Source organism: Patella vulgata, chromosome 9 (genome assembly GCF_932274485.2).
Source record: "Patella vulgata chromosome 9, xgPatVulg1.2, whole genome shotgun sequence".
Taxonomy (NCBI): Eukaryota; Metazoa; Mollusca; class Gastropoda; family Patellidae; genus Patella; species Patella vulgata.
The window spans coordinates 3,533,375-3,677,553 of NC_065887.2; the positions used below are offsets into that span (position 1 = coordinate 3,533,375).

General features: G+C 37.0%; 4 protein-coding genes and 2 long non-coding RNA genes across 6 annotated transcripts in view; 3 read left to right on the top strand and 3 right to left on the bottom strand.

Annotated features, from left to right (window-relative positions):
- The window catches only part of LOC126831565 (sorting nexin-13), a 19,413-nt gene extending 7,696 nt beyond the window's left edge, over nucleotides 1–11,717 (bottom strand). Inside the window, exons 1-10 of the mRNA XM_050562135.2 lie at nucleotides 11,697–11,717; nucleotides 11,059–11,114; nucleotides 10,004–10,141; nucleotides 9,313–9,417; nucleotides 8,633–8,765; nucleotides 6,412–6,446; nucleotides 4,697–4,826; nucleotides 3,014–3,159; nucleotides 1,365–1,469; nucleotides 478–588 (exon numbers count right to left, since the gene is read on the bottom strand). Coding sequence (XP_050418092.1) covers nucleotides 478–588; nucleotides 1,365–1,469; nucleotides 3,014–3,159; nucleotides 4,697–4,826; nucleotides 6,412–6,446; nucleotides 8,633–8,765; nucleotides 9,313–9,417; nucleotides 10,004–10,141; nucleotides 11,059–11,109 — 954 coding nt within the window. The 5' untranslated portion in view covers nucleotides 11,110–11,114; nucleotides 11,697–11,717. The remainder of the gene's footprint in view (nucleotides 1–477; nucleotides 589–1,364; nucleotides 1,470–3,013; nucleotides 3,160–4,696; nucleotides 4,827–6,411; nucleotides 6,447–8,632; nucleotides 8,766–9,312; nucleotides 9,418–10,003; nucleotides 10,142–11,058; nucleotides 11,115–11,696) is intronic.
- A 14,887-nt stretch (nucleotides 11,718–26,604) lies between these two features.
- LOC126831604 (NADH dehydrogenase [ubiquinone] 1 beta subcomplex subunit 3) lies at nucleotides 26,605–27,484 on the top strand. The gene is made up of 2 exons (XM_050562200.1): nucleotides 26,605–26,819; nucleotides 27,199–27,484. The coding sequence occupies exons 1-2, from the start codon at nucleotides 26,701–26,703 to the stop codon at nucleotides 27,359–27,361; spliced, it is 282 nt and encodes a 93-aa protein (XP_050418157.1). The 5' UTR covers nucleotides 26,605–26,700; the 3' UTR covers nucleotides 27,362–27,484.
- A 1,791-nt stretch (nucleotides 27,485–29,275) lies between these two features.
- LOC126831598 (vesicle-trafficking protein SEC22a) lies at nucleotides 29,276–38,494 on the bottom strand. The gene is made up of 6 exons (XM_050562190.2): nucleotides 38,131–38,494; nucleotides 37,324–37,487; nucleotides 36,087–36,257; nucleotides 34,842–34,966; nucleotides 34,277–34,345; nucleotides 29,276–33,037 (listed from the first exon to the last, which is right to left on the bottom strand). The coding sequence occupies exons 1-6, from the start codon at nucleotides 38,322–38,324 to the stop codon at nucleotides 32,837–32,839; spliced, it is 924 nt and encodes a 307-aa protein (XP_050418147.1). The 5' UTR covers nucleotides 38,325–38,494; the 3' UTR covers nucleotides 29,276–32,836.
- A 499-nt stretch (nucleotides 38,495–38,993) lies between these two features.
- LOC126831559 (cilia- and flagella-associated protein 221) lies at nucleotides 38,994–62,215 on the top strand. Its single transcript, XM_050562116.2, has 21 exons — nucleotides 38,994–39,280; nucleotides 40,174–40,361; nucleotides 40,752–40,847; nucleotides 41,897–41,997; nucleotides 42,845–42,948; nucleotides 44,110–44,266; nucleotides 45,078–45,216; nucleotides 46,313–46,424; nucleotides 47,178–47,380; nucleotides 47,997–48,089; nucleotides 48,451–48,643; nucleotides 49,104–49,234; nucleotides 49,678–49,758; nucleotides 50,379–50,486; nucleotides 52,767–52,961; nucleotides 53,679–53,831; nucleotides 55,101–55,201; nucleotides 56,265–56,357; nucleotides 57,664–57,789; nucleotides 59,407–59,478; nucleotides 60,318–62,215. The coding sequence occupies exons 1-21, from the start codon at nucleotides 39,133–39,135 to the stop codon at nucleotides 60,442–60,444; spliced, it is 2,721 nt and encodes a 906-aa protein (XP_050418073.1). The 5' UTR covers nucleotides 38,994–39,132; the 3' UTR covers nucleotides 60,445–62,215.
- Nucleotides 62,216–66,994: 4,779 nt separating this feature from the next.
- LOC126831611 (uncharacterized) lies at nucleotides 66,995–102,760 on the bottom strand. The gene is made up of 4 exons (XR_007684215.2): nucleotides 102,458–102,760; nucleotides 77,243–77,369; nucleotides 71,165–71,286; nucleotides 66,995–67,020 (listed from the first exon to the last, which is right to left on the bottom strand). It is a non-coding gene; the product is annotated as an uncharacterized LOC126831611 (long non-coding RNA).
- A 34,604-nt stretch (nucleotides 102,761–137,364) lies between these two features.
- LOC126831616 (uncharacterized) overlaps nucleotides 137,365–144,179 on the top strand; it is a 12,202-nt gene continuing 5,387 nt past the window's right edge. The window contains exons 1-3 of the long non-coding RNA XR_007684221.2: nucleotides 137,365–137,482; nucleotides 142,113–142,154; nucleotides 142,524–142,586. This is a non-coding gene — a long non-coding RNA (uncharacterized LOC126831616). The remainder of the gene's footprint in view (nucleotides 137,483–142,112; nucleotides 142,155–142,523; nucleotides 142,587–144,179) is intronic.

Genomic DNA, 144,179 nt, shown 5'->3' on the forward strand with positions numbered 1-144,179 from the left:
ATCCTACTCCTTATCATGTACAACCGGGGAATCAAAACAACGCCAGTTGACTCAATGACAGACCTTATAATACAATGCCCACGCGCTAACCCATTCGGCCACCCAAACCCTTAAAAGGAAACAGGGTTTAACTGTTTACATTTCGGCACCAGCTGGTTCCCGAGCAGTGGTTTTTCCGTTTACTCATCATAGAATTTCTACTGTCAAGGCTTCTTTTACATGCAAGCCAACATGTACATGGGACCTTGGTTGCTTGTCCCCTCCCTCTCCACGACTAAGCATTTTCCCTTCCTGGGGAACTTTCTCAGCCAACACAGGGAGTGACCCCAAACCTGGTTACTGAACCAGCGCCCTACTCACTGAGCCATCACGGTTCCCACCGAACCCTTCTGCACTCACAGATCAATTGTTTCAGTTAAAATTTCTTGAATCAAAATGATTCGTTTTATCAACCCTTACTCCTATTAACTTTCTTACCTTTCTTGCGATTTCACTTTTATGTTTTTCCCAGAGTCCCGGTGCCAGAAACTGTGTGACTAATTCTTCCACGATTGGAAACTTGGACCATAATTCTGGTTTCTGTAGTTTCTAAAAATAACAAGTGACAAGTACCTGATAAAACAGTGGTAGAAAAGATGGTTGGCAGAAGTGATTTCTCCCTAAAATCTGAGTCCAGTTTAAATTAAAATGAATTGGAGTTTTAATAAAGATATGCTATGAGGGAAATAGGCAGCAGTGACAGAGATAAGGACAAAAGAGAGAGTGTGAGAGAGAGAGAGAGAGAGAGAGAGAGAGAGAGAGAGAGGTTTAACTCCATTCGACACAAACTAGGTCATTTTGGGAATAACATATGGTTCGATTTTATTTCAATAATTTGTTTGCGTATAGGGGTCTTTAGCAGTGGGAGAAAACCAGAGGACATGGAGAAAACCCACGAGGTTGGATAGGTGACCCTACTCCTTGTCATGTACAACCAGGGATTCGAAACCACGCCAGTTGACTCAATGACATACCTTATGATACAGCCCACATGCTCACCATTCGGCCATCCAACCCCCGCTGATAAGGACAAAGTTCAATAGATGGGGAGCAGATTTGCCTTCTCACTAAAACTGGAGTAGAGTTTGATTGAAATAGGTTTTAACGTTATACTTTTCTGCAGGAAACGCCTTATTAAGACAGGAAACGCCTTATTACACAGGAAACGCCTTATTAAGACTGGCATACGGCATGCAGCGTGGGAAATTTTTGCTTAACACATGACACCGAATAAAACATTGTTTGACCTTCTATTACCTAAAACAACTACACGTACACAATGTGAAATAAACTAAATGACATCAAGGACATGTATAGGTACTTACCCTTAGATATGAGTCGAGAGCTTTCCGGCGTTTCTCCAGGAATTCCTGATTCATGTTTTTTAGAACCGTTTTACCTGGTAGTTGTGGACCTTTTAAACTCGGACACTGAAAAAACAAAAGGTGATCAAATACTAATACCAAATATAAATGGAATCATTTTACTCTTGATAAAATTGACATTTTTAATTTGTGTAATCTCAAAGGACACATTACACTGTAACCCAGGTATCGTTTAATCTTGTGTATCTAGCACTAATTTCTTTCACATACGTTTAATATCAAATCTTTGTTTAAAAATTCGTAAAAATCGTTTAAAATCATCAAATATCATCTAATTTGTACATGTGTCCAGTTTAAAGCTGACTGATTAATTTTGATAATGAGTGTCCAATTTACAAGTATTTAATTTCCTGATCACTGTTCAAAAATTAATCATTATACATCATTAATCAATTGGGTTGTTTATTATTTAACAATGATTGAGAAATTAAACACTTATAAATTGGACACTCATTATCAAAATTGAATGGTCAGCTTTAAACTGGACAGAAGTACAAATTAAACAATTTATTGTGATTTTAAACAGTTTTTACAAATTTTTTAAACAAAGATTTGATATTAAACTAATGTGAAAGAAATTAGTGCTAGATACACAAGATTAAACAATACCTGGCTTACAGTGTTAGTAGTAAAATTACGATAACAATAATTGAGCTTTTCAAGAGTGATTCTGACAATGACAAAAATTTCTGGACTAACATATAGTTAAATTGTATTCAATAATTTGTTTGCACATAGGGGCCTTTAGCAGTGAGGGGAAACCGGAGGACCCGGAAGAAAGTGACGAGATTGGAAAGGCGACCCCACTACTTGTCACAGGGGGGGAATCGAAACCATCCAACTTGACTCAATGACAGACCTTATTATTTCATGCGCACATGTTAAACCATTAGACCCCTACCCCCACCCCTCCAAAACAACCATATAAAACACCTTTTCAATTCAACGTCTGATACAACTTTCATCACTGACAAGGGGGAACTAAATTGACACTGATAGTAGTCATAACCTTCCAGACCACTGATAGCAGTCATAACCATCCAGACCACTGATAGTAGTCATAACCATCCAGACCACTGATAGTAGTCATAATCATCCAGACCACTGATAACCTAATCTGATTCTATTTTCAATCTGATCTATATTTCGTTTCGTTTTTCTTATACTTTCGATGATCTGACCAGTTGTACTGGAAGGTCGCGCACAAGCAGCTTTTGATCTATGACATCAGACATTGATTAAGCAATCAGCGTTGACGTTTCTATTGGTTTACCCACAGTTCCGTGCATTGCATGCCAAGAAATCGCCGAAACAGACTGTTTCATTGGATAATCCCTCACATCATCCATTATATAACAACTCTTCCAGATTTTAGTTTAGTAGAGACAAGTAAAACAAAATTTTGACCTGTATAAAACAAGAGAGAGGGAGAGAGAGAAATGGGGTTTAACGTCCACTTGACACAGACAAAACCCACGAGGTTGGACAGGCAACCCTACTCCTTGTCACGTACATCCGGGGATTCGAAAACGAAATAGGATTTATCTTTTAATCAGATTGATTCTAATTTATTTATATAATATACTCACAGCTTCGATAATTAACATATTCAGATCGTGGAAATCACTGTAACGTCTATAAACATCGGTGACTGTTTCTTCCTCGTTGTCTGCAGTTTTCCTGCGGACCGTGATCGCAAAAATAGCGTAAGTTTTCCCGGTTTCCTTTACAATACCTATAATTACACAGAATAATACATACTATGTATATCTCTTCTTTTTTTTTAACTGTTTTGTTGTGAATGCACATCTAAACACTCATGTGTAATGAAGCGCTATATAAATCGAATAATAATAATAATAATTATAATCATTCGATCTTAGATGTTTCTCATACACTGTACCAAATCTATGGAATTCATTAATTTCCCTTGACCATAAATAATTCACAATCTCGTGGCTGTTTCAAGAAGCAATTAAAGACTCATCTGTTTTCAACTGTTTATTAACATTAACTGTGTTTTTATCTTGTGATAAGTGGAAGAAACAAATGCACCTCGAGCATTAACTTTGATGGATCTGTGCACAATATAAGAACTCCCTATTTTTATTATTATTAGAATGATATTTATATAGCACATTCTTCATATTTTCTAAAAAAAACAACTGCTCAATGTAGAATTTGTAGCATTTAAAGGAGCTAAGTCTCTAACTCAATATTTTCCATATCATTCGAAATTAAAATTAGAATTCAATATGGATCAATTTCAATCAATATTAATGTTATTATCTTGCCGTGAAACTATAGGATCCTAAAATCCAATATTTAAGACACAATTAACATTTTGTAATCGGTACACAAGTCTTGTATGGTTTCGGGTGCCATTTTGTAACGAACAAATAAAAACATATCCTACAACACAAAGTTAAAGTATTTAGTAAAGGCTGATTCACAAATGACAAAACAATAATTTAAAAAACATGTAGAATGCACTTAGCAGGCGTAAAACGACTGCAATTCAATTTGAACAGTTCATGTCTTTCACTGAACATAACTGATTAGAAATTACAATATTTTTTCAAAAATTAAATATAAATCACTTTACATACATTCATATTACATTAATGCTTTTAGAACCATTTTTGTCTATTTCAAGGTTCCAAAAAATAGAGTCATACACCTTGTAAACAGCCATGTTTTTAATCGACACTTGAAAACAGATGAGGATGGTGAAAGTCTAACATGCTCAGGAAAAGAATTTCGTAAAATTGATGCTGTCCAACGGAAAAGGTTTTTGATCCAATGGTTTTAAAATTTGTTTTCCTCACATTTATTTACTACCTGAGAGTTGTAGTTGGTTGGTATGGTTGTCGTGTTGTTAATGTATTAATAACACATATCTTGTCAGGTACAAATAGTATTTGAAGGTAATTTTCTTTTTGACCTGGTGTGCCTTTGAGACACTTCTTCTTATAAGGGTCATGGATGGTACACCTGATAGGCAAGGCTTGGATTAAATCAACAAAATACTGGGAAAGAGAGAGAGAGAGAGAGAGATAGAGAGAGAGAGAGAGAGATAACAAACAAACAAGGCTGTGGTTGGTGTTGATGGAATATTGTTTTGGTGGACTAACTTTCCCTCCAGAGAGACAAAAATGGGGTTTAACATCCACTCGAAACAAACTAGGTCATTTCGGGACTAATATATGTTTCAATTTCATTTCATTTGCTCTTAGGGGTATTTAGCAGTGGGAGGAAACCAGAGGACTCACCTGTTTGCGTTATTTGACCAGATATGTAACTGTCACCTGACTGGGTTCCAGATGAAGAGGCGGAGCTTACAGAATCTAGTGATAAGGTGTCTGGTGATTGGTCCATTGGATTGTCAAGCAAATCATCTGACTGACAAAAATAAATGAAATCATATAATTGTGGAAACTTTCAGTCATGATAACAAAACTCTTTAATTTCCTCATCCCTGATAATTTGTCAAGTTCTTGTAATCAGGCTTTATCTTTATCCCCTAGACTAGTCTTGGCTGTTGCACACAAACCTTGGTGGTTAAAACACATAATAAATATATACATTATTATCATAATTCAATTTAAATAAGTAAATTTTCTATTGCAATTAAAATCCGGTTGATTTTATATCGTCTTAAAGGTTTATTCTATTTAAAAGAAAAAAACATCTGTAATAAATTTGAATTTGACTATATACAGAACCAAAAATAAGCCGTGCAAAGCATCAAAGCTTTAGTCAGTAAGAAACGTGAGAAGAAGCAGAACTAGAGTTCACAAAGCATTCTCAGACTTAAGTTAAGAATTTACTCAACTTTCAATCACTGTTTATGAAAATTTCTTTGATCCAGATACACATAACTTTGCACATAGTTTCTTATTGATGTATTTGATACATTGAAAGAACAAAAGTTTTATAAACGTCTATATATTAGTTAAAATAAGGAGAACAATTATGAGTAAATTCTTAACTTGAGTCTGAGAATGCTTTGTGAACTCGGCGCCAGATGTATTACATTGTAGTTAAAAAAACATTTCAGAATTTTCACTGACATCCAGTCTCAACATTGTTTTCACTGTCATCCAGAGTCAACAGTGTTAAATAAATAACTAACTTTTTTCAAAGTTTTACACCTCATTAAACAGGAACATGCCATGAGTCAAACAGAATTTATTTTTACTCGGAAAACACAAAACCTGTTTTTTTCCCCCAAGGTTTATTCTAATTTTAAGAAATAGAGCTCTTAAAGTAATGCAGCCTTCTTCAAGATAATTAATGAAGAATTAAAACTAAATTCATGCCATGCATAAACTGTCATGTGGGGTGGGTTGGGGTGGCGTTGGGGTGGATGTGGGGTGGGGGAGGGGTGCACGCTAAAATTGTCGTTGAAAGTATGGTTTACACAGACACAGTTGAACAAAATTAAAGTAGAATAATCGTTTCTAATTTTTCAATTAAAATGGTATATAACGGCTGGTTGTATAATAATATAAGAACTGATAGCAGTAGCTAAGATACTTTCTCAAAAAATGGGAGCATAGTTACTTTCTTCCCTTGGTAAAGTGGATTAGAGTTATCCCGCTTTTATAACCCAATAAAATATAATGGCTAGTTGTATACCCGCATTAGAACTGATAGCAGTAGTTCCTTTCTCGAGAAATGGGAACATAGTTATCTACCCTTGGTAAAGTGGATTGGGGTTTTCCCCTTTTAAAATCAAATGGTATAAAAAGACTGGGTGTATACAACTAATAATAATATAACAACTGATAGCAGCCGTAGGTTAGAGTTATTCCTATTATAAAATCAAATGCTAAAACGGTTAAAATACCAAATATTGAAGTTTGAGTGAACAACTTCTGAATACATCTGGTTTTTCCAAAGTTACAGCTAATGAGTCGATTGCAGAAAGACAAAAACAAAATATAATTTTAACTGAAAGATGAGAAGAAAAGACAAGACTTACGCTACTGACGGAACCCCTCGGTTTACAACAGACTTCTATAGGCAGCCACAAAAGAAAAAAAAAACACAAAAAAAAACAAAGTAGCACAAATCAAATCAAATAAAGATAAAAAATCGTTCGTCTGTGAGTATATTAAGGTGAAATTACCCAGACCAAACAACATGATTTTTTATTTCCTTCTGGTTTAAAAATTTTGGATTCATATAGCCACTTCTTTATTAATTGTCCCGTCTCTCCAAAGACTAATAATAGCATCCGTTGTTAGACTTTCTTGTAGTAAATGCAAACAACCTGCAGGTGTGTGGACGAAATGTTGGAACAAAAGAATGAAGCAAAGTTTACCCTGTTAATAACCATAAAGAAGAGAAAAGCAAACACCTGACGCTCCGAGTAAAAGGTATGTTAAATATTTCTATGGTCATAAAGTATGAACAGAAGATTAATCCTGGATTCGTATTGATAGAGACACAAACTGTCTGAATTCCAAACTAAACTGTATTTAATGCATTTTAAGGTTAATTTCTTGTTTAATAGCAGGTAAATTGACTGCTACATCAGGTAAGTTTCCTAGTCGGTCAACTTCATTAAAGACTGCATCGAGACTCCTGCGTTATCGAAGCACGGAAAAAGCTTCACTAAAAACAATATTCCTTGTAGTCTTAGCATATTGATAAAACTACCAGATATTGAACATAATATAACGGGAGAGAGAGAAACAGGGTTTAATGTCCACTCGGCACAAACTAGGGCTCTTTTGGAAGAAACTGGAGAATACCCACCAGGTACAAGGTTGGGATCGCAACCATGTCACATGTCTGAAGTAGATAACACCCCCCCACCAAACATGGAAAGCATCAGGGTTTAATATAACCCCAGATCGCTCAATTACAAACATATGGTTAATTTTACGTTTACAATGTGAAGCTATTTCTATCTGAGGTTTTAACTGGGATGCTGTCTAGTTACATTCATCATGTGTATTAGTAAAATTATCTACAAACTATCATTCATCCATGGCTTTCATGCACAGTCTTACAAAATTTATTCCACAACAATTTGCCTATAAGAAACAATGAGTTTCTGTACTTGTAATTAATTTAGATAAATGCGGTCCTCTGTGGGAATTGTTGTTTTTATATTTAAAGGATGACATTGATACACTGTGGAAATTGTTGTTTTATTTTATATTTATTGCATGGAACTGATTGTGAGATGTTATACAGTACAATATTACCCAGATTAACCATACTAAAACAATCAGGTTTTGTACTTATCAATGTAGGTTTGTACTTATCAATGCATGTTTTCTGCTTATCAATGTAGGTTTTGTACTTATCAAAGTAGCTTATCAATGCATGTTTTGTGCTTATCAATGCATGTTTTGTGCATATCAATGTAGGTTTTGTACTTGTCAAAGTAAGTTTTGTATTAATCAAAGCAGCTAATCTAAGCAGCTTTTGTGCTAATCAAAGCAGCTTTTGTGCTAATCAAAGCAGCTTTGTACTTATGAATGCAGGTTTTGCACTTTTGTAACCTATATTTTTTAACTATCAATGCCTGGTTTACATTGATCAATGTATATTTGAACTTATCAATGTATATTTTGTAATAATTAAGATATGTTTTGTCCCTAGATATCAACATATATTCTGTATATTTTTAGTCATGGCAGAAAAATCTATTAGCAGAAAATAAGCAAAGAATCCATGAAATGTTGTGAGAGAATTAAAACAATAAATTCCCATCATGCAAATCAAGCTGATTATGCACACAGATGCTAAAAATGGTAAAAAACTTGTTACTGCCAAACGGCTAACTTGACCTACTTTTGCTTTAAACCACAGAATCCTGGGAACTGGAAAAGATTATTCAATTTCCGATAAAATGACAAATTTTTTGATAATTTTATGGTCGATGAATTTTGAGTGGGATACAACTTTTCGTGAACACTTCACCTACATCATTTGGAGACTAACATATGCTTTCTTTTAGGTCTTCATTGTGGGAGGGCATTTTACCCAAATTCCTACAGACAAGATATGCACCATCATTTAAAAGGTGGTTTAATTTGATTAGAACATTTAAGTTTATTGTGGCTGTATGTGACAGGAGAATTTTACCAAAATTCAATGGTCAAAAGTCGCTCATACGCACCACTGGGGTGCAGAAGCAACCTTGAAAGCTTAGCTGCATAACCAAGTTTATAAAATTATTAACTTACCGTCATCCAGACTGATGGTATCTCCGTCGTCCGTTTTACTTCCCTTCAACATGCCAAGTTCTGATAATAGTTTAACGTAATAATTACTCTGCAGAAACTCCTCGTAATATTGTGAATGTAAAATCTGATACACCTACAAAATACAACAACGATGATAAGGTTTAACAATCGTACATTTCTGCACCAGGGGGTCACGGTGGCTAAGTGGGTAAGTTAGAGCTGGCTCGCTAGTCAGGAGGTCGGGTGTTCGATCCCTGCATTGGCCATGAAAATTTCTTCCAGATTTTTCCGGCGTGGTTCCCCCTTGTCAGTGATGCAGGACGGAGGGCCTGACAAGGACAGCTGTGTAGTCCTTCGGATGGTATGAAAAACCGAGGTCCCGTGTACTCATTGGCATGCATGTAAAAGATCCCTTGACAGTTGGAATTTGATATTACAGTAGGCCGTAGTGCTGCTGTCAGGGCAAGATTTCCCTCATGGAACACTGTATGGCATATGCCCGTCTTCATTAGCCCAGTTCAGAGCAGAACAGTAGGACGTTAAACCCCATTTCATTTCATTTCATTTTAATTATCAGGAATCAGACCACTAGTAAGTAAACAATACCAGCAGTGTCAAATGTGATGTTCAGGACTACTAACTCTTCTAACAATACCAATATGATGTTCAAGACTACTTACTCGAGATTGAACGGCATCAAAGACATCTTCGGACAACATTCTATCTTTTATATTCTGTAACGTTCGTTTGATTAATTCAGATGGTAGTTTCATCTTTATTGTTGCCTATAAAACAATAAAATAATTTGAAGAAAAGTATTTTTTAAGTCCGTTAATCTTACGAGAAAACCCTTAATCAATTTCAGAAAAAAATTCTGGTCCATTCCCAGAAGAAATTTTGAAATTTCCTTTTTCTCAAAAGAAAACCCTAACCCAATTCTGGGAGAACTTTAACTTTTCTCAAGAGAAAACCCTAACCCAATTCCAGGAGAAGCGTACCTTCTCTCAAGAGAAAACCCTAACCCTCACCCAATCTAGATTAAAAACTTATCTTTTCAAAATTCATTACTAAAATTAACACAAACCTTAGAGCCAATGTTGTGTATATAATATTTGTATATGGTATTACCACAGGTTGTGTATATAATATTTGTATATGTTATTACCACAGGTTGTGTATATTATATTTGTATATGGTATTACCACAGTTTGTGTATATAATATTTGTATATGGTATTACCACAGGTTGTGTATATAATATTTGTATATGGTATTACCACAGGTTGTGTATATAATATTTGTATATGGTATTACCATAGGTTGTTGATTTGATGCTGTATGATTTAATATCGGGATCAATTTATAAATTTACCTTCTCTCCCAGATATTGATCGTATATAATCATTGCTGCCCTGCGTAGAGATTGTAAATCAGGTTCCATAGCTTTACTTGACGTCTGTTTTGATTTATGCGCTTCTGTGATTTGCTGCTCGGCTGCCGTTCGAAAACCCTGGAATGTATACAGTATGTATATAATGTCCAATAGCCATGGTGTTAAAATTTTGAAAGGGTTCTAGACAGATATTTATTCAAAGAGAGAGAGAGAGAGAGAGAGAGAGAGAGAGAGAGAGAGCGAGCACGCGATGGGGTTTAACATCCATTTGACACAAACTAGGTAATTTTGGAACAAACATATGGTTCTCTTTTATTTCAATAATGCACTTGCGCATAGGGGCCTTTAGCTTGTGTATAGATGTTGAATTGGTGACTCTACTCCTTATCAAGTACAAGACCTTATGATCTAAAGCGAACACAATAAACCATTCGGCAAATTTTCACTCATAGTACACTGTATGGCGTAATCCCGTCTTCATTAGCCCAGGATAGGAGTAGAACAGTAGGACGGTAAACCCCATTTCATTTCATTTCGTTTATTCAGTATGATCAGAAAGTCTATATGCTGTTTATTCAGGTATATCGGGGATCTAAACAGCCATGTGTCTCTGGTTTGAGTTATAGGTAACTTTAATCAGTCAGCCATTTTCAATATCCATTGGACATGGACTATAAAAGCCCTCAAGAAAACTGGGGGGGGGGATGGACTATCAAAGCCCTCAAGAAAACTGGGGGGGGGGGGATGGACTACAAAAGCCCTCATGAAAACTGGGGGGGGGGATGGACTATCAAAGCCCTCAAGAAAACTGGGGCGGGGATGGACTACAAAAGCCTTCATGAAAACTGGGGGACTATAAAAGCCCTCAAGAAAACTAGGGATGAGGAGCGGGGACCTATAAAGCCCTCAAGAAAACTGGGGAGGGGGGCATGGCCTAGTGGTCCAGAGAGTTACGCTTTGAGCTCCAGCTGGCTGGTCACTCTGGTTTGTGGTCGTGGTTTGATGATGATGATGATGATGATGATTAGTCTTACCTCAACATTTAAATAAAAGAATAAAATCTGTTCACCACCTTTACTTGTCATAAATTCTGAAAATAAAAAATCAACCATCCGTTCTTATATAATTACAATAACACAAGATTTATATAGATTACACAATGAAATAAAATGAAATGGAGTTTAATTGTCCTACTGTTCTGCTCCGACTGGGCTAATGAAGACGGGCATATGCCATACAGTGTGCTATGAGGGAAATTTGGCCCAGACAGCGGCACTACAGCCTACTCTTATATCGAATTCCAACTGTCAAGTGGTCTTTTACGTGCACACCATCATGTACACTGTCTCATTCAAACGACTAGACACTGTCCTTGCCAGGCCCTCCGTCCTGCATCCACTGACAAGAGGAAATCACGCTGGTAAATTCCAGGGAACTTTCTTGGCCAACACCGGGATCGAACCCCAATCGCCTAGTTGGTGAGCCAGCGCCTTCCTCACTGAGCCATTGCAGCTCCAAAGATTTATATAGGTTTTTTAGCGGTTTAAGGCTAAAATCTATCAACGGTATATTTTATTTTGATGTTTGTGATTAATTCTTAAATTATATTTTCGGTAAATCCTAATTCTTCCTTCATAAATATTTAGAATAAAATTAAAAGTAAGTAACTCACCAATAAAAGCCTGTAATGCTATATTATTTAATTAAAAGTAAGTAACTCACCAATAAAAGCCTGTAATGCTATATTATTCTCCATGATGTCATCCAGAGTCAAAATGTATAAATTATGATACTTCAGAAATTCTGGTTCCTAAAAAGGAGAGAGAGAGAGATGGAGTTTAACATCCACTCAACACAAGCTAGGTCATTTCCTGACTAACATATGATTTCAATTCATATTTCAATGATAATTTCTATATTACAGGGAAAGAGAGAGACACACACAGTAGGTCATTTTGGGACTAAAACAAGTCTCAATTTTATTTCAATAATTCACTTGCGCATAGGGAGTTTCCTACAAGGATTTAAAGGGAATAAGGAATGAATGAATGAAATGGGTTTAAGGTTCTACTCCAACATTCTAAATTTCTGCTCCAACCGGCCTAATGAAGATGGGAGACTAAAAGGGAGACAAATTTGACCAGTTGTGGCTAAATGTTATACATGTACTAGGACTCCTATTTGGCATGAAATATACAAAAGTTTACGTGTCTCAAAAAATAGTTTTATATCTCAATTATCCAGATGCTCTTCCATGAAAACTGATCAGACATGTTTGGTTGCTATGTAGACAACAGAAAGTAGTTAGAGCTTCTAAGAGGGGTGTTGTAAACGTTTCCAGCCTCAACATAAACGGATCACCTGAACTCAACTATTCTGCTTATGCTGCTAGAAAAGTATCAGAAGTAGAGACAACCATGGTCTAAATGCCTTTGTGAAGTGAACATCCATGATAAAGTTTAACAGATGTGTACACAGGAACTCCATATTTCACTGGCTATGTTATCCCTTTCCAGGCCCCCTGTCCTCAATCACCTGATAAGAGAGAACCACGCTGGAAAATCCTGATGAATATTCTTGATGAACACAGTGATCGAACACGGAATGTCCAGGTTAGCGAGCCAACATATAACTAAGTCAACGTTGACCAATCAGAGAATGTTTTACATACCTCAGGTAAAGATTCGCTATCTAATGGTCCTTCTTGTAATCGTTTGATTCGGGCTTTACACGTATCTTTAACAAATCGTAAACTGTTTAAATTCTGTTTAACTAGAGTATCTGAAAATATCAATATGATGATACATGACATCATGACATTGGGAGGGGGGGGGGGGTGTTAACGCGTGCACAATGGATCACAAGGTCTGTCATTGAGTCAAGTAGGATCGTCTGTCCAACCTCGTAGGTTTTCTCCAAGCTCTCCGGTTTCCTCCCACTGCTAAAGAGTAAAGACCCTTACGCACAAGCGAATTTTTGAATAAAATTGAAGCATATGTTAGTCCTGAAATGACCTAGTTTGTGTTGAGTGTACGTTAAACCCCATGAGGCTTAACACACTACTGTTCTGCACCAACCGCGCTTATGAAGACAGGGATACACCATGCAGTATGTGACTGTCATCTGTCTGTCTGTCTGTCTGTCTATTCGGGGTTGGTGGCTACACTAGGGCTGTATCGAGGCTGAAATTTGGTGTAATGGGGTAGCTGTAGTTCTGACCGGGGAGTAATATATGCGAGTTGGCGTTGGACTACCGCTTCCGGTATTATACTACTTTCAACCCGTGAAGTACCAAGTCATCCGGTAGTAGAGGCATATCAGACAGTGACGACGATATATCATATACGCGCAAGATCATTGTCCCATTCAAACAACTAGACGCTGTCCTTGTCAAACCCTCTGTTCTGCACCCATGACAGGGAAAGACCACGCTGAAAAATCTCGAGGAACTTTCTTGGCCAAATGTCGTTTAATACCTAAGATCTGCTGGTTACTGAGTCACTGAGCATATTTTAATTTTCTTGTTCATACTTCCGACTCATTTTGCTATCATTGGTCGCACAGATATCTTCAGAAAAGAAAGAGAAATGGGGTTTAACGTCCACTAGAAACAAACTAGGTCATTTCGGGACTAATATATCGTTCTATTTTATTTCATTAATTCGTTTGCGCAGGGTGATTTCCTCGAAAATCAAGATCCTAAATTCATAACCATTGATTAAAAACCAAATGCGAACTACTTACAATATAAAACCAATATATACTCAGCCAAATTAAAAACTTGACACTGATGAATTTCAACAAATTTTTTTTTCTGGTAAGTCAAATAAATTTTAAAGTGTTTCTAACGATAGTAAGTAGTAAGAAGCCTTTAATTTTATAAAATTGTAAAGTCACGTGGATCACGTGACTTTTGAGCATATAAAGATGAAAAACCTGAAAAACACGTGCAAACACAAACTCGTGAGGTCAATCGATGCAAGTTTGCTTAAACTGAACACGCACACGTAACTTGAACTGGAAAAACAAATTAAAATTGTTATTTTCATCTTTGTTAGAAAATGCCGTGCCTTTCAAATGTAGAACGTCTACGTGCTATAGGTAGGCTCTATGCTGGTCAGTCTGTGGTCACTATTGCAAGAGCCTATAATTGTTCATGCCAGACAATAATTAATCTTAGAATGAGAGTGCTTCAAACTGGAACTATTGCCGACCGTCCAAGGGCGGGAGCGCCACGTGTGACCTCACTCCAAGAAGATCAAGCAATACGATTACGTCATCTTAGAAACAGATTTGTCACTGCAACCTCCACAAGTAGAGAGATGTTTGGTGGAAGGGTAACTGCACAAACTGTTCGAAGTCGCTTGCAGGCTGCTGGTCTTCGAGCTCGGAGGCCCTATAATGGACCAATATTGACACCTCTTCATCGCCGTAACCGACTTGTGTGGGCCACAAGACACATAAGATTTACTCAAAGACAGTGGAATTCAGTTGTCTTTAGTGACGAATCTCGATTCACTTTGAGATTTGCCGATGGCAGGGTCTGAGTGTACCGCAGACGAGGTGAACGTTACGCTCAAGTATGCGTCAGAGAAGTTGACCAATTTGGTGGCGGCAGCGTCATGGTTTCGGGTTCTTTTTGTGCACATGGACGTTCTCCTCTTGTTGTTGTCCAAGGGAACTTAAATGCTGTCCAGTACAGGGATCAGATTTTGCAACCTGTTCTTCTTCTGTTTATGCAGAGACATGGGCCTGGACTAACGTTTCAACAAGACATGTACAATGCTCGACCCCATACAGCAATTGCTACCCAGAGTTTTTAAAGAAATGCCGGTGTCCAAGTCCTGGATTGGCCGTCGCTTAGCCCCGACCTTAATCCTATTGAACACATCTAGGACGAACTGGGTCGACGTGTTTGTCAGCAAGTGAATCCACCACTGACGTTGCAGGACCTTCAACATGCTCTTGCTGAGCAGTGGCAACGTCTACCTCGGGTAGTGTTTACTAATGTTCTGAGATCCATGAGAAGACGTTGTGTGGCAGTACGAGACGCCAGAGGAGGCCACAACTGTTACTAAACACTTTATTCCGATTGGTCTCCAAGTCTGTGAATTTCATTTTGGGGGGTATTGTGACATCACGAACGTTATCAATGTCAAGGACTTTCGGCGAGACGTATTCTTGCTTTCTGTTGATGTCAAGGTTGTCTGTGCACAACATAACACTAAAATAGTTGCTTTAAACCAAATATTAAAAATCTAGTCCCAAAAATCCCGAGTGTCAAGTTTTTAATTTGGCTGAGTATAATAGTATCCAGTACGTCAAATTTTAAAACAACACCATCATGGCCCTCGTTATCCAGTTCAAACTTTTAAAATAACATCATTACAGCCCTCGTTATTTAGTTTATACTATTCAACAATTCAAATAATAAAATATTGAAATCCTACCATCATTTCCCCCGCTATCTTTTGCCCTCCATTTTGTAATGTCTGCCTCGACCTTCAACTCTACAGCCTCCAGTTCTTCCAAACTTTCACTATTTTTAATCACAGTTAGAAACGTTTCTTTGGTGAACGACGACATCTGGCACTGAAATAGACATAGAATGCTGGAGATTTTTCTAGACTATGACCGAAAAACTGATTTGAACCACAAATAGACTTGACATAAGAGACTACAGTCAAAATAAGACTGAAAGGTAAAAATATGACTTGACATAAGAGACAAAATAAGATCGACAAACTGATCTCAACAACAAAGTGGGGTAAAAATTTCGCTTGATATTAAAGACTACAGTTAAAATAAAATAACCACAAAGTGAATTTCATTACATTAATTTCATTATGTTGAGATTTAAGCCCTCACCCAAATTCTTAAACCTATTTCACCACCCTAACTCACCACCCTTAAACCCCACCCACCACCCTAACTCACGACCCTTAAACCTAACTCATCATCCTTAAACCTAGCTCACTACCCTCAAACCTCACTCACCACCCTCAAACCTAACTCACCACCCTTAAACCTAACTCACCACCCTTAAACCTCACTCACCACCCTTAAAACTAACTCACCACCCTCAAACCTAACTCACCACCCTCAAACCTAACTCACCACCATTAAACCTAACTCACCACCCTTAAACCTAACTCACCACCCTCAAACCTGACTCACCACCCTTAAACCTAACTCACCACCCTCAAACCTAACTTACCACCCTTAAACCTAACTCACCACCATTAAACCTAACTCACCACCCTCAAACCTGACTCACCACCCTTAAACCTAACTCACCACCATTAAACCTCACTCACCACCCTTAAACCTAACTTACCACCCTTAAACCTCACTCACCTCCCTTAAACCTAACTTACCACCCTTAAACCTCACTCACCTCCCTTAAACCTAACTCACCACCCTTAAACCTGACTCACCACCCTTAAACCTGACTCACCACCCTTAAACCTAACTTACCACCCTTAAACCTCACTCACCTCCCTTAAACCTAACTTACCACCCTTAAACCTCACTCACCTCCCTTAAACCTAACTCACCACCCTTAAACCTGACTCACCACCCTTAAACCTGACTCACCACCCTTAAACCTAACTCACCACCCTTAAACCTCACTCACCACCCTTAAACCTCACTCACCACCCTTAAACCTCACTCACCACCCTTAAACCTCACTCACCACCCTTAAACCTAACTCACCACCCTCAAACCTAACTTACCACCCTTAAACCTAACTCACCACCCTTAAACCTAACTTACCACCCTTAAACCTAACTCACCACCCTTAAACCTAACTCACCACCCTTAAACCTGACTCACCACCCTTAAACCTAACTCACCACCCTCAAACCTAACTTACCACCCTTAAACCTAACTCACCACCATTAAACCTCACTCACCACCCTTAAACCTAACTCACCACCCTCAAACCTGACTGACCATCCTAACTCACCACCCGTAAACCAAACTCACCACGCTTAAACCCAACTCACCAACCTTAAACCTAACTCACCACCCTCAAACCTGACTCACCATCCTAACTCACCACCCGTAAACCAAACTCACCACGCTTAAATCTAACTCACCACCCTAACTCACCACCCTTAAACCTAACTCACCACCCTAAAACCTAACTCACCACCCTTAAACCTAACTCACCACCCTAACTATAACTTGTCTGTTTGTTCTACTTACCAACCAGGCGATATATTGATTAATATAATCAGGATCAGACAGTAGATCTATTGTTGGTATAAACACACCATTTACTAAAACTTCCTGAAAGTTTACACAGACAATTTCATTAAAACACAGATCCTATTTCATTTCGTTTTTTATAGTTCAAAATTGGAACAGTTGTTACATAACCTGCCTTCTGGTTGATGTGAAGGATTAGTCAGTGAAACGGTCTGTTGCGGCAAGTTCTTGGCGTGTGGGGCAAGGAACCATGGGTATAGCACTAGCAGCATAAATGCTAATTGGTTAATCAAATGTCGAACATCATAGGGTCAAAAGCCACCGAAAGTATAAAAAAAAAATGAAATACAAATCGATTTTACAAATGTTTATAAAGTATACCAAAAATACATGTTATTTATGCACTATGTAGTTATAAACTATACCAATAATACAGTTTAATTTAGTGAAATGAAAATGGGTTGTAATATCCTACTGCTGTTGTGCTTAGACTGGACTAATCGGGCATACACCACGCAATGTGCTATGAGGGAAATGTTGCCCTGACAGTGACGAATTCCAACTATCAAGCGTTATTTTACTTGTAATTATGTGTACACAAGACAATCTTGCCAAACACTCATGACTTCACTCAGTTTTCATCATCTAGTTTTGAACTATTATAACGGTCAGTTCTTTACATAATGCTCTCCCTTGTCAGTGATGCAGGACGAAGGACCTGACAAGGACAGCTGTCTAGTCGTTCCGATGAGACGGAAAATCGAGGTCCTGTGTACACATTGGCGTGCACATAAAAGATCCCTTAACAGTTGAAATTCGATACAAGAGTAGGCTGTAGTGTCGCTGTCCAGGCTAAATTTCCCTCATAGCACGCTGTATGGTGTATGCTCGTGTTCATTACCCCAGTTCGGAGCAGAACAGTAGGACGTTAAATTCCATTTCATTTCATTTTTACATAATATATCTTTAAAGGAGCTAAATTGTTAATATTTGGGATCTAGAAATTGACACAAATGATTCACACAGATATACAAATGTAATATGAATGTATATAAACTGATTTACGTTCAATCGTTTCCGTTTTTAATCTATTTCAAATCAGTTATGTTCGGCGAAATACGTCAAGAAGTCTCAATCGAATGGTAATCTCTAGCGATAGTATTTATTGCGAATGCTCTCCAGATAAGAATATAAGGTCACCATTTGACATGACTTGTGGAATATATCTAGCCTCGTTCTTTGTATAAAATGTTTATTTTATCTTAAATATTGGATATATATCAGAAGCCCATCTTTTCCCCTGTAAGATCACAACAAATGTTGATTTAAATTGATAAATACTTCTAGTTTTCAATGTCGAAGACTTTGGATGATATTCAGTTAGAGACTTATGCTACTTTAAATATCACTTACTCTCATTATAAATCTAAATGGCTTGTTGTAAAAATCTTCTTTAGACAAGAGTAGAAACAGTAATACATCACTCAAGTCTTGTAAATATTCTAAAAATAGGAAAATAATAAAAAACATAATCAATTTAAAAAAATGGAAAAATTCATCAAGAAATAAATGTTATAAAAAAATATATAAATATTCTAAAGATCAGGTGAAAAAAAGAACTTCTGAAAGGGATGTAAAAAACAATCTTACAAAATAAATCTAAAATAAAGCAAGCTATAATAATTGACGCTTACATTACATTAGAGATATGGTAGCGAAAAGTCGCTTGACTCGATATTGAATTGTAATATCCAAATATGTGTTGACTGTTCTAGGAGTCTTTAGCAGTGAGAGGAAATCGGAGGACCCAGAGAAAACCCATGAGGTTGGACAGACGACCCTACTCCTTGTCACACACAAGTGGGGAATTGAAACCACACCACATGAATCAATGACAGACCTTATGATACAACGCACACCATTTGGCCACCCAACCCCCCAGCTGTGAGAGGAAACTCACAAGGTTGGACAGCCCACCCTACCTCCTGGTCACATACAAGTGTGGTGTCCATACGCCGCTTGACTTAATGACAGACCCTATGATGCAATGCACACCATTTGGCCACCCAACCCACGCATTTTGACTCAATGACAGACCTTATTATCTAGACCCCTTTCCTCCCATTCAATTGTAATATCTAAAATTTGACGTTATTCAATAAATCTACTTACGTTTTTCCACCTGGGGATCAAGACAGATCAGATCTCGACACATGTTATCTTCCATGTCAACCTCGAGATCAAAAAATAATTCCTCAATATCTGCTGATTGTGCCTCTAGAAAACAAAGCAAGTTAACCAATTATTATTTCGATCAAATACGAAAAACAGAGAGAGAGAGAGAGAGAGAGAGAGAGAGAGAGAGAGAGAGAGAGAAATGGGGTTTAACGTCCACTCGACACAAACTAGGTCATTTCGGGACTAATATATGGTTTAATTTTATTTACATAATTCGCTTGCGCGTAGGGGTCTTTAGCAGTGGGAGGAAACCGGAGGACCCGGAGAAAACCCACGAGGTTGGACAGGCGACAAAAACAGAGGGTAAATATCAGGGATCACAATCTGATTGAGATACAGATCTATATTTCGTTTCATTTTTTTATACTTTTGATGACCTACACTACATAAAGATCTGACAAGTTGTACTCGAAGGTCATGTCAGGGGTTGTATGAGCGGCTTTTGACCCTATTACGTCAGACATTGATTAATCAATCAGCGTTGACATTTCCAGTGGTTTACCCATAGTTCCGCGTAAGGCACTCCAAGAAGTCGCCGTAATAGACCTTGCATTGACTTATCCCTCACTTCAACCAAAATGCCGGTAATATAACAACTCTTTCAGATCCTAGTGTAGTAAAGACAAGTATAACGAAATTTTGAACTATAAAAAACGGAACGAAATAGGATCTTTGCTTTAATCAGATTGCAGGGATCCGTATTGGTTCATTATTGTCCGCTTGAGCCGCTTGATGTTTCAAAAAGCCGATTGGTAAAACAATGAACTGGCCACCAAGGTATCATAAATCAATCTACTTTCGCCTAAATTACAACAGGTTAACTATTACATGTTGTTTAAGAAGTCAATCAACTTGCTTGTTTGTTGGCTACAAAAAAAAACAATACCATTGTGAGAATCGGCCATGTCATATTTAAATCAGTATTAATAACTCACCTTCTGGAGGGAGACGTTTTTTCTTATCTAAAACTCGGCGATACAATCGAATGTGAGACGCGAAATCATCGACTAATCTCTGCGTAAAATACGGCATCCAATCAATCTCCTTCGTTCTACAAAATAATAATAAACGTTTTACGCATTAACTCGGTGCTTCTATAAATAAAGATTGGTTGCCCAGTATCAATATAAACATATAAAAGCTTTACGCATAACACTTCCATCAGGTCAGTCATAACCAAAGATAGGTTGCCAGTCATCTAAACATATCGTTGTTATCTATAAGTCGTAAATAAAAAGATAGGTAGTAAGACAACAAAACATACAGTCATTATCTAAACATATCGTTATGCAGTCAAAAATAAACAAACATAGGTTGCCAGGCAACAAAACAAATGATATTTGTGCTGTCAGTCATGAATAAGTAGACATGGTCGTTATGCTGTCAGTCATAAATAAACAAAGATTTTGAAAAATATTTTGAAAAACCTTTTCAAACTACTACTTACTTATGGGCAAAAGTAATGACAACTTTTTGAACACACTGCCAGATATTAACGTGGAAGGCATCATGGTCACTGATTGTCCTATACCAGGTTTTAATATAATCTCGTATAGTAAACTCCAATAACTGAAATTTCACAAAACACATGCATTTCAAAATATTGTAAAATATAATCGTAATTCTAACTTTTCTCTGCAAGATTATTTGTTCAGAGAGAGAGAGAAAGAGAGAGAGAGAGAGATAGGGTTTAATGTCCACTCGACACAAACTAGGTCATTTCGGGACTAACATATGGTTTAATGTTTTATTTCAATAATTTGCTTGCGCGTAGGGGTCTTTAGCAGCAGGAGGAAACCGGAGGACCCCGGAGAAACCCCATGAGGTTGGATAGGTGACCCTACTCCTTATCACGTACAACTGGGGAATCAAAACCACATTAGTTGACTCAATGACAGATTTTATGATACAGTACGCACACGCTAACCAACCCCCCTTATTTGTTCAGAGAGTGTCAATGGCATTTACATATATTCGTCTTCAAATGACAATTGCTATGGGATCTTTGAAATGCTAGCACGATATATTGTTGAATCAATCTATCATGATTCACTTTTTTACGATACACATATTGAATCGCGAGATGCTGAATCGGGAAACTTTTTTTATCACTTCAGTAAGTAACCTGTCACTTTTATACACCACACACATTATCTATAGGTACACAAACACCCTGAAATTGTTTTGGTCCTATCTTGATATAAAGCAGTTTTATTTCTTCGACATTGACAGGAGTAAAAAATATCAATTATTCATTTATCCTCTTGTTTTCTTGGTAAATACTGACCTGATTATGAATCATAAGACAAATCGTATTGAGCACCTGAATCATAATACATATCATATTGTGACTGCAATGGTAATACCCAGTACTACTACCAATGTCATCCATTCTAGTTGAATAGATCATCATTCATAACATGTCATCTATTCTAGTTGCAACTAGCTAGACGTGTCCAAATCAGCCAAATATCCGAGACCCTTCAAACAGATGGGCGTGTTTCATCATGTTAGTACAATATCTTTGATTGGCATTTAGTAATTGAACATATTAACACAGGGTACAGTTTTATGGATACACAATTACTGAGTTTAATACTAAGCGACGTTTCGATGGGGATACTCTCGTCTTTATCAAGCATAGTAGGTAAATATATACAGAATATGTTAGTACAATAATATAATTACCTCCTTTAAAACATCATCAATAACACTAGCTCCCGTCATTCTCTTGTCAAAATTCTTTATTTTTGTTACACTGTTCATTTTACGAGTTATCTATAAATAATAATAAAAACATGAAATATTTATTCAAACAGTTGAAACATGGTTTACCATTCCGTCACTCAAGGAAGGAAGGAATAGTGGAAATGAAATATCCGACTGGGATATTGAAGACGGGCCTACGCCATACAGTGTGCTATGATATATATTTTGCCCGGTCAGAGGCACTATGCCCTTCTCTTATATTGAATTTCAAGGGATCTTTTACGTGCATGCCAACGTATACACAGGGCCTCAGGAATAGTGTGGATGAAACCTTCTGTAAACGTTAAGAGAGAGAGAAATGGGGTTTAACGTCCACTTGACACAAACTAGGTCATTTCGGGGTTAACATATGGTTTAATTTTTTATTTCAATAATTTGCTTGTGCGTAGGGGTCTTTAGCTGTGGGAGAAAACCGGAGGACCCGGAGAAAACCCACGAGGTTAGACAGGCAACCCTACTCCTTGTCACGTACAACCAGGGATACAAAACCACGCCAGTTGACTCAATGACAGGCCTTATGATACAGCGTGTATCTGCTAACCATTAGGCCATCCGTCCGCCCCCCCTGTAAACGTTAGGAATCCTGATACAAACCTTTTTGACACCTGTTGAAGGTAGAGCTAGCGTTGATAATGTAAACAAAGCTACATCTTCCGATTTCTGTTGTCCATAAAAATGGGCTATCACTAAAAATCTGGAATAAAAATCAACATATATTCTGTTTACATGAGACAAAGTATTTTATATTACATTTGTTGTGCCATACACCCATAAAAGGCAGCTTACACAAAGTTGATAAACATGCACAACTATTATTTTGAAAAATGGAAATGGAAATGAAATGAAATGAAATGAAATGAAATGAAATGAAATGAAATGAAATGAAATGAAATGAAATGAAATGAAATGAAATGAAATGAAAAAGAAATGAACTGGGGTAACATTCCAAAAGATTGAGACGAAATGGTATTTAACATCCTACTTTCTGCACAAACTGGGAAGCTAATGCTGGAAAATACCGGGGAACTTCCGCTGCCTACCACGGGATCGAACTCCAGTTCTCTCTCCCTGGTGCGTGAGTGAGTACCTTACTCACTCTACTGAGCGCCACCTGTGGTTCCTAAATACCTGGGCCCTTATTCACGAAAACTTAAACTAAGTTACAATCGAAATTTTAAGAAATACTGCAATTCGATTGGCTGACCAATATGCAAATTGGATATATGCAAATTGATTTTACTGGTCAGCCAATCGAATTGCAGTATTTCTTAAAATTTCGATTGTATCTTAGTTTAAGTTTTCGTGAATAAGGGCCCTGGGGAACTTTCGCTGCTAAAAACAGAATCAAACTTCCCGGCAGCTTACTCACTGAGCCACTCTGATTCTCAATTTTTTTTTTTAAATCACCAAGTACTCTGTCTCATTTATAAAACAAGCATTGTCAAATATAAAGATAAAGATAAAAACTTACCCACTAATAAAGATTAGGGTATAAAAAATGATCAAGAAACACACACTTCCAAATGTTGCCAAAAACAACCCCAGTCCAAGTGTGACCCATTTCCAATTACCGCCCAGTAGATTCATCTAGAAAACATAAATCATGCTTAGGAAATGAGAGAGAGAGAGAGAGAAATAATAATAATAATAATAAAAACTTTATTTAATGAGGCAACGTATTTAGTTTGCAAAAAAAAAACTAATCTTCCATAGGTCCCTCCTAAACTACAAAGACATATATACATGTAATATCAGGATAAATTTAAAATCATTAGAAATGCAATAGCATTTTAAAGTGGGAAGTTTGATAAGTCACTCCCAAACTACAAAACATATACATTATACAAGTAGAATATAGGAAGAACACTATAATTACACACAAAATAAAATAGAATGCAGTTGCAAGTTAAAAATAATAAGTATGTCATCAGTTGAATATTATGGGGGTTAATGTGCACCTGACACAAACTAGGTCATTATGTGCCCACAACTTAATGTACATCTGTAAATACATGTTCAACTTGTTTTGTTTCTTTATTGTTTCATTTTTAATGTATAAATTTCTATCTCTTTTCTATCTATTAATGTACCCATTGATTAAAGGGCAAAATGTAAGAAAGGCCATTGGCCTAATTTTCAACCCTTTTGAAATAAAGTTATTATAATTATTATTATAACATATGTTTTAATTTATTCAATAATTCGCTTGCGCATAGGGGTCTTTAGCAGTGGGAGAAAACCGGAGGACCAGGAAAAAACCCGTGAGGTTGGACAGGCGACCCTACTCCTTGTCACATACAACCAGGGATTCGAAACCACGCCAGTTGACTTAATGACAGGCTTTATGATACAGCGCACACGTGCTAACCATTCGGCCATCCAACCCCCCGGTTAGGAAATGAAATGAAATGAAATGGGGTATAACGTCCTACTGTTCTGCTCCGAACCTGGCTAATGAATACGGGTATACGCCATACAGTGTGCTATGAGGCAAATTTTGCCCGGGCAGCAGCACTATGGACTACACTTATATCGTATTCAAATGTATACACAGGACATTGGGTTTTTTACCCATTCAAACAACTAGACAGCTGTCCTTGTCAAATCATGGTTAGGTCATATAAAAAAAAATATTCCGCATCACTTACAAAGGGCTGCATGACCGGTTTCTATTTCAAAAAATAAATTACATGTACTGCACGTAAATGTTTACCCCTCAGTTACAGGATATATAAAAATTTGAATGAATCCAGCAATGTGCCATACACTCAGTTATCAACTACACAACCCCGATTGTCATCAAGCTTGGTGATAATAGATTGAACTTGGTGTTAAACAATTATAGACGGAAGACCGCCAGGTTGGTTTATACATTATCAAAATAGCATTAAAAATTAATCTTGTCGAAAAACTTATTGGTCCAACATAATTATCATTAAATTGAATAATCTGAATATAAGTTCCGGTCATCTAAAGTTCCCAGAAGTTTAAATTGATTTCATGGCGGCATTTGCGCCCAAACTGGACAAAAATTGAATGGAATATTCAAATTGTAGAACTGATATCCAATGTGACATCTTGTGATATCCAATGAATGAATGCTGGGCTGGATTGATCCTTTAGTTCGATGACCGCTGCAGTGAAGTTTAAAATGAAAAGGTTTTACTTGGCTATTGTTTTATCAAGAAAGGGGCGTGTCAATAACTATTAAGAAAATGTATCAGTCATGACAGTATTGAAACATGATAAGTTCTACTGTCAAAACTAACTTTGGTATGTTAGACTGATTTTATAAAAAAAAACTTGAAGGGGGTTATAAATTTACCAGTAAAAAGATGAGGTCAGCAATTATACTACGGTGAAATGTACGATGAATTTATATGAATAACTGTCAATTTTCTATAAAGGCCCATACACAGGCTAAATAATCAATTAAATTCATAATTTTATAGTCCAGAATTTATATTTTCAAACTTCAATGGGAACCTTCTTAACATTTGACAATATTCATTAGATGAACGATTCACGTATTAAAGCTTTATTTTAAAGTTTAATGATTGATTTAGTGAGAGATGTAGATAACCAAACGTCAATAAAGTAAAGATTCAAGAAAGCCGAAAGGGTATAAATAAGGCATACTCTTGCGATTTCTGTCTGATGCAAGTATCTTCACAAATCTAAACACAAGCCAAGATCATGGTCATTATCTACTAATTGACCAACGATTCCCGTCATCCATATAAAAAGATATTATTCGTTGAAAACATCATAATTAAAACAATCGTTTTAGAAATCTGGATTTGGAAGCCATGTTAAAAATTAATGGAGGGTTGGGCCAATTATAGCTTACGATACGTTCGTACACCTGTTTCTCATGTAACATGAAAAATGATTGGCTATTATTCATGATCAGTGGAGATAACTTCTACCGAATTGTTTTATGGAATCAGACCACTACGCCTAGTTCTTTACAAAACGTGCTAATGACAGATAAAGCGAAAATTTATAGCAGATCATTGAGTTTTTAATATTAAATTCTTGCTATGTCTCGACCCCTAATAGTTTTAATTATTCCGTGCATTCTATCTTTTTATTCACAATGCGCCTCCTACTTTTTATGCAAATATTTATAACTTATAGGCCTATGGCAGTTGCCTTGTCTGCTTTGATTTCTAACGGCGCTACAGCTGTCATTATCAAATGACATAGCGGTTCGGGCTTTATTGCCTGTTTGTCGTCTCAACTAGTAAAAAAAAAGAGAAGGAAACTTAAACAGTTTGAAAGAGACCTTTTACTGAAACTGGACAGACAGGTGTGTTAAAGTGGTGGTCTGTATCCAAGTAAAGTAACAAGAGTTGTGTCCCCCTAATCCGCAACAGGAAGTTTACGTTTGGAGGTCAGATTGCTGTAAGGTGACCGGTCGACGTTTCGGTGTTTCTTCTAGTTTAGCAAGAATGACGGGGGGAAATTATGAGATACCCGACTGGAAAACTTACAAATGGCAGGGAATTCCTGAACTAGAAGAATACCAAAAACTGTTAGCCAGGGAAGGTCTGAAAGACCCATGGATCCGGTAGGTTGATCTTGATTCTGTGTTGTGTAGATTCTAGAGAGATTCAAACCAACTTTCCAAGTATTGAAGTTGAAGTCAATCTGTTTCACAAAGGTGTTGTGAAAGCCTTCTTATACCTCTGTATTAAATGACTGACCTTTAATATGTATTATGTAACAGACATTGCCTGAGTAGAGCGAAGCTGATTGTTGTTAAATATATAAAAGCTGTATGTATGTTAGTTTTCGATAATAATAATATAACTATTAAATTTAAAGTAGAAATTCATATCAGTGTGTTGTGAATGCTCCAATATCCTACAACCCTTGTCAACTGTCAGCTGATTTAGCTGCTGTGAGCATATGTTTTGTTGCCTAGCAACCTATCTTTACTATTTTAGGAATGAAGTATGGAGATATCAACCGGAAATCCCACGACTAATGGATGGTGTAAGATACTCATTTTTTCGGGGGTTTAAATATGCTGCTGCAGCCATGGTTGTCACGATATTGGTGGATAAATTGGTTTTAAAAAAAAGAGGCGGCCATGATGATCATCATTAGATGTAGTTAATATGTTTGAATATCAATGATCCGCGTATAAAAAGTGATAGACTAAAGACAATATGAGTTCACCTAGTGGTGTGGTGATAAACAACAACTAGAAATAAATTTATTGGAATATTTTATGATGTGTCTTCCTGGTCTTTTCGGTGGGACATGTATTTGTATTGTGAACAGTAGTATACATAAACTTACATGTAAGAGGGGGGGGTACCGGGAATTCTTGTATTTAAGCCCTGGTGGGATTAATTTCGAATTTGACCATGTCAGTGATGAAACATTTCTTCTGAAATTAAGCCCAGGGCTTAAATTCGAAAAGAAGAAAAAACGACAAACATTTGGGTTCTTTTTATAATTTTAAATGAAACGAATCAAACTCATCAACAAAAATGGTTTTTAAAACACAATTGTGATACACCGTCACATAAATGTTCTGAAATACAAAAAGAAACTGTCCATAAACTTTAAATTTCAATGCCCGACAATTACTTTCTTACACTCGACAGCCACTGCATATTCATACACATTTAAATTGTCACATTTAGTGTCTAAGATGTCACCTGCAATTGGAGTCCAAAGAGTTTTAAAGATGTGAAACCCTCTCAAGGCACTAACAGTATAATGTACACCAATTCGATGCGACTCCATCAATGTCAACACATGTGGTTTGACCACTCTAAAATAAATTTTAAATTTAAGCCCATGGGCTTAATAACGGCAGGCCTTAAATACGAGGATTCCCGGTACGTGTCATGTATGTGATGAGATCAGTAATATACAGGAGCCTGGGGGTGGGTGGTACTTGAATGTAATGGGAATAGACTTTCGTACTATACGTGAACCTGAGGGAGGGGGGTGATGAGATCAGTAGTATGAACCTAAGGTGGGTGGTACAACGCATTTGTATGTAATAGGAATAGTGGTACACACATGAACCTGAGGGGTGGGTGGGTGGGTGGGGGTGGGGGTACATGTACATGTCATGTGTGTGATGGGAACAGTAGTATACATGATAGGAACATGTAGTATACATGTACCTTAGAGAAGGGGTGGGGGGGAAGAGAGAGAGAAATGGGGTTTAACGTCCATGTAGTATACATATACCTTAGAGAAAGGGTGGGGGGACCTTCAGATCTACATGTAAAAGGTTGTTTTTCTCTCAGGACAGTAGAAGGATACAAGATGCCCAACCCAATTGAAGAGTTCAGGGGAGGAACAATCTAAGTCACCTTTTCCACGAAAAAAGCTTTTTGTGGAACAATCAATTTCAGGTAAAAACGATGGGAGTCACATCAAACCAAGGCCCTTCTGAAATGGCGTCCCGGACAATTGTACCCTTTATTTGACCTTAATTTGCCTGAAAAGTTGAAGTGAGTTGTACTGGTAAATATGGTACGTATTAAACATCATTTTGAAGTTGTGATCAAACTCACTTCTGAAATGGTCTCCCGGACAATTGTACCCTTTATTTGACCTTAATTTGCCTGAAAAGTTGAAGTGAGTTGTACTGGTAAATATGGTTCGTATAAAACATCATTTTGAAGTTGTAATCAAACCCACTTGTTGTTCTGTCGCGTCAAACATTCTCGTCCAGAAGTCTGTTTTGTGTTTCATGCGAAAAGACAAAAATGTGACTTAGATCATTTTTCAACAAAAACACATCTTGTTATATGCCCACATATTAGTGTGGGATAATTTATTTTGTTGTTGCCCAGTCTGTCGGGCCAGGGGATGCATTAGGTCATGAGAGGGTGAACCCTATCGCTATTCAACTGTGATAGAGGCCACATTTTTATTCAAATTTGGTATGAAGCATTTAGGGTCATTAGACGATGAACCCTATCGATATTCATCTTCCATAATATTGTAGTTGACAATGGATCACACGATTAGATACTTGAACTATAATTGAATAAAAACAAGCAATAAATATAGTGGCAATTTATTTTATTGATGATACAAGACTAGAATCTTAATATAATTATAAACATAACCCATATCCATTAATATATAAACACGGTTGACAGCAGTTAACTTAGTAATGGGTCATGATGGGAGATTAGATAAAGAGCTGACAGTTCTCGCCATAATAGTTAAAATCTAGATAATGTTAAGGCAATTTGCTAAAACTTTCAGTCACATTGATCCATTCTGAACCGAGATATAAGCTTTGAGTTTTAGGCCTAGCCTCCATCATCATTACTAAAGTCAGTAGGATAAAAATCACAGTCTTGATTAATCATTTTTGGATTAAATCATCAATAGCATTGAGCAGCAAATGGTCAAGGTCGAAGGTACCAAATTATATTTGTTTCTTTAACGTTTTCCCGTCAAAATGCCACCTAAATCCTGGATTGGGAGTATAGAATAAAAAAAAATGATCAAAAATAAGGTTTTTTCACTCTCTGAAATAGGTTAGGCGCGAAAATAAAAATGTTTAACCAGCTTGGATAATTAATTCCTATTAACTTGTTAACTTGCTCTCAACCCTGTATAGAAGGATGTCACATCAAGACATAAGATGGACTTATAGTTAGATCTCCATGGTAATATAAGAGAGGCCTATAGTTAGATCTCCATAGTAATATAAGAGAGGCCTATATAGTTAGATCTCCATGGTAATATATGAGAGGCCTATAGTTAGATCTACATGGTAATATAAGATAGACTTATAGTTAGATCTCCATGGTAATATAAGAGAGGCCTATAGTTAGATCTCCATGATAATATAAGAGAGGCCTATAGTTAGATCTCCATGGTAATATAAGAGAGGCCTATAGTTAGATCTCCATGGTAATATAACATGGGCCTATACATGTAGTTATATCTTCATGGTAATATAAGAGAGGCCTATCATTAGATCTCCATGGTAATATAACATAGTTATATCTCCATGATAATATAAGATGGACCTATAGTTAATTCTCTGTGGTAATATAACATGGGTCTAAAATTAAATCTCGAGTTAGATCTCCATAAACATAGGTCTAAAATTAGATCTCCATGGTAATGTAATCATACAGAGATTGTCCCATCACTAGTCAAAATAACACATGACATCAACCTAATTCAAAAGAATTTAATTGACAGAAAACAAAGAGTTTCTGTCATAACAAGTATTAACAATCATAAACATTACAATTCCGAATTTTACTTAAAAGGACGAAAAGTGTCCAATAAATACTAATAACGTGTAGATAGGATCCACGTTGGCTCAGTCAGTAAGATGTTGGCTTGCTAACCTGGAGGTTCGGTGTTCGATCCCAGTGTGACCAACAAAGTTCATCAGGATTTTCCAGCATGGTTTCCCCCTTTATGTTAGTGGTGCAGGACTGAGGGCCTGGCAAAGGACAACATATAGTCGTTTGGATGGTACAAAAAACCTAGGTCTTGTGTACACATTGGCGTGCATGTGTAAAAGATCCCATGGCTGTTGGAATTTGATATAAGAGTAGGTCGTAACATCTCTGTCCGCACAAAATTTCTCCTCATAGCACACTGTATGGCTTAAGTCTGTCTTCATTAGCCCAATAGGTGGTTAAAACCCCTACCCACCATTTCATTTTTTATAGATCGGACCATACTGTGTCTGTAAAGACAGTATGTGTATATATGATCAAGAATTTGACGTCAAGGAATTTTGGTTACATCTCAAAATAATTTCTCATCAATGTTACATCCAAAATTAATATTAGACATGAAATGAGTACAAATTATACATTTGTGCAAATATAGCCCTTCCAAAATTTTTTCAAACAACTTTTTTTTGCAACATTAACCCTTGTGTGCATACAAGAGGTATTTCGGAACCCCACAACCATATCCTTAACGTTTGTGAGGAACTGGTTCATAATTGTCTAACGAGAATTTTATACATTTTCAGCTACTTAATGTCCAGTATAATGCTGCAAATAGAACGGAAGTGAGGCAGTGGCAACATTCACCATTTGACATTATCGGAAACAGGGGGTCTTGTGGACCCCTCTCCCCTTTCCTTTCAACATTTTGCTGGATACAAGTGTCTAATCTGTTCTGCATTTTGTGCTAGTTTTGTATTTGGAATCTTTCTTACTGATGATATTTTGTTGGTTATTCTAGTAATCTAGATCTGAAAGCAAATTTAGGTACCCTACCAACCCCATAAAAAGACGATTCTACATGGAAATGACAATTAAGTTATTTGTAGATTTGTATGGTTTCAAAAATAACCAAAATTCCTTGAAATGAAATTCTTGATCGTATACTATATTGTCAATGTGCCCAATAACCAATTTCCTTATTTATATCAAATAAAAATAAAAACTTTAAAAATATTCTCGAGATAGTAATAAACATCATTAACACAAAAAAAAATAAGATTAGATGCTGTCTTGTGTTTGATGTTAGTTGATAGAAATGAAATATCCTTCAGGCATTGGCTGACAAGGTTGAAGGGCATGAATTCAATAGAAAGTAATGTGAAATTTAGATGACCATAACTTCTATTTAATAATTTTCAGACCAAAATGTTTTTTAGCAAGACTAATTTAGACAAGTCCCGAATTCACAAAGCATTCTCAGCCTTAAGTTAAAGGGCCAGTCTCGGCTATATTTTGGAGAATAAAACTGCTTAATTTTGCGTGAAAAGCCCTTAAAAACTGCTGCCTTAGGGCCAAGCATCTAAATCAATATACGTGATACGTTTTATAACAAATTAAATCCACCAGTCTTCATCTGGAAATGGAGACCGGTGTCCCAAGCTGTATTATATGGTGTCTGGATAAAACCAGATTTTTATTCTATAAAAATAATGTGTAGGTGAAATTTACCGTTCGTTATGAAGTACAGCACTTTAAAATGCACTGTTTTGACCTCTAAAAGAATGGCAATAGATTATAAGGTCACCCAATGAAAAAATTGACCTGAAATCTTAAAAGGGTTACGTGTCCGGATAAGCAGTTTTGAAGTTCACGTCCAAGCGACTCAAAATTTTGAGCTGAATTTTTCAGACAAGATAAATACCACATTCCTCTATATTTTGGCGCTTAAATTTCATACGTACACAGACTTTTATTTTCAAGACTCTGTTAAAATTGGGATGGTCCCTTTAAGTTAAGAATTTACTCAACTTTCAATCACTGTTTATAACAAATATTTTTGATCAAGAAACACAAAACTCGTGCTCCACATGTGTATGGCATAATAATAAGTTCTACTGTGACGACTGAATATATACATAGGGAGGCTCGATCGTCAACCCGGAACGTCCAAAATAGACAGAATTGCAATCGAGTGACATGTAATTCATTCCTGTCACTCATGACGTAAACAAAAACAACCAATATCTTTCAGCTGTCACGGTTGGTTGAGAGATTTCCTTATGCAGTCGTCACATGCGTTGTAGCCCGAATTCCTCGTTTTCACCCAATTTACACTATTTTTGGTATTGAGAGAATTCAATTCCAGAACGTTCAGTCGAGCATCCCCTGTGTAATACTATAAATTATATTGGGGTAATTTTTCTTGGATTTTACGAGTAAAAATGACAAAAGTTGCCGTACACCCAACGCACACATGAAATAGAATCTCTACGTTAGTTCGATATTCCCAAAGATAAAGTTGACAGACACAAATACTTCCTAACGTACCACATGCCAACGGCTTCCTCATCGTCGTCGGAAAACACATTAAAAACACCTGAAATATCAAATAGAAATATTTAAAGTTTTAAACAAGTATGAGAGTAGTCTCGGTCACCCAGAACCTCCTAGACCTGGATGATAGAGACTAGTATGAGAGTACAAAATCAACCATGATGTCATCACAGCCATCTTGGAATTCTGAAGTCAATTCTGAAGTTTGTCTATTGATGCAGAATTGTCCAAATTTTAAACAAATATGAGCGCACAAAATGAATCAGAAACCAACTATGACATCATTGCAGCCATTTTGGAATTCTGAATTCCAAAAAACAAGCATGCCAGGTTTTATGTTGATCGCATTATTTGTCAGAGTCTGAGGCTATTTTTGATGGAGCATCACCTCCGAGAACTAGAAGATTTTCAATGGAGCATCACCCCCAAGAATGAGAAGATTTTCGATGGAGAGTCACCCCTCAAGAACGAGAAGATTTTCGATGGAGCATCACACCCAAAGAATGAGAAGATTTTCGATGGAGCATCACCCCCAAGAACAAGAAGATTATTAACAAGTACATGTTTGCGGAACCAGGGGAGAGAAAAGCACTTTAATGTCCACTAGGAGGGGGAGAGAAATGGGGTTTAACATCCACTTGACACAAACTAGGTCATTTTGGGACTAACGTGTGGTTCAATTTTATTTCAATAAATTTCTTGCACGTAGGGGTATATAACAGTGGGAGGAAACCGATGCGGTTGGACAGACGACCCTACTCCTTGTCACGTTCAAGCAGGAAATCGAAACCATGGCACTTGACTCAATGACAGACCTTGTCATTACCCGCAGATGTGTTAAAACCACCTATTCAGATTTTTAGAATTGTGAATTTTTCTGTATTTGAACCATTGTTATCAAACACTTCCTATAAAAGAATAGAATGGTGTTTAATTCACATTACCAATAGATTAGTTTAAAAAAAACTTTCGTTTATTATTATACTTTCGATTACCCAATCAGCATCGGTGTTTCATGTAGGTATTCGGAAATATTAGAATCTGTGTTTTAATGTCACAATATTATAACGTTACCTGACAGACCCAACAGACAATGTGATAACATTACCTAACACATTACCTGACAGACAATATTATAACGTTACCTGATAGACAATATTATAATGATAACATTACCTGACAGACAATATTATAACGTTAACGTTACCTGACAGACAATATTATAACGTTACCTGATAGACAATATTATAACGTTACCCGACAGACAATATTATAACGTTACCTGATAGAGAAAGAATCCACAACATAACATAAATGTGAGTCCATATTGAAATAAATCACTGCTATAATCCTGAAATATAGAAGATATAACACATTACCATGGTTACAAGTGAGGGTGGGGCATGTATTGTTAATTCTCTTTTAGAATAATGTTGATCTCTTTTTTGCCTTTTGTTAAATTATAATCTGCACAAATTGAGATAATGAAGACAGGCATATACAATGTGGTGATAATTTCCAGGGCTGCACTCCTGAGCCTACTCTTATTACAAATTCCAACTGCAAAGGGATCTTTTACGTGCATGCCAAAGTCTACATGGGACCTCTGTTGTTTTCCCCATCCGAACAATGGAAAAAATGGACAATTCAGATACAACTGTCAGCGGGAGCTGTGTCTTCAAAACATGAAGTTTCTTTAATTGAATAAAATAAGACAATCTATCAACTTTTAGAATTAACATAGGCCCAATATCTAACTAACACACCATGCTACTTATATCGATGTGTCCATCCTGAATAACTGCTATACCACAAGCCAGATGTAACTAACACACCATGATACTTACCTCGATGTGTCCATCCTGAATAACGGCTATACCACGAGCCAGATGTAAAAAGGCACATAAAATATTCAAACCAGTTGCTACCCAACCAAAAATATCAAAAGATACATAATGTCTTCTGCTAGAAGCTGTAAATAATAAAAAAAAACTTTTAGATTTGGTTAAAATTCTCTGAATGTCAATTTAGCGATTAAGGAATCCCTTGTATCATACAAGCTGAAATTTGGACATCTAAAGGGAATATCATCCAAAAATGAATCGAAATGAAATGGAATACAACACTTGTCTCTATTGATGTAATGAAATGAAGTGAAATGGGGTTTAACGTCCTACTGTTCTGCTCCTAACCTGGGCTAATGAAGATGAGCATACGCCATACAGTGTGCTATGAGGGAAATTTTGCCCGGGCAGCGGCGCTACGGCCTACTCTTATATCGAATTCCAACTGCCAAGGGATCTTTTACGTGCACGCCAATGTGTACACGGGACCTCAGTTTTCCGTCCCATCCGATCAACAGCTGTCCTTGTCAGGCCCTCCATCCTGCATCACTGACAAGGGGAAACCACGCCGGAAAATCTGAATGAACTTTCTCGGTCAATGCAGGGATCGAACACCTGACCTCCAGGCTAGCGAGCCAGCGTCTTACCAACTTAGCCACGTGATTCCCATCATCCAAAAATGGTTTAATTCCTTTCAATATTTACATAGATATGGTGAATTGAAAATTTGTCAACATTTGCCTATTTTCAATCGATTGAATCAACATGGATTAAACTGCGGAAAATTTCATATGTTTAAAGAAATGAAATATAATGGTGTTTAATGTCCTACTGTTTTGCTCCTACTGGGTTAATGAAGACGGGCGTACGCCATACAGTGTGCTATGAGGGAAAATTTTGTCCTTTGCTAGGTCCCCCTTCCTACACAACTGACAAGACAGAACCACACCGGTAAATCCAGTTGAGCTTTCTCAGCCAACGTAAGGATCGAACATAGGACCTCCAGATTAGCGAACTATCGTCTTACACACTAAGCCACCGTGGCTACCCATATGTTTAGAGGAGCTAAATCTCTAAATCAATATTTTCCATAACATTCAAATTTATAAACAGGAATAAGAATTCAATATTGGTCCATTTCAATAAATGGTGATGATGTTACCCTGTCGTGAAAACACAGGGACGATGGACATTTTATAATCAATCACATCAATATGTGGTCTTAGAGCCTTTAAGTAAATTTTTTACCTGCAGTTCTAAAAGATGATGTTTTTGTTCCGATCTCCGGATAAAGTTCTCCATTAGATATGTTATATGGGGGTCGTAGTTCATATTCTTGTGTTAAAGCAGAAAAATTTAATTTAGTCATTAATGATCGAGGACTGTTGTATTTTGATTTTGTCTTCTGTATAAACATAGCTAAAAGTAGAACATAACACCATTACGATTTTTAACATCACATCACAATTATCATGGTTTAACGTGCTCGGTCCTATTCTCTTTGTGCTCTACACCAGCCAAGTAGCCTCTATAATTAGAAGTCACAATCTTTCGCACCATTCGTATGCTGATGACACGCAAATCATAGATAATTTTCCACCAGAGAGTAAAACAGATTTCTTTCTCAAAACAGTTCCATCACTTGAATCTTTTAAAACAAAACTAAAAACTCATCTATTTAACAGTGCATTTTAGCTAGAGTGGATCCGGATATGTGTGTACATGTAAATAGTGACCATAGAGTACATAGTACGCGCCTAGAGCATGCATTTGTGGATGGGTTGGCGCTTTACAAATATACATTATTATTACTGTTTATGCTCTTACTGGGTTCATGAAGACAGCCATATGCCATACAGTGTGCTATGAGGAGAATTTTGCCTGGACAGTGGCACTAGTGTCTACCCTTATTTCAAATTCCAACTGTAAACGGATTTACCCCGGCTCCCATATTATGGGTGACAGACAAGCTCCAATGAACATACGGAGACCATATATAAAAGATTTCTTAGCCGTTGGAATTTAGCCTCCCTGTCTTCGATACAGCAAAAATCACACATCTTGTTTTAGTCTCAAAATTACCTGAGAAAAAAAATTGCAAAGAAAACTTACCTGTATATAATAATAAAATTATATAGTAGGAATAGGAAATGAAATGGGATTTAACGTCTACTGTTTTGCTCCAAACTGGGCTAATGAAGACGGTTATACAGTAGGTCTACATGTATGTGTACTTAATAATATTATATAGTAGGCCTACATGTACATAATAATAGAATTATATAGTAGGCCTTCATGTACATAATAATAAAATTATTTGATAAACCTGTACACCATAATAAAGTAGATTCAGGAAAAGGCATATACATGTAGAGGGGAGTCAAAATAGGGATAGGTGCCTGACATTTTGCCTGTTCCCAGATCTCCCATTCATTGTAGTAAATAAAATATCTCTTTTAAAAAAGAAATAAAAATGTAAACTTACCGAAATTGATGTAAACATATGGTCTAGATATACTTTCAGCTGTTTTATGATCATGTTCTTGTAAAAACTCTTTCATTATTTCATTGAGAAAAGAGAAAGCCAGGACAGGAGGATAAGATGCATCTGTTAAAACCAAGAAGGTTAACCCAACAGCACTAATCAAACTGAAATATAATAAAATCATGATAAATCCTTGTATTTATATCTATCCAGCTGTAATTGGGTACCGATTGGATGGTGCAAGGTAATTTTAATGTTGCAGAGAAATGGACCCTTGAGGGTTCCAAAAGGAAATGAAATGGGGTTCAGAGTCCTTCTTTTCTGATGCCATGCACAGTTTTTTGAAGAAACTTTAATCCGGACAGCGGCCCTACGAAACAGGACCTCATTTATTTGTCTATCAGAACGAATAGACACCGTTGTTTACCAGGTCCTCCATCCTGCTGGGGCAACCATGTCAGACATCAATAGAGATGGTTAGGGATGAGGGGATATCGAGAACGGAAATAACGATACTGGTACTTCAAAAAATGTTTATTTGTTTGGAGAAAGAGAAATGGGGTTTAACGTTCACTTGACTCAAGCCATTTCGGGATTTACATATGGTTCAGTTTTATTTCAATAATTCACTTGTGTGTATCGGTCTTTAGCTGTATATGTGGGAGGAAACCGGAGGACCTGGAGAAAACACATATGGTTGGACAGGTGACCCTACTCCTTGACTCAATGACAGACCTAATGATGTAAAGCATGACACATTAAACAATTCAATCACCCCCTGAAAGAGATAAAGAGTAATCAACTAACTGTACACTGAATCTACCACAGGGATATGAACATCGATCACTGAATGTGAAATTTCCAGTTTTTCTTGACAAAAGTTTTAAATCTTTGTACGCTTCTTGATAATCCAGATCTTGTTCTATTGGTGATCCATCTGTTGATCCCGCTAAAGGCAGTCCATCCCGCGATCGTGCGATCATCGCAAAATGAATAGACATTATGGAAAAGTATTGTCGTGTACGTAAGCTTACAGACAACTATGATTTTTTCAAATTTTATTACAGGTGAGGCTATCTTTTTCTAAATTTTCTAAACACTGATGACAAGAATGATGTTGTCATTTTATTTTGAAGAACAAATGACTCTTGTTAGTGAGTTAATTCACAAATATCTAATTCATTAAAAAAATTTAACAACTTTCATTTTCAATTAAAAATGTCAGTTGTCACGAGTTGTTCTTGAATAAATCTGAGTATTGGATTTCGTTAATCCGAAACTTTAATTACGTTTACTAACAAACTGGTTCTTTCTTTAAACAATCCAGCAATTATTATGAAAAAGCATCAATTTGAGATAAAGAAACGTGTTACGCTTGATTTTGTTCAATATGTTTACAAACACACCGCCACATCAACCGGAAGTTGGTATTTATTTGCTTTTTTTTCATTAAAGATTTACTTCCGTTTTTGGCCTAGCAACTGTGAACTACTTTTTTTGTTACTGCGCTGGTTCGAAGTATTCAATTATATCTCTAATCAGAAACTGTATGACCGTGATTGAGATTATGATCACTAATTTTCTACTTTTGATGACGGATTTTAGATTTTAACATTTTTTTTGCACCAGAAGAGGATTATTAACATAAGAATTATTTTATTCATCGCCAGTTGATAAAAGCGAAGTAACTCGGCAAAACAACATGGCTGCAAAAATGTAGAATGGAATAACTTTTTGACGTATTCGATGTGAATTTAGAATGAAAAGAATTTATTTATTATTTGAATGAAGTGAAATCTAGAAAACAAGATGCCGACCGTTGGAAACTACGACAGGAGTAGCAGTGGGCCCCTCGCTGTGGCTGTAAAGAGAGATATGGGGCTGCTAGTCGACACCATGGAAATTGTAGAACCTGTCAAAAAAAGTCAATATGTTCCAAACCATATTTTAGAAACAAGTATGTTTAATGATTAAATTAATCAAAATATCGTGCCAATATTTTACAAAAATGAAAATTTTTTAGCTGATTTGAGTTCATAATATGTAACAGGCCTTGCCTGAGTAGAGCGAAGCTGATGTGATTGTTGTCAAATAAAACCTTCATAATAAAGTTTCCCCAATTGAAAAAAGAACAAAAAGGTGTGAGGATTTTCATTGACGTCAAAATTATCTGACGTCATTTATTCGACGCGTCATAGAAATATTTCTTAGAGACCCAAAATCTCGCTTGGGCGAGATTTGGTAAGTTGACATGCGCTGACATGCGCATTGACAGACATGCGCATTGCCTGTTTTCCCCAGTGTATCCGGTTCCTGTATCCGGTTCCTGCTTTAGAGCTTCGCTCTATATCAATTAATTGCGAAGACAAGAATCGCGAGTGTTAGGTATCATTACACTTGCTCTGTTACTGTGGGTTCAGGAACCATCCCATTGAAACCTTGTTGAAAAAGAATTGGCCCATTAAAACCTTGTGTCTAGTCTCTGTAAACACATGAACAATGTAAAGGAACATTTAAGTGAGAAAATAAGACCTTGCTTATTTCGCTAGAGTCAGTATGTGCAACACAACATGCTGTTAAAAATACGTCCCCTTCTGCTAAACGGCTTAGCAGAAGCAATTGGAATCTAAATATAGGGCAACTCACAAATTTACATAACTTGGCCATATTAATAAGTCAAAATGTCAGGTACCTACCGGTAGTAGATCATTAGCGACTCGACTGACATTTTGTACAAATAAATCATTATCCCCAGAGATACATATGACAGGGCTATAATATAATACTAAACTGAACATTATGTTAATTGAAATTAAGATGAATTTCAGGCTATTCACATATTTATTTCAGAAACATTTGCGAAAGTGGGTAAAAATTCCATGATCCATGCTCGGCCATCTACAATCCATTTTGATGGCTTTAACACGTTTACAAGACAGAGTCAAACTTTATCTTTAGTCAATGCATCAACAGAGGTGATTTGTCTACACATAATACCTCCACAGACCAAACATTTCTCAATTAAATATATTAAAAATGTAAGTATGAATAATTAACAATGTCTTTCTACCATTTATCAGTACCAAAATGAAATGAAATGGAGTTTTGCTGTCCTACAGTTCTTCTCCTACTGGGCTAATGAAGGCAGGCCTACACCATACAGTGTGCTATGATGGAAATTTCGTCTGGGCAGCGGCACTATGGCCTACTCTTATATTGAATTCCAACAGTCAACAGTTTTCTCTGGGTCCCCCTGTTTACTCCCACTGTTAAAGACCCCTACACGCAAGCGAATTAATGAAATAAAATTGGACCATATGTTAGTCCCAAAATCACCTAGTTTGTTAAACATAGAAAGATTATGTTTTAAATTCCATGGTTTGAAGAATGAAGAAATGAATATTGTTGGGTTTTTTTAATTGTTATAGAAAAGAATGGTACCTGGTTTAACATTAGATTGTGTTATAGAGTTTGAAGGAGATGAATGGAGATATTATTATGACTGTGTAAGAATTAACTGTCAGGTAAGAAAATTAGATTTAAACATTTTGAGTAGGACACCTTTTAGAAGGATTTCGATATAATCAGAATACAGTGAAATGAAATAAACCAGCCTGGAATTAAGGTGACTATCACAGATATTGTACAATATAGGATGAAAAGGTTAGAGCACCACACTACATACAAACAAAACCAATGACAATAAACATTATACAAATAATATTTATACAAATTGTGTGCTCAGACTGGTGCAGAAAAGTAAGACACAAACTAGAGCTGGCACGACTGATTAGTGATATATCGTTGAATCAATGTAATACGATTCACCTTCTTATGATTTGTGTATTGAATCGTGAGACGCTGAATCGGTGTATCTCATGTTTTTTTCTTGCTTCAGTAAGTAACCTGTCACTTTTAATTATCCACGTCACACATTATCCATAGGTATACAAACATTCTTAAAGCGAGAATTTCATATTTTCTAAAAAGTCAAAACATAATTATTTCTATGTCGTTTGCTCAATAGGTTGTCAACTCACTATTATATGATCATAGTTATCATTCTCACACTCAAAAATGTTTCACACCGGAAATAATAACACAATTACCTCCTAATTACCTCCCTTGTTTTTCTATTCCCTACCATGGGATAGCTATCTTTAAACGTTTGAATTTGAAGTTGAAAATTATATTTTTGCCAATTTCTCAACTGGCAATAGTGAATTATAGGATTAATAGGATTATTTTTTATCAAGGTAGGACTGTTTATACATAGCATTGATTTGAAGGCTTTAATTTAATACATTTTAAAAATATAACTTAAAAATATGAAATTGTAGCTTTAAATTGTTGTGGTCTTTATTTTGATCCACATCAATATCTTGATATAAAACATTCTTATTTCTTCGAGATCGACAGGACTAAAAATATCAATTATTCATTTATCCTATTGTTTTCTTGGTAAATATTGACCTGATTATGAATCATGATACGAATCGTATTGTAGTACCTGAATCATTTCATATATCTTCTATTTATTTGTACTTTATTTTCGTCTTGTGTTTTATTTTAGGGTGAAGAAAATTTAATGATACCCCTTCATGCTTACCCTGTTCTAAATTTAAAAGAATTTCCACAGAATTTTGTATTTCCCCCTGTTGCGGTTGGAGAGACGTGAGTAGAACTTCTAAACAAACAGCTTTATGGATTAATTCTTTAAATGACCTCTCTATTATTTAATAACAACGTTAATGATAAATATCCATCTAGTCAGCCTATTTATACATATTTTGGCTTACACCAAACTAATTAATAACGTTGTTATTAAATAATAGAGAAGTAGTTATATCCATATATACCTTGTATTGTGTTTTGTTATGGATAGCTTTATTGATAACATTCACTAGGTTTATTAACTGTAATGTTTCAATGTTTGATAACGGTGAGAATACCATCATTGAAACGTTACAGTTAATAACGTAGTGAATGTTATTAACTGTAATGTTTCAATGTTTGATAACGGTGAGAATACCATCATTGAAACGTTACAGTTAATAACGTAGTGAATGTTATCCATAAAGCTATTTGTATATCGCTTTCACTGAATGCCCTTTAAAGATATAAGTTCAAGTTTTTAATGAGATCAAGTTACTTTTTGATTTTAAACATAGGTACTAGTTTTCCGAAATAACTGGGTCTGGTTTAGATAATCGGGTAACACTAGTTCGGTATTTTTATCTGTATCTTGAAACACCCCCCCCCCCTCTCCCTACATCACAAGCCCTGTCTACAACGTTAGTCTTGACTGCAAATAAAAACAGTTTTTTTTCCATTGTTTATAGATATCAGTACCTATGAAACCTGTACCTGTCTACAACTCTTGGTCATGTGAACAACAGTCTCGGCTTCCAAAACTGCAAAATATGACCTTGAACTTTTGTCAAGGTTACCTGGGCCTTGTTTTAATGTATTTTGTTTGCAAACAATCAGATATAAATGTTTTTTTAATTTTATTTTGAAGAATGTCGCAGACGTTTCCATTAAAATGTGAAGTACCGGTAGATTTTGAGTATCAACTGGAATATATCCGACCACATCCATTTTTTACTGTTAAACCAATGTCAGGTAGGTTAAATTGTATTTTATGATCCTTCGTCTTTATGGCTGTGGTCTTTTACAAATATGGGGGTTGGGTGGCCGAAGGGTTTAGCATATGCGCGTTAGATCTAAAGGTTTATTGTTCAGTCAAGTGGCGTGGTTTGAGTCCCTGCTTATACAATGTCATGACAAGCAGTAGGGTCAGCTGTCCAACCTCATGAGTTTTCTCAGGATCCTTTCCTACGCGCAAGCGAATTATTGAAATATAACTGAACCATATGTTAGTCCCGAAATGACCTAGTTTGTGTTGAGTGGATGTTAAACCCCATTCCCTCTCTTTTACAAATATACTGGCAATGCTTTTAAGAACTTTAATGAAACTTCATCCAGATTTTTCAGCGTGGTTCTGCCTTGTACATGATGCAGGACAAAAGGCTTGTCAAGAAAAGACATATTGTCGTTCGGATGGGATGAAAAATGAGGTCCTGTGTACACAACGTGTGCGTAAAAGATCCCTTGGCAGTTGGAATTCAATATAAGAGTAGGCCATAGCGCTGCTGTCTGGGCAAAATTTGCTCTATAGAATACTGTATAGCATATGTCCGTCTTCATTAGCCCAGTCGAAGCAGAACAATAGGGCATTAAAGTTAAAACTCCATTTCATTTCATTTTTAAATGTAATATCGAACGTATATTTTTGCAAAAATCTGATTAAAATACAGATCTATATTCCGTTTCGTTTTTTTAATAATTTCGATGGCATACACTACATGCAGATCTGACCAGTTGTTTTGGGAGGTCGCGTCACAGGTCATACGAGCGGCTTTTGACCCTAAGACATCAGACATTTGATTAACCAATCAGGTTTGACGTTTCTAGTGGATTACCCACAGTTTCATGCAACACATGCCAAACACTTGCCGTAACAGACCGTTTTATTGGCTAATCCCTCACATCATCTAGAACACGACAATGATAACAACTCTTCCAGATCCTAGTCTAGTAAAGTGAAGTAAAACTAAATTTTGAACTATAAAAGACAAAATGAAATAGGATCTGCGTTTTGATCAGATTGATTTTGCAAAATCTTGTAAGGTCTGTAATTTCACAAAATATTATAACGTCCGTAGTTTCATAAAGTACGTTAAACCCTCATTTTATAATTTCATATTTTTGTGTGTTTTACAGGTTGTATTCCAGCCAATGGTACAACAGATATTGTTATCACGTTTTCTCCGTGTGAGTTTTTAACGGCACAGATGACCTTACAGCTGATTACATCACAGTTTAACTCTAAACCAATCATCTGTCAGTTTACAGGAACATCAGCACCTGGTTTGCTCAAGTAAGAAAATAAACATGGTGTCGTATTTCACCAAAATATTGTCTGTAGAAGTGTCAAGATGTTTTGTTTGTCATAGGAGGGTGCTGAATGGTTTAACTTCGCAACTGCTAGGTCTGTCCTCTGGTTTCCTCCTACTAATAAAGACTCCTACGCACAAGCAAATTATTGAAATTAAATTGAACCATATGATAGTCCCGAAATGACCTAGTTTGTTTTGCGTGGACGTTAAACCCCATTTCTCTCTCTTTTTTGTATTGATGTCAAGTAAACAGGTTTTTATTGATACTGTGTCAAAATGTCATTTGTTAGTGATTGTTGAACAAATACTGTGTAAAATAAGGGGGTTCTTGTTCCAAGCTACAGCTTTTCTCTGTAAAACATACCAACAAATAACAACAGGTTGTTTAGATGGAGCAAGCTGATTTGTTTTCTACAAATGTTTACGAAAAAGAACCCTTGCCAGTTGGAATTTGACCTAAGAGTAGGCCATAGCTTCACTCATAGCACACCACATTGCATGCAATGCCTGTCTTCATTTGAAAAGTAGGAAGTTAAACCCCATTTCATTTTTTCCTAGTTTTGTTGTTTGGCTGTTTCCTTTGTGCAAAAAATCTTTGAAAGTTCTTGTCCAGAGTAGAAAATATATTTTAATCTCTGTTACGGAAGAATGTACATGTATATACAAATTCTGTTGTGAAGTCAAACGATGAAATGAAGTTCCACATTCTTGAATTTACCTTTCCTGACTTTTCACAAACTTCCAAAGATTGTTCAACTGAATAATTTAATTGTTTTTATCTTTTTTTTTAAGGGAAAGAAGTAAAACTCAGTATTTATCACGAAAGAAAACAGATGTATTAGATCCACGATGTCTGTCCCCGTTAGATCGGGCTAGATCTAATAGACGAGCTTCTAAATTTAAAACAACAATAACACCACAACAACCACAGGTATGGTTCTTATTATCTTAAACAACAATAACACCACAACAACCACACGTATAGTTCTAATTATCTTAAACAACAATAACACCACAACAACCACATGTACAGTTCTAATTATCTAAAACAACAATAACACCACAACAACCACATGTACAGTTCTAATTATCTAAAACAACAATAACACCACAACCACGGGTATAGTTCTAATTATCTAAAACAACAATAATAACACCACAACCACATGTATAGTTCTTATAATAAACAATCTACAACGCTACATCTTCAAACACACATAAATTAGCTCAGAATAAACTAATTTGGATGGAAATTTTGAATATTTTCTTATTTCATTATCTATTTTCGAACTATTATAGCAAGAATGACTAGCTCTCTATCTAAATCTTACATAATGTATCTTTAATGGGATATATTAATATTTAACAACTGTCTTATTGTCACTCTTTATCATTAAATTACAGTTGTTGTATTTTTTGTCTCGTCTTTGGGATGGGATGAAAAACTGAGGTCTGTCTGTGACATTACGTAAAACAGCCCTTTGAATTTAAAGAAGAGTAAGCCGAAGACAAAATTTCCCTTATTGCACACAGTAAAATGAGTTCGAAGTTGCAAGCTATTATTAACAATATACATGTACATGTATGAACAAAAAGTGTTGAAATAGGCTAAAATACGATTTGTCAAATCTTAACTTTTACATTTCATGTTATGTCATTGAAAAGATATTTTTAACATTTGTTTTCATATTTAATGGGGTTTAATGTCTTAATATTTAGCTTTAACTGGCCTAATGAAGATGCACTTACGCCTAACAGCTGCGTTGCGGCCTACTCTTGTATTTTGTATGCCAATGTGTACACGGGACAGCAGTTTTTTCCCTCCCATTCGAATGACGATATATGTACGTTGTCCTTGCCAGACCCTCTGTCCTGCATCATGCCGATAAAAACTGGATGTACTTCCTCGACTAATGCAGGGATTGAACACGGGACCTCCAGATTAGCAAGCCAACGTCTTACCAACTGAGCCACCGTGGCTATCACTGTTCACATGTTGGTATAAATTATTATTATTATTATTACAGGAGATAGTTAAAGATGGTATAAAATTCCCTGTTATTATAAATACACCACATGCTGTAGCTCAAGTATTAAACCAACAACCAGGAAGATTAAAAGCTAAAGATGTCAGGGACAGTAAGTTGACAAATATTCTCTATGTTAGTCCCAATATAACATAGTTGTGTTGTATGGATGGGTGACTAAGGTCACTTTAAATCATAAGGTCTGTCATTGAGTCAAATGGTTGTGTTTTGATTCCTAGCTTGTATGTGACAAGTAGTAGGGCCTTCCTGTTCCTCTCTCCCTGTTACAAACCCCTAAACGAATTATTGAAATAAAATTGAACCATATGTTAGTCTCTAAATTGCTTAATTTGTGTTGAGTGGATATTAAACCCCATTTCTCTCTCTTATGTTACTCCCGATATAACATGGTTGTGTTGTGGGAAAGTTAAACTTCAATTACTTCATTCCTTTATCATACCCGATTCTAAAAATGACCAATCTCTCATTGAGTGGATGTTAAACCCCTTTTCCCCCTCCATTCTGCCACTCTCCTTGTCTCCCAGGGGGGTTGGATGGCCGAATGTTTAGCACGTGCGCTCTGTATCATAAGGTCTGTCATTAAGTCAACTGGCGTGGTTTTGATTCCCCGGTTGTACGTGTATGTGTCCAACCTCGTGCGTTTTCTCCTGTGTATACATTGGCGTGCACGTAAAAGATCCCTTGGCAGTTGGAATTCGATATAAGAATAGGCCATAGTGCCGCTACCCGGGCAAAATTTCCCTATAGCACACTGTATGTGGCGTATATCCATCTTCATTAACCCAGTCGGAGAAGAACAGTAGGACGTTAAACCTCCATTTAATTTCATTTCTATTTTTTTTAGCGATGTTATCACAGAAAGATAATAATAAACCATCAAGTCGTCAGATGAAGGAGGCGTTATTTGAACAAACGGTCAGGAAGAATGTTTACGAAGAAAGACAGAATCAGCTACGATGGCAGGTTAAACTCGGTGATAGCCAGTTACACCAATCAAACCGTGTTAAAATATTAGAAGAACGAGATAATGCCTGGAATTATTATATGGTAGGTTGTTAACTTTTATATTTGGAACACATAGTTTGCAGGCAGGGCTCACGCTGTCAGTCGCCACAGTCCCAATTTGCGATAAATATATGAATGTGGCGATTAAAATTTGATTTTGGCGATAAGGTTTTAGGGATTGTTGATTCTTTTTTTTTGAAGATAAGATATTCCAGTTGGTGGAAAAAAAATTGAAAGTGAGTCTTTAAAAACCAGTATTTATAAGAATCAGACAGTTAACCAAAATGTGGGGTGGGGGTGGGGGTGGGGGATATGACCCCTCCAGGTTTGTCTGAATTCTCTGTAGGTAATAAGTAGTCTGATGTTTCAAACTGGGAAAAGTTACTGGGTCTGAAAAGTTCTTATTATCACTTATAATAGACATGCAAAAGAATATAAATCGGGTGGTTTCACATCGACTTCTGGCACAAGGAAATATGACTCAGTGAAAATGGGGAATTTTGTTGATGTAAAATGATTAAACAAAAGAAATTAGTTCTAGAAACACAAGATTAAATGATACCTGGGTTACAGTGTTGTGTGCCAGAAGTCATCCTCTTTCACAACATCCATAAACACTTTGTAGTAATGTTATCTTTTCTTGATATCTTTTTTCCAGTTTACCAGAAGAGAAGATCCAATACCAGAAAATGAATATGAAAGGTTAAAAACTTGCGTTAAATTTAGACGAACAATGAGAAGAAACGACCAGGTAAATTAGGCTTCAATCATTTCTGTAGATGGCCATGAGGAGAGGTGAAGAGGTCAATGAACTTTGACCCTTTAGTAGATGAAATGGTACAAATGAAACATACACTGTCTACAGCTAGATCCACTTGAATCACTTGTGATGGGGGTTGGATAGTCGAGTGGTTAGCGTGTGCACGTTGTATCACAAGGTCTGTCATTGAGTCAGCTGGTGTGGTTTTGATTCCTCGGTTGTACGTAACAAGGAGTAGGGTCGGGTCGCCTGTCCAACCTTGTGGGTTTTCTCTGGGTCCTTTGGTTTCCTCCCACTGCTAAAGACCCCTACACACAATCATCATCATCATTAGGTATTTTTATATTTACAGTTAGCATATAAAGAGGCTACGTTTGATCTGTATAATAATGACATGTGGGCAGTACGACACGTGGCGTTAGAAAAATTTATTCAAGCAGCAAGAAAAGTTATTATTAGAAACCGTGGAGAAGTGAAATTAAAATCTTTACGTAAAGTAGTCATCGATTGGAGCAAGAAAAAATATACCATGGAACATCTCACACGTAAGTTACCTCAAAAATACACCTTGCACATGTAAGTTACCTTAAAAATACACCATGGAATATCTTACCCGTAAGTTACCTCAAAAATACACCATGGAATATCTTACCCGTAAGTTACCTCAAAAATACACCATGGAACATATGACACAAACGTTTTATTGCCACAGTTTTCACTTCTGATATGAGATATGTCTCGACCAGGGACATGTTCCCGAAGTGCTTCTCTTTGTGCTGTTGTTATATCCTAAATTCTAGCTTCAAGACAGCCCTAGTATAACAGCCGACCCCAAACAAACTGCCAAATAATAGTCACAAATATATAAATCATATATAATGGTAAAATACTTTTGACATTTTATCATCAGAAAAACATGCTTACTAATATTACTTAGTTCAATATTTAGTAAATTTTAAAACTAAGCAAATTTGAACTTTAGGGGTGTTTTCTAATGTTTTCTAGATGATCAACAAGATAAAATAGATGATGAGGAAGAAAAGGAAGATATACCCGTACAGTATGATATTTCATCTAATAAAATCAAACATGTTACATTTCCTACATTTATACCACCAGATGGTAAAGATGATATGGTAAGTGAATAGTCATTAAAACTCTCACCGATAGGGCTCTGTTTGTTTATTCTCAAGTTCTTATTGTTTGTTCTCATTTCTGTTTGCTCTCAACTTGCTATTGTTTTTTCTCAACTTGTTATATTGGTTGCTCTCAACCTGTCCCTGTTTGTTCTTGACTTGTTTTTGTTTGTTCTCAACTTTTTACTTTTTGTTCTCAACTTTTTACTTTTTGTTCTCAACTTGTTGCTGTTTGTTCTCAGTTGGTTACTGTTTGTTCTCAATGTTATTTGAATTTTATTTTATTATTGATTGTTCTCAATTAGTTACTGTTTGTTGTCAATTTGCTACTTAACCTGTTATTGTTTGTTGTCAATTTGTTACTGGTTTGTTGTCAATTTGTTACTGGTTCGTTTTCAATTTGTTACTATTTTAACTTAAATTGTTATATTTGTTTTACTTAGGCACCAGATGCTGTAGGGGTTGTACCGTTTATGCCAACCGATGTTATTGTGAAGAGAAAAGTTCCCTTCTTTAATCTCAAGGTAAGTGGGGTATACATCGAGGGTTTAGAACATAATTCATTAATTGTGATAAGTCACAATGCTTGATATATTGACTTATCACAATTATGTTCTAAACCCTCGATATACAATTCCCTAAACAGTTACGTCTTCCTGTTTTCTTTAAAGAATTTATTTTGGAACAGTAATTGCAATTTGCTCTTAATAAACAGGAAAAATGAAAGAGGTATTAATATTTAAATGTATTTGACTGGGGTTTCACTAAACATGGAGTCGTTTGACCACATCACAAGATAGACACAAAGAAAAAGAGATATTTCCTAGAACTAATAATTTTATCTTTAATTGCACATTGGCCTCTTGAGCAGGGTTAAAGCTTTAGCCATCTGTCCATTTTTATGTTGTTTTTTTTTTAGAATGATTATAAAATAAATGATAAGTATGTTTATGTGCTTTTTATCATTGTAATTATTGTGTTTTAATATTAAATTCTTTGAAATTCTAATTTTAAGACTGAAACATATGCCCTGGGTTTGAGGTCAATAACCCCAGATGGGGTGACAGTTAATTGAACCAGTCATCTGTTAACAGTGATATAAAAGATGGACTATAAACCTAAGTATTTTGTTGTATATTCATAGGTTGCACAGTGTTACCAGCTAAATGGTTATAAGCCTCACGATATACAGGCTTCATCTAGTGGTTTTATACCATCAAAACTTGTACGTCCACTTCGTTCTGGGGCGGAGGTAGGTGTCGGTTTGTTCTATTTATATAGCTACAACAAGGAATTTAATTTGAAAACAATTCAGTGTAAAATTTCATTTCAGAATAAGTCCATTATAATTGAAAAAATACTAAATTTCGATTTCCAGATCTGAAACATGTAAGTTTGTCAACATGTGGGAGTATTTTATCATTACTCCTGTCTTCCCGTCCAACCATGCATCCGTCTAAGGGAGCCATGGTGGCTCAGAGATTAAGGCCGTTGCTCACTAAGTGGGGGGTTTCCCCTTGTCAGCGGTGTAAGAAAGAGGGACTTGCCAGGAGAAGCGTCCAGTCATTGGGATGAAACGGAAAAACCCTGGACCATTGGAGTTTGAAATAATATAGATCCACTGTCCAGACACAATTTCCCTCATAGCACACTATATAACTTCCAGGATATTAGAAATCCTTCATATGAAGTTGTGGGGGGGGGGGGGATGACTGAATGGTTAGCTTGGCGCGCTGTATCGTAAGGTCTGTTATTGACTCAACTGGCATGGTTTCGATTGCTCGGTTGTACTTGACAAGGAGTAGTGAGGGTCACCTGTCCACCCTCATGGGTTTTCTCCTGGTCCTCCGGTTTCCTCCTCTCGGTCCTCCGGTTTCCTCCTCTCAGTCCTCCGGTTTCCTTGCACTGCTTAAGACCCCTACTAGCAGGTGAATTACTGAAATAAAGTTGACCGATATGTTAGTCCTGAAATGACCTGGTTTGTGTTAAGTGGACGTTAAACCCCATTTCTCTCTCTTTAAAATGAAGTTTAGAGATTTTTCATTTCAAATTGTTTAAATTTCATTTCTAAATTTCTGGGACCCATAGTTTTGGGCTTTAGCTGTGTTGTTCTATGTTTAAACTGTTTGAAAGAGAATGGTATTTGTAATGTGATTATGTATTCAAGTTGTTTGAATTTTGAATGTGATAATTTAAATATTAATTCAAGTTTTATTAAACTAAGAACAAGTGCGTTAGTAGCGATTAGGCCACAGGACTCTCGCCTAGATTGTCCAGCGTTCGAATGTCAATGTGAGCTGAGTAGGATCATGGTTAAGTCCGGCGTCAACTTGTCAGGGATAGCGCTGATAGGGCTGGCAAATAAAGTCTTGTCTAGTTGTTCGGATGAGACAAAAAAAGGTGTCCGTCAGTGTACATGTTGGCTTGCACTTAAAAGAACCCTTGACAGTGAAGATTGACAGAATTATATGTTAGTTTCATTGCATTTTTTTTTGTATGTGCATTCCAAACGCGTACATGGGCAGACCTTCTGTTTTTTTTATTCCATCTGAAGAGCTAGACAATACTTCCCTGTCAGTCCACATTGTCTAGTTGTTTAGATGGGGCAAAAAACTGAGGTTCTGTGTACACATCACACGCACGTAAAAGAACCCTTGAAATTAGGAATAGAATGAAGAGAGAGTAGGTCGTAGTGCCGCTGCCCAGGCCAGATTGTCCTCATACGACACTGCATGACTTATGCCTATCTTCATTAGCCCAGTCAGTACGGAAAAGTAGCACCATGAGTCCCATTTCTTTTCCTTCGTCAGTGGCATAAAATTATACATTAAAAATTCGAAAGTTTTCGAACCGGGACATATATAGTCGTGAGATGGATAGCCTACTGCTTGATAAAGATAATCAAGCTCTGCGTCTCTAGTATCACTCACTACCTCTTAACACAGCTCGAGAAAGTTGTAAATCCACCCCTCGTATATCTGATCTAGATGGACCATCTTAAACTTAAACAATAGGAACCCAATTTTTTTCGATAATTCTCAACAAATTTTAACAATTTGCCGACAATGGTTTAAAACTTAACATTAAATATTTTGAAATACAGTAACTCCGACTGAAACAACACAACTACACAATACCACCAAAATTGTAATATATTGTAAATGCATGTGCTCGTGTTTGAGCGTGAAAGTAGGAAATTAAACCCCTGTTCATTTCCGTTAACCACCGCACAAAATTATACATTTTAAAATTCCGAAGGGTTTGATTGAACCCGAAGCATATCTAGTCATGAGACGGGATTGGGATCACCTACTGCTCGCTAAAGATATTCAAAATTTGGGACGCTAGTACATGCAGCAATAGAAAACAACAGCAACCAGAAGAGGTGGAAAATGTTTTTCACTATAAATACCAAAGTAAGATAAAACTTGTTGGATGTTTATTTCATTTGTTTTACTTTATCCTTGTTCATAATTATTTCTGCATGTTGCATGTTTTTTTTTGTTTTGTTTTTTTGCGTTTGGTTTGAAAGGATGAGATGATTAATCTGCCAGTTCCCGATGTACAGATCACAGATATGGAAGTTCAAGTTGAAAATCACGTTGAAAATCAGGAATTACCAGAAACAGAAACAGAGGAACGGGAGACCACTGTGGAGGAATTAACAGGCATGGCTCCACCAAAAGCTTTATTCAATCCTGTCGAATATCCACCATTACATATCTTTGTAAGTAATTTGTTTATTTTGATCAGTTGCTTGGCCAAAGGGTGTCTAGTTGTATGTGAAAGAACCGGAAAATTCCTCTAGATTTTTCCAGCTTTGTTTCCCGCATGCCAGTGGCTGTCCAGGAACAGTTTCTAATCATTCGAATATTACAAAAAAAAAGAGGTTTTGTCGACACATTGGTGTGCACGGAAAAGAACCCTTGACGGTCGAATCCAAATAACAGTAGATTGTAGTGTCGCTGTCTGAACAAAATTCCATCATAGCACAATGCATGGTGTATGTCCATATTTATTGGCCCAGAGAAGGGACAATGGCCTCTCTGCTGGACTGCCCTGGCTTGGAACCCTGATGTCGGCTAGGAAAAATCTTCAGGGTTTTTCAAGCCCTGTGGAGACCGATAAGGAAGATGTGTCTAGTCTTTTAGATGGGACATAAAAAACCAATGTACATTATTTGGAGAACATATTGGCATGCAAGAAAAAGAAGCCTTGGCAGTTGGAAATCAAAAAAAAAAAAATTATGCAGAAACCCCTCTGTCATTGCATAACTCTGTAATCCTATAGGCTGTAACCCTCGTCAAAATGTCACTTATTATTAAACTCAGTAATTGTGTATCCATAAAATTGTACCTTGTGTTAATATGTTCAATTACTAAATGTCAATAAAGAAGAAGTTTTAATTACCATATGTTTTCCGGCATTATCATCTGTTTTACAGAATCCAGCTCCAGGTCTACAAGTATTCCATGCTCCCGCCCCATATTCAGAAACATCCTCCGATTTTCATCTTTGTCCATTACCCCGATATATCTGTAAAGATGCGATGAAGAGTCCCCATACTTCAACACAGAGAAAATATCTTGATAGAGAGGTCGGTTATTTACTACTTACTTCAAATTATTTTACTCCAAGATTGGTTTACACGTTATCCAATTTCATTAAAAGATGCATTATGTGAGATTTAGATAAGATCTGGTGATTCACATGGGTTTGGTATGTTAATAAATGTCCAAAGAATGCCAAAATAAAGACCAGCAATAGGCAGATTTATATAATGCATCTTTAAGATTTGTCTGGTTTTTATGGAGAGAATAAAAGGAAACAGAATAGACTATCTAATTTCACTATGTATATCATACTGGGTAAATTGAATCACATTATCATACTGGGTAAATTGATTCACATTATCATACTGGGTAAATTGATTCACATTATCATACTGGGTAAATTAAATCACATTATCATACTGGGTAAATTAAGTCACATTATCATACTGGGTAAATTGATTTGACATTATCATACTGGGTAAATGAAGTCACATTATCATACTGGGTAAATTGATTTGACAGTACACTGGGTAATGTGAGTCACATTATCATACTGGGTAAATTGATTTCACATTATCATACTGGGTAATGTGAGTCACATTATCATACTGGGTAAATTAAATCACATTATCATACTGGGTAAATTAAGTCACATTATCATACTGGGTAAATTGATTTGACAGTATACTGGGTAATTTGAATCATATTATCATACTGGGTAAATTGATTTCACATTATCTTACTGGGTAATGTGAGTCACATTATCATACTGGGTAAATTAAATCACATTATCATACTGGGTAAATTGATTTGACAGTATACTGGGTAATTTGAATCATATTATCATACTGGGTAAATTGATTTCACATTATCTTACTGGGTAATGTGAGTCACATTATCATACTGGGTAAATTAAATCACATTATCATACTGGGTAATGTGAGTCACATTATCATACTGGGTAAATTAAATCACATTATCATACTGGGTAAATTAAGTCACATTATCATACTGGGTAAATTGATTTGACAGTATACTGGGTAATTTGAATCATATTATCATACTGGGTAAATTGATTTCACATTTACTTACTGGGTAAATTAAATCACATTATCATACTGGGTAAATTAAATCACATTATCATACTGGGTAAATTAAATCACATTATCATACTGGGTAAATTGATTTCACATTATAATACTGGGTAAATTGATTTCATATTCTGGGTAATGGAGTAACCAATATTAGAAGGTATACCTTGCGTAGTTATTTGTGTGGAGGCTATAATTTTTATGTTGTAATATTTATTGTAGGATATTATACGAGGAACAATGACTTGGAAGAAATTTCCATCACAAGGTTTAACATCATTATCTAATACTCCAACATTAACTGGTGTATGGATACCTAGATGGTAAGTACATGCGTATATAGTGAGGACCTTATATATTATACCCATGTTATAGTGAGGACCTTATACTCATTACACCCATGTTATAGTGAGGACCTTATATATTACACCCATGTTATAGTGAGGACCTTCTATATCATACACTGATTACACTCATGTTATAGTGAGGACCTTATATATTACACCCATGTTATAGTGAGGACCTTATATATTACACCCATGTTATAGTGGGGACCTTACACTCATTACACCCATGTTATAGTGAGGACCGTATGTATTACACCCATGTTATCGTGAGGACCTTACACTCATTACACCCATGTTATAGTGAGGACCTTATATATTATACACTGATTACACCCATGTTATAGTGAGGATCTTATGTACGGTATTATACATTATAGACATCTATATGAGAACATTACATATAAACCAGGGATTTAGTGTGGGGAGCTGTATGCAGACATGTGTCTTTTAGCGTAAATGAACAGTGCAATATTAAAATGGTGTTTATCTTCCCACCGACTGGGATAATGAATGCAGGCATACACCATGCAGTGTACTATGGTGACAAATTTGCGTAAATGAACAGCATAATATTAAAAAGGTGTTTATAAAATTATCTTCCCACCGACTGGGATAATAAAGGCAGGCATACACCATGCAGTGTACTATGGGGACAAATTTGCCCGAACAGCAGCACTACCGGCTTACTCTTGTTTCTCTTTCAACTTTCAAATGATGTGCCTGTGTAATTTATTTATTATTTTATAGCAGAGTTCTTAATCCTTTTTCAAACGAACTGACCAGAACTGGAACAAATGAGGCCCCGATAGGAAATAGGTCAATTATAAGCTTCCATTCCCTTTAATATAATTCTTAGTAATTTGTTATGGAGAATGTCGTATTCTAATGTATGGGATTACCACAAAAGTAAAGAGAAATAGGTACACCTTTTGAAAATTTTACGTATTTAATTCAGGTACCACCTTGAAGTACATGTCGGTAATGTTTCTGTATAAATTTATAGGGATATAGGGATGATAGATTATTTATTATTTTACAGGGATGATAGTTTTGGTCCTGATATATTACCACACGATGTGCCGCCATTATTAGATTCTCTACCTGATGATGATAATGAACAAATAGCAGCCGAGTAAGTCACTTCTATTAATATTCAAAAGTATAACTGGTAGAGAAATTAAGAGCGGTTTCAGTTGAAAATAACATTTATTATCCAAAACTTTCTTATATTGGGAGACCTTGACCAATGAAATGGTTGGTATTGCCGTGCATTATCAAGGTTTCAAAATTATGTTTGGTTTTTCGCTACATGCTTGGGAAAACCACTTATATAGAATTAGAACTTTCAGGAGAACCTGCTTTTGGTTTGTAAAAAAATACTGGGGGCAGGGTTAAGGCCTGGATTATAAGGTCTGTCATTGAATCAAGCGGCGTGGTTTCGATTCCCTGCTTGTACGTGACAAGGAGTCGGGGCGCCTGTCCAACCTCAAGAGTTTTCCCCCGGGTCCTCCAGTTTCCACCCACTGCTAAAGTTCCCTACGAGCAAGCGAATTATTGAAATAAAATTGAACCATATGTTAATTCCGAAGTGACCTGGTGGACAATAAACACTCATTAAACACTCTTTTTATTCATTTGTAAAGTATTTTGAACTTTGTTTATTCACATACAACTTTTTATAACATTATCAAAAAAACGTAACTGAAGTAAGTTACTTACTCCACCATTTAGACAACTTTTATGTTCTCCCTTGTGCCTTTTACTGTGTTTTTGCGTGTATTATTCTATATGTTAAATTTGAATCATTGTTTTTTGGGGGGTGGATGGCTGAATCGTTAGCACATGTGTGCTGTATCAAAAGGTCTGTCATTGAGTCAACTGACATGGTTTCGATTCCCCGGTTGTACATGACAAGGAATAGGGTCGCCTGTCCGACCTCATGAGTTTTTCCGGGTCCCCTGGTTTCCTCCCACAGCCAAAGACCACTACGCACAAGCAAATTATTCAAATAAAATTGAACCATATGTTAGTCCCGAAATGACCTTGTTTTACCTTTTGTAAAGCGCCATCGAGCAGCTCTTAACTGGGTGTTAGGTGCTATATAAGTTAATTACATTATAAGTGTATGTGTGTATTTATAGTTTCCGGCGTGGTTCTCCCTTGTCAGTGATGCAGGATGGAGGGGCTGACAAGGAAAGCTGTCTAGTCGTTCGGATGGGACGAAAAACCGAGGTCCCGTGTACACATTGGCGTGCACGTAAAAGATCCCTTGGCAGTTGGAATTCGATATAAGAGTAGGCCGTCGTGCCGCTGCCCGGGCAAAATTTCCCTCATAGCACACTGTATGGCGTATGCCCGTCTTCATTAGCCCAGGTTAGGAGCAGAACAGTAGGACGTTAAACCCCATTTCATTTCATTTTCATTTCGTGTATTTATAGAGAGGAGAATGTGGAGAACAGTGAATTGAGATTAGGTGACGTTTATTTAACACCGGAAATGGTTGCGGCCCTATTTCCACCATTAGATGATACGTCGTCATCACACGAAGATATGAAAATAACCAGGTAGGTAGTCTCACACTTCCAGTAGGTAGTCTCATACTCTCACACATACCAGGTAGGTAGTCTCACACATACCAGGTAGGTAGTCTCACACATACTAGGTTGTTACAGATTACTATGGGGGTACTCAATTCAATGTTCCGGAATTGAATTCTCTCAACCCCAAAAATTGTGACAATCGAGTGAAAAGGGGTATTTTGGGCTACAACGCATGAGTCGATTGGATAACTAATATCTCAACCAACCATGCAGTCGAAAGACATTCGTTGTATTTAATTACGTCTCGATTCTACTCACACCACCTTCGTACTCCGGACTGACAGAACTGTGACAGGACTGAATTCTGCATCACTCGAATGTAATTCTGGATGTTCTGGACTGTGAATCGAATATCCCCTATGTGTGTATTTACATCAAGGGAGATGATTGATATTGAGATCAGAAAGACAACTTAAATTAGCAATTCCAAAAAGTAAGAAAAAGGCAATGACAAGAACATTTCAATATACCGCCTCTGTATTCTGGAATTAACTACCTCAAACTGTGAAACAAGCGTCTTCAAGTTTTATCTTCAGAAAGGAGTTAGTAAAACACTTAAATCTTTGAACCCTTGTTAATTACTGTTGTCCTCTGAATGTATGTTTATTTGTCCTTTTTTTTTCTTTCTTTGTTGTTTGTTTGTTTGATATTTCTTTATTATAGGCTTATATAATATGATATATATGCACTTTGTAAATATTATTACTGTGTAGTTACTAGTTTTATAGAGTAGCAGGGATATGTTGAAAATTAGAACTCATGTACTAAATATGTTCCCTCAGAAAATAAAGTCATTATTATTATTATTCAGATATATATCGGTCTGTAGTCCTATTACATTGAGACATCTTCTCTTAAATGTCTTTTATTCCATTTTCATTGACACACCAAGCTTTGCTAGACTGAATGGCATTTTCTCTGTCAAATTACAATTGATTTACAGCAACAACCAGTAAATTTCAATCAAAATAAATTCAATCTGATTAAAACACAGATCCTATTTTGTTTTGTTTTTTATAGTTCAAAATTTCGTTTTACTTGTGTTTACTACACTAGGATCTGGAAGAGTTGTTATCATTCACGTGTACTGGATGATGTGAGGGATTACCCAATGAAACGGTCTGTTACAGCGAAGTTTTGGCGTGTGGTGCATGGAACTGTGGGTAATCCACTAGAAACGTCAACGCTGATTGATTAATCAATGCCTGACTTCATAGGGTCTAAAGCCGCTGGTATGACCTCTGACGCGACCTATCACTACAACTGATCAGATCTTCGTAAACAAAACGAAATATAGATCTGTATTTTAATCGATTGAAAATAAATTAAAACGTGATAAATATTTTATTATTAAAAAGAAGTATGTGTCACATGTTTATGGACACAAATAGTGGGAAAACCCCACACAAAAACATCAGACTTCCTAGGTTAAACACAAAACAGCATTGATAACAGAAGTGTTGAGTGTAGATATATCAAATCAAACATATTATTGATATGTTCTCTCTACTGTTTATTGCAGGGAATGAATTGTTTGTTTATTTTAAAGAATATAATTAGTATTATTGTTTGTTTATGTAGTGAGATGTTTCCTGTTGGTAATAAAATGCCATCTACCAATATTCCTGTTGGCCCAACTGGTCCAGTTCCCAGGTAAATTATACAATATTATATTTTTACTAACGTTGCTATGGTTACGGAGTCTTATATTCTGTCTAGTCGTTCATATGGGACAAAAACCTGAGGTTCCTTGTATACCATAGAAATAAGAATAGACCCGTCTTCATTAGCCCAGTTGGAGCAGAACAGTAGGACGTTAAACCCCATTTCATTTCATTTCAAAAATAGAGGGATGGTGGATTGTCGAATGGTTAGCGTGTGCACGCTGTATCATCAGGTCTGTCATTGAGTCAACTGGCGTGGTTTCGATTCCCTGGTTATACATGACAAGGCGTTTGGTCGCCTGTCCAACCACGTGGGTTTTCTCCTGGCCCTCTGGTTTCCTGCCACTGCTAAAGACCCCTACGCCCAAGCGAATTATTGAAATAAAATTAAACTATGTGTTAGTACCGAAATGTCCTAGTTTGTATTGCATGGATGTTAAACCTCATTTCTCTCTCTTTCTCTTTCAAGAACAGACCCTAGGCAACCTTCAAGCCAAATTTCCCTCATAACCTCATTTCATTCAATGTATTCGACCCATCTGATGGATATAAAACTGTATGTCTGTGTATGGGTGTAAAGTCAAACCGTGGCTTCCGATAATGTCTGCTATCTGTGTGGTGTTGACAATAAAACTTAGTGGGCCCAAAACTGAACTTTGTGGTACACCAAAATTTAAATTACCCATTAGATGGTAGCAACATTCTAAACTAATTAGTATTATATGTTACTAGTTGAAATGAACTATTTTGTGTATTTTTACAAGAACTAGATTAAATAAAGTTTGATATGTTACTAGTTTAAATGAATTATTTTGTATATTTTTACAGAGAGAAGAGAGAATTAGAGTTGGAGTATTATATCACTAAGAAGTATAATCGTCTAGGAAGTAAAATACAGGCTAAAATAAACCACATGAATGTCATGTTGACAGATCCTAATCTTGTTCTCAAATAAATACATAGGCCTAATGTTATCCTAAATAAATACAGAAGCCTTTATATTGACTTTAAATAAATACATAGGCCTTAGTGTCATCATTAAATGGATATATAGACCTGAACCTTGTCCTTAAGAAAATACAAAGGCCCTAATCTGATCCTTATATACGTCCATAGGCCCTTACCACATCCTTAAATTGGTACTTGGTCCTAATCTTATTATTAAATAAATATATGGGCCCCAATGTCATCCCTAAATATATACAGACCATAATCTTTTCCTTAGATGATAAATAGGCCGTAATGTCATCCTTAAAAAATAAATAGACCCTTATATTATCCTTAAAATGATATATAGGTCCTAATCTGACCCTTACATAAATTCATAGGCCTTAACCTAATGCTTAAATAATGCATAGGCCTTTACCTGATGCTTAAATAATACATAGGCCCTATCTCCTATAAATGCGTAGAACCAAGAACCCTTGTACCTAGCCGTACCTGTATCTATTATAGTTCATTTGGGTTTAGTTTTGTCGGTCAACCCTCTAAAACTTCCATGTACCAGCATTCTGTAAGAGCATTACGTGTTTAATATGTGTGGATTTAAACTAGGCTTATAAATTGTTTTTTTCTTACCAAATATTTTTATCATGGACTGACAGCTAGGCCCAGTCTGATTATAATACAGATCTATATTTCGTTTCGTTTTTTTATACTTTTGGTGACCTACACTACATGAAGATCTGACATGTTGTACTGAAAGGTCGTGTCAGGTGTTATACGAGGAGCGGCTTTTGACCCTATGGCGTCAGACATTGATTAATCAATCAGCGTTGAGGTTTCTAGTCCTTTACCAACAGTTCCGTTAATCGCACGCCAAGATCTCGCCGTAACAGACTGTTTCATTGGCTTATCCCTCACATCATCCAGAAGGCCGGTAATATAACAGCTCTACCAGATCCCAATGTAGTAAAGATAATTAAATCGAAATTTTGAACTATAAAAAACGAAACGAAATAGGATCTGTGTTTTAATCAAATTGATATAAGAACCACTGAAGAAACAGGCTACATTAATATAACTTACTTGTGATCAGATAAAGTATGAAGTGTTATGGAGCCTTTATTTATCATTTTACTTCTGTATATGATATTCGTTATTGTATTCACGCTAAAGAGTAGTCGACTGGAGGCCCTCTATAGCTCTGTTTATAATCGGACCCTAGCTGCGTTCAGGAAGAAAAGTAGAATACCCGGATGTAGAATGAGTTATCTGTTCCTGATGTATGGATAATGTTTTTAACTCAATATGTTTATAATGAATATATATATATAGCCCTATATTGTGAGTTGTATTTATGGGTTGTGTCGGACTGAATCTGTGATAGAATTATAATGTTCAATTATTCATAGATAATTTCACACATATTCAATATCTTGTTGGTCTATTTCTTTATCAGTATCTGATTGGCTTAATCCACTGTTGCCCTTGACAACGAATCTCGTCAGGTAATTAATTGCCTAGCTAATTCATTATCTGATCTTGGAGAAATCTGATTGGGCGAAAACTATTGTCGCCTTTGCCAACGAATCTCTTCGTTGGCTAAAGTAGTGGTCAGGGGTCAGTTAGACACTGACTTGGTCGCGTGACACATGATATTAAATAAATTGTGATCCTACCATAATTTGCGATGTGAACTTTGACCTGTTTTATGTGTGTATTGTATAAACCTTGTAATATTTTGTATATAAGTCAATATTTATATCGTGTGTCCTATACCTGCTTGTATATATATATATATATATATATATATTTTGATATAAATTATAATATATCTGTGATTCGTTCGTCCATGTTGTTTGTTGGTAACCTAACAACGGGTTGCATCCAATTAACCTGCAAAAGGGAAACAAACTAATTATCAGAGATGGGAATAAGTCGAGGGACGTCGAGCCCTAAGTCGCTGACTTTAATACAGAGTTGGATCGAGTCCCAAGTCGCTGACTTTAGTACCGAGTCTAGTACCAATCCCATTCAAGTCGCCAATTCATCAGATGGGTCAGCAATTCATTTTGCAATACAGTGGTTCCATGGCGAATAAGGAAAGTTAGAGTTATGCCTCCTTACATTGAAAAGAGAGTTGTCACGACTGCCTAGTCCGAGCTTTGAGTCGTGATAAATATTTCAAGTCCTTTCTTAAGTCGGACTCCGAGTACGAGTCGCGGGTCTCGAGTTCCCAACTAAAACATAATAATACAGGACCTGTATAATGTGCAATGGACCTTAATCTCCCTCCAGGGACAAAGTTAAAATTAGACTGATATGCAGTGCGAGAGAAAGGGACCTTTGGATCTCCAACAATTACTTTCAGAGTAATGGACCTTAATCACTTTGATAAATCTCCTGGACTGTCCAGTTCCTGGCCCAAAACCCCCCCAACATGCTGCTGGTAGGCAAAGGTAAAATTAAACCTGTTGTTCATACTAAACGTACGCTGTCTGTCTACAGTAAGCTCCGCTTGAGAACAGACACTAAACAAATTGGTCGACATTTTAAGTTATAAAACAGTATACTAATTGAATATGGTAGCCATTGAAGGCAGAGATCTATTAACGAAGTATGAAGTAGATGTACCTCTGTATACAGAATGCATGTTGCTGGTTGGTAACAGATAATAACCAAGCACAAATTGCTTCTACTTTAAAAGTCATATTGCGTACAAGCTCTGGCATAGTGGAATAGCATTGATTGAACTATCTCCCAACACATTACACTGAAGTGAATAAGCAAGCACTTTAAGAGATACAAGTTCCAGTATATTCTGCTTTATATAAACGACAAACACTGAAGCCAATAAGATATCATGTTCCTGAAGCAACGACTGCGAGTTTTACAACATTTGGACGTTCCTAGATTACTTCACAATTCCCGAACTTATAGCTATGTTAACTATAGACGCGTGAGCAGTAGCGTCCAATCAGAAGTTGTGGCATCTTGACCTCCACGAAAGCCTTGACATTGAAAGAACCTTGAACTTTGCAACTCGATTATCACAGGTAGACATTTTAGCATGAAAGCGCGAGACTTGGTATTCGCGACCACCGAGGAATCTGATGGGTTCACAAGCTGGACTTGTGCCCAATCGAAATTAGTGCTGAAATATGCAGTGTATTACGTGAAGGCCTTGATAAGATGTACGTAGTTAAAACGACAAACACTGAAGCCAATAAGATATAAATATTTCTATATTTATTTTATTAATGATATTTATTAGTTTTATTAAATAAAGATAAACATGTACAGGTGTATTTACAGGGAAGAATAAAAATTACCGGAACATTATCATTATACATGTATCTTCTATCACTGTTCTTTCTACGAACAGTGGGGTTGGATGGTCGAATGGGTATCACGTATCATACGGTCTGTCATTCAGTCAACTGGCGTGGTTTCGATTTCCCGGTTGTACGTGACAAGGAGTAGAGTCGCCTGTCCATATCGTGGGTTTTCTCCGCGTCCCCCGGTTTCCCGCTAATGCTAAAGACCCCTACAAGCAAGCGAATTATTGAAATAAAATTGAACCATATGTTAGTCCCGAAATGACCTAGATTGTGAAACCAATCTGATTAAAACACGGATCCAATTTCGTTTCGCTTTTTACAGTTAAAAATTTCGTTTTACTTGTCTTTACTACACTAGGATCTGGAAGAGTTCTTATATTACCGGCGTTTTGGTTGAAGTGTGGGATTAGCCAATGAAACGGTCTGTCACGACGACTTCTTGGCGTGCCATGTACAGAACTGTGGGTAAACCACTAGAAACGTCAACGCTGATTCATTAATCAATGCCTGACGTCATAGGTCAAAAGCCGCTCGTACGACCCCTGACACGACATTCGTGTACAACTTGTCAGATATTCATGTAGTGTAGGCCATCGAAAGTGAGGCTGATGTCCCCCGCCGAAATCCAAAAATAAATAGATGACACATATTTATTAATCGCACATTTATTTTTTTCAAAAGTATCGAGCAATCAAACTATACACTAAGTTTCAGCACTCTCCATCAGATTGAATCAAAGTTATCTTGTCCCAAAGCATCGACTAATGTAAATCATTGAACTCAGCCATGACATGACAGCAGAGAATATTCATTATCGAACTAAGTCAAGGTATTGATGTAATAAAGCTATACACCAAGTGTCCTCACTCTCACTTAATTCGAACTAAAGTTATCGTGTCCCAAAGCATCAACCAATCAAATTGCTTATCCCTGCTTACCCTAAGCAGAAAATTCTAATCTTCAATCTCCATCAAGGCATTCACCTATCAGACACCTACGCCAAGTGTGAACATTCTAACTCAACTAGAATGAGAGTTATTGTGTTCCAAAATCTTGACCAATCAAATTGCTTATCTCTGCTTAACCTAAGCACAAAATGCTCATGTTCGAACTCCATCAAGACATTGACCTAATTAACACCTACACCAAGTTTGAACATTCTACCTCAATTAGAAGGGGAGTTATTGTGTTCCAAAGTCTCGGCCAATCAAATTGCTTATCGCTCTGCTTACCCTCAGCAGAAAATGCTCATTATCGAACTTAGTCAAGGTATTGATGTAATGAAGCTATACACCAAGTTTCATCACTCTCACTTAATTAGAACTAAAGTTATCGTGTCCCAAAGCATCAACCAATCAAATTGCTTATCTCTGCTTACACTAAGCAGAAAATGCTCATCTTTGAACTCCATCAAGGCATTGACCTAATAAACACCTACACCAAGTTTGAACATTCTGGCTCAGTTAGAGAGAGTTATTGTGTCCCAAAAAGTGTGACGGACGGACAGACACACCGATTTTAATAGTCCCCTGCTTTCTTCGAAAGGCGGGGGACAAAAATACAAATATTATATAATAAAGAAGTTAAATAACATTTGCAGGAAAACGGAATATGAAAATCGATTCCCTCCTTCCACTACTTATTTATGAGGGCTATCCAGTTATATATCAGCTAAATTGCGATAAAATAATATTTTATATCAATAACAAGGTATTACTGTAATGAAACTATACACCAAGTTTCATCAATCTCACTTAATTAGAACTAAAGTTATCGTGTCCCAAAGCATCAACCAATCAAATTGCTTATCTCTGCTTACCCTAAGCGGAAAATGCTCATCTTCGAACTCCATCAAGGCATTGACCTAATCAACACATACACCAAGTTTGAACATTCTAGCTCAATTAGGAAGAGAGTTATCGTGCCCCAAAGTATCAACCAATCAAATTGCTTATCTCTGCTTACCCTAAGCGGAAAATGCTCATCTTCGAACTCCATCAAGGCATTGACCTAATAAACACATACACCAAGTTTGAACATTCTAGCTCAATTAAAAGTTATCGTGTCCCAAAGCATCAACCAATCAAATTGCTTATCTCTGCTTACCCTAAGCGGAAAATGCTCATCTTCGAACTCCATCAAGGCATTGACCTAATCAACACATACACCAAGTTTGAACATTCTAGCCCAATTAGGAAGAGAGTTATCGTGTCCCAAAGCATCAACCAATCAAATTGCTTATCTCTGCTTACCCTAAGCGGAAAATGCTCATCTTCGAACTCCATCAAGGCATTGACCTAATAAACACATACACCAAGTTTGAACATTCTAGCTCAATTAGGAAGAGAGTTATTGTGTCCCAAAAAGTGTGACGGACAGACAGACGGACAGACAGACAGACAGACAGACGGACGAACCCATTTTAATAGTCCCCTGCTTTCTTCGAAAGGCGGGGGACAAAAAAAAAGAAACAAGATATAGATCTATTAATCCGATTGTCCTGAAACACGTGTCATATATCACTCACACCTGATACAAAACAGATCTATTGTATCACGAACGTGTCATATATCACCGACACATTAACAGATTCATTATATCATGAATCACTTGTCATATATCACCAACATCTGATACATAACAAATCCTTTATATCTGTCCACAATACACGATGGAGGGGAGAAATTACTACCTTGTTGTAATAATAATCCTCTATTTATATAGCGCGATAATACCAAAAATAAAGTTTCTATACCGCTTTTCAACTTTTCTCTATTGAACTACATAAACGCTTCTGTAAACAGGAACGTCTTTAGCTGCATCTAGGGGGTCAATGGTTCTAATGTTGTAAAGCAGCGAATTCCATAAGAGAGTAGCAGAGAACGAGAAAGATCATTTTGCTATTTCAAGATTCACTGATGTTTGATACAGAAGTTGTTTATCTGTGGATCTAGATCTATACCTTGTATACAACTCATTTGTCACCGACACCTGATAATTAAAACAGACAATAAAATGTTTAATAATAACACAGCCTGTTGGGCCGGATGTTTAGTCGTAAAGTTACACAAGTCTTCGTTGTCACAGCACGATCGCAATGAACAGCCATCAATTTGATAAATTCTAGGATTGGCCATACATTGTTTAAACTGGTCCATTCCAAGTGATACACATTTCCCCATAGAACACGACCTGGTGACACTTTCAAAGAGTCTGGACGTGTTGTCATGCATTCTGTAATATACTTTCTGAAACAGAAAACATTATGGAGTATTAAATACGAGACAACAAAATGAAATGAAATGAAATGGGGTTTCACGTCCTACTGTTCTGCTCCGACTGGGCTAATGAAGACGGGCATGCGCCATACAGTGTGCTATGAGGGCAATTTTGACCGGGCAGCGGCACTACGACCTACTCATATCGAATTCCAACTGCTAAGGCATCTTTTACGTGCACGCTAATGTATACACGGGTCCTCGGTTTTTCGTCCCATCCGAACGACAAGACACTTGTCCTCGTCAGGCCCTCTGTCCTGCACCACTGACAAGGTGACGCCGCGCCAGAAAATCACGATGAACTTTCTCGGCCAATGCAGGGATCGAACGAACACGCGACCTCCAGACTAGCGAGCCAGCGTCTTACCCACTCAGCCACCGTGGTTCCCCAACTGGGCTAATGAAGACGGGCATACGCCATACAGTGTACTATGAGGGAAATTTGGCCCGGAGAGCGGCGGTACGGCCTACTCATATCGAATTCCAACTGCCAAGGACATCTGTCTTTGCCAGTCCTCCACCGACAACAAATAAACACAAATATGTCATAAATCTTAGACATGGACGAGGGAGTCACCGTAGCTAAATGAATAAGACGCTGGTTCGCTAACCTGAAGGTCGCGGGTTCGTTCCCGGTGCTGACCGGGAGGGAAAGTTCATCGGGATTTTCCGGCTTGGTTTCCTCTTTTCAGTGGTGCAGGACCGAGGGAGGGCCTGACAAGGACAATTGTCTAGTCATTCGGATGGGACTAAAACCTGAGGTCCCGTGTAGACATTGGCGTGCACGTAAAAGATCTCTTGACAGATGGAATTATATTTAAGAATTCGGAGCAGATACATTTAGTAATACGTTAAACCCAATTTCATTTCAATTTATTTTATAAAATTAACGAAGCCGTGTTGAATCAGTGAGTAGGATACAGAATCACATACCAAGGAGGTCCGCGTTCGATCCCGCCGTTGGCCAAGTTTCAGGGAATTCACCAGTCTGGTTCTGGTTTTCACTTGTTAATAGCATATAGGACTAAGAGTCTGGTATGGGCCACGGTTTGACATAATATGTCCATCTTCATTATTCCGGTTGGTACAGAAAAGCGAGACGCTAAATCCAGTTCAATCTATTTTAATTAACCAGCACTGCCAGAACAGAATCCTACTAATTACAATGTAAAATCTGCCGTTTCTTTTCATTGTTCGGAAACCGTATCTGTAATCAGCACTGCCAGAACAGAATCCTACCAATTACAATGTAAAATCTGCACTTTCTTTTCATTGATCGGAGGAAAGCGTGTCTTTAACTTTTGGTTCGAAATTAGAAATTGATTTCTTCACATCGTAAAAACGTCCCTGACAAATGAATTACTATTTTTGTGGAAATTGTTGACGTTAAAATCGATTATTCCCAGTCGGCAGTATAATATATTATTTTAATTGGTTTCCAAGTTTTTTTTATATCAAAGAAAAGATGTAATATCACCTCACCATGCTCGATGTGATCCTCGTCCTAAAACAATACTAATCTTAGTCATACTCGCCTTATCCTTATCCTAATACAAAATTAATCTTTGTTATGTTGACACGTGTCTCTATAAATATTCCTCCCTTTTTTAAGTTAGAGAGAGAGGGGGGGTTAACGTCCACTCGACACAAACTAGGTCATTTCTGGTCTAACATATGTTTCAATTTTATTTCATTAATTCGCTTGCGCGTAGGGATCTTTAGCAGTGGGAGGAAACCGGAGGACCCAGAGAAAACCCACGAGGTTGGACAGGCAACCCTACTCCTTGTTACGTACAACCGGGGAATCGAAACCACGCCAGGCATGGACCATGATGACTCGGCGAGTAAAGCACAGATTCACTAACCAGGGAGTCCCGGGTTCTCTCCCGGTGTTGGTCGGGAAAGTTCCTCGGGATTTTAGTTCGCTGTTTCCCCTTGTCAATAGTTCAGGACCGACGGAGTGGTGGGGACCTGTGTCTGTTTGTTCGGATGGGAAGAAAAATGAGGTGCCGTGTACATGTCGACGTGTACGTTAAGGAAAATCTGACAGTTAAAAGAGCCGTTTCACTTGAAGGCTCTGGTGTTGGTCGGCGAGGTTGTTCGAGATTTTCCACCGCGGTCCTCCCCCCCCCCCTTTGCTAGTGGTGTGGGACGGTCGAATAGTGTATAGTTGGTCGAAAGGGACGACAACACCAGGTCCTATGTACGGAGCAAGACAGTAGGACGTTAAACCACAGTTTATTTCATTAGGCTAGCCCCCGTCTTCGTTAGTCCAATCGGTGCAGAACAGTAGGACGTTAAACCCCCATTCTTTTCATTAGGCTACTCGATGCAGGCACATTAAACAAGAGATGCCTCCAACAAATAAATCCTAAGGGTATAATTAATTACTAAGCTAAAACACGAATGATAATAATATAATTTTGAACCCATCTGGTATTCCCGTTAATTAAGCCATATTCCATTTCGTTAGATACACAGGTTGCTATATCAACCAATATCTCCCCATATAACAACAGGTTTATTATAACATCATAATTTAGTAGTCTACGTCAGAATCAAATAAACAACTAACAACCGTTGTCGAAATCCGACATTTTGTTTGGTCGAACCGGAAATTATGCGATGAATTATTTGTTTCCACATCCATAGACACCCTATTAATTCACAATAATGGCCATTTAATATTTGACTACGGACCAGACTGTAGGAGTAATATTTCAAACCTGTTCATCAATATTATTGATTTGATTTCGCTGACTTTACAAGAGCAGACTTGGAAGTTTAAACAGAGATAAAGAATGGGTGAACTCCTGGGCATGGTGACCCATAATTTTGTATGAGGAACAGGATCCCGTCCGGGTCCCCAAAACAATATTTATATGTGTGTGCGAATGGGCGGGGAAGTGGGAGGGACCCTCACAGTGCCACCAGTTAATATTGGGCTGTGTGGAACATTCTAGGGTCGATGTGTAGCATATCTGACCAACGGTATATGTTTGACACTGGTTAAGCATTTGATTATGATTATAATGTTAAAAACCACGTTGAAACCGCATGTTTTTTTTACCATTTGCAAGGGGGCACAAAAACTCAAACACCATGACGTAAAACGCGTCATTGCGTCCCTCTCACTTAGCCCCTGTTTGAACTTCACGGACAACGATTTATCAAATGATTTCTGTCAGGGTATGTCGTAAATGTAATGTTAGTAATGTATGCGTAATAACCGAAGCTATTGATGGTACTACGACCTGTTGATGATAGTTGCACGAGGATTGAATAAAATGTCTTAACTGAGAAGATATGTTTGTTGTACTAGAATATGGTCTGACAGGAAGTGACGTTATTAAAGTACCTACCATACCTGATTTTACGGTTTGACAGGAAGTGACGTTATTAAAGTACCTATCATACCTACAAACTGCACGCAGCGATCCATCTACGTCAGACGTCATTATGATCACTGCTCCATTTAGCCGCCATTTAAAACGCTCACGTGATCATTTTGGGGCGGAACTTATCGACCGGACCACAGCTTTGTGTACACAACAGAGTAAAAATAACCCGATCACGCACGTGTTTTATGTAAACACATGTCTTCAGCAAAATGTCAACTTCTGCCAATCCGGTAAAAGCGATATATAATATGTGCTAGTGGCTAAAATTGTAATACATTCTTTGTCATTGTAACTGTCTTTAGAGTTTCAATCTATTTATCTTTCAAAACAAGGTTAGATACTCCTAAATTTGTCTTCGCAAACAAAACCGCCTCTGTGAAATTATCTTTTGTGGGCGCCGCCATATTGAATAATTAGAGGACTATTTTGTGATTCGGATTTGATTAGTTTGACATCTTTCATACACACAGCGGCTAAATAAACATATTTAATTACATTCAATATGACAATAGAAGAGAAATAAATACTTCTAAAAATTACTAAAAGCATACTCAGTGTTTTCGACTAAAATCGTCGATGTAGGAATTAAAATGTCGGGTAATTAGCTTAGGGTCTGTTCTCAGGCGGAGCTAGCTGTAGACAGGCAGCCTAAGTTTGGGATGCCATACCTGATTCTATGGTCTGACAGGAAGTGACGTCATTAAAGTACCTACCATACATGATTCACTAGGTTGACAGGATGTTTTACTAACTCTATAATCTCCAACAGGATTATCTCGACACCATTCACCAATACACTTCCAACATTCTAATCCAGTACAATACATTATACTACCTGCAACAATATTACAATAAATTATACTACCTGCAACAATATTACAATAAATTAACTACCTGCAACAATATTACAATACATTATACTACCTGGAACAATATTACAATAAATTAACTCTCTAGACCATCGGGTGGTTGTGATTTTCAACGGGTTTAAACACGATCACCATTTAATAATTTAAATCAAAAATGGATAATCGAGACTTTGTTTATTATCATAACAACGTTTGCATCGATAATCGGGACTACATTGTTCTCCAAACAGGTGGGTCACGGTGGCTAACCATATGTTAGTCCCGAAATGACCTAGTTTGTGTCGAGTGGACTTTAAACCCCATTTCTCTCTCTCTCCAATCTGATTAATTCGTTTCGTTTTTTATAGTTCAAAAATTCGTTTTACTTGTCTTTTCTACACTAGGATCTGGAAGAGTTGTTATATTACCGGCGTTCTGGCTGAAGTGAGGGATTGACCAATGAAACAGTCTCTTACGGCGAGTTCTTGGCATGCAATGCACGGAACTGTTGGTAAACCACTAGAAACTTCAACGCTGATTGATTAATCAATGTCTGACGTCATAGGGTAAAAAAAACGTTCGTACGACCATTGACGTGACCTTCCAGTACAACAGGTCAGATCTTCATGTAGTGTAGGCCATCGAAAGTATAAAAAAAAACTAAACGAAATATAGATCTGTATTTTAATCAGATTGTGTTCTGGATATTGAACATGTTGGATATTTTGTCGTTGAGCCATCTGCATATTGGATATACGGTGGTTTTTGTTTTTGACTGAACGGTTAAGCAAGTTGGACGTTATGCTTTCGGACCATTTAGAAGAACATTGAGCTTAAATATATGCTCGATATCGTTACGAATGGCTCACACTGATAAGGATGACATCGATGCGACTTAATGAGTCCCAAATATTAACTTTTTTCCTCCGTCAAATTAAAATCTAAAACATTTTTTTCATTTATTAGAAAAATAAATAAAAACGTTTGAATTATTTGTAGGTAAAAATCATTTCCTATTTAGTGTAAATGGGTATTAAAATAAGTAAAATTCACCATTTAGCCCGAATCAGTAACGTCTTATGTAAACAATGCACGCGCTATTTAGCCTGTGATTGACGCCGCTTGATGTGACGTCACGTGTCGAAACAGTCAACTGTTACAGAGATATTAGAAGATCTCTGTGAAACAGAATGCGAATGGCCATGCCGCAGAGTGGGGTATTTTCTTTAATATTTCGGGCGGCCCAGTAAAAAAACGAGTACACTATTTAAAGAGGGATAAGTATTATATCAGTGTCATTTTAAATTAATAAACACGTTAATATCGTTTAAAAAGTATTTATTCAGAAATTCGTATATACAAACATGGAGGGAATAATATGAATAAATTGGATACAGTAACAAGAAACTTAATGCTTATATAAAACTGCTTCCAGAAGCCGCTCGTACGTTAATATCAATGTTTGACAAACCAACTCCAAATCAAATTACAAGTCAATCGCTCAGATAGTATTAACATAGTACAAATTTTAAAAAGAATGTCAGATCAATTTTTTTCTGGACTGAGAGTCATATTACACTCACTTTACGGTTTCGAATCCCCGGTTGTACGTTGCAAGGAGTAGGGTCGCCTGTCCAACCTCGTGGGTTTTCTCCGGGTCCTCCGGTTTCCTCCCACTGCTAAAGACCCCTACGCGCAAGCGAATTATTGAAATAAAATTAAACCATATGTTAGTCCCGAAATGACCTTGTTTGTGTCGAGTGGACGTTAAACCCCATTTCTCTCTCTCTCTCTCTCTCTCACACACACACACACACTCACTTTACAGGTTACATAAACAAATGGTCAATACACGTAAAAGATCCCTTGGGAGATGGAATTCGATATAAGAGTAGGCCGTAGCGCCGCCATCCAAAAACAATTTGTATTTTCTGAGGTATAATTTAAATTCTCTGTTGTACAAACCTCTTTTGTACTGAAAACATCATAGTATGACTGGAACAGAGAGAAATGTGGTTTAACGTCCACTCGACACATTTCGGGACCAACATATGGTTCAATTTCATTTTAACAATTCGAATCGGGGCGAAGGGATATTTAGCTGTGGGGGGAAACCGTAAGGACTCTGAGAAAAAAACCCGAGGTTTAACAGGCGACCCGACCCTACTCCTTGTCTCGCACACCTACGCCACTTGATTCAATGACAGACCTACTGGTCTAACTCGTACGTCTTGAACCATTCGACCACCCACCATCCCCACTATGATGGAGAGAGAGCGAGAAATGGGGTTTAACGTCCATTCGACACAAACTAGGTTATTTCGGGACTAACATATGGTTTAATTTTATTTTAATAATTCGCTTGCGCGTAGGGGTCTTAAGTGACAGACCTACTGGTCAAACTCGTACGTCGTTGAACCATTCGACCACCCACCACCCCTACTATCATGGAATACGTCTGCCTATTACCATAATAAAGCTATTATTCCTGTTGATGTACGAGACATATAACAAGGATAGATTGATGTAAAGATAATTGTACAATTACATGAAACCATCAGGGATATTTAAACTCCATACTGACAGAGAAACAAAATATCATGCCTCATTTGGTTTTCAATAGATCTTGTTTGTATTAGCAACACACAATCAATCATATAATTACTCTAAGGTCCAATACGGATCGCCATAAAACTAATCCCAGTCTGATTAAAATACTGATCTAATACTTGCAATGACCTATACTACATGAAGAATTCTCCTTATGTATATATATTTATATGTCTACTATTTCCTTTTATCGTATTTGTTAAATCACTGCTGTATATAATTATATTTTGTAACTATGGGTCCTAGACCTACTTACTGGAATAAACTATTTATTTATTTATTTATTTTACTACATGAAGATCTGACAAGTTGAGTGGGAGGTCACGTCAGGGGTCAAACGAGCGGCTTTTGACCCTATGACGACAGATATTGATTAATCAATCAGCGTTGACGTTTCTAGTGGTTTACCCACAGTTCCGTGCATCGCACGCTAAGGACTCGTCGTAACAGACCGGTTCCCTCACATCAACCAGAACGTGGGTTATATAACAACTCTTCCAGACCCTAGTGTAGTAAGGATAAGTAAAACGAAAGATTGAACTATAAAAAACGATCAGTGTTTTAATCAAACAAATATTATAGAACTATATAAACAATTACTGGTTTAATGTTTGTATAAATTTATCTATGCTATGGTAATTAATAATTACGGAGGGCCTGACAAGGACAGCTGTCTAGTCTTTCGGATGGGACGAAAACCGAGGTGCCGTGTAAACACTGGCGTGCACGTAAAAGATCCCTTGACACTTGTAATTCGATATAAGAGTAGGCCGTAGTACCGCTGTTCGGGTAAAATTTCCCTCATAGCACTCTGTATGGCGAATGCCCATCTTCATTAGCCCAGTTGTGAGCAGAACAGTAGGACGATTAAACCCCAGTTCACTTCTTTTCATTACATAGATAGAGACGAGTGTCATGGTGATTGTTATATTACACAGAGACACGTGTTATAATATGGTGATTGTTATATTACACAGAGACACGTGTTATAATATGGTGATTGTTATATTACACAGAGACATGTGTTATAATATGGTGATTGTTATATTACATAGAGACACGTGTTATAATATGGTGATTGTTATATTACATAGAGACACGTGTCATGGTGATTGTTATATTACATAGATAAAGACGCGTGTCACAAAACATTAATTAGTGTAATAGCACGTGGCCCAAGCGAATTATTGAGATAAAGTTGAGCCATACGTTAGTCCCGAAATGTTCATCGGATATCACCATATTCCCATTATATGTTAAACATCCCCAGCTTGAATCATGTCGTGATATAGAGCTTAGTTCATGTAAGACAACACGTCATCGTATTATTCTAACCTGTTGGCTGATCCTTGACATACACGAATGATTGATATCAGTCCGCCATATTGACAGAAGGTCATATCAATATCCCAGAATACATCACGACATGGTGCCAACTGATGACGTATTTGTCTGTTACATAACGAGTAACCGACTCCTTGTACAGATTGGTCTGTAACCGTATCCTTTGTACAGTATGAATGAAACTGTATCCCTGTCGTGAGATATCTGTTATAACTTCCGTTGTCAATTTACTTAAACTGGCATTATGCAAGAGCTAAATCTCCTTATTGTAGATCTTTCTTTAGGCCTTAAATGTTATATAAACTATTAATGAGACATTTATTAACATGACAAGACCATAATCAAGTTTCGATGCTATGGACAGTTCCGATTTAAAGTCGATTAGAATGGTTGATGAAGCGAGACTAAGCTTCGAACATCCAGTACGGTGGTTACAATCAGTGCACACACCTTGCCAAACCTTCAAAGGCTAAGACAATTATCACGGCTCACAAATATTGCAGCTAGGTGCGAGTAAAAGACAATATTGGTGCTAGTAATTATCACATATGTGATAGAACTGGTTTAACACATTCCAAATATAATTTTAACACAGAGACCATTGCTATGATGAATTCAAGAAAGGGAAGTGACGAACGCAAAAGGAAAACACGATTTATCCTTTTCTATAACTGACTGAAGTAACGCGTGATAACAGATAACACGGGCGAATTTCTGCTCATTAATAGGGGGGTTGGATGGCCGAATGGTTAGCACGCGCGCGCTGTATCATACGGTCTGTCATTGAGTCAACTGGCGGGGTTTCGATTCCCCGGTTGTACGTGACAAGGAATAGGGTCGCCTGTCCAACCTTGTGGGTTTTCTCCGGGTCCTCCGGTTTCCTCCCACTGCTAAAGACCCCTACGCGCAAGCGAATTATTGAAATAAAAAAAAAATTAAACCATATGTTAGTCCCGAAATGACCTTGTTTGTGTCGAGTGGACGTTAAACCCCATTTCGCTCTCTCTCGTTGCTCATTAATAATTCCTCCGAAGACCATAAGTTGATATGTGAGACTATGGGAGGATATCTGACAATTCAAAAAATAATTGACTGTCAGTAGATAAGATAAAGCGAGAAAAATAGAAAAAAGTTCGTGCATTACCATGTTTTTATTAAGAATAGAATGAATAAAAACGAGGGAATGAACGGGGGGAGGGGGAGGTTGGGGCGCATTATGAAAATTAACAATTGTGAAGAATACTGTTATAGCTAGAATAATTTCAATATAGTTATATACACAGTCAGGTGAACCACACTATTGTTTTGATTCCAATTCCCTAGGTTCAAACATATGCTTCTATTAGCTACAATTCGTGATGAGCGTTGTGCACGAGGTAGGCTATGATAACGCCTGGTAGACAGTGAAGGTTGCCAAAATGAAATGAAAAAGAATGGGGTTGAATGTTTGGTAGTCACAAAATGAAATGAAATGCGGTTTACCGTAATTCTTGTCTGTTGTTGTTCTTAGTGTTTAACGTCCGCTTCCACCGACGGTGATATCGCAGTCAAGGTGTCTTATTTTATTTTATTATCTTAACGCACGCGCAGGGGCCTTTCTTGTGAGAGGAAACCGGAGTACCCGGAGTAAAACCACGAGGTTGAGAAGGCGCCCCTATCTACAAGCCACACACGCTCACACCAGGGATCGAAACCACAGCCCAAAGCCAGAGGTGACCGGCCAGCTAGAGGTCGAAGCGTGACACTCTAGACCACTAGGCCATCCCAGACATTTTGCCCATACAGCAGCACTATGGCCTATCCCCATGCCTACTAGACAGCGGCGTGTTCGTTCTGCACCACTGTCAATGGGACAATCGCGAAGATCTTTCTCGGCCAACACCGGAATCGAACCCGATAACTTGGTTAGCGAACGAACATGGTACTCACAGATCCACCACGGCTACTACATAAAGTAGTTGTTCAATGAATATATATAAAATAACTTACCTAGAAACAATAGAATACACAATTTCATTCTGTTGTAGATGCTATTTGTCCACTTGTCTTCTTCTTTTAAAAAACGCCATTTAGTTTTTCAGTGTCTCGTGATAAGACGGGCTAGTCAATAATAACCCTGAAATATAAACACCGGTAATAAGGCACGGTAGTCAATAACATCCCTGGAATATATACACCAGTAGTAAGACAGGCTAGTCAATATTAGCCCTGGAATATAAACACCGGTATCAAGACACGGTAGTCAAAAACAACCCTGGAATATAAACACCATTATCAAGGCACCGTAGTCAATAACAACCCTGGAATATAAACACCGGTATCAAGACACGGTAGTCAATAACAACCCTGGAATATAAACACCATTATCAAGGCACCGTAGTCAATAACAACTCTGGAATATAAACACCGGTATCAAGACACGGTAGTCAATAACAACCCTGGAATATAAACACCATTATCAAGGCACCGTAGTCAATAACAACCCTGGAATATAAACACCGGTATTGACGCCACCGGAAAATATAACTTGGAATATGCCACATCTAGTAATATTGTGAGGAAGATATCTAACCTTGTAGGTTTTCTCCGGGTCGTCCGGTTTCCATACACAGCTAAATTTCCCTACGCGCAAGCGAATTATAAAAATGACCTAGATTTCGAGACTAGGTAACTGGTGGACCCGGAGAAAGCCTACAAGGTTGGACAGGTGATCCTAGTAAGTCGTTCAATCAACCCAACCAGTGATCCACAACCAGGTGATCCTAGTCAGTCCTCAAACCAACCCAACCAGTGATCCACAACCAGGTGATCCTAGTCAGTCATTGAATCAACCCAACCAGTTATCCACAACCAGGTGATCCTAGTCAGTCGTTCAATCAACCCAACCAGTGATCCGCAACCAGGTGATCCTAGTCAGTCCTCAAACCAACCCAACCAGTGATCCACAACCAGGCGATCCTAGTCAGTCATTGAATCAACCCAACCAGTTATCCACAACCAGGTGATCCTAGTCAGTCATTCAATCAACCCAACCAGTGATCCGCAACCAGGTGATCCTAGTCAGTCCTCAAACCAACCCAACCAGTGATCCACAACCAGGTGATCCTAGTCAGTCATTGAATCAACCCAACCAGTTATCCACAACCAGGTGATCCTAGTCAGTCATTGAATCAACCCAACCAGTGATCCACAACCAGGGATGTATTTTATACCAACCCTATCAATATTTATATTTGTCTCGGAATGACCATATTCGTTACCCCCCCCCCCCCCACAAACACACACACACACACACACACACACCGTTCTTCATTAACCTTTCAGCCCATTAGCAGAACAGTTGAACATCAAAACCCATTTCATGTCTTTAAACATTTTTTCTTTCTCCATATTGATATATATACATATTGTTTTATTTTGTTTTTCCTTGTCCATACTAAGAACTTGTGTGGGATTTAAATTTAAGGATACAAAAAAACTCCTAGCTAATTCAACAATAAATAGACAAATATTACCACATTTAAAAAAGACAGTCTAAGTTTATTATGATAAACAAGCAGCGTACTTATTTATATTTCACGACTGGGTTTTGTGTGGGTCGAGAGAAAATGTCAGAAATATCTAAATATGTTTACTCGGCTACTCCAGTTTCCTCCCACAGGAAAGATCCCTGCGTGTGCGCTAAGATAATAAAAATAAGATAACATGTATGCGATATCATCGTTGATAGACGCGGACGTTAACCACCACGACAGCGTGTATTTTATACTGATATATACGCTTTAAGTCGATAAAGTAAAAAAAAACCGAGGCTTTTATTTATCACCCAATCCTTTCTTACAAGCACAAATAAATAAATATAATTCTTTGCTATAGATTTCACTTTTACTGAACCTGATCACATTACGGCGTAGTGATACATCATTTTTTGACAGCAATTCAACCATTGCAAAGGACCTTTATATTGACCCAGTGTTTCCTTTCAATTCAATTAAATAAAAAATAGGCCTTTTTTTAATAACAAAGATAGGTTGCCAGGCAACGAAACATACGCCCACAGCAGCTAAATCACCCGGGCAGTCAACAAGAGTTGTCGCATATTTTTACTTTTTTCGGTAATGAAACATTTATAATACACTAAAATCTGATTAAGAGCAACAACTCAGAAAACCATTAGAATTTGTTTGGTTTTTATAAAGTTCAGCCCCATACTAACATTTTGTATACAAAACTTTTAATACTGTATCATGGATTTAGCTGTTCCAAGTCATAAAAATTCATTGAAAATCAACATACTTGTTCGCCTCAAGATCTTAAACTCTGTGTATCAATCTGAAGTCAATCGGATATCAACTCTGGCAGTAATTATCGAAAATCACTGAAAATGAATAGACTTCGTCGTCTCATGACATTAAACACTGTGTATAAATTTAAAGTCAATCGGATATTAACTTTAGACTCTAGAGCGTCCACAAGATTTTTTCAAAAGTGATCAAGGGCCATAACTCTGGCAGTAATTATCGGAAATTGCTGAACATCAATAGGCTTCTTCGTCTCATGACCTTAAACACTGTGTATAAATTTAAAGTCAATCGGATATTAACTTTGGCCTCTAGAGCGTCCACAAGATTTTTTGAAGTGATCAAGGGCCATAACTCTGGCAGTAATTATCGGAAATCGCCGAAAATCAATAGGCTTCTTCGTCTCATGGCCTTAAACAATCTAGAGCGTCCACAAGCAATTGTGGACGCCGGACGGACGGACGGACGGGGGCGACGACAATATACGACCACATTTCAATGTGGGCGTATAAAAAGTCACTTTTATTAAAAGAATTAATTGCTTTTTGAAAATATAAAGTAGTTCCTTTTTAATTGACCAATCAAATTCATGTAAAACGATATCTCCTAAGGAGATTATGAAATTTATCCCACAAGCGATATCTACTGTACAGTGTGTTATTGGGTGATAAAACGATTTAATAGAGAGATTCAGAGATCAATGGGTTTTTACTTCTAGTGTTATTCACCATGTTACGTGATAAAAAACAAGACAATCCAGTATCAGATCAATTACAGACTACAACATGAATATTCCATCACAGAACATGAAACGATCAGCTTTTTCATAAATGTACCACGTCAGCCCTATAAATTATTTTCTATTATTCAAACCTTTAAATTCGTTTTTAGGCGCTATTCACTCGTGCTTCCCGCATAAATTCTTTTCTATAACCTATTAAGGCGCGATTCACACGGGCGTCCCGTCGTCATTGGCGAAGTCAGTGCAGAAACGTTGGACGAAATGAAACAAAATGAAATTGGATTAAACACCCTACTTTTCTGCCCCGTACGCCCGTCTTCATTAGCCCAGTTGGTGCAGAACAGTAGAACATTAAACTCCATTTCAATTTCCGGTTGTACGTGACAAGGAGTAGGGTTGCCTGTCCAACCTCGTGAGTTTTCTTCGGTTTCCTTCTACTGCTAACGACTCCTACGCGCAAGCGAATTATTGAAATAAAACTGAATCATGTGTTAGTCCCGAAATGGCCTAGTTTCTGTCGAGTGATGTTACCCCCCCCTCTCTCTCTCTATCTCTTTCTCTCTCTCTCTACGAAACGGAAGATGGCCTTCATGCATGAACATGGACATTGAAAATTGGCTATAGTGTTCATACGTCAGAAGTAAAAGGTCGTTCGACAAAACGTTTTGTTCCGTGTAATTTTCTTTTGGTTCGAACGATCACAATTTATATCGACTGATATTTCATTCGTTTGGTGCCAGTGTGAATGGGGCTTTATTGTATTGTTTGCAAAACGAGTCGGCTGATCTTGAGAAGGTGGAATTTCTATATTGATGCCAGTGTAAATAGGGCTTTAGTGCATATGCGACACCACGAATCGGTTGATCCGGTGGAATAGTCGTATGGAAACCAACGATGGAAAACATCTGGAAGAAAAACGCTTTATGCTTTAAAGATAGAGAGTGGTTTTATACCAAGAACAACTTCTCATGCTCCGATTTCATTAACCCAGTTTTTTTTTTTAACAAATTAACATTAAAATTTGTCAGCTATGAAACATATCTCAGTTATATTTATTCTATCCACCAGCAACTTCACAAATTACAAAAAAAGCTATATGTGCGGAATCATGTAACAAGAGAGAGAGAGAGACAGAGAGAGAGAGAGAGAGAGATTTAACGTCCGCTAGATACTATTTATTTCATGTTATACAAGATGGAAATGATGTTCAGCCTTTACTCCCTGTGACGTACTAAACAAGCCCGGGATTGAACTCATGTCACATATAAATGGCCGTATGACCCGATCAATATCCATAAATGTATTTTTCTAGAATACATGAATTATACGGTAAAATCTATACATATATCTTAGATTTAAATGGAAATGTTTGAATTAATTTCCGATCAAATGGTGACGTCATTGGAGTTTCATTACGTTTTTATCATCTTATAGTCTCGTTTAACCAGATAACAACAACTAACATGTTTACAGTGTGGCTGATCGCGACTACATTTTACTGAAATGGGACTGCTGTGGACGACAATTACAGAAGCCCCAGGATGGAAACCTTAGATATATTTCTAAACCACCAGTTCTAAGAAATTTAAACATGGTAAGGTTTCTACCGCCCTCCAGACTAATTCCTTGATCAACCTTTGTCCACTGCGCATCTTCTAGACATACGTCACGATGTTGACATGTGGAATGCTGAACCTACGTCACAATGCCGGCATCTTGAATTATAAACGAACGCCACAATGTTGACATCTTGAATGAAGCCATATCAATTTATGTGTCTATAAAGGCAGTGGCCATTTACCACATGTGGTAAGCAAGAATTTCATAATAGCCTTACGACTACAGACCGCAATGGTTACCCGATTTAAATGAAACTTACAGATTATGATAAAATTGATCATATCTCTGAGTAGCCAAACTTTCGGCCACTTCCGGTTCGGGGTTTCCGAGATATGGGGGGTTACCACACATTTCATGTGGCACGGCTACAGTCCGCAATAATCAACTAATTTCAATGAAACTCGCAGATTATGATCACATTAATAATATCTCAAAGTAGCCAAAGGTTCGGTCACTTCCGGTTAGCGGTTTCCGGGATATCAGATCACCACACATTTCATGTGTCACGGCTACAGACGGAAATTACCAATCGATTTCAATGAAACTTGCAGATTATAAATATCAAAACTTTCCTTATTTAACAATAGAAATATGACACTTCCTTCAAATATATATCGTTCGCCGATTATAAAGTTAAACAACTATCCTTCAAATAAATATCTAATGAAGACGGGCATACGAGGAAAATTTTGCCTGGGCAGCGGCACTATGGCCTACTCTTATATCGAATTGCAACTGGCAAAATATCTTTTACGTGCACGCCAATGTGTACACGGCACCTCGGTATTTCGTCCCATCCGAACGACTAGTCAGCTGTCCTTGTCAGACCCTCCGCCCTGCACCATTGACAAGGGGAAACCACGTCGGAAAATCCTGATAAACTTTCTATGTCAATGCAGCAGGGATCGAACACGTGACCTTCAGACTAACGAGCCGGCGTCTTACCTACTTAGCCACTGTGGCTCCCCGGCATAATATGCTATGAGTAATTTTTGTCACGTTGCGGCCTACTCTTATGTCGATCTGTAATTGTCAAGGGGGGGGGGGGGTCTTAAGCGTGTTGGACTGGAAAATCTTTTTCTCGCCTAAGACGGGTTCGATCCGGGTACCTTCTGGTTAGTGACCCAGCGCTAAATAAAACACAAAATATTAACTTGTACCATAATACAACTGCACAACCAGAGAGAGAGAGGGAGACAAACTCGGTCATTTCGGGACTAATAATGGTTCAATTATATTCAATCGGAGGTTGGACACGACCTTACTCCCTGTCATGTACAACCTGGGAATCGAAACCACGCCAGTTGACTCAAACCAAGACAAAAACCACCTTGTATCATAATACAGCTACACAAAACATTAACAAACTTGCAACATATTATAACACAGAAAACCGATTCTATATGCCATTGCTTCAATACAAGATGACAAACGACTGTAATATTATCTGAACGTCATTACATTAACAAGTTGAAACTATCGTAAGATCTTCAAACAGCCCAAGAGTATAGTAGCCTACTAGGCGTTACAGAATAAAGTTAATTAACGACACAAGTGGGTCCCTAATTTAATCATGGCGGTACATCAATCAGTGACATCATGTTATATAGTACTGTATCGTTTCTTTACAGTATCGGTTTGTTATTAAACAAGTGAAGACGCCTCCTCTATCAATGATCACAATTACATTTCAACACGAATCATTCACATTCTAGTAAACTATCCATCCGCTCATCACTAGTAACTCACTTCTCCCTCTCTCTCCTTTTACCTCCTTTATCATTAAGCAAATTAATGATCACAATTCAACACGAATCATTCACATTCCTCTAAACTGTTGTGTATTTGATATATATCCACTCACTGGACCTACACAAGTAACCCACTTCTCTCTCCTAACTGTTTTATAATTTGCAGTGTGTGTAATCTACACACTAATAACCCATTTCTGTCCCCTAACTGTTTTATACTCTACAATGTAATATAATCACACACTAGTAACTCACTTCTCTCCCCTAAGTGTTTTATAATCTACCGTGTGTGTTAAGGATGTAATTCAAGTCACAATAAATGCACATAACACGATTCGCGCATTATATTTGAAGGTTAAAGACATTATTTGTGCATAATAATACTAGGATAGAATTACTAGGCTAATAACTTAGATTAGGCTGACAATCGGCTTTCTTCAATCTCAATAACACAAACAAATAGCGGTATTCTTAAAGAATCAAATATCAATACAAAGAGGATATTTGTCGTTTTGTCGTGAATAACATATTTTATTTCATCGAGAAGCAAGAAAACTTATATTTTCACGATTTCTTGCTTAGAGATGAAATAAAATATGTTATTCACGACAAAACGACAAATGTTCTATTTATTTTATGATTTTACAATCATTTTAGGTAAAAACAACATGGACTACTGCTAGCCAGTGGAATAACACTTTTATTTCACTGATAAAACGCGGTATTCCATCATGAAATAAAATTCATTATCTTTTGTAATGAACATTAAAGGGGAGCTACTAAACTTACATATTTTATTGAATATTAAAGGGAATCAATACCATTATACACATTTAAATGAAGATGAAATGAAATGGGTTTAACGTCCTACTGTTCTGCTCCGACTGCCCTAATGAAGACGGGTGTTGGCTCCCGGTGTTGACCGAGAAAGATCATCGAGAGTGGTTTCCCTTTGTCAGTGGTACAGGACGGATGACTTGACAAGGACAGCTGTCTAGTCGTTTGGATGGTACGGAAAACTGAGGTCCAGTGTACATATTGGGTGCACGTTAAAGATCCCTTGGCAGATGGAATTCGATATAAGAGTAGGCCGTAGCGCTCCTGTCCGGGCAAAATTTCCCTCATAGCACACTGCAAGATGCCCATCTTCAGTACCCCAGGCGGAACAGAAAAGTAGGACGTTCAAGTTAAAACCCATTTCATTTCATTATCACACCATGGTGTTCCACACGTATTTCAGCAGAAAAACAAAAACCGTCCCTTTAAAAACATTTTCTGTAAAATCAATGTATTATTTGGTCTATTTTTAAATCTTAATCTTTAAAAAGTAAAGATTGCTCCGACACGCTATAGGCTACATTTTTTTTTTATGAACGTCATCATTCAAGGTCGGATGGCATCCATTGAAAACGATTGGTTGTTCTTGAAGAAACTGGAAAAGTCATAAACATGTTACATTTACCAGAACGCAACAGAAAGTGGGATCGAATTAAACCACAGATCCTTTTTCGTTTCGTTTTTTTTTATAGTTCAAAGTGTCGTTTTACTTGTCTTTACTACACTAGGATCTGGAAGAGTTGTTATATAATCCGCGTACTGGAATATGTGAGGGATTAGCCAATGAAGCGGTCTGTTACGGCGAGGTATTGGCGTGCTATGTTCGGAACTGTGGGTATCCTACTAGAAACATCAACGCTGATTGGTTAATCAAATGTCTGACGACATAGGTCAAAAGCAGCTCGTATGACCCTTGACACTACCTCCCACTACAACTGGTCAGATCTTCATGTAGTAGACGGAGAACTCTAGATCGGAGACGGTCCTGCACATATCATGACGGCATATGTGGATTGTGGGTTAGGGTTAGGGTTAGGCTTGGCCCAAGGTTAGAGTTAGGGCTAGCCCTGTTTACATCTTGAGACTTTGACAAAATCTGCATGTCCTAGCCCTTACCCTAACCTTACCCTAACCCACAATCCATATATGACGTCATAATATGTGCTTAAATGTACAAGACCGTGCGTTCTCCGTTGTAGAAGCCAACGAAAGTATAGGAAATATAAAAACCCCAAAAACCGAATGGAAATAGTTTAATGAGATTCCTGAGAGTGTGATATTACTCTTTAGAAGAGAAGTTCTACCAGGAATGAAACATAAGAAATATTCTTGCAGGTTCCATCAACATATGGATCTGTAATACCATTGTTAACATTGTCAATAGCAAGACATCATTGTGTAGAATACAACTTGTCATGAGCCAAGATTTCTATAAATATCATACAGCCAAAAATAAATCGTATTAATTGTATTCAATATAACAATTACCATAGAGAGAGAGGGGTGGGGGGAGAGAGAGAGCGAGAGATGGAGTTTAACGTCCACACGACACAAAGTGGGTCATTTCGGGACCAACACACGACTCAATCTCATTTCAATAATTCGCTTGAGCGTAGGGGTCTTTAGTTGTGGCCCCTTGTCAGTGGTGCAGGGCGGAGGGCCTGACAACGATAGCTGTTTAGTATTTCGGATGGGACGAAAACCGAGGTCCCGTGTATACATTGGCGTGCACGTAAGTAAAAGATCCCTCATTAGCCTAGTTCGGAGCAGAACAGTAGGACGTTAAACCCCATTTTATTTAATCTCATTTCAACAACCACTTAAGAAATATCAGCGTTACATGAGTGTTTGTTTTGTTTGATCGCAGTTTGTGTCAAATACAATAAACAGCGTGCTTCCAGACAAATGATGACAATGTTAATAGCTAGTCATCCCGTCTGAACAGTTCCATTTAAAGTAGGCAAGTCTCTAACTCAATATCATCCAAAGTCTTCGACAATGCAAACGAGACTTATTGGCCAAATTAAATCAACATTGATGTTGTTATCTTACCGTGAAAAGATGGGTTTCTGATATCCAATATTTAAGACAAAATAAACATCTTGCCATCGGTACACGAATCGCATGCCAGAATGCTTTCGAGCAACATTTGTAATGAAGCGATTTGATGAAAGAGGCTAAACATATCCCACAGGAGAATACTACCCGTGTAGACTGGAATAACCAGACACCAAAGACTCCCATTGAATTTGGACGAACATACCGCCTAACATACCTGATTAGAAATTAGAGTAAAAACAGAAACGATTGAATGTAAATCAGTTTATATGCATTCATATCACATTATTATATGCGTTGCGACTTATTTGTGTCCATTTCTAGCTGTCACAGAATATAGATTTAACTTCTTTAACAAATATCAGAATTACCTTAAATATTTCTATAAATTCCCATCAAACCTGTCTTTTTTTATGTTTATTATTTTTTTTTTTCAGTTGGTGTCCAATAAACAGTGGGCTTCCAGACTAATAACATCAATCTCTTTCAGCCAGTCATTGCGTCTCAGCATTCTCAAAAATCGACTTTTCAATTTTATTTCCAAGTACCCCAGCTACACACGCAACCAACTAATTATTTAAGCACTTAAAACACTGGTTTATATTTATAACACAGATATTCGCCAACTGAACAAGTTTTACCACTACTAACTCGTTATATTATATTTATAATATATATTGCTGTATGTAATATTCCGATGTAATAAAAGCCATAGGAAAGGAAAAATCAATTTAGTTGTTAAATATATTTTTTATCTCATGGTTTTGACTAGCAAGGAAATGAATTTATAGACCAATAAAAGCAATTCACCGTAATGGTTACTGGTGTGGTATTGTTCATGACCATTGCTTCGTGAGTATCTCTACCAGAGGGAATATCTTTCCTTTTATGACAATTCCGTGAAGTGTGATCTCGACAACGAATTTTCTTCAATATTTATTTATAAACAGAAAGATACAATCACCGCCCTGGCTGTCATAACAACCAAGGGGAACAGTCAGATAAACTCGGTTCTTGGGAGAGAGAGAGAAAGAGAGAGAGAGAGAGAGAGAGAGAGAGAGAGAGAGATGGGGTTTAGCGTCCACTCGACACAAACTATGTCATTTCCGGACTAACACATGGTTCAATTTTATTTCAATAATTCGCTTGTGCGTAGGGGTCTTTAGCATTGGGAGGAAACCGGAGGACCCGGAGAAAACCCACGAGGTTGGAAAGGCGACCCTACTGCTTGTCACGTACACCCGGGGAATCGAAACCAATGACAGACCTTATGATTCAACCCTTCTCCTGGTTGTTGAGCTGTTGTCATGCGAATGATGGAATGAAGAAAGCCGTATATGTGTTGATTCTGATACAAAAAGAAGTTTGATGGAAACCATAGAAACTATATCTCAAGTCGTGTATATAATTACATCGAGAACCTCATTAACTAATGGTGTTTAACGTCCTACTGTTCTGCTCCGACTGGGCTAATGAAGACGGGCATACGCTATACAGTGTGCTATGAGGGAAAGTTTGCCCGCACAGTGCCGCTATGCCTACTCTTATACGAATTACACTGCCAAGGGATCTTTTACGTGCACGCCAATGTATACAAGGGATCTATTTGTCGTCCCATCCGAACAACTAGCATTAAAATAGATTAACCGAATTCCTTTCGGGCCGATTTCTTGCTGATTTAATTTTATTATGGATTTATCTTTTGTCTTGGTACAGCTATGGCGGGTGTGGCGCCAGGCAGGGTAAGCTTACTCTTCCGGACACCTGTTACCACTGTTTGTCGTGTATTTTGTACACGGTGAACAGTCCACATGCTGATTACACTATTTTGTCTTATTACACTATTTTGCTTATACCGTTTTTGTTTTTTAGGACTTCGAATTTTGTCTAATGGTTTGGATTGTTCGTACTTGGTTTTATTTTATTAAGTATCAAGTATCTAGTTTGTCCTGGGCTCTGTTTCTTGAAATCTTAACTAAAGATAAAATAAAAATTTTAGTAGATACTTCAATTTTGATTGGCTAAGCACTAAAATCAATCTAATACTATCCAATCAAATTACTAAAATTTGGATTTTATCTTAGTTAAAATTTCGTGAAACGGGCCCCTCGACCGAATCGATCCCGACATCACCATCACAAATATTTAAAATACAGTTGTGACGTCACCCTTTGATGTTGGCGTACCATTATTTCAAATAATAGTATTTGCCAATCGTACATTATACTAGTGAAATATTGGACTCGCGTAACGTATGTCACTGTAAAATCACGTGCGGAGTGTCTTTTAATCGTCTCGAGCTTAAGACATTGTGTAATAGGCCCTCTTGTTGTTTAGGCGATAAACACTTCCTGTTTCGCATTTAGAGGGGTGTTATTGTCCAATAGACATGCCCTGAGATCATTAGGACCCAAGACACAAACTAGGTGAAATGTGGGACTCGTACATAACTATAGGTCATCTATTGACCTGATGCAGTGCTGACAGCGGTAATACTGATTCAGTTCCCTGTAAAACAAATGACACGTGTAATTAGATCCGAGTTTTTGAACGATTTCATAGACGTGGCGTAATTAGAATGCTATTTTCCAGTGTGAAAATACATCAATCGAACACGCCACGTGATATGTCCCGGTTATTTTTGTCCCTTATAAACTAGGGCAACACGACATATTAGTTTTAATCTGTTCAAATAGTGACAAAATAACGAGAATAAAAATAAGATAAAAACGTTTTTCTAGGCAGTAGTCGAGTAATGACAGAAAACAGGAGAAATTAAGAGAAGGGTTCACTAGTCCGTGGGTGCACTAGTCAGTCGCTATAAGAAATACTATAAATATGGGTATCAATAAACCTCACCCTAACCAAACCCTAGCCCTAATAATAGATATCGCTTGACTAATGAACCCTAGCCCTAACCCAAACCCAACGCCTAATAATAGATATCGGTGGACTAATGAACCAACGGACTAGTGAGCATTCCCCTAAATTAAAGCGCGTATGATTCTATTCTTTAGAATCTTAAAACAAGTAACAACCAGTCTAATAATATGTAATAAGAGTGTATATAAAGTGATTTACTTTCAATTTTGTTTTTTAATTTGTAATTTCTAATCAAATATGTTCGTTGAAATTGAACGGCAATAGTTTGCACCTGCTTGGTCTATTCTACACGTTTTTTTATTTTGTAGTTTTATTTCCTTGTAAATTACAAATGGCGCTCGAAATCATTCATGTTTTTAAATTTGAATGTTATGGATAATATCGAGTAAGTGGTTTAGTCTCGTTAAAGGAGCTAAATCGCTAACATTTGGGACCTAGAAATTGACACAAGTGGGTCGCAACTCATATAATACTGTAATATGAATGTATAAAAATTGATTTACATTCAATCGTTTCTGTTTTTACTCTAATTTCAAATCAGTTATGTTCCGTGAAATAAGCCAGCAGTCTCAATCGAATGCAAATTCTTAGCGTCTGGTTATTCCAGTCTACATACGCCGTTTTGTTTGGCGCAATATGTCTAGCCGCGTTCCTCGAGTCTCTTGCTAGAACTGGGGCTGAAACGCATTATGGTACCAATGGTAAAATATTTATTTTGTCTTAAATATTGGATATCAGAAGTCCATCTTTTTCCGGTAAGATCACAGCATCAATGTTGTTTTAAATTGACAAATAATTCGTATTTTCAATGTTGAAGATTTGGGATGATATTGAGTTAGAGACTTAGCTACTTTAAGTGTGGATCCAGTGGGTGGGCCGGAAGTAAGTAGAACGCATCTAACGAGGTGGCGGTGTCAAGAAAAACACAATTAACAAGGTGGCAGTTTCAAGACAAACACGTAGATAACGAGGTAGTGGTGTAAAAAAACACAGCAACATTCAGCCTACAGAAAAACAAATCTAACGCAAGTGTCTAAAAAAAAGATTACCTCCCTTTTTGACTAAGTAATCAAGATATTTTTTCCAGTCAAGTTGGTTTCCCTCTCTCGAGATATACAAAATATAACTACGTTTTCCCACGTGCGATATAAAAAATAAAACTGTGTTTCCCCCATGTGAGATATAAAAAATAAAACTATATCTCCCCATGTGAGATACAAAAAATAAAACTATGTTTCCCCACGTGAGATATAAAAAATAAAACTGTGTTTCCCCCATGTGAGATATATAAAATAAAACTATGTTTCCCCACGTGAGATATAAAAAATAAAACTATGTTTCCCCCATGTGAGATATAAAAAATAAAACTATGTCTCCCCACGTGAGATACAAAAAATAAAACTATGTTTCCCCACGTGAGATATAAAAAATAAAACTGTGTTTCCCCCATGTGAGATATATAAAATAAAACTATGTTTCCCCACGTGAGATATAAAAAATCCAACTGTGTTTCCCCCATGTGAGATATATAAAATAAAACTGTGTTTCCCCCATGTGAGAAACTAAAAATAAAACTATGTTTCCCCACGTGAGATATAAAAAATAAAACTATGTCTCCCCACGTGAGATACAAAAAATAAAACTATGTTTCCCCACGTGAGATATAAAAAATAAAACTATGTCTCCCCATGTGAGATACAAAAAATAAAACTGTTTCCAATCTAGCAGAAATGTAAACCTAATATCTCAAATTACATAATGACGTGTTTATTTATTGGCAGAAGCAGACGTAGGACAATGGAGAATAATAGAAATTGATTTTATGAGAAACTGTTATGGAACACGCTATGTTCGAACACGATGTATATAGCAGATTAAATATGATCTGAGATTGATGACTTGTTTCACTAGTAATAGCGATGAATAAATTATAACAAATTGGTTTTATGATGGCCAAACAATACTCCAGATAATAAATATAAATACATAATAGAACGATCTCAAGCTCCATGTTAGCATATTGTAATTAATAGATGAATGAAGGAAGGAATGAAGGAGTGGATAGAAATGGCGTTTAACGTCTACTCAATACAAACTAAGACATTTCGGGACTAACATTTGATTCACCTGTAATAAAACAATTCGCAGGTGTAAGTGGAAACCACGCCACTTTGCTCAGTGATAGACGGTCGCCATTTGGCTCAGCGATAGACGGTCGCCACTCACTTTGCTCAGTGATAGATGGTCACCGCTTGGATCAGTAATAGACGGTCGCCACTCACTTGGCTCGGTGATAGACGGTCACCGCTTGGCTCAGTGATAGACGGTCCCAACTTGACTCAGTGATAGACGGTCACCGCTTGGCTCAGTGATACACGGTATGATCTAATGCACTAAATCATTCGGCCAGCTCCACCCCCCCCCCCTTCCCTAACTACAAACTAACAATATAATTTACTACGTTTTTACTAATCACGAACAAGAAATGAAATGAAATGAAATGGGGTTTAACGTCCTAGTGTTCTGCCCCAACTGGGCTAATGAAGACGGGCATACGCCATCCAGTGTGCTATGAGGGAAATTTTGCCCGGACACCGGCACTACGGCCTATTCTTATATAGAATTCCAAGTATCAAGGGTTCTTTTACGTGCACGCCAATGTGTACACGATAACACGGTTTTTTGTCCCATCCGAACAACTATACATTGCAAGAACTGACAACAGCATTCCTTTTATCGATAGAGCCCAGAGTAATGGATAGGTTATAGATATTTTGTCATTTCGAGACTAACATATCGTCAAGCTAAAACAAGCTACCCGAGTCATTTCTGAAAATCCGAGTCCTCCGGTTTTCTCCCACTGCTAAAGACCCCTACGCGCAAGCGAATTATTGAAATAACATTGAACCGTGTGTTAGTCCCGAAATGACCTAGTTTGTGGCGAGTGGACGTTAAACCCCATTTCTCTCCATCTCTCTCTCATTTCTGAAAATGAATATCATCGATACAATTCTGTCTGTCAGTGGATCTTTTACGTGTACTACTAATTTCTACGTATGGATAAAGTTTATCGTCCAATACGAAGGTTTAAACGGACAATGTAACACTATTATAATGTAGCACGTGGAGAGAGAGAGAGAGAGAGATGGGGTTTAAAGTCCACTCGACACAATCTAGTTTTTTTTCGGGACTAACATATGGTTTTTGAATTTTTATTTCAATAATTCGCTTGCTCGTAGGGGTCTTTAGCAGTGGGAGGAAACCGGATGGGGATTGGTGAATCCAGGTAATCCTGATTTTGATCCAGGTACTGGCTGACGAAGTTCCTGGCAATGAAAACGTCTAGCTGTTCGGGTGATATAAAGAAAACCGGAGTTCCCGTGTATTGATACTTTTAGCAGATACAACTTTCGATAACTGGAAAAACTAAACTGGCATTATTAGTAGTCACAATTATCCAGACGACTGACCTAATATTGTAAAGTTGTAAGTTATTCGGTGACATTAGCGACTATGTCAAATGATTTAATGGTAATAATACACCACAGTCAATGTTAGATTGTATCGTATTACCCACTATAATAATCTATTAATTGTTATAATATGTTCCCTGGAGCGTACAAATATCCTAAACATACATACAAGAACTTTAAAGGAGCTAAATCGCTAACATTTGGGACCTAGAAATTCACAAAAGTGGGTCGCAACGCATATAATACTGTAATATGAATGTATATAAACTGATTTACATTTAATGGTTTCCGTTTTTACTCCAATTTCAAATCAGTTATGTTCGGCGAAATAAGTCAGCAATCTCAATCGAGTGCAAATTTCTAGCGTCTAGTTATTCTAGTCTACATAACTCCATTTGATTTGGTGCAATGTGTCTAGCCTCGTCCCTCGAGTCTCTCAATACAACTGGGACTGAAGCGCATTATGGTACACGATTCGTGTACCAATGTTAAAAAAATTATTTTATCTTAAATATCGGATATCAGAAGCTCATCTTTATCCGGTAAGTTTACATCATCAATGTTGATTTAAATTGACCAATAATTCGTGTTTTCGATGTTGAAGATTTTGGAGGATTTTGAGTTACGGACTTAGGTCCTTTAAATCGGATGAAATGGGGTTTTAAATCTAAATTTCCTGCAAACTGATTAAAATACTTGTGCGTTGGTTGGGGGTGGAGGAAGGCAGTTCCTGATCGCAACACGTGGTGCTTTAATTGAAAACAGACCACGTTTAGTTTATAATTATTTGTGATTATATACAAATAAGAGAAGTTGTTGTATTGTTGTCTTTACACGTTTCTCTAATTAGACCCCCGTAAGACCACGCTACTACAGCGACGGAAGATGGTCTTAGAGCGCGTCAAGATCGCCATAAGCGTGGTAAAAGCGTGATGGAAACGAACGCCAGATATCATGCTGTGGATTCCATGGTTGCAAATGATCGCCAAGTCACGGCGTTTGTTTTGAGCATGTTCAAACCAAACGCCAATGTTCTGCTATCTTACCTGAAAAGCTGTGAAAACGCGGCTTCTTTTCAAGTTTGTAATTTTTTGGGGGACATTTTCTGGTGTTGCGTTCATGGTTGCCGGCGCCCTTGTTCATTTTCTGGTCGCCGTACGGTCGCAGCAGAGCATTACCCGTAGTTCTTAGAACATTAATACTAAGTACAATGTAAGTTTTATTGGTCGTTATTTACGGCGATCTTGGAGCGCTCTGAGACCATTTTCCGTTGCCGTAGCAGCGCAGTAAGAAATGAAATGAAATGAAATGGGGTTTAACGTCCTACTGTTCTGCTCCCAATTGGGCTAATGAAGGCGTACATACGCCATACAGTGTGCTATGAGGGCAATTTTGCCCGGATAGCGGCACTACGGCCTAGTAAGGACGCCATCCCCGGTCTGACGGGGGTATAAGTAAGTTATTTATGCTAGAATATTACTTCTTGTTTAATTAACATGGCCTTTATATGAAACTTGATTTAAAAAAGAATAAAACAGTAAATATTGCTAATTGAATTATCTCCTCCACATACCATTGATTGATAATAACGGTAGATAAAGATGACGAGTGGTGACAAGTTGGCGGTATTCTGTGTTAATTAACCGTCAATCAGTTTGTAGTGTTGAACAATCATGTTGCAATTAAATGTAACACATATTTATATGCATATCACCTCAATATTATAATGACCCCAAAAACCCTTGGCGAAACGCCATACCTAATTAGTTCTCTCCTTAGTGTCATCAGTCGGTAATCTCCGTTATCCTACGTCTGATTACGTCATTAGTTCTCAACATAATTCCGTCAGTCGGGATTCATCGGTATTCTCAGTTACCAGAAGTCTGATTACGTCATTAGTTCTTAGCATAGTTTCGTCAGGCGGGATTCATCGGTCATCTCCTTTTCCTACATTTGGTTGGTTAAAAGCTAAGGTTCATTGCAGATTTCGTCATAGGTCATGAGATTAATTAACCATAAAACTAACCTACAATCTCCCCAACAATCACGTGCCCTAACCCTATTTACATCTCGTCACCTGTGACGAAATCTGCATTGGTTCTTTGCTTTTCGCCTTTACCACAACCTGATTAAAATACAGACCTATATCTCGTTTCGTTTATTTTTTATACTTTCGATGGCCTACACTAACTGAAGATCTGACCGGTTGTACTGGAAGGTTGCGTCAGAGGTCGTGCGAGCGACTTTTGACCCTATGACGTCAGATATTGTTTAATCAACCAGCGTTGACGTTTCTAGTGGCTTATCTACGGTTCCGTGTATCGCACGCCAAGAATTGGTCGTAACAGACCGTTTCATTGGCTAATCCAACACTTCAACCAGAATTCTGATAATATAACAACTCTTCCACATCCTAGTGTAGTGGGGGGTTGGATGGCTGAATGGTTAGTGTGCGCGCGCTGTATCATAAAGTCTTTCATTGAGTCGACTGGCGTGGTTTCGAATCCCCGGTTGTACGTGACAAGGAGTAGGGTCGCCTGTCCAACCTCGTGGGTTTTCTCCGGGTCCTCCGGTTTCCTCCCACTGCTAAAGACCCCTATGCGCAAGCGAATTATTGAAATAAAATTAAACCATATGTTAGTCCCGAAATGACCTAGTTTGTGTCGAGTGGACTTTAAACCCCATTTCTCTCTCTCTCTCTCTCCTAGTGTAGTAAAGACAAGTAAAACGAAATTTTGAATTATAAAAAACGAAACGAAATAGGATCTGTGTTTTAATCAGATTGACATGACTACATCTGATTACATAGTTGTGTTAGTGATTTTATTAATACTTAGCAAAAACTTGTCGCGAAGCATCTGGTATCACTTCACGTACACAATACAATGTGCTTTGAGGGACAGTTTATCAAGACAGCGATGTCATGGTCTACTCTTATATCGAATTCCAAATGTCATGGGTTATTTACGCGCAGATCAATGCTTACACGGGGCATCGGGTTTTTTTTGTCTCCGTCTCATCAGAACGACTATATATACCGTTCCTTGCCAGAGAGAGAGAGAGAGAGAGAGAGAGAGAGACTAACACGTGTTTCAATTTTAGTTCAGTAATTCGCTTGCGCGTAGGTGTCTTTAGCAGTGGGAGGAAACCGGAGGATCGGGAGAAAACCCACGAGGTTGGACAGGCGACCCTACTTCTTGTCACGTATAACCGGGGATTCGAAACCACGCCAGTTGACTCAATGACAGATCTTTTGATACAGCGCGCACGTGCTAACCATTCCTTGCCAGACCCTCCGTCCTGTACTACTGATAAGGAAAGGGATGACCTGTTCTTTAACCGGATTCCGTGAAAATAAAATCGTTACAGCCCCGATATAAGTGAATATGGATTAAATATAAATCGATTTAACTTACCCTACAACAAATAGCATTAAAAGTTTAATATTTTTCTAAACAGGATATTGAAAAAAAAAAACGATGGATCTTAAAATACAATCACTGCAACAACCCACCAGTCAAACTAACAATTGATAGCTGACACGAATTCTCCTTTGAAGAGTTCACATATGTGGCACATTGTGTATTATGGTATTATCTGTCTATCACACAGAGGGACGGATATAACCAACACAATTTCCCTTAGGCGATGTAAACAATTAATGTTTCATAAAACATAGAACAAACAGCACATGCTTACGGAACAAATTATTATCCTTCTTAAAGATACGTTATGGGAGATTAGATAAAGAGTTGGCAGTTCTCACTATAATAGTTACAAACTAGAAAATATAAAGGGAATTTGCTGAAAATTTCAGTCAAATTGATCGACCATGAACCGAGATTTTAGCGATTGAATTTTCCGCCTAGCCTTGATCATCATTACTAAAGTCGGTAGGATATAAAACATAGTCTCGGTTATCCATTTAATAATTAAATTATGAATGGAAGTCGAACAGCAAATCGGAACCTAATCCAATAAACATTGCAGGCCAGCCAAGCCATCGTCAGTTAATTATGGTCTGGATAGGTTAATTAATGTCTAATTAATAGTTTATGTAACATTTCATGCCTAAAGAAAGACCTGCAATAGGCAGATTTAGCTCTTGCATAATGTATGTTTAATTTTCGCCTAATACAATAGTATTCATATACCGTGGAGAGCCACTGTGGCTCAGTGAGTAAGGCGTTGACTCACTAACCTGGAGGTCCAGTGATGGGCGAGACAGTTGTTTGGGATTTTTCGACATGGTTCCTCCTTGTCAGTGGTGCAGGGCTAAGGTCCTGGCAAGGGACAATGTATAGTATTTCGGACGGGTCAAAAAACCGTGTACACATTGGTGTGCACGTAAACGATCCCTTGGCATTTGTATCATTGCTACGATAGATGCGCAATCAATGTTTCAACAATCGGAAGTGACGAACGCAAAAGCAAAACACGTGTTATCCCTCTATATAACTGACTGAAGTGACGAGTGATAACAGATACATTGGCGAATTTCTGCTCACTAGTAATTCCTTCGAAGACTAAAAGTTGTTATATGAGACTGACTGTAAGAGTATCGTAGTAATGATCGATGTGTTAAAATAATATTTGGAACGTGTTTAACCAGTTCTATTACATATGTGATAATGACTGGCACCAATAATTTCCTTTAATATAAGTTAATAAATTCTATTGTTACATTAAGCTGGTCGGTTGACTGAGTCGATTCATCTTTAGCTAAATACAACGGATCCCTTGGGCTAAACGTATATACACCGAGTAATTAGGTCGATTAGTAATAAACTGCTGACAAGGGATATACTCACACAATCTAATATTTCACTGAATACAATTAAAAGGAATCGTGGTGGCTCGGCCAGTAAGACGTTAACTCGCTAACTTTAGGGTCCCGTGTGATCCACCCTTGTCAGTGGTGGGGGACGGGGTGGGGTGGAGGGGGGGGGCAAGGGACCACGTATAGTCGTTCGGATGGGACGAAAAACAGAGAGCTTTGTCTAGTCGTTGGCACAGGGCGATCCCTTGTAAACATGTGGCAAGGGACCATGTATAGTCGTTCGGATCAGTCGAAAAATATAGAGATTTGTCTAGTCGTTGTTACAGGGCGATCCCTTGTAAACATAGGCGTTCATATAAAGGAACCCTTGAATAGAGCCCCGCCCCCCAAGAAAAATGACATGCAATAGGCCGATTTATCTTTAATTGATTAATGATATACCAGAATGAAATAAACAAATTATTCAAATAAAACTGAAACATGTGTTAGTCCCGAAATGGCCTCTCTCTCTCTCTCTCTCTCTCTCTCTCTCTCTCAAGAGTTGGCTGTAAAAACATAAACCACGTTTGATTGGCGAATAGAACACACGTGACGTCTAAACTTGTCTTCTAAACACTCATTTTATAACCTATTCGCTACGTGCACAGGAAGTTATGGTTGGTCCAGGGGGTGCTCGATTGTCAGTCCCGAACGTTCCAAGTTGACAGAAAGGCAATCGAGTGACGCGGAATTCAGTCAATTACAACGAATGAAGTGGCGTGAGTAGAATCGTGACGTAATTAAACACAAAGAATATTGATTGACACTATTTCTGGGATTGCGAGACATCAACTCTGGAACGCTCAATTCGACTGTCCCCTTGTAGTCTAATAGGGGATTTGCTCAAATGATACCCTATTCAGTTCTAAGAAAAGAAATGACGTAAGTAGAATAGTGACGTAATTAATCAGCTGATTATTTGAAGAAATAGCGAAGATCGTTTGTTATCGTAGCAATGGAACTTGATAACCGCGGCGACAACATATCGATTATCCACTTTTTCGTTAAATTTTTAAATCTTGCAGGTGTTTAAATTTATTTAAATTTCGCCCACCCGATGGTTTAGAGAGTTTTTTATGGACTTGTGTGAATAAATGTCTAAAAACAAATTTGACACCAAAAAAACCTGCAATAATGTATCTTTAATAATTGGAAATGTTCCACTCATCACCCGGTTTAAAAACAAATGGGCTTAAAGATAAACAGACGCGTCTGAGATAAATAGATTGTGGAATCTACTACAACTTAGTTATAACGTAGACAAAATATGTTAATTGATACTAAAGTGTATAGTGTTGTTTTTATTGTATGGGTGTTATTAGTCAGTGTGTTTAACATGTTATTTATGGTGTGTAGCCATCAGTCGGTGTCTACTTTCAGTCAATATGTTAAACATAATAAAATGGGGGTAATGAAGACGGAAATACGCCATTAAGTGAGCTATCAAGGAAATTAAGACCGACAGCGGCGCTACGGTCTACTCTCATGTCAAATTCCAACTGTCAACGTATCTTTTAAGTGCACGCCAATGTTTACACGGGACCTCCATTTTTCGCCCGATCCGAACGACTAGACAGTTGCCTTTGTCAGCCCTCCCCCACGTGTCCTGTACAACATTTCTCGGCCAAGACCGTGAGCGACCCGCGACATCCAGGCTAGCGGGCCAGCGTCTTACTCACTTAGCCACCGCGACTCCGAATACATTAAATTCTACCAGTATAAATAATAGAACATATTATTACTGGTCTGTATCCATCAAACATTTACACACTATTAATGGCTAAATCTAGTTGAAGAGCCCCGGGGAAGAAAGATCTAAGTCACTTTTTCAATGAACCCCAGCTAATGGCGCCATCTGGTAGCAAATTGTATAAGCTTTCTGTGGAACAATCAATTTCAGGTAAAACGATCGGAGTTACATCGAACCAAGGCCCTTCTGAAATGCCCCCCCCCCCCCCCGGACAAATACAAGTCCATCGTATTTATTTGACCTTAATTTGGCTGAAAAGTGGAAGTCAGTTGTTGTACTGTTAATTATGATTCGCATTAAACATCATTTTGAAGTTGTAATTAAACCCACTTGTTGTTTTGTTCGCGTCAAGCATTCTCGTCCAAAAGTCTGTTTTGCCTTTTATGCGAAAAGACAAAAATGTGACTTAGATCGTTCTTCCTCTAGGCTCTTCATTTGTTAAGGCCAGCTCAGTTTTTGTCAAGGCCGCTAAGAAGTAAATATAAACCATCTGTAGCTATAAAGTTTGGTCATAAAAATCTGGACATAGCTTGAAATCTACCCCCGCCCCCCTCTCTCTCTCCCCCTCTCTCTCTATCTCTCTCTCCCCAAAGATCATGAGTCTTTTATAGAAACATTATGTTTTAAATTGCTTAATTCCATGATTTGAAGAATGAAGACTTGAATATTGTTGTTTTATATAACATTAGATTGTGTTATAGAGTTTGAAGGGGACGAATCGTATCATTGAATCTTGGCATGTATAGTCAGGAATATATTCTAATCATATATTTTAAAATATTACTAGACACGAAAAATGTTTCCTTCACGGCGGAAACTAATTACGTCCAATATATTGATGGTCTGACTTTAGCCTTTTGAAGAAATTCAATCAAATGAACGTCTGCTTCCTGTCAGGTACTGGGACAATAAACTCTCGTTACACCTTGGGTCCTAGCGTGGTTAGAAAAGTAATTACCACATGAACCCCATCATCATTACACAATTACAATTTGGTCATACAGTGATGCTGTCTAATAGTCAAGTCCAGCATACACACGCTGATTATTTGTCGTTTGCGATTATCGACAATCTGTAAGTGGGAGCTAAAATTTATTTTGCCAGGACGGTTTGTAGGAAGGTCTCTTAAGCTTAGCTCACAATCCGCCGTACATGTTTTGACACGCACGGGTCGTATGGTTTGGTGGCTCGCAGATCAACAGCAAGAAACCTACGGCCAGTCTGCGATCTTTTACGGTGCAAGTGGCGCGTAGGTCTACGTACGGGTTTACTAAAGATTTCCTCCGTAGACTGCCCGTAGTAGGACGTACGACGTGTTGTAAGCTAGGCTTTACTTAGAGAAAATTCATCGACGGCCGTTAACGTTGGCGTTAGCTTCCTCTAGTGGTCTTTAACTTGTCGTATAGGAATGGGGGGGGGGCAGAATCATAAGGTCTGTCATTGAGTCAACTGGCGTGGTTTCGATTCTCTGGCTGTACGTGGCAAGGGGTAGGGTTGCCTTTCTCACCTCGTGGGTTTTCTCCGGGTCCTCCGGTTTCCCCCTACTGCTAAGACCCCTACGCACAAGCGAATTATTGAAATAAAATTGAATCACATGTTAGTCCCGAAATGACCTAGTTTGTGTCGAAATTAGCAAACAAAGATGGGTCTGTATTTTAACACATCCTTCCAGTCAGGAAGTGAAATATATAATCCTGAATCTGCACTAGCCATAAAATGACTCGACTTCTTAGATCTGGGTCAAACCCTTTTTGTTCTCCTCAAGTTTTATTCAAACCAGGTCCGTACCAAGAGATGATGAGGTTGGAATTAATGCTACTTTTCATCTCTCTCTCTCTCTCTCTCTCTCTCTCTCTCACACACACACACACACTCTCTCGCTCTCTCTCTCTCTCTCTCTCTCTCTCACACACACACACACACCCTCTCTCTCTCTCTCTCTCTCTGTGTTCATTTTAGTTTATTTTTTGTGCATACTTGGTTAATGTATATATCAGCTTGTTATGTATTTGACCTCCACATTTTATACATTTTCACTCACTTTACTCCATTTTTTATATCCCTAGTATGTTGCAATAATATATAATTTACATGCTGCTCGAAAAGAGTGTTTTATGTAATAAAATATCTATCAAATTATCTTCTACCTCATGACGGTACATAAACCCAACTCAACTTGATGACAGTATATATATATATATATATATATATATATATATATATATCAGTCTATATCCTGACCCAACTCAAAACTTGATGATATCTACGGTGAACTAGTTTTAATTGTATACATGATGTTGCATCATTCGTATATAAAATGTTTATAAATAGACATTAAATATCATTTATTATACCACAGGACATGATATGGGGTTTAATTTCCACTCGACACAAACTAGGTCATTCCGGGACTAACATATGGTTCAATTTTATTTCAATAATTCGCTTAGACAGTGGGAGGAAACCGGGGGACCCGGAGAAAACCACGAGGTTGGACAGGCGACCCTACTCCTTGTCACGTACACCTGGGCACCCAATGACAGACCTTATGATGCAACGCGCACGTGCTAACCATTCGGCCATCCACCCCCACCCCCCTTAGCTGCTGCTAGCTTCGGAAGAGAGAATCACAGAGCGAGCGGGTGGCATATATATTAAAAAACCTTGCAACAAGTATAAATAATTTAGAAATCGTATTTTATGTTATTTCTTGTTGCTTGCTGTATTATATGCTTGGTCGTACTCATGCCTCTAATCTTGAAGTGACATTTAGTGTTCGGAAACACATTAACAGAACACGGTTTTTATGGGATACAATCACTAGTTTTATTCTTGATAACGATAAGATGACACCTGTCGAAACGTCGTGCTTTTAGAATATAACTATAATTGTCTCCGATATTAAAACAATGTACTCCGTTAATCTAGTTGCGTTATAAAGCATTGTTATTATCATTCTAAACAACTTACTGTTAATGTAAGATACGAAAACACGGCTAATCCTTGCCTCTTCTACCATATTCAACTAATGACTGGTTTATCCTTTTACTCTGTCTAACATGATCTTGTATTGTGATAGAGATATTTTAGTTACATCTCAGTTAAACCCTCTCTGTCGATCAACAAAGACTAGACCGAGAGAGAATAACATTATACAGTTAGCGGCAAGTCATCTATACATGTGAAGTGTAGCTGATCTGTACTAAAAGATATTTTAGTAATATCTCACAGTTAATTATCAGTCATGCGTATCAACACCCATTATAAACCCACATATTATCTCATGTATTCAAGTATTTAATCAGTTAGTAATACTTTGGCGCGATACCAGAAATGAAATGGGGCTCGTCGACCTACTTCTCTATACTGAGCGGGATAATGTACATTCTATTTGATATAAGTCAATGTTTGGGTTTATACCAGAAATCCATGGAAGATTTAATTAAAATTAAGAGTTAATTAAAACTAATAGTCAATTAAAATTAAGATTCAATTAAAATTAAGAGTCAAGTAAACAATTAAAATTAAGAGTCAATTTAAACTAATAGTCAATTAAAATTAAGATTCAATTAAAATTAAGAGTCAAGTAAACAATTAAAATTAAGAGTCAATTAAAATTAAGAGTGAATAAAAAAATAAGAATCAATTAAAATTAAGAGTCAATTAAAACTAAGAGTCAATTAAAATTAAGAGTCAATTAAAATTAATGGCGACGGTCATAAGCCATGCTAGTCTTCATTATCCCGGTTGATGTAGTACAGCAGGAAGTTTGATTTGACGTATGACATTATAAACCTGTTCTCATAGCATGTGACAGTGCGTGAAGTTAATCGTATTTATATTATATTTGGTCAGGTTATATTATGTGTATTAATTATGTGACAGTTTTTATCTTATAATTGGTCAGGTTATATTACGTGTATTAATTAGTGAGATATCACCTCGTTAATAATTATTACACGATCTTAATGACGGATAAAACTATAATATATTATAGTTGATTAATTATTACATGATCTTAATGACGGATAAAACTATAATATATTGATTATAGTTGATTAATTATTGTATTAAATACCCGTATCACCTGTAACGATAATTGGGTGGCCGAATGATTCACGCGTGCGCGTTGTATCATAAGGTCTTTCATTGAGTCAAGTGGCGTGGTTTCGATTATCTGGTTGTACGTGACAAGGAGTAAGGCCGCTTGTCCAACCTCGGGTCCTCCGGGTTCCTCCAACTGCTAAGGACCCCTATGCGCAAGTCAATTATTGAAATAAAATTGAACCATATGTTAACCCCGAAATAACCTATAACGGTAAATATCTCTCTCTCTCTCTCTCTCTCTCTCTCTCTCTCTCTCTCAAACACACACACCCACACACACACACATTAGCCGGGACATTCCCTGACCACGCTGAACTTTAGGATTTAAAAGACACTGCAATATATTCCTGCCAAAAGCATTGTTTTAAATGTTATGTTCTTTCGAGATAAGCTGAAAATGCAAAGAGCCGCGGGCGTGCTGGGAATACTGTTAATAGTGGATTTTAAAAGAAAAGAGTAAAGCCATTTTCATAGCTTGAAATCGTTTTATCCGGATAAGTTGGGTTTGATAAAGAAATTACTGACCTGTCAACTGCTGTGATAATCGTGTAATAAACCAGTTAATCGTGACTAGCGGCCATGTTTTATACTGACCGCCATTTTCTTTCTGATCAAGGGAGTCGCGATGGCTTAGTCAGTAAGACGTTGGCTCGCTAACCTGTAGGTCCGGTCCGTGCGTTGGCCGAGAACGTTAATCAGGTTTTTCGGCGTTGTTCCGCACCCTGTCTGTCGTTCGGCTAGAAAAATCTCTGCCCTCGTGTTCATATTGGCGTAACCATGGAGTAGGCCGTAGTGCCGCTGTCCGTACAAAATGTCCCCATCATAGCACTTTGTATGGTGTATGCCCAGTCGGTGCAGAACAGTAGGACATTAAACATACATTATGCAAGAGCTAAATCTGCCTATTATTACAGGTCTTTCTTTAGGCCTGATATGTAATCTAAATAATTAATTAACCTACCCAGACCATAATCAAGTCTCGATGTCAACGCAAGCCTAAGATATTTGTTGGCTTATGAGCCGATTTACTGCATAACTTTCCTTCTCGATTTAACGATTAAATGGATAATCGAGACTATGCTGTTTATCGTACTGACTTTAGTAATGATGATCGAAGCTGGGCGAAAATTCCAACCGCTTAGTTCTCGGTTCATAGTGGATCAATTTGAATTGAATATTCAGTAAATTGCCTTTAGATTATCTAGTTTTTAACTATTATAGTGAGAACTGCCAACTCTTTGTCTAATCTCCCATAATGTATCTTTAAACCCCATGTCACTTCTCGTCGATCAGTGGTATACCTTATATGGTTTATATGGTAATACAGCCCACCGAAACTTACAATAATCAAACAATCAGAATAAACAGAAATCTTTTTTTTTTTTTAAAGATATTTCACCCTGTACGATACACACCTCACCTGGGGCTAAATCTATTTGACAAGGTCGCGAGATATAAACAGGGTTAGGGCACGTGATTGTTGCTGATGATTGTGGGTTAGGATTTGTGTAAGGCGTAGGGCTATGTCTTGGGTTAGGGTTAACCTTAGCCCTGTTTATATCTCGTGACGGTGAGGAAATTATGCGTTTGTCCTTGTGAAATAGATCTACCCGCTCACCTGGGGGTTATGTTTTCTGTTAACAAGTTGCTCTTTTAAAGCAAGAAAAGGGATACGCCCATACTCCACCAGGACGTGGTGTCGTTATATACATAATCACGTGGTGTCGTTATATACCTCACCACGTTGTGTCGATAAATATCCCATCACGTGGTGTCGTTATATACACCATCACGTGTTATACATCCCCGCACGTGGTGTCGTTATATACACAATCACGTGGTGTCATATACACCATCACGTGGTGTCGTTATAATCTTTCTCACGAATCGATTTATAAATGTTATAATATGTTTGGCGCAATATAGCCCGATTGGAGCTGACGTGCCATAAAACCACATTTCATTTCATTTATAAATGTTATTTAAGAATGCACAGTTTTGTGACGTGGATAGAATCTTTAGGAATTGTGCTACGGCAACTAGAAATCAGAGTTTTCTCCTGGTCCTCCGGGTCCTCTGGTTTTACTCCGACAGCTAAAGACCCCTACGTGCAAGCGAAGTATTGAAATAAAAAATTCAACCATGTGTTAGTCCCGAAATGACCTAGTTTGAGTCGAGTGGACGTTAACCCCCTCTATCTCTCTCTCTCTGCTGAACATTATATGGGGGGGGGGGGGGCGGTATTGGACCGGCTATGGAGCGATGATGATCATGTTGTATGTGACCGGTGGCTTTAACGGGCCGCCACGCCATCACTGGAGTCTGGAATGGGCTAGTATAATAGACTTTCTGGGCCGGTTGTGCTGGGTGTGGGCCGGAATTCGGAATCCTGCAATGGGGATTCCGAATTTCATCGGATTCACCCGACACTGTCGCCCGCAAATTTACTAATTATTAAGTCACCTGCACCCTGTTTTGTGGGGATACGCCAGAAACGTCTGCCGACGGTTCGTACCTCCCCCAAAAAATTCAATTTTAAGGCCTCAGCAAAATTTGATGATAGCTGGTCTGCTGGCTGAATTTGACAGAGATTATAATCAGATATGCCATCAAATCGCATATTTGGGGTTCATTTTTCAAAATTTTCCGGGCTCGGCGGTCAGTAAAAGGGGCCGCTCCGACACCGGAGCCCGGGCCGGTTCCCGGCCCCAATCCGCCCCTCTATGCATGTTCAGATTTTCAGCAGATACCATGGCTGTTGGGTTGAAATACTATTGGTTGATAAAACTACAATGTTGTTGGTGTTATCTCCCTTTAATAAACTAATAGCGTCTTGATAGAACCTCAATTTGATTATTATATAATACAATAGCACAACTTGAACCGGGAATCAGTTGACATGTTCTCTATCTGTTCATGTGATCTATTTAAGCATAGATAGCATTTGTGAAACCCAACAGGATGTGCTGCTCGTTGATGGTGTTATATATCTTAATGCACATATAGACTAAAAACACCAATTACTACGAACATCAACATTAAGGAACACAAACCAAACTGCGAAACTTTATGCAGCCTCAACCTCCAGTTCCATAGAGAGGAAATTTTGAATACAATATGTATGAACCCGGATATGACGGACAGGGTTCGCCCTCATTTCGACTACAATATACGCTCGTAGTTTAATAGATGGTGATATTTTAATCTGTGAAGTGCCGTTAATAGGTGGAAGGAGGTGGGGGAATTTTAATCTTTTAACACAATCTAATCTTAATCCAGGTACCATTCTTTTCTACAACAATTAAAAAACCCAACAATATTCATTTCTTCATTCTTCAAACCATGAGAGGGCGAGAGAGAGAGAGAGAGAGAGAGAGAGAGAGAGTGTGAGAGAGAGAGAGAGGGCGAGAGAGAGAGAGGGCGAGAGAGAGAGAGAGAGATAGAGAGAGAGAGAGGGCGAGAGAGAGAGAGATAGAGAGAGAGAGGGGGCGAGAGAGATAGAGAGAGAGAGAGAGAGGGCGAGAGAGAGAGGGCGAGAGAGAGAGAGATAGAGAGAGAGAGAGGGCGAGAGAGAGAGATAGAGATAGAGAGAGAGGGCGAGAGAGAGAGAGATAGAGAGAGAGAGAGGGCGAGAGAGAGAGATAGAGAGAGAGAGAGGGCGAGAGAGAGAGATAGAGATAGAGAGAGAGGGCGAGAGAGAGAGAGATAGAGAGAGAGAGAGGGCGAGAGAGAGAGATAGAGAGAGAGAGAGAGAGAGAGAGAGAGAGAGAGAGAGGGAGCAGGTCATTTCGGGACAAATATATGGTAAATTCAATAATTCGCTTGCACACGGGGGGTCTTCAGCAGTATGGGAAACCTGAACACCCGGGGGAAACCTGAACACCCGGGGGAAACCTGAACACCCGGGGAAAACCTACTCGTTGTGTTAGACCATTCGACTACCCTAACCCCGCCCACCGCCCCCCATAAAGGGCCTTTGACACCTTGATGTTAGACATACATATATGTGACCATTTGATCGAATTTTAGCATAACAATGATATCCAGGGCAATAAATACCCCTAGATCCCCTGTACACACGGGTGTGCACGTAAAAGAACCCTTGACAGTTAAACTTCAATTGCTGTCCAGGCAAACTTCCCACGCGCGCTGTATCACAAAGTCTGTCATTGAGTCGACTGGCGTGGTTTCGAATCCCCGGTTGTACGTGGCAAGGAGTAGTAGGAGAGAGAGATGGGGGTTGTTAACGTCAACTCTACACAACTACGTCATTTCGGGACTAACATATGGTTCAATTTTATTTCAGTAATTCACTTGCGCGAGGGGTCTTTAGCTGTGGGAGGAAACCGGAGGACCCGGAGAAAACCCACGAGGTTGGACAAGCGATCCTACTCCTTATCGAAACCACACCAGTTGACTCAATGACAGACCTTATGATACAGCACGCACGTGATAATCATTCGGCCATCCAACCCCCCTGCTGACATCTAATGTTACATAAATTTTATTATTATGATATATCTTCACATGGCAAGCCCATAAACAACTGAGGTTGGCTATAGGGTGAAATAGACAATGACCGGGATACCCTCCCATTTCGAAAGTAAGTTTTATAGATAGAAAACAAAATTAAAAAATAAGTTTTCTAGATGGAAAACAAAAATTAGAAAGTAAGTTTTAAAGATGAAAACAAAAATAGAAAGTAAGTTTTATAGATAGAAAACAATAAATAAAAAGTAAGTTTTATAGATAGAAAACAAAAATTAGAAAGTAAGTTATATAGATAGAAAATCCAAATTAGAAAGTAAGTTTTATAGATAGGAAACAAAAATTAGGAAGTAAGTTTTATAGATAGAAAACCCAATTTAGAAAGTAAGTTTTATAGATAGAAAAAAAAGTAAGTTATATATAGATAGAAAACAAATTAGAAAGTAAGTTTTATATCTAGACGGCGTGGGACAAGAATGACTTTAACATATGTTGGAGACATTAGTACAAACTATAATCACATAAAGTTTCAGATTTTAAGGTGCTCTACAGGGTTCTATCGGCTCGAAAATACCAGGCAATTTTCGAAAATTTGTGTCTGAAACCATATTCGAGGCCAATTGTCTGGGAATCTAGTGAAGACTGATACGTTCTCAAATGTTTCTTATGTAGCACTACCGACAATCTCTGGATAGGCCAACGCATGGGTCTGTATCTATCACCTTGTAGCGCCTGGAGCACTACAAAATCCTGAAAATATACAATTACACCAATTATTTTTTTCGGTTTTTTTATGACCCAATAGCACGCAAACCCTACCACTCACCTGTAATCTGATTGCAGATTCGTAATCTACATACATAGTTCTCTATCGCTACCGAATTTGGGCCGTATATCTTTACTAGAAAGGTAAAAACAAGATATCTTAAACTCGAGTAAATTATTGATACCAATTTTGTTTCGAAAACTTATCCGTAACTCATGAAACTTAAATGTCCGTATCTGGGTCAATTTTTAAGCTACAGACCACAAATTTTGCTCAGTTTCTAGTTTTTGCATGTACAATAATATATATTTTTTCCAGATTTTTTCGAAGGGGTCGATTTCCCCAAAAATAATTTATGTAGATAGAAAATAGCCCAAATAGAATATTGAAATAGCACTAGTTATAGTCTTTAAATTGTGGGGGGGGGGTGGTTAGCACGTGCGCGCTGTATCATAAGACCTGTCATTGAGTCAAGTGGCTGGTTTCGATTCCCCGGTTGTACGTGACAAGGAGTAGGATCGCCTGTCCAACCTCGTGGGGTTTCTCCGAGTCCTCCGGTTTCCTCCCACTGCTAAAGACCCCTACGCGCATGCGAATTATTGAAATAAAATTAAACCATATGTTAGTCCCGAAATGAACTAGTTTGTGTCTCTCTCTCTCTATCTCTCTCTTTACATTAAGCAAATGTCTTATAGCATCCAAATACTGAATTGATGTCTTTTGTTCATTCGTAAATTGGGTCTAGCTATTTAAGTATATTGTCTATCTGAAACCATTCATCTTATATGGTTAAGTTTCAAGGGTTTTTTTTATTCATATAGCTGTAAGTCATAGACTTTTAGCTTTTAAACACAGTGCAACAATGGTAACACATAACATAGAAAAATTCATAACATGAAATTATATAGAAAAAACAGCTCAGATAGTAAGTAATGATTTGCGAAGTTTAAAGGCTTCATAAACATATTTAAATAATTTAACTTGAAAATCTCTATTATTTTTAGACCTTAATTCGTTAAATTTATAAACAGGTGGGTGAAGTGAATACAATTTAGAGATACATTTTGTTCTTAAGTGATTTAAAGATTTGCGACAAAGTATAAAGTGAAATTCATCTTCTACAGACGCATGGCATAATTCACATATTCTATTTTGTGCATTTCAAGCACACCAAGTCGGCAAAGGGATATACGATACATTGGTATATAATGATTTAAATACTTTTCAAAATAAAATTCATTTTTAAATAGGTTATAATACTTTAGTTTAGATAGCTTCGATCCCAGGATTGTATATATTGATCACGTATACAAAGCATTATAGGACCATGTTTGGGTAAACAACACAAATGATTAGTCTAGATATTGTCGAGTAATGAATTAACTTGATAAGCCCAGTTATACCCAACTTTGCATTTAGTTCAAAATCCGGAACAACTGCACAGATCAGAATTAACTATATAAACAAGCTAGTCGTATGGTCTTTAATGACATGGCACCATTATTTAAAGTAGCTAATATCTAACTCAATATCATCCAAAATCTTCGACATTAAATGAAATACGAATTATTTGTCAATTTAAATCAACATTGATGTCATGATCTTACCGGACAAAGGTGGACTTCTGATATCCAATATTTAAGACAAAATAAAAAATTTACGATTGGTACACGAATCGTGTACCATAATGCTTTTCAGCGCTATTTGTCATAAGGGACTCGAGAAACGAGGCTAGGCATATTGCACAAGTTATGTCAAACGGTGACGCCATATTCTAATCTGGAGAGCATGCGCAATAAATATTATCGGTGTATACTGGAATAACCAGACGCTAGAAATTGCCATTCGATTGAGACTTCTGGCATATTTCGGCGAACATAACTGTTTTGAAATTATAGTAAAAACAGAAACTTTTTAATGTAAATCAGTTTACATACATTCATATTACATTATTATATGCGTTGTACCCATTTGTGTCGATTTCTAGGTCCCAAATATTAGCGATTTAGCCCCTTTAATTATTATTGTAGGCGACGGACTTTTAAAGCGGGCCTAAACAGCTCGCCATAAACAACTGGGGTTGGTGTAGATAGTTGTACAGAGACAGAGAGAGAAATGGGGTTTAACGTTCACTCGATACAAACTAGGTCATTGGTATGCCGTGTTGCATTAATTCGGGTGTCGGGGTTGGGGTGGTGGTGGGGGGGCGAATAGTTAGCGTGTGAGCGCTGTATCATAAGGTCTGCCATTGAGTCAACTGGCGTGGTTTCGATTCCCCGGTTGTACGTGACAAGTAGGGTCACCTGTCCAACCTCGTGGGTTTTCTCCGAGTCCTCCGGTTTCCCCCACTGCTAAAGACCCCTATGCGGAATGTAAAAAAAAATGATAAAATGTTGTTAAGCTTATATTTGAAATAGTATTTGCCAACCATATCACGTTCGATGTTGTTTTCAAGTCAGCACCAATTCCCCGGTTGTACGTGACAATTAGTAGGGTCGTCTGACCACCCTGGTGGGTTTTCTCTGGGTTCTCCGGTTTCCTCCTACTGGTAGACCAATACGCGCAAGCGAGTTATTGAAATAAAAAAAATAAACCATATGTGTTTGTCCCGAAATGGCCTCTCTCTCTCTCTCTCTCTCTCTCTCTCTCTCAATTTCAGCACTCCATCCAACCATCAACCACACGAAGAGCGTGTCGTTTATATCAACATAATGGTCCGCCTGTCCAACCTTGTGGGTCCTCAGGTTTCTTCCCACTGCTAAAGACCCCTACGCGCAAGCGAATTATTGAAATAAAATTAAAAACCATATGTTAGTCCCGAAATGACCTAGTTTGTGTCGAGTGGACGTTAAATCCCATATCTCTCTCTCTCTCTCTCTCTCTCTCTCTCACACACACACATAATGGTCCCGGCCAGGTGCGCAATCTCCAAATCAGCACGCAGTGGCGACACCAAACGACGTCATAATTATGGTTGCTACGCAGAAGAGTAAAAATTCTAAATTCTTTGATGTTCATGCTAACGTGTAAAACATCAATGAAGAAGACGTTTTTCATCTAAATAATGGAAATAAGACGAAATGGAATTAAAATATACACTGAACAAATAAAGAAGTTGGATTATACATTGTCTTAATTTCAAAGTTACATGAAATAGAAGTTAAAAATTACATGAACAGAAGTTAGCACGTTAGAATTTTGAATCTAATATACCGCCATAATACCTCCGGTTCAGGGCACTACCCGCGTACGCCCAGATCAACCGGTACCAGACGATATGGTAACGCCTAGACAGAAATGAATTGAAATGAAGTTTGTTTTAACATGTTCCATTTCTGCTCCGACTAGGCTAATGGAGACGGGCATACGCCATACAGTATGCCATGCGGACAATTGTGTTCTACGGCCTACTCTTATTTCGAATTCCAAATGTCAAGGGTTATTTTACGTGCACGCCAATATGTACGCTGGACCACGGCATTTTCTCCCATCTGAACGACAGGACACTGTCCTTGCCAGGCCTGTCGTCCTGCGCCACTGACAAGGGGATCCAAGCCGGAAAATCCGAGGAAAGTTTCCACTGAACCCCAGCGGCCCACGTAATTAATATTTTAAAATACCCTCTCTTCCCATTTTGTTTTTAAAACAAATCTTTTAATGTACGTCTTTTATTCTTAGCCTCGTTTTGATTTAAATTTTCCTGCTTTATTGCATATTTTTGTATATTGTCACAAGTTGTTGCGCGTGCCAACGCGCGTGGGCTAGACCTGGGTACGTAAGAGAATCAATGAAATCTTGTTATTTGTTTTAAACTCCAACAGAAACGGTTGTATTAGCTATAGATATATTTGATTAAGGAAATCCCACGTTTTGAGTCGTGGACTATCTAGAGGCATCTATAGATTGTTTGGTTCTATTTTAATTTTAGAAACTCTATTGGGGTCAGTAGTATTGCTGTCGATAGATACGACTGTTTGAGTCCTCCCGTACGATCGTCATACTTTTATGGTAGTGCTGGTCAATTTGGGGAGGGAGGAGGGGGTGAGAGTCTTTAACATAAAAGTGCCACCAAACGGCCATACTCATTGTCACGCACAATCCCGTCTTCATTAGCCCAGTTGGCGCATAACAGTAGGACGTTAAACCTCAGTTTATTTCATTTCATTTTTGTCACGCCCAAGGCCCTACCTTCCGATCATCTACAGAGCACGCGTTACGCACCCAGCAATCGGGTTAAGAACTAGTACTTTAAAGGAACAAATTGTATTGAGATAAAATGGGGTTTAACTGCCAAGGGATCTTTTACGTGTACGCCATTGTGTACACAGGGCCTCTGGTTTTTGTCCCATCCGAACGACTATTTGCGGTTCCTTGCAAGACTCTTTGTCCTGTCCCACCTCTCTCTCTCTCTCTCTCTCTCACACACACACACACTCTCTCTCTCTCTCTCTTTCTCTCTCCCTCCCCCTCCCTTACTCAGTGAGCCCCTTTTAGTTAAATAAATGAACGCTTGAATATCACACACCATTGATCGGTTGATATTGACGGAGAATATTTACTTTTAGATGTTGTTGATTTTAGTCTTTTAGTTGTTTTAAGAGTAGGCACACATCATATAATCTATTACGAGTTGAATTTATTGACAATGTGTGACAAGAACAAAACAAAAATAAATATAAAACTCAGTCAACCTTTGTATTGCCTTAATTGTATCTTGTTGATTTAGTTGACTCACTCGAAATTACATTGGTGATATTTTAGTCTTTGTGTAAATTTGATATAGGAGGCAGATAGAATCAATATGAGGTAATTAGATACAAAGCAATCAAAGCATCTGTACTGATAGATAATCTTTATTTAGTTGTAAATGTTTAGCATGGCCTAAAAAACAAATTCCAAGAATTACAAAAATATAATCAAGTATTTTGTGGTTCGATTTGTAACTTTTATTTTCATGTCAGTTAAAATCGTTTCACTTCAGTTAAAATCAGTTAAAATTGTTTCACGTCAGTTAGAATAGTTTCGCTATAATCAAGTTTGTTAAAATAGTTTCACTACATTTAAGCCAATTAAAATAGGTTCGCTATAGTCAAGCCAATTAAAATAGTTTCCCTACAGTTAGGTTGGTTAAAATAAGTTAGCTATAATCAAGCCAGTTAAAATAGTTTTGCTACAGTCAAGCCAGATTAATAGCCATTTTTTAAGGTTAACGGGGGTGGATGGTCGAATGGTTAGCACGTGCGCGCTGTATCATAAGGCCTGCCATTGAGTCAACTGGCGTGGTTTCGAATCCTCGGTTGTACGTGACAAGGAGTAGAGTCGCCTGTCCAACCTCGTGGGTTTTCTGCGGGTCGTCCGGTTTCCTCCCACTGCTAAAGACGAATTATTGAAATAAAATTAAACCATATGTTAGTCCCGAGTGTGTGTCGAGTGGACGTTTAACACCACCTCTCTCTCTCTCTCTCTCTCTCTCTCTCTCTCACTCTCTTTAAGGTTAACATAATATCTCTAGTTTTAACGGAGGTCGAGATAGCGATATTCGAGTAAACAGTTAGATTAATCAATATATTTATTTGTATTAACCACAGAGTAAAACATATAATTGAGTCAGTAACAAAACATTAAAGGTTGTCAATCAAACCTCAACAAACAAAAACAACATTTAACGTTAAATGGGTAGATGAAATAACTAGTCAAACATTGAAGACACTCTCTTCTGTTTCCTGGAGTCATACACGTAATCACATTTAATACCATCACAAGGTAAACTGTATATTGTTTCATTCCAAGAATCAGTAATAGAATAGTTCTTTTCAAACGTTAAAGAAGCTAAGTCTCTAACTCAATATTTTCCATGATATTAAAAAATAAAAATACGAATTAGTATTTAATATTGATCAGTTTGAATCAATATTAATCGATTTCAATCAATATTTATTTTGTTATGTTGCCGTGAAACTATAGCATCCTTATATTCAATATTTAAGACACAATTAACATTTTATAATCAGTACACGAGTCGTGTACCCCATGGTTTCGAGTGCCATTTTGTAATGCACAAATAAAAACATATCTCACAACACAATGTGGAAGTAATTAGTAAAAGGCTGATTCACAAACGACAAAATAATAATTTTAAAAACGTGTAGGATGCACTAAGCAGGCGTAAAACAGCTGCCGTTCAATTTGTACTGTTCACGTATTTCACGGAACATAACTGATTAAAAATTACAATTTTTTTTTCGCCAAGCCTTAAATATAATTCCCTTTACATACATTCATATTACATTAATATATGCTTTTAGAACCATTTTTGTCTATTGTAAGGTTCCAAAAAATAGAGCCATACGCCCTTTAAAGCTTTTGAATAAAAGAAAATCCAGAAATTCAATAATAAATGAGTAGGTGGAATAAGTGATCAAACATTCACGCCAATCTCTTTTGAATAAAAAAAACAACAGCATTCAATAACAAATGTGTAGGTGGAATAAGGGATCAAACATGCAAACCAATCTCTTCTATTTCATGGATGGATTGATATACATCATTAGTGACATGCCATTGCCAGGTAATCTGTTTTTGTTTAATTCTCAAAACGAAACTAAGGCTATCTTTTCTTAAACATACATTATGCAAGAGCTAAATCTGTCTATTGCAGGTCTTTCTTTAGGTTTGAAATGTTATCTAAATTATTAATTAGACATTAATTAACCTATCCAGCCCATAATCAACTTTAGATGGCATCGATAGCCTGTGATATTTAGTGGATTATGAGCCGATTTAGTGCGTAACTTTCCTTCACGATTTAACGATTAAATGGATAATCGAGACTATGCTGTTTATCGTACTGACTTTAGTAATGATGATCGAGGCTAGGCGGAAATTTCAATCGCTTAGTTCTCGGTTCATAATAGATCAATTTGAATGAAATTTTCAGCAAATTGCCTTTACATTATCTAGTTTTTAACTATTATAGTGAGAACTGCCAACTCGTTATCGAATCTGCCATAATGTATCTTTAACAGTTTAAAAAGAAATGTTTGTAACAGGGATTTTCAAACACTTAGGAAAATATTGATGCTGGGATATTGTCGAATCATGTGGCCATCTAGCTGCTAGATATTTTACCCCAAATATCTATATTTCTCCCCGAGTTGAGTAGTAAACATTTCGTATGCGGATAATAATGTTCTGAATTTTAAACCAAGGGGCGATGATTTTACTGGGATATTCGCTAATCTAATCGTCGAGATGAGGGAGTGATTTATTACGAATCTTAATATTCTTTCTTTCATAAATCAAGCAACTCAGAAGATATTGGTTTTACCGACAGAAGACATACTTGTGATATTAACGTTATAAATTAATTTAGAGAAAAAAATCTGCCCTTGTCTCGGTTTAAATAAAACCATTAAGACGGTGAATCTATTTTATATGCACAGTTAAATTTTTAAATTTGCCACAGCTTAATCCCTGCTAAAATATATTCACATTGATTATTGAACATCTAAAGCGGCATTATGGAAGATTAGATTAGATAAAGAGGTGAACATTTCAGTCAGATTACTTCACTCTGAACCGAGAAATACTCATTTCAATAACACTGTAGCATCGATTGCCATTGTTACCGTTGTTATGATAATAAACAAATTCTCGATTAGCCGTTGAATCGCAGATCGGATTCAGATCTGTTTAAAATCGTACCCATCAGAGGGCATCGAGAGTTGATTAAGATCTTGCCATATTAATAAATGTCTAATTAATAGTTTATATGACATTGCAGGCCTAAAGAAAGACCTGCAATAGGCAGATTTAGTCCTTGCATAATACATGGTTAATATAATTATAACAATGACATCATTATTAATGTGATGTCATAAAGTATGTTTAACAAAGAATAAGAAATCAAAATATCAACGATAGATAATCTTCTAACATGCATTAAATCGAATTAAAACGAGGCCCATCAACGGAAGTGCTGGCTTGAGTTGAACATATCCTTTATATCGTATACAGAGGATGTGGACTGTTAACAAATTTTCATTTCATCATCTTAGTTAATACTCAAGTGAATTGAACCATTTCTTAGACTGATTCAACTGGCGTGGTTTCGAATCCCCGGTTGTACGTGGCAAGGAGTAGGGTCGCCTGTCCAACCTCGTGGGTTTTCCCCGGGTCCTCCGGTTTCCTCCCACTGCTAAAGACCCCTACGCGCAAGCGAATTCTTGAAATAAAATTAAACCATATGTTAGTCCCGAAATGACCTAGTTTGTGTCGAGTGGACGTTAAACCCCATTTCTCTCTCTCTCTCTTAGACTGATATTAATTTGAGTGATTCATCTGTCACAATATTGTAGTTGTACGGTGTTCAATATCCCTCAAATAATGTCTTAGTGTCTTAACAATTATTGTAAGAATAAATAAAATAATCATTCTATTTTTAAACGTAGCTGTCTAGTCGTTCGGATGGGACGAAAAACCGACGACCCGTGTATACATTGGCATGCACGTAAACGATCCCCTGGCAGATGGAATTCGATATAAGAGTAGGCCATGGTGCCGCCGCCCGGCCAAAATTTCCTTCATTGGCCCAGTCAGAGCAGAACAGTAGGACGTTAAACCCCATTTCATTTTATTTCATTTCACCTGGTTTGGGTATGTTCAATTTAACAAAAATGATTTTATATTTATAATATGCAATTTCAATTGATTATTTTTATTATTTTACAGACTGTGGAAATTAAACCAAATCAACGTCGATTTATGATTTCTGATTCCATTAACAATCTGACCCGGATCGTCGGTTTACTTTTGGTTTTGAACTCATCGGTTATTTCCGGTTTTAAACTTGGATCATATATCTACTTCCGGTTTTAGACTCGGAGCATCGATCTACTTTTGGATTTACACTCGGATCATCGATCTACTTTTGGATTTACACTCGGATCATCGATCTACTTTTGGTTTTATAGGCGGTTCGTAAGTCTACTTCCGGCTTTATACCCGCAAGATGGGTCTACTCCCACTTTGAAATTAGGATCATCGATCAACTGGGATCATAGATCTACTTTTGGTTTTATACTCGGATCAAAGTGTACTTCCGTTTTTATATCATTATACCCGGATCGGCGATCTACTTTCGGTTTTAAACTCGGATCATAGGTTCACTTCCGGTTTTAAACTCAGATAAACAATTTACTTCCCGTTGTATGGAATGCATTATACCAATTGTTTTGTGAACATTACAAAAAAACCCAACATAACTAGAACATCCGGGTATATTGTGTGCAGTCAGTGCAAAAAAAGTAGGACGTTAAACCCAATTTAATTTCATTTCATGTGCAATCAGCGATATTAAGCCATTATTAGTGTGTGCTTTGAGAACACCGATTTTAGAACATCAACATTGGAACCTTGGATATCTATATTAAAAGATCAATATTAGTAGACACTGATTTTAAAAGATCCAATTTGGAACAGTATCGATATAAGAACATCGATTTTAGAGTATCGATATTGGAACAACGATTTTAGAGTATCGATATTGAAACAGCGAATTTAAAAGATCATTATTAAAGCACTGATTTTGAAATACCAAGATCGTAACACTTATTTTAGAGTATTCTATATGGTAACAGCTATTTTAGAGTATTCTATATGGTAACAGCTATTTTAGAGTATTCTATTTGGTATTCTATATGGTAACAGCTATTTTAGCGTATCAATTTTAGAGTATCTATTTTACAAACCTATTTTAGATTTTCCATATTATACACCTGCCCTGGAAAATCTATATTACAAACCTATTTTAGAGTTTCCATATTACACATCTGTCCTGAAGTATCTATATTAGACACGTTTAGGAACATCGATTACCGGATACTGCCTAGTTTTATTCTTAAGAAGGCAATAAACACGCGATGTGTTACTATAAACAAATGTTTCCATGGCTGTATTTATTCATGTTGGATATACAGAAAGTGGTGAAGTGGAAGTAATCCATTTCAGAAAGGTTTCAAAATGAATCAGTCTCGACTTAATATTTAATAAACAAAGACTTAATCATGATAACAGCCGGAAAAAATAACATTGGCGTATTTGTATTCACCGTGACAAATGAAAAGATGTGTTAAAAGAATGCTGTTTTTATTTTAATTTCCTGAAACAAATTTGATGAAAATTGTCGTGGATTAAATCAAATTAGTAAACCAAACAGTAAGAAACTGTACTCTCAAATGGATCCTAAAAACGTTTATCTTAAACGGCAACATTTAAATTAAGGCGGATACTTCCACTGATTTTATAAAATAATTGATAGACATTATAAGGGAGACCAGATACGTGAATCGAATCACCTGACTAACACGGAATCGGTTTCTATCTCAGGAGAACAATCTATTTATAATATTAACAAACTTGCGTAATTAGTCCAGTGGGGAATTAGTCTGTTAGCACAAATTATTTTCAGAAATACTTAGTGAAAATAAATTTGTGTAATTGGTGATCTTATTGTAAGAAATTCAAAAATAAACTTCATTAATTAAGATTGTGGTTTTTAAGGAATATGTATTTATGTAATAAGTCCGGTGTGGAATTCGCTGTAATTCGTCTGTTAGCAAATATTAATTAACGTTGTGGGTTTTAAGGTATATTTGCGGTGTATTGAACAATTTGTTGACTCTAGAAAGGAAAGAGAACTATTTGTGTTTTCTAGAAGTGGCGAAAACTGTTTGCGTGTTCTGGAAGTGGGGAGAACTGTTTGCGTGTTCTGGAAGTGGGGAGAACTGTTTGCGTTTCTAAGAAGTGGCGAGAACTGTTTGCGTTTCCTAGAACGAAGCTGGACTATTTCTGTTTTCTAGGAGGATAAAACTCTTTGTTGTTTTTTTTTCTAGAAGGAGTAGAAAACTATTTTGATTTTTATAGAAGAAAGGAGAACTGTTTGTGTTTTGCAGAAGAAAGGAGAAGAGACCTATTATAGAAGGAGGAGAACTATTTGTGTTTTCTAGAAGAAGGAGAACTATTTGTGTTGCATAGAGGGAGGAGAACTATTTTTGTTTTCTAGAAGGAGGATAACTATTTGTGTTTTATAGCAGGAGGAGGAGAACTATTTGTGTTGCATAGAGGGAGGAGAACTATTTGTGTTTTATAGAAGAAGGAGGAGAACTATTTGTGTTTTATAGAGAGAGGAGAAATATTTGTGTTTTCTAGAAGGAGGAGGAGAACTATTTGTGTTTTATAGGAGGAGAACTATTTGTGTTTTATAGAAGAAGGAAAACTATTTGTGTTTTATAGAAGGTGAAGAACTATTTTTGTTTTATAGAAGGAGAACTATTTAAGATTTAAAGAAATTATAATGAATTGTTGGTTTATATTGGTTGTGATTTTAAAACTTGTCCAATGTAACATTTCACTGACCATAAATCAGAAGAATTTTAAACGAATTGTGGACTTGAATGATTTCACGATTCCTGATAACCTAACCACACGTGTAATATATAGAAGGAGTTTATTAACCTGTGTTTGTGAATGTACTAACGATGTCCTATGTAAAACTGTATTTATAAATACATTAACACAAACCTACCTGTGTCGATTGACAGATGAAGAGCCTGATCAGTTGGAACGATATGTCGTATCATCAACAAACACTACAGCCTATTCTCAAAGAGGTGAGACCATTTTATACAGAAATAAATTGGAATGAAATGATTACATTCAAGCTTTATCTTATAAATATAATAGTTGGTTAATATTATTGCATGGTTCACAAAGGACAGTTCAGACTGGTTTGTGAAATTGCCGATGTCTTCGTGCACATACAGTAGGACGTTAAGCCCCATTTCACATTATAGCATCCAAAATGAATGACAGGAGAAGTCAGGTTACAATAGATATCGTATTTTTGCAATATTTCATACAGCGAAAGCTCTAAGATCTGGGAGTATTTTCAATATTTGATTGAGAAAAGTCAGACAAGGTTGTGAAGACCTTTCCTATTTTAAAGGGACAATAACACTCTTGCTGGCTTGACAGCTCTAGAAAATAAAAAATAGCCTTATTATCATTTAGTTGAATTTTTCCAATTTTTTAAATTAGGTGTGTTAAGATGAAATTTGTATCATCAATTAATTGGAATATTGTAAAATAGTACAATTTGTTGACCAGAATAAAGATTGGGACATATTATTCAGTTACAACAAGAGTGGTATTGAGCCTTTAGAAAGTTTAAAGTTGGTGCAAATTATTTTTATGATCCTACAGGCCATACACTGTGTAATTAATGGAAATTTTGCCCGGACAGTGGCTCCACTGCTCTCCCCCCATTTTATAAAGTGAAACTATGTGTTAATAGAGAGGTAAAAACCATGGTAGAAACTACACTGATATCACCATAGCAACCTTCGCCATGACAATAGCTACCACAATTACAATCGTCGTCTTTATCAAAGATTGTTTTATTGTTTGAAACTGTGTCAAACAGTCTCGTCAAAATTCTAAATATAAATGGGTATAAAAGCGTACACTTGAAAGTAGATTATGTTCTAGATTATCGGCCAGTGGCGCTTACATATTGACAAATACAGGCGTAGTATAATTCAAGAAAATATATTGGACAGATAATATGCCGTTCTAATCTTATGCCATTAACATTCAACGGTTACGTCCATCTAATAATACGCCATTTATGTCATTCAAATGTGACGTCGTTCTAACAGTATATTCTAATATTAAATGATTCTAATATTAAATCATTCTAATATTAAATCATCCTAATATTAAATCATTCTAATATTAAATCATTCTAATATTAAATCATTCTTATATTAAATCATCCTAATATTAAATCATCCTAATATTAAATCATTCTAATATTAAATCATTCTTATATTAAATCATTCTAATAATTAAATCATCCAAATATTAAATCATTCTAATATTAAATCATTCTAATATTAAATCATTCTAATATTATATTATAATAGTGCGTCATTCTAATATTAAATCATTCTAATATTATATTATAATAGTGCGTCATTCTAATTAAATCATTCTAATATTAAATCATTCTGATATTATATCATTCTGATATTAAATCATTCTGATATTATATCATTCTGATATTATATCATTCTGATATTATGTCATTCTGATATTATATTATTAATATTATGTCATTCAAATGTTACGTCATTCTGATATTATATTATAATATCATGTCATTCAAATGTTACGTCATTCTAATATTATATTCTAATCATTCTAATATTACGTCATTCTAATATTAAATCAATCTAATATTATGTCATTCTAATATTATATTATAATATTACGTCATTCTAATATTACGCCATTCTAATATTATATTATAATATTATGTCATTCTAATGTTACGTCATTTTGATTTTTTTTTAAGCAATATTTTATTCAGGTTTGTATCTGAATAGGGATTGGGGAACAGGTATAGCCTACATTAAACCCCTCTCCCTGTCAGATATAGATACATGTATTTATAGTTTAGAAATAATCAATGTACACGTGAAATTATGATTACAGTGATTGTGTTATAACTGTCTCTGGAATGGATTTACATTTTAGAATTAGGCAAGTAATGTACAAGTGAAAATAAGTGCATTATAGTTGTCCCTTGAACCGTCTGGTGATTTCGAAAAACGAGTGGACAATTTTAAAAATAGTGAGTGAGTTTTCTATGTCGTCAATTCCGTGCAATAATACAATAGTGTTTCAATGGATAGTAGGTAATTTATTTATTGTATCATTTCGGACATCTGAATATAAGGAGCAATTCAATAAAAAAAAATGTTCAGTATCTTCAAAGTGATGACCACACTGAGCCATAAGTTTCGAATTGAAAATATTTAGAGATATTGAATTTTTTGTGTCTACCTTAGTTTGTTCCATTCTCTAATTGACGATGGTATGAAAGACTTATAAAAAATATTTGTTTTACATTTATATTCAGGTAGGCATGTGTTTCGGAGATTATTATGTGCCCTTTTTGTCAAGATTAAATCATGAAGATAAGATGGAGAAAGCGTAATAAAACCGGTTTCTTTAAATAACAATCTATGGCTGGTACCCCTTACATTCTGATATTATGTTATAATATTATGTCATTCTAATATTACGTCATTCTAATATTATATTATAATATTACGTCATTCAAATGTTATGTCATTCTAATATTATATTATAATTATGGCATTCTAATATTACGTCATTCTAATATTATATTATAATATTACGTAATTCTAATGTTACGCCATTATAATGTTACGTCATTCTAATGTTCCGTCATTCTAATATTATATTATAATATTATGTCATTCTAATATTATGTCATTCTAATATTACGTCATTCTAATATTATATTATAATTATGGCATTCTAATATTACGTCATTCTAATATTATATTATAATATTACGTAATTCTAATGTTACGCCATTATAATGTTACGTCATTCTAATGTCCCGTCATTCTAATATTATATTATAATATTATGTCATTCTAATATTATGTCATTCTAATATTACGTCATTCTAATATTATATTATAATATTACGTCATTCTAATATTACGTTCTAATATTACGTCATTCTAATATTACGTCATTCTAATATTATATTATAATTTTATGGCATTCTAATGTTACGTCATTCTAATATTACCCCACTCAAATATTGCGCCAGTTTAATGCTATGCCATTCTAATTTTACATCATTCTAACATTATATTCTAACATTATGGGGGATCACGTGGCTAAGTGGGTAAGACGCTAGCTCGCTAGCCTGGAGGTCGGGTGTTCGATCCCTGCATTGGCCGAGAAAGTTCATCCATATTTTCCGGCGTGGTTCTCCCTTGTCAGTGATGCAGGACGGAGGGGCTGACAAGGAAAGCTGTCTAGTCGTTCGGATGGGACGAAAAACCGAGGTCCCGTGTACACATTGGCGTGCACGTAAAAGATCCCTTGGCAGTTGGAATTCGATATAAGAGTAGGCCGTAGTGCCGCTGTCCGGTCAAAATTTCCCTCATAGCACACTGAATGGCGTATGCCCGTCTTCATTAGCCCAGGTTAGGAGCATAACAGTAGGACGTTAAACTTCATTTCATTTCTAAAATTATGTCATTCGAATGTTACACCATTGTAGTTCGATTCAGTTTGTAACATTATTCCCCTCCGTCGGCTTTTCGTGTGGATATCGTGGGATATGCTTTATTTAGAAAGTTTTAATGTTGACTATTTTCTGAGTGGGTCTTCATAGTATGGGAGACCATTATTTGAGGGTAGCCATTTTGCGATAATATTACTCCTTATTTTTTTTATATTTTCGCCTTATTTATAATGTTATCGACATATCAACTGTGATTTGGCACTGTATTAATATTGGCAGAGATCGTGACTACATTTCAAATTTTTTTCTATCCATTCATGAAGATATTTCCAAGACGGCGACCATTTTTGGCCAGAAAATCGGACGACGTGATGATTATGTTTAAGTAGCAGTGTTTGGTGTACATTTATATGTTTTCAAGGGAACAGATTCAATTTCTACCGGTTACAAATGTATAAAATGATCATATGTTCACCCAGTAAGTATATTTCCAAGATGGTGGCCATATTTGGCTCGAAAATCGAAAGATGTTCTGAATTTTATTAAGTAGCCGTGGTAGGTGTCAATATACGTTTTCGAGGTGGTTGGGGGGGGGGGGGCAGATTCGATTTCAGTCGATTACAACTGCATGAAATGATGGCATGTTCATTCATTCAGCAAGATGGCCGTCGTTTGTGGCAGGACGTTTTCTAAAAACGTTACTGAAAAGGTTTCTGGATCCAGTTTTGCTATATATAAGCGTGCAGCTTGTTCCTGAAAGTAGTCCGGGCGTCAAATGACGTTTTTTTTTTCACTTAGCCCACTTTTATTTGATATACATTTTACAATGTTGTAACTGTCCGAAATGGAATCTGCGCCCCCGTAAACACATATTATTATATATATTGACACCAAAAACTGCTACTCTTCATGAAGTGATGGAAATAAATCTGAAATAGTCATGACCTGTCAATATTAATTCATTGCCAAATCACAGTTGATATGTCGATAACATTATAAATAAGCTGAAAACAAAATATAAGTTGGAATATTATCGCAACGTGACTACCTGGCGTCCTATACTATGAAGACCTACTCCAAAAAAGTCAACATTGGTTTTATGTCATCAAACATCGAAACCTTCAAAATAAAGCTTGTTTCATGATTTCTACCCGCAAAGCCAACGGTTGGGGCCATTCCAACATCACAATGTTATATAATTCTACTGTTACGTCATTTTAATATTACGTCATCCTTGTATTACCCGATTGTAGTTAAATAATATCTACTGATCTCAAAAATTACATTTTCGACTAATCTCAAAAATGTATTTTACATAATTCAAATCGATAAAAAAAAGTTCTTAGAAAAAAAACAAACCAAAGAAGTACTGATCTTGATCAATAAATTTATTTCATATTTTTTGAAGATAATTGAAGGTCGTGATGAACTCGCTAACAACTGTTTATCTGTTCTCAATTCAATGTTTATTTGCCAAGCATCTCCACTGCTGTCTTCATTTTAAACAATATAAGATGTTTTGATAGGGTTTGATTTGGAAGCAGAAAGTGATTGTATCGCTAGTATAAACGACACATGAATCAATTCTAGCTTAAAAAAACAACATAGCATCTTTTCAAATATAAATATCAGACATCGACCTCTTCAAACTGTGGTAGCTCTATCGACATCTATGTTGACTTCAGATCAAGTCGGGACTAACATATTGTTCAATATTATTTCAAAAAGTACACGCATTAAAGCATTCGGTCCACAAGAATACGACTGTTTACATTTAGCGTTCAAAGAGTTTTTAATTGACTCTTCTAAATTTGATTGAATTGTCTTTGATATTAATATACCGCTTATTTTGAACAATGTTGACACAAAGCATGACAGACTAAAATATACATGCGCACAGGTATAAACAGTTCTACCCAAATATGGAGTGATTCAATCATTATGAATTCTGCTATGACTGGGGGCTAATGAAGACGGACATACGCCATACAGGGTGTTATGAAGGAAATTCCACCTGCAAAGCGATATTTTACGTACACGCCAATGTATAAACTTTACATCGGTTTTTCGCCCCATCTCAACGACTTTAAGTTGTTACTTGTCAGGGCCTCTGTAGGGGAAGCATGCGGGGAAAATCCCGATGAATTTTCTCGGCCAACGCCGGGATTGCACGTCCTACTCATAAAGCTATCGTGGCCCCTTTACGTAACAGACTTTAGACATAATACTTAGCCTCAGCTATTTTCGAAAGATTTGGCAAGTTACAAGCGCCTGAGTACGAAACCGAAGAGCACCGAGGATTCGGGGAAAGCCCACGAGGTTAGACAGATGGTCCTGATACGTGTCACGTACAAGCTTCGAATTGAAACCACAAACCTTAAAATGATGACAGACCCAATGGTTTAAATTATATGGAGCCAGGGTGGTCAAATGACTACGCGACTAACCAGAAGATCACTGCTACGATCCCGGTGTTGGTCGAGAAAGTTAATTGCGATTCTCCAGCGCCTCTATTGGCAACATTTCCCTCACAGCACACTGCATGTCGCAAGCCCGTTTTCATTAAGCCGGTTGGTGTAGAGAAGTAAACAACGGGCGCATGTTGATGCGAATATTCACTGAAATGACGGTCAAGGACGCAGCGGATCGGATACCAAGCCTACTGAAAAACTTGACTAATGAGCTGGTGCGGCTTGGGCTTACTCGATTCATCCGAGGGAGTCGATCGAGCGCCAGTTCATCTGATCTGATCTGTGCAACTGACCACCATACTGAGGGGAACACTTATTAGTAGTCAGGGGGCATCGCTAACTTACACCTTTTCAGAGCACAGCACGGATTTTTCATTTCGAAGCACGTTTCGGCGCCAAGGCACGTTATTTGAGGCCCTGTGTATGTCCCAAATTAGCGATTAAGTTCCTTTAAGCCGTGGGAAATCTGATATTTTAGCTACAAATGCCAATGGCGCTTCGGTTCTTTCAATTTATCCGATAAAATATAAGGAGTATAGATTATTTTAGATCAAAGTATTATTGCTATAATAATACAAGTTGTAACAAACCATCACCCTCCCCCTTTCTCTCTCTTAGTTCAATAAGTACATTTACTCACATCAGAGTTTGAGCATCCGGTGTTTTGTATTTGACAAAATATGATATAAAAAGCCGGATAACATGTAGAAACCAGAGATCAATGTAATGAAGGGTATAACAATAATACGCGCTATTATTCTTTACTTGTTTTTGTACACTCTAAACCTTAAATATACTAGGTTCTGATTGGCGTAAATGCATCCCGTATTGGACAATAACATCCTTCTGAATTCGCGAAAATCTATGCGTAACTTTTTTTGTTGGAGTTTTAAAATTTGTCAAATTATTTACGTTGGTTTTTTTAATGTTGTGGGAATTTTGTTAACATCCGGTAGCTAGATTGACGTTTGATTTAAATTGAAGAATCTGACGCAAAAAGCCTGTCTAACAGTTGTCAATAAGTATTAATAGAAATTTGTTAGCAGCGAACCCTAAAACGCTGATAAAAGAAGAATTGTTTCTGAAACCCAATGATTATGACTGCAATTAATAAATACACAGTCGCAAAAATTATGTGCCCTATTATCGAACTCGTGTACTAGCGTTTATTCTTTTCTTTCATAATAATTTGGTTGTTTTTTGTGTTTCAGATATTCATAAGACTGTTACCAAAATAACTACAGATGTTACAAACACAGTATATAACGTCACATCGACAGTAAATGACGCCGCATCGACAGTATATGACGTCACGACCACCGTGAATGACGCCACAGTCACCGTAAATGACGCCACAGCCACTGTAAATGACGCCACAACCATACCAAATGACGACACGACTATAGGGAAAGATACCACTACATCATCACGTGAAGTCACGACCATTCCACCTTCACAACCAACTATTTCATCTACAACAAAATCCACATCGTCGCCATCCGATGGTTCCGATGGATCCAATGATGGCTCCGATGGATCCGATGATGGTTCCGATGGATCCGATGGTGGTTCCGATCATAATTACGATGGACCCGATGATGTGTCTGATGTTGGTTCTGATGATGGGTCTGATGATGGTTCTGATGATGGTTCTGATGGTGGGTCTGATGATGGTTCTGATGATGGTTCTGATGATGGGTCTGATAATGGATCCGATGATGGATCTAATGATGGGTCTGATGGATCGGATAACTAAGATTTTAAAGATATCTTGACGTATTAGCTTTATAGACTCATTGGCGAAAGCAAGATGACCCCCCCCCCCCCCTCCAAAAAAAAAAAAAAAATACTATATACAGGCTATGTTCCTTGTAACAGACAAAAATTCGCCTACACATAGTGATTTTTGTATAAATAGTCCGGAAGAGGTCACAAATAGAATAGCATATTTAAGCGTATGGTAGAACTGTATGGATATGTTATTTTCCCTCCACGAGGTAGTTGTAACAAATAACTAACATATAACTATTGAGCACCAGTGGAGTGGAGTGACCCCCCCCCCCCCCCCAAACCCCCCCCCCCCAAACAAACCCGACCCCTCTAGACACACCCTTCTCTAGACCACGTAATTCGTATTAAAAAGCCAGATGATTGTTTAAAGCAAATATTTTACTACATCTGTAATAAAGTTCAAAGTTCAAAGTAAGTTTCTATTTCTATGCTGCTCTCACAATGCTTGCGCCCTGGGGGGGGCTGTAAATAGTTGCCTACGGAATGGAGAGAGTCGGTCAAAAGTTGCTACCATGATTAATACGGCTCGGCGTGGTTCCCACAATGGTTGCTACAGCCCGGGGATAAGCCTTATGGTAAAATATAGAAATAAAAATGACGAAAGTTAATATAATATAGGTTCATTCCAGGTCAAGTGGACCAAATTTCGGAAGTTGGGAACATGACCCCTTCCAAAAAAAAATTATAAGAAATATATGTTATAGTATATAATAACAGTCATCCTTTGGGTATGAGAAATATATATATGAACAGTTTTCAAGACGATCCACTAAGAATTGCAGCCTGTAGGCAAATACACACATGTGTTAATAATTGCGGCCTGTAGTGTTCAGGTTTTCATTTATAGTGTAACGATGTAATCTTGTTCATGTTTTGATATGTATATATTATCCTTTTTATTTTAATTATTGCATTATTATTATTTTGATATATTATCCTTTTTCCTTTTAATCATTGTATTATTGTTAGTATATGTTTTATTCTTATGGTACAAATATTTTATAATATATAGGTGTGTTATTGTCTTATGCTAACACTATATTATAAACACATTCCGTAAATAGCTTTCAGTCCAAAACAAGGAACAAGATTGTTACATTGAATTGTCACGTGATATGAATCTCACTATTATTGTAATTATTAATTAGCTTTCAGTCCAAACAAGTAACAAGATTGTTACATTGAATTGTCACGTGATAAGAATCTCACTAACCAGGTGGTTGTATTTTGGATATGACACTGTTAACTATATTAGAAGTAAATTATAATGACGAACGTATGTATACTATTACCAACTTGACAGAATTCTATTAGCTTAATGATACAACTATGTAACTTTGCCATTTCTATATAAATCGTATCATTAAATTCGGTGGGTTACAACCTATATGTCTTCTATATAGACAGGAAAAGTTGTAAGCAAGTTGTTTTTAATTTACGTGTCATTTATCACGAAATAAACAATAAGGTATATAAGCTCTAAACTAATTTGAACGATTGTCTTAGATTTTGGGTCTACATTAAGCTAGATATCCCGGTACGAACAGCAAGTCAAGATACGGCTCTAAGTTTTGACCAACACGTTTCTACATTTGTAGACATGTTAGTTTATTAACGTAATCTAACTAGTACGATAATTCCTATTGCTGTAGACGTACATAGAGTTAAGTATAAGTTATTGAATTCTGTCAAGCGTGTGATTATTATCTTTTGTAAACTTGTAAAGTGCTTAACGGAACTATAAACTATTTAAACCATTTTGGAAGTTTGTGATAATTTATCCCGTTGAACTGGAAACGAACCAAATAAAGAAGAATAGTCCTAACCACTAGTCAAACAACGATACAGCCAGACGGGCGGTCTAGAAGGTTCGAGAGTAATCCATATCTAGTCCCTCGCAAGAGAGGCTAGAGACTCTCGGCCTGAGTCAAGCAAAAGTAACCAGCAAGGTTACAGAAACATTACTGTTCTTCGACTTTCTAAACAGACAAAACAAGATTTTTGAAAGCAAAATTTAATTTGAAACGATACCCCCTGTAGCCAAAAGTAGTCTATATTTTTATTCTACACTAGAAATTGCTGTAAAATGACAAATATGATGGGCCTAAGTCTTTCAGAGGTAATTTTAATCCGTTTGTTATAGTAGGGTAATTGAAGTTTCATTATCAAACTTTTTCAGAATTATAACCTCTGTCCCACATGGCCAAAGTTGAAGGTGAAAATGGACATATTTTGTACATTTTTAGTGTGCATTGTGTTTCGAGACTGAGTATTTGGTCCAGTTGATATGGAATGACCCTATAGTGAATAATTTCGATTCCCTGCTTGTATGTGACAAGGAGTAGGATCGCCTGTCCAACCTCATAGGTTTTCTCCGCGTCCTCCGGTTTTTTGCCACTGCTAAAGATCCCTACGCGTAAACGAATTATTGAAATAAAATTGAACCGCATTCTAGTCCCAAAATGACCTAGTTTGTGTCGAATGGATGTTAAACTCTACCCCCACCTCTTTTGCTACTAGACTATCATTGTCAAACCAGACAGAGGCCCTACTTAATTTAAAGATCTTAATTTTTCAGGTGTTAATTTGTCTATTATTTTATAAAAGATTGAAAATATTGTTTGTTTGGCCTTTGCATTAACATCAAGAAGGAAATTAGTTCTTTTACAAAAACATCCACGTATAGACTTTTTAGTTTTTATACGCCCACATTTTCATGTGGACGTATATTGTCGTCGCCGCTGTCCGTCCGTCCGTCAGTCAGTCCGGACGGACGTCCGTCCGTCCACAATTGCTTATCCGATTTCAATGAAACTTGAAATAAAGGTTTATCACCCTAAGATCTCGGGTCCTTTCGATATTGGCATGTATCGGACTGTAGCTTCATGGATTATGGCCCCTGATTGTACGAAAAATCATGTTTTTAGCTTGTGAACACTGTAGAGGTCACAATTTTTATCCGATTTGGTTTAAACTTGATATGCATGTTTATAACCCACAGATCTCGGTTCGCGCATAACTTCCTGAATTATGGCTTGTGGACCACATAGAGGTCACAATGTTCATCCCATTGAAAAAAACGTGTGCATATATCACCGTTACACCCTAAGAATGGTTGAGTTCGAATTTCGTAAAAATCGGACCGAAACTGACGGACAAAATGGCCGCCCCTTGTTCGCAAATAGTGTCAAAATATTGTGTATCAGGGTTGTGGACCCTCTGGAGGTCACAATTTTCATCTGATTTTGATGAAACTTGAAATGCATGTTTATAACCCACAGATCTCGGTTCCGTTCGATATTCGCGCATATCGGACCATAACTTCCTGATTATGGCCTCTGATTGTACTAAAAATCGCGTTTTAGCCTGTGGACCCCATAGAGGTCACAATTTGTATCCGATTTACAAAACCGTATGAATATATCACCTGTACACCCTACAGAGGGTTGAGTTCGGATTTCGTAAAAATCGGACCGAAACTGACGGAGAAAATGGCCGCCCCTTGTTCGCAAATTGTGTCAAAATATTGTGTATCAGTGTTGTGGATCCTCTCGAGTTCACAATTTTCATCTGATTTTGATGAAATTTGAAATCACGTTTTTACCTTGTGGTCCCTCTAGAGGTCACAATTATTATCCGATTTAAAAAAAAAGTTCGAATATATCCCCGTTACACCGTAATTTTGTCTGAGGTTGAGTTTCATGAAAATCGCACCAAAAGTGCCAGACAAAATGGCCGCCCCTCATACGCAAATAGTGTAAACATCTGGTATATCAAAGTTGTGGACCCTCTAGAGGCCACAATTTTGATCAGATTTTGATGAAACATGAAATGCAAGTTTATAACCCAAACATCTCGGTTCCTGTCAATATTCGCGCATACCGAATTGTAACATCCTGAATTATGGCCTCTGGTTGTACGAAAAATGGCGTTTTTAGCTTGTGGTCCCTCTAGAGGTCACAATATGGCTGTGTGGTACCACATTCCACAAAATTTTCGACTTAGAATAATTTTGATAGTGTTTTGGGCCTGTGGTGTTTTTCACCACAAGAGTTCCAACAACATATTGGTCGGAGAAGAATTTTTGAAAAAAATGATTTTTTTTCTATATCCAATATCTTGTGGAACTCTTGTGGTAAAAAACACAGGCACATAGGGAGGTCTGAGAAGAATTTTTTGAAAAAAATAATATTTTTTCTAAGTCCAAATGTTGTGAAACTCTTGTGGTGAAAAACACCACAGATCAAATTGCAATTTTGACCAATTGAAAGAAAATGGGCAATTATGTGTAAATGGATTTAATAATATCAGATTTTATTTTTAGTGACTCTAGTTTATTTGAACACCGTACTGCACAATATATTTTAGTATTTACACGTCAAATCTCATCCAAGGAATGCCAATTTTCTATAAATTTATGTGTTGCGTGTACAATGGGCCTATTGTTATTTTCAGGTGACGTAAATGTATCAGAATCTAAATCCCTGATAGAATGATATAAATATCATTTATATTTGTAAGAGATGCTTACAGTTATACCCCTCGTTCACTTATAGAGCATTTTGGCAAGGGTAATATGATACAAATTGCGAACTGTTTTTACGTTCGACCAGTGGTGATAATATAATCTGAAATAATGATATCCAATGGGCATGCTTGTATATTTTACATGTATATGAAGCCTCTGTAAACGGAATGTAGCTATCAAAATATTTAATTCTCTTCGAAAGGAACTGTCGACCATTTTGATTACATGTATCCTACCATTTTTTTTTAAAGAAATGAAATGAAATGACATGGGGTTTAACGTCCTACTGTTTCGCTCCTAAACTGGGCTAATGAAGACGGGCATACGCCATACAGTGTGCTTCGAGGGAAATTTGCTGCGGCCTACTATTATATCGAATTCCAACTGCCAAGGGATCTTTTACGTGCACGCCAATTTGTACACGAGACCTCGGTTTTTCGTCATATCCGAACGACTAGACAGCTGTCTTGTCAGGCCCTCCGTCTTGCATCACTGACAAGGGGGAAACCACGCCGGAAAATCTGGATGAACTTTCTCGGCTTTTTTTAAAAGACATAATAGGTTTAAACAACATTTAAATATTATCTACCACCTGTGGCACTTTCCCCTTGAACTAACAATAAATTTTCTATTCAAATTTTCAATTAAACGGAAACGTTTCTAGTAGCTGTAAAAACTCGACCAAAAGACCAAGTGTTAATTGATATGATAAGATAAAGCCTACCGTGTAATACGGAAATTTGCAACAGGTTTTAACACCATATCTTTCTGTATGAATGACAATAAATTGTTTATTGAATAAAACGGAAACATTTGTTTTGTATTATTTAGCTGTAAAATAATATACGAAGTATCATTTTATATTGCGTATTTCTACTCATGATTAAAGTAATGCAGAAATTTGCAACACCTTTTAATATACTAGCTTTTCCCCGAAAGGGTCCCTTTAAGCCATGAACTTAACAAGTCTTTGATTAATTGCTAATGTTGCCGCGCGTTAAGTAAGTGCTAGAAACACCACGATATACCCTATAAAGAACCATTTTTAATTTACAAAACCACCGGACCGCCGCCCTCATAGAGTGGGAACCCCTCACGCAGCAAGAATCACTCCGGCCTTGGATTATCATTAGGACCGACAGTAACCACGGGTTCATTTTTGCCTGTTGTTTTTGTACAGTGTCCATTGCTGATGACGAACGGTAAAATGAGAAACTGACAGAAATGAACCTGTGGTTACTATATGGTCTAGATGGTACCACGGATGGACCGGGGACCAACGACCTTTGAACGTGGCCTCCCGGTGCGAAATTCTTTTGAAAAACTGGCTGTAAATGGTGTTTTCTATGGCATGTCGTGATGTTTCAGCTTATGCATTGGCGCGTTTGGTGGTGGGGTGGGGGTGGGGGCAGTTTCCATCCTAACGTTCGGGCAATTTGACTTTCCGGGCAGAAGGGGAAAGTGAAAACGAAAACTATTATTTCATCTAGTTGGCAGAATAAAATAGTGCACGAAATCTATTAAAACACTAATTTTACTTTTCTTTTAATTGAATACCACGAATTTGTACTGAATTCACTGCGGATTAAAACATTTGTCTGGAGCCACTCTACTTTGTGCGTCATTTTTCGGGCAGCGGCAACAGTCTGATTGGATGTTTGGAATTCAGGTCGGCATAGAGTTGCAGACCGATTGGAAACTTTGAAGTTGCTTAATTTACAGGCTAGAATAGCAGACAAACTAATTAGGCTATATTAGACCAGTTTAAAGTTGCTGTATTCACAGTCTGGTATAGCACGAAAACGCGTTTGCGGCCAACAAATTTTACAATTTGTTGGATTTTTTAATGATTTGTAACCCGAAATGTGTTCGGACATTTCAGGTTCTACCCCCCCCCCCCTTTCTCCTAACTAACATTTATCGAGCCTGTACGCCTAAGCATCACGGGACTAATTTATGTATAAAGTGATCTTATATTTCTAGATTTACAGCTACAAGAAAGTTTACACTTAATCAAAAATTCCAATAAACAATTTACTTTTTAAGTTGAAGGGAGAGTCCTACAGGTGGTAGACCAAATTAAATGCAGTTTAAATGTGTATTTTCATAAACTTTGTATGCAGATAGATTATTATACTAAAGGTCTGTCTAGATAGAAAGTAAAATTTTGTGTGACACAGGTGTCCTAAAAACAAATATGTTCACTAACATCAAATATCTGGTACTACAAATTGTATTTGTCCGTTCTAAGCTAATTCCTGTGTGGTACGAGCATCCGTTTTATCGAAAATTCCAATAAATAATTTATTTTTAGAGATCAATTTTAAATTCAATTGCTACTAAAACCCTACATTGTTAAAAATAAATATAAAATTACAGTGAAAAATATGTAATTTCTTTAACATAACGCTGTAAAAATAAATATAAAATTACAGTGGAAAATATGTAATTTCTTTAACATAACGCTGTAAAAAAATACCACTGCATGTTTTTCTAATTTTTCTGTATGAGTGAGGTAACATGGGATTACCGTAATAAAAATTGGTAAATTAACATATAAAAGTGTAGTCTTACAAGTTAGAACTGTATTTTTATTACATGTAATCTGTATTGATACAACTGTATGTTGTACTTTGACTCTTTTTATGGGTAATCCTACTTTTCAAACATGTATACATTTTACAAGAAACGTGTAATTCTACATCTCTTTTGGACTTTAACATTGATAGACCCTTTAAGGCTACATTACTTTACACTACTGTTTAGAATTGTCCATTATAACATTATTCAGGCATGGTGAAATGGACAATAAACCCCCGATGAATTCGAAACAGGAACGTGTTTATAGATATTGTTGCCCTAATATTTAGGGATTATCTTCGGAACTATTTAAGAAACATTTTTACACCCATTTTAAAAAGTCCTTATTTGGCCACGTGCTGTCGTTCATTTTTCAGAAAATGTTCTTATTATTCTCAATACATTTATGCCGACTGTCCTCTTTTTCTTGCAAATGTTTAAAAATGCGTAAGTCTCCAGTCGCTAATAAAATATTTTTAACGTACGAAGATTTTTAAAAGAATAGGAAATTAGTCTTATTGCGATGCTTTTTGCCGGTAATTTATAATGTCTGCACTGTTAAAAATATATGTAAAATTTCATCGAAATATACGTATTTGTTTTAACATAACGCTGTAAAAATGCCACTGCATGTTTTTATACTATAAATTCACTGTATTGGTGAGGTAACATGCTGTTTGTAAATCTAAATCTACCACTTATGTGTAAATTTACAAGCCAATGTTAAAATACAGTCATTGTACGGGCAACTATCTTCCAGTCAATGTACAGTAAAAATACACAAATATTATTTACAGTATATAATATATGATATATCACAAGCCACGCCTAGCGTGATACTCACCCATCCTAACCAGAAATTCAATTTTCATTGCATTTTAGCGCCCCTGTTGGAAATCGAACAGAACCCCAACTGAAAATGACGTCACAGAAGTGACATAATCTCAGAATTGTCTTCAGTGACAAATTTGGCCCCAGAAACCACCTGTCACCATATATCATTTCGATTGTGACACTCCTAGCTAAACGTTCACTAAGTTGTTACCCTGCCTCGCCGACGTTCAACATTTCAAATTTGACAGTCTATTTAAGACTTCTGTTGAGTAGAGAGAGGACCACTGAGCGTATTTATTTATGCCAAATGAATAACTAAAGAAGACCATATATATATAATTGGGCTTCAATTACTCTGAATCTTGAGAAAAAAAATGCCAAAACGTTGCCTTTTCCAGAATAATCTGTTGATTTGGAAAATATATGATTCATTCAACAACAAGTATGATATAGCAGAAGATGTAAAATTTTCTTGTGAACATTGTGAGCCATATTCCATATCCATAGGTCAATCTGTTCAGGTGTTATGAAGGTTTCCCTGAGCCGAAAGTCCATCAACCAAATTTCAACACTTCAGGCACCAGCCTAACTGAAAATAATCGATGAATTTATTCATCAAATTGGTAATGATGCTCCAAAATCCGAGATCTGTCACATGGAATATACTATATGAGCCAGCAACCGACCATGAATTGTGACGTCATGGATGCGCAAATGTCCAGTTCGTATTATAATTGTAAATTGGGAAGGTAATAGGGCTGGACTAACTCTGTATAATTTTTGCCCTGAAATTTTATTGTTTCATTCTGTTTCCTGCTAACTCCCCCCCCCCCATTTGTATAAAATATTTGATTATGGTATGCAACATGGCAGCTATGCCAATGAATCAATATATTTTATTTTCTTATTCTTTTTTCTGAAGAGTTAATCAACCACATGTATACAACTTGTTTATAATATTCAGCATGATGGTCATGCGAATAAATGAAACATATCTTTTATTCCTTTTATTTCCGCCACATTAATTATATGTTGTGCCAAACCCCAAACACATAATGTACAATGGAACACATGTTATCAGGTATTTGTGTATAAAACAAACGATAAACTCCGTGTTCAACAGTCTAATTGTTTCGCGTACTCTTGTTCTATAGTATAGTATAGTAATATAGTATTACCATCATGCGTGTTATTTTGTTGATTGCATTGGTATTCACCACTGTTGTAAATGTCTCTGGAAGCTGGATCTTTGACTTAGAGGTAGATAGTGCCCATATGTGTGAATCCTGCGGCCAAAGTGAGTATTTTTTAAATATTTATTTTCTATTTTTATGAAGACGTGCACCCCACTCCCTCGGAACACCAGTTTATATTTTATAAACACGACAATCAGAAAAAACCTAGTTTTTAATTACACATAATGTTAACTATATACTTAAAATATTAACGCATCACGTGTCTTTCACACACGTCAAATTTAACACAGTGTGAAAACTATTGTTTATAATAACCATAATATACTATTCAAAAAAAGTAGGGGATATTTGATTTTGGGGGCATAATACTAAAATATGCAAATGACTACGAAAAAAGTCACTATAGAACCTAACAGAAGAAACATTTCCAGTTACATGTGACGCCCAAACGCACCAATAGCTACCGCATGGAATGCAGGTGATGCTTGGGATCATCATGGGGGTCCAACCCAAGATTTTCACGACTCTGACTTTGAATGTTACAGTCATTGTGGCATTGAATTCCAGGGTGGAAACATCAGTTTAATTGTTTTAGTGACCAGAAAACAAATTTTGATATGCGTCGGCTTACCCAAAATGAAAGGTTACGTGCCCATGGCATGCTACAGATCGGCACAACACAGGCGGTTGTGGCGCGGACGATGAATGTTTCTCAGTCTGTCATAAGCAGGCTATGGTCCAGATACCGTGATACACAATCTGTACAGGACAGACCACGCTCAGGTCGACCAAGGGCGACAACTCAAGCCCAGGATCGATTTATCCGTACCTTGGCCTTGAGAAATCGTGTCATCACAGCAAATCAGATCAGCGCTCGTCTTCAAACAGACACTGGTGTGAGAGTGAGTGGCCAGACGATTCGGAATCGACTGCATAGGGGTCACCTTCGCGCCCGACGTCCTCGCGTGATCCCTTGTTTGAGAGATTATCACATTCAGGCAAGACGTCGTTGGTGTAGGGATCGTCAACACTGGGATAATCGACACTGGAGCAATGTGATGTTTTCAGATGAGTCAAGGTTCACTGTTGATTTTTTGGACAGACGTAGGAGGGTGTGGCGTCGTCGAAACGAGCGCTTCCAAGACGTTAACGTCATCAGACATGATCGATTTGGGGGTGGTTCTGTTATGGTGTGGGGAGGCATCACTGTTGCTGGAAGAACGACTTTACATGTTGTTGCAGGGCGTGTTACAGGCCAGTACTACCGGGACAACATCTTGGCAGTCCATGTTGTGCCGTTCGCACGACGTCATGGCCGCCGTTTCATCTTCCAGGATGACAACGCAAGATGTCACAGGGCCAGGATCGTTACAGGTTACCTCCAACAACAGAACATCACCACATTACCTTGGCCAGCACTGAGTCCCGACCTCTCCCCCATCGAGCATGTCTGGGACATGCTTGGACAGAGGTTACGTCAACGTCAACAACGTCCTGCCAATGTCCAAGAACTTGCTGCTGCGTTGCAACAGGAATGGGACAATCTGGACCAAAATGACCTTAGACGTCTCATTAGGAGTATGCCACGTCGGATCAATGCTTGTTTGGCAAACAGAGGAGGATTTACCCGTTACTGACTTGGTTGTGATGCTGTGGTAACTTTGCTGTTTGACCCCGGGTATCATTTTACCCTTATAATGGTCAGTCTGTGCCTTACTTAGTCTAACGATCATTTGGAATAAATCGATGAATGTGAACTTCATTTCATTTTGTCATTTGTTTCTTCGTCAATTTCATTAGGTGACTTTAATAACACTTAAAAATCAAATATCCCCTACTTTTTTTGAATAGTACAATGTGACATGTCAAATTACACATTCTTAATCACCTCGCATGAACAATTCAAAGCAAAATTTATTTAATGACAAAATAGCATTTAGCAAATATATATTTAACGTTTATATTAGGCCTACGTGTCTAAAGCAAAAATGAAATACATAAAATTATATACCGTATATATATCCAACACATTTTTTAAAAAGTGTCCTATTCTTACCTTAACCTCGTATTAAACTCATATTAATGACTTTGCGATAATCTCCCAATTTAACGAGCCATTAATTTTAGTTTTCTCATGAAAAACTATTACCTTGATCCCTAGATTTAATTACATGGGATTTTATACTTAATCCTGCCTCTTCTTTTTAAAAGTTAAATTACCATAATTCTGAAACTTGGACAAACGGTCTCAAAATTACATAGTTTTACTTGGCTGAACACATGTACGACACAAAATCACAAATAATAGCAATCTAACCTTTTATTCAAAAGCTAAATTTCCCAATTTAGTCTTACACGACTAAAACCATAATTCTGAAACTTGGACTGGAGTCTCAAAACTATATTAGCTTTAATTAGCTAACCACATATACCAACGACACAAAAACACACATTTTAACGAATCAAAGTAGAAACATGCCATCTCTATCCTTAGCTGTGCCATCTTCCCACCTTGACCCGGAGAAACATTAATTCCTTATTTCATTTCCTATTCCGTTTCCTTATCATTATTCCTTAGTTATACGAAAAATTATTCCCACCTTGATCCGGAGACAACATTAATTCCTTATTTCATTTCCTATTCCGTTTCCTTATCATTATTCCTTAGTTATACGAAAAAAAATTTTTTTTTTTTAAACCTACGCCTTATAACCACTTTAATTTCAAATTGTATTACTCAAATTAACTATACTTACTACAGGTCATCTTAACCTGATAATATACATACCTAACAAATGATATCATATTGTTTATAAACCTTTTATCAAAATATGAATATATTTTATTCTCTATAAAGTTGCGTTTTAAACATTTTATTCTTTTTATATCTTATAATATTATCTGGTCTGTAAACAAATTAACAAATTCAATTTTCCAGACAAAATGTATTTGTATTTACCCAATTTTTCGAATATTTCCACCAAAAAAAAAAAAAAATGTTCTTCCACCAGATTTTTTTTTTCCAACCAGATTTTTTTCTGCTATTTTCTTTCGCACCAGAATTTTTCTTGTTGCTTGTTTGTAGGATTTTCTTCTTCCAAAGATGTTGCTTACACTAAAGGTCGAAACTGAGTTACTGCGCCAAATAGAATATGTATTCCTCTTCCAAATGTCTTCCAGGGTACTCGATCTCGTAGTCACGTGCACCAAATCAAATATATATTCTTCTAGATTCCCTTGAAGGTTGATTTTGGTCACGGAAACCAAATCAAATATGTATTCTTCTAGATGCCCTTGAAGGTCGATTCTGGTCACGGAAACCAAATCAAATATGTATTCTTCTAGATGCCCTTGAAGGTCGATTCTGGTCACGGAAACCAAACCAAATATGTATACTTCTAGATTCCCATGAAGGTCGATTCTGGTCACTGAAACCAAATAGGATATGTAGATTCCCTTGAAGGTCGAATCTTGTCACGGCTACCAAATCAAATATGTAGCACCATGGAGAGCGGGAGAACCAACTCTGGTCTCCACATCCTACGTGCGATCCATGCATATGTTCTTACTACATATCTTAGGAGCCTTGTGGTCGTCTAGAATTTGTCTCTAGCTGTCTTTGCTTCTGCTTCACGTTGTGTATTTACTTCTTACTGTTTTCGTAACACGTTTGTTTTCTTAGCAGTTATAACAATGCAACAGTTCGTTTTTATATTTTATATATCATAGCTGCTTACATATGGATACAATGCAAAATAGAAGAAAGTCATTCTTAAACACTGGGCGAGTCTACTGATATAAACTGTTACATCTTTTCCCTTCTGGAATGAAGCTGTTGTCTAGAAACTCAGATGGTATACTCTCCGGAATCTAATGAAAGTCTGCCTTAAAAGTTTACCATGATTTCCTTTATAGGACATATGGACACCACGCACAGAAAAGCCTATTCATGGCCTTGAACCTGTGCAATTTCTGATATGATTGGTTAAATTAAGCCAAATGATGCAATTAGTATATTTCCACTCACGTGTAATCTGGTAACATGTTGTTGACACATAGAGGCAGCTATGTTTTGGTTCTGTAACTCTTTTTATGTGTCAACCTGTCACTTATTCACTAAGTTGATTTAAGTACAATTCTACATATATGTGAATTTAATAACCTGCTAAAGATATTAATTAATGAAATATACTGCCATCATTAATTTCAAGAGCAAAAGCAAACATTCTAGCAATATTAATACATATGATCCCAGAGGACAGTTAGGATGCATTTTCTGTTTGCTTCGCCTGGGTACTAGTACAATTCGATCGCTCGGCTGTCCGTCACACATTTTGGACACAATAACCCTGCTTTAATTGAGACTTAATTCAATATATAGCTTGATATTCATAAACAGTGTATAATACGAACAATAATATTGATTTTAACTGAATTAAATTTATTATTATCGGGGTTGTCTCCTATCTTCAATTTTTCCTTTCGAATCAGACTCATTCAGTCTGTTGATTTCTGTGATTTGTCGAGACATGGCCACCCCCTCCCCTAACCCCTTCCTTTCGAATCAGACTGATTCAATCTGTTGGTTTCTGTGATTGTGTGGGCCTATTCGCCACGTTTCACTGATTTAAAAAAATTTTCAGTACAAGCACAATTGAAAATAGTGAGGAAATGTCATATTTACATTTTAACTAAAATGCCACGTCGTCATGGATTTTGTTCCTATTTCAGATTCTGAAGACACAACACCAGTTAAAGAGAGTGAGAAAAAAGGTTATATTTACACGTTTACTATAATTTGATTAAGTCATGTTGTAGACGTGTATAACACGAAGTTGCTGTTCGAGATACAAAATTTCAATTGATGCAATGACAGATGATTTGGTATCTGGACCTAACAATAAACCTATCAAATAAATATATTAGGAACAAGAAGGACAAAATCTTACTATTTTAGATTGAATGTGAAATGTTTACGTGGACAATGTGTTGTGAGTTGTGTCTCTCTATTGAATGATCACTGTTCCAGGTGGTGAATCACATAATCAGATGCTGCGATTAACATCCAGGGCACAATGATATATCACATATCTAATAATAAGTGTTTATTGATATTAACAACATTATAATATTATTCTTCAGTGAGAGAATGTAACGTGACAGAGTGTAGGGGTGTGTGTATCATACAAAGATGTAAAACCGATGGTAAGATACCTAGTCTTCTAAACCAATCCAGTTATATATTATCCAAATAACACTGAAATAACTATAATGTTGTATACCACACGATACAATTATATGGAATTTAAAAGGTGGTATTTACTGATAAAATTTAAATTCCATAATATTATTTGTGGATTAACTAGACATATTCCTTGGATTGCTTTGTCAAATGGCACTTAATCATTTTTATACAGCCACAGGTTCATGTGGACGAATATTGTAGGCGCCCCTGTCCGTCGGTCCGTCCGTCCGTCCGCTCGTCCTTCCGAGTTTCTGCCTGTTCACATTTGTTTGTGGACACTCTACAGGTCACCATAGTAATCTTATTTTGACGAAGCTTAAAATATAGGTTGATATCGCAAAGATCTCGATTCTTTACGATAACTTCATGTATCGGACCGCATCTTCATGGATTATGGCCCCTGATAGAACCAAGCTTGTGATCACAATTTTTTAAATCCGATTTTGATGAAACTTGTAATGTATGTTTATACCCCAAAGATCATTTCGATATTCGCGCATATCGGACCGTAACAGCCTGGATTATGGCTCCTGATTGGTAGAAAAATCGCGTTTTTACATCCGATAAAAAACTGTTCGAATATATCACTCTTAAACAATAATGACGGATGAGTACGAATTTCGGGAAAATTGTACCGACACTGCCAGATAAATTAGTCGCTCCTTGTACGCACCTGGATTACGCCTCCTGCTTCTTGTCGAAAAATTCTGCTTTTATTTTGTGGACCCACTAGAGATCACAATTTTTATCCGATTTTGATGAAACTTAAAATGAGTGTTTACATACCAAAGATCTTGGTTCCTTTGGGCTATACTATAACCCTAACCCTAACTCCCCGCAAACAGAGGACCAGGTTCTTTGTTACCTATTTAGGTTGTTTTCCGGTATTTAGTGTGTTTTCCGGTGTTTTCCAGTATTCAGTATAACATGGTGTTTTCCGGTAGTTTTCCGGTGTTTTCCAGTGTTTTCCGGTTGTTTTCCGGTATATAGTATTGCCGGTTCCTTTTGATATTGTCGTGTGTTGGATTGTACACTATTAAAATTATTATATAGTTTTACCATTATTAAACTGAGAGAAATGTTGCCATCATTTTAACTGTATTTTAACCTTGCATGGTATTTCACTGTCTGTAATGTAACTTTACGGCCAGCTATTATACATACAAGGTACATGTACATATCTGTAAACGGATGGTATTATTAAGTGCATTCACATTTGCAATAACCTATTTCTCTAAAATAGACTGACTGAATAGTAAATATTTTGCACAAATTTCTATATGTGTTCAAAGGGGGGACTAACCGATGTACTTAAATGTAAGTTAACAAACCATGTGATCTGAAAAATCCGACACTGTATTTTTACTATGTTTATAACTGTAAATATACATATAATTTTAACAGTGTAACATCCTGGATTATAGCCTCTGATTGTACGAAAAATCGCCTTATTTTTTTTAGCTTGTTCTCTCTCCGTCTCTTGCAAAATGTGGGCTTATCGTCCATGGCAGCCGCTAGGTAATATTTTTGAATAGGTAAATAAGTATATGGAT

What these genes read in the sequence shown, in the direction of transcription:
- LOC126831559 (XM_050562116.2), top strand. Translation starts at nt 39,133, where the DNA reads ATGCCGACCGTTGGAAACTACGACAGGAGTAGCAGTGGGCCCCTCGCT. An exon ending in GAAAATATCTTGATAGAGAG is followed by an intron (nt 53,832 to 55,100) that starts GTCGGTTATTTA and finishes TATTTATTGTAG; the next exon opens with GATATTATACGAGGAACAAT. An exon ending in AATGAACAAATAGCAGCCGA is followed by an intron (nt 56,358 to 57,663) that starts GTAAGTCACTTC and finishes GTGTATTTATAG; the next exon opens with AGAGGAGAATGTGGAGAACA.
- LOC126831604 (XM_050562200.1), top strand. Translation starts at nt 26,701, where the DNA reads ATGACGGGGGGAAATTATGAGATACCCGACTGGAAAACTTACAAATGG. An exon ending in CTGAAAGACCCATGGATCCG is followed by an intron (nt 26,820 to 27,198) that starts GTAGGTTGATCT and finishes TTACTATTTTAG; the next exon opens with GAATGAAGTATGGAGATATC.
- LOC126831598 (XM_050562190.2), bottom strand. Translation starts at nt 38,324, where the DNA reads ATGTCTATTCATTTTGCGATGATCGCACGATCGCGGGATGGACTGCCT. An exon ending in TGTGGTAGATTCAGTGTACA is followed by an intron (nt 37,488 to 38,130) that starts GTTAGTTGATTA and finishes ATTATATTTCAG; the next exon opens with TTTGATTAGTGCTGTTGGGT. An exon ending in GTGGATTCTTTCTCTATCAG is followed by an intron (nt 33,038 to 34,276) that starts GTAACGTTATAA and finishes TTGATATTTCAG; the next exon opens with GTGTTTTTAATGTGTTTTCC.